Raw genomic sequence first — 138716 nt, 5'->3', positions numbered from 1 at the left:
TGGCGACCAGGGCCCGGGATTCCCTGCACAAATGTCCCAAGCCATATTCAGAGCCGTATGGCCTCTCTTCCTAGGCCTGAAGCTGACGTGCCATCCTGGGAGGCTGTTCGTAGATGGGTGAGTGTGGAGGGAAGTTGGAAGGGGATGATGGGGCTGGACCTGGCCACAAAGAGCAGAGGATCCTGGGTCAGTGCCTGGGCCTGGCTGACTCCTTGTCCCCACATTCTGCACAGAATCTGGGAGTTGAAAGTCCTAAATTCCCACTTGATCTCTGGGTCACTGGGAAGGTCGATTAGCCAGGGTAGGAGAAGAGAACAGATTCTCTGTAGGTTTGAGGTAAGTCCTAAAAGGATTTAACCTGTGATGTGGTGGTACCCAGGAGGAACTCGCTCTGTCCCACCAATGTCAGGGTGACCTTGCCAGGACCTGCCCCAGTTCCCAATAGCAGGTGCATTGTTGGCTCCTGAGAATGGACTCTGTGGTCACAGCCTGAGAGGCTCCACTGCTGTGCTGCCCCTGCTCAGCCCCTGAGCCGGATGTGGTGCTATCTTGGCTCCAGAGGCTGCAGGTCCAGAGAGGGCAGGACCCACCAGATGTTTATAGCCACCAGGAGGGGGCGCTGCCTGCAATTCTAACTTTGAACTCACAGATAAAAAGTTCCTAGAGCCTGTAGTGGTGGGGGTGTCCTCCAGAAGTCCAGAGGAGGAGGCAAGAAGATTACAAGTTTGAGGTCAGCCTGGGCTACACAGTGAGACTATCTAAAAAGTGAAGGACTAGGGATGTAGCTCAGTGGCAAGAGCGTTACTTTGCACGCTGGGGAGAGAGGGGATTATTGAATGAATCTCTGTCTTGTTGGCGCCTGAAACTGCTCTAAAAATGGTAGGAAATGATTCTGTCAAAGTACCACCCCAGTTGGCTGGTGGAGTGGCTCAAGTGGTAGGGCACCTGCCTAGAAAGCATGAGGCCCTGAGTTCAAACCCCAGTACTGCCAAATAAAAAAAAAAAGTGCCACCCCAGCAAGACGGGACAGAGCTGGGGAGACTCATCAACACAGCTTTGGAAGCGGAAAAGCAAGTGAACTCAAACACATTTATACAACTGAGGGAGTCCAGTCCTTAAACAAGAGAGCTGGAAGTAACCCATTTGTCCCACAGAGCCCCCAAAAATTCAGCAGGTGGAGGCCCAGGTCCCCTTGGGAAAACGGAGTGCTATGACACTAACGTAGGAGGGTGGGTTCAAGTCCTAGGGAAGAGCGCTGAGTCACAGAGGCTGCTTCCTGGAAAGCATTGGGGTCTTCTCCAACTGATCAGGAGACAGCCTTTCCCCGGAGAGGGCATCTGTGCTCAGGGCCAGCAGACACCACTGAAGGTGAGGGTCCCTTATGAGGATGGCTGACGTGAGGGCTTACGTGTGGGATGCTCAGCGCCCAGCCTCTCCCCACTCAGCTCCCAGGGGCGTCCAGATGCACTCCTGATGGCTTTGAACAGCAGCCATTTGGAGTTAGAGGCAGCTCTGGGGTGAAGAATGTCCCCTCCAAATCCATGTCCTAGGACCTTACAATGTGACCTTATTGGAAACAGAGTCTTTGTAGATGAGATAAGTTAAATAGAGTCTCTGGAGTGGAGTGGATCCCCAAGTCCAGTGTGACTGGTGTCCCTATAAGAGGAGAGACACGCACACAGATGGGCAGAGATGGGCAGAGACTGGAGCCACGTGTCTGCACTATAGGAGATGCCAAGGACCTCCAGTAGCAGGAGGGGCAGGTACCCCCCAAGACACAGTCTCAGGCTCTACCCTTTATAGAGTGTGAAGCCACCCAGTTTGTGACACTTCACTATAGTTGTCCAGGAAACAAAAACAGAAGACATGGAGTGGTACCCCTTAAAACTTACTGGGAAACTTATCTCCAGAAACAATTTGATCCCAGGCCAACCCAACAGTCAAGAGCAGCTCAGAATCAAGGGATTTCACTCCACAGACAGGAGGTCTGCAACTTGCAACATTTCTCAAGAAATGTCGGGAGATATGTGCACCGAAAAGAAGGAATAAGCCAAAATAGGGGAAGATGTGGAAAATGGAACAAGAAAACTCAGACAGGAGAGAGGGAGGGAGCGAGGGAGATGGTTGCCAGATGGCATTCCAGAGTTGAGACCATGAGACCATGGCACCAGAAGCCCTTGGTGTTGACTTCATGGGAAGGACCTGGGATACTGAGCAAGATGGGAACCAGGACTGTCTTCAGCAGCAGGCAACACAAGCATTTGGCAGGAAAGGGAAGCCCTCCAGGCCCCAGGGGTCAGCCCTGCCAGGTGTTTCCACCATCGAGGTGACAACAGTTACCACTGATGAATCCTGAAAGGTCAGAAGAGGATGCAAAGCCCCCGGCCTGAGGAAGCAGGAGGATGTGGATGGAGGTGGGAGAGGGACAGGACTCCTTGTCCTTCCTGTGGCTCTCCCAGAGTTACACCTAAATCTGAAAAATCACAGAGGCCCCATGTTTGGGGACACAGAAGTAAACAGGAAATATTCAGACCACAGACGTGCATCCTGTGGGAGGAGATGTGGAGCAAAGAGGTGGTACCCCAGCTTTTCTAATATGTTTAGTAAGACTAAAAATAGAGCCAGGGTTACAGATGGTTAGGACATCACTGTTGTCACCAGGACTGCTGTCTGATGGGAAGACCAGGAGCTTCTGCCGCTCCTCTCAGAGGCTGGGACTCTGCCCCAAACACTCCCAGTGAGGATCGAGCAGGAACAAAGAGATTCCAGGGTTCCACTGGACATCAGTCAGTCAGCCATCTGATAAAGGCAGGGACAGCATGGGGGAGCTGAGTGTCTGAGGACAGTACCAGAGAGGTGTGACCTCCACCCAGGCCTCAGATGTTAGGGTCACAATCACCCAGACCCTGGGGCTGGGGACAGCTTCTCCTCTGCCAGGCCCAGGGCAAGTGGAGGCCCCTCTGTGCATCAGGGTCACAGGGCTGACCCAGGGGTATTGGGGCCACCCCACCCCCAGGTGCACATCCCTGCATTAGGGAATAGCCTGCCTTATTGTCCAAGTGTGGCTCTTTGCCCCAGAAACTCTGTGGTCACAGCACCATTGCCCAGTGAGGGAGCCCTGCTCAGCTGTGTGGAGGTGTCTAGGAAGCCCAGGCACAGGGAGCCCCATTGTACTCCCGTCCCTCCTGGTTATGCAGCACCCCTCAGAGGCTCTGCTTCTCCACCCCTCACCCCGCCACCTCTGTACCTGGTGTCAGGCCCCTTCCTTCTGTGACAGGGTCCAAACCAAGATGGACTTATCACAGTCACCCGTCCTGACAGTCCACACTGCAGAGGGGCCCAGGAGCACTGACCTGGTGCCCTCACCTCCTCTCCTTAGGACCCCAATGTTCCAAGAAGAGCTCGGCGCCAACACAGTGAATCTGTCTCCCCACCAGCTGTACAGGCCTAAGGCCAGGGATGCCCTGTGTGTCCATCCCTGTCCACCCAGGACCCCACTGCCCCCAGGGGTCCCAAAACTGGCCCAGGGAACCCTCCAATTGACTCACCTGTCAAAGGGCCTAGCCAGTACACCTGGGCGTACTCCAGCAAGGTGTGCCCTGAGCAGCGGAAGGTGATAGAGGCAGCCAGGGCAGGATTGAAAAAGGCAGATGTGAAGGGCCCAGCTGTGGACAGAAGCACACAGTCCTCACGGGCTCGTCCTGCCATAACTGCCTGTCCAGGCCAGGACTGACACGCATTCTGAGACCACATTTGAGGGTGCAGGCCTGGGCACACCTGGGGACAGAGGCCCAGCTGCCCTTACCCCTGTCGTGCTGACGGACAGGAGCGAGGCCTGTGCAGCCAAGGTCAAAGGTCACAGAGTCAGGGTGCAGCTGGGACAAAGGTCTCCCCAGGGACATCCAACACCCCTCTCCTCATCTTGCCCTAGGAGGGACTCCTGCATCAGTGATTCTTCTCCTATATCTCACCTCCTGGAAGGTGGTCACTGGATTGCGGACGGTGGGGAGGGGGAACAGAGAGAGACAGAAAGAGACTGTGACTGAGACAACAAAGTGACAAACTGTGTTGGGAAGAGGCTCAAAATGACAGAGAGGGAGACAAGGAGCCTGGCAGGAAGGCTGCAGGGAACTCCAACTTGTGGGCAGCAACAGAAGTGTGAGGGGAGTGACTGAGCCAGTCTTTTGGGCCAGGCCAGAGGAATCAGGGCTATGCTACTCGGCAAGGCAGAGCAGGTTCTGGATCCTGGAGAGAGCAACAGGCCATGTGGATCCAGAGCCCAGGCTGGCCAGGGCTGGCCAGGACACAGGAAGCTCCTGTGTCCCAGTGTGACTTCTGTGTTGACACAGGAGCCCAGGCAATCTGCTGAGGAGTCCCACTCCCACCAAACTCCCTGGCCTCTCTTGCCCCAGTTTCCCCATCTGTACAGGGCTCTGGAGGCACCTTCCTGTGGCCTTCTGGCCTAGGTCACCTGGTGCCTGCCCTGTGCTGGGGATTATGGTCTGCTTTGTCCAAAGTGCTGATTCAGGCCCTTTTGGGACACCTCAGCCTGGACTCTCTGTGACATCCTCAGAGCACTGATGATTGTCCTGCAGCTGCCCGCATATAGAATGCCCATCCCATGGAGCCTGCCCGGGAGTGAGCCCAGGGTCAGGGTCTAGGAGACAAAATCAGAGCAGGGGCCTTGAACTTTAGTAGAGCAGAGCCCAGGGCAGCTCCCCTAGGGGAACAAGGGAACCACGAGGGGAGGTCAGTTCGTGACTGAGACAGAAGTCATAGGAGAGGGGATGCATGTTTCCATCTTGGGGCTAAGTATGCAGGATGAATTCACCGGATATGTCACCCTTGGTGTGGTATCTGCGTACTCAAGGACTCCCAGATCAGAAAGGGCCAGGCCCTGAGGGGTCTGCCAAGCCACTCACCGGCTGCAGGTGGAGATCTTCCAGGCTGAATGCAATGTCCAACACCCTAGGTTCAGCCCACCAGACCCCTTCCACCTGCCAGGGTCTAAGGAAAAGGACATGTGGGCCCCGAGGCCCACTCCTCTCCTGGGTGTCCACATGGGTTTTGGGGTCCTGATAGACCCAGCAGAGAGCAAAGAAAGTCTCACCTGTATAGGCCATCATGGTGACCAGCAGAGCCAGAGCCGGCACCCTGTAGACGGGAAGGCTATGCCGCAGGTGGAGGAGGGTGAGGTGGAAGAAGAAGGCACAGGCGCCCTCCACCAGTGCTCCGTGCAGCACGGAAGTGCGCAGGGCTGAGCTGCAGTGCGTGAACATGAGGCTCTGTAGTAGGTGCATGTCGCTGAGCTCCAGAGCCCAACAGCGCTGGGTAAGAGCGCAGGCAGTCTGCACACCCAGCCCCTGGGCCACCAGCTTCAGCAGAGTGCTAAGCAGAGACTCCTCGGCCATGAGGAACTCCTGCAGGGCCACAGCAGGGTTGGCTGAGGCCCCATCAAAGGTGGCTCCATGTACCAGGAAGAGCAGAAACACCAGGGTCAGCAGCAGATCGGGCCCAAAACCCCCAGCCCAGGGGCCAATCTCCACCAGCACCTGCATCTCCAGGTAGCAGGCTGCCAGTTGGGCTGCAGCTGCTGCCTCCCGGGCAAAGCTGACATAAGCACCTGTTGGCAGCAGGGCCTTGGAAGCCCTCCTGGCTGCCTCGCAGAGGGCACAGGTAGCAAAGAAGAAAGAAAGGGACACGTTCAGACCAGCCATCACCCTGGGCTCCACAAAGGAGCCGTGCTGAACGGGGACCTGGTGACGTGTGGGAGGCTGACTGGCCCCACAGTCTGAGGGCAGAGGAGATGTGGGAGAGTCCACCTGGCCTCTGGGAACACCGCACCTGGGCCCCTCTCTGCCAGCCCCACTGGTCATAGGCCAGGTGCATCTAGGAGCACCCACGGCTGCCCCACCCTGCTTGGCGTCCTCTTGAAGTGTGAGACATACCAGGCCTCGCTCTCCCAGCCCTACGCACTGGAGAAGGGCTGCTTTCTTCAAAGCTTCTATCTGGGCTCTGTGACTCACACCTGAGCTTCTGGCACCAGGACCACACACCTGTTCCCTGCATTGGCAATATGGCCCCACCTGTGCAGGGTCCACAGTTCTGTCCATCCTCTGATCCACTGGTCACTGGTCACTGTTGCTATCCATGAGGCAGCTGCTGCATTAGGACCTGCTGTGTGGATCTGGGTTCCCCAGCAGGGGACTTTGGACGTCAGAACACTGGGCCTGCAGAAATGGACCCACCTCAGCACAGGCTTCAATTTTTCCTCCTGGAAGCATACATCAAATGAAATGCATTTCTAAGTAAGTAAGTAAGTGCTGAGGAAAATGACTGGCTGAGACATTCTGGTGCTTTCTCCAGGTGCCAGGATGTGTTGGGCTAGGAAGAGGACCCTCATCACTTGGTGGAGGACAGAGTCCTTCAGAGCCCTTACCCTGTCACCCTGTGCCAAGACGTGGACAGACTCCCTTCCTGAGGTCACATTGCTGAGCTGTGTCTCTCAAGACAGCAGGGCTCAGAGCAGTTGGGGGTGCTGTGAGCCTCCTCCTTCCTGCCTGTCCTGGGGGAAGAGAGGAGCAGACCAGGACAAGTGGCATTCCCTGACACTCAGGGGACTTTCTGGAAAGAAGAGGAAGAAGCCCAGGTTGAGGTCCCTTGGACACTGTTTCCAAAGACTCCATCCAGGGTCCCAGCAAGGGGTACCGTGTGGAGGGGTAGGCAGGGTGCCAACCTGTCCTATCCAGCCACAGCCCTCAACAGGTGAGCACAGGAGCTAGGGGCTTTGCAGGGTTCTAGGAACCACCAGGAGGACCATTTGACAGGCAGACAGGTGACTCTACTCTCCACCATCCTCCTCGTGCCCCTGGAGGGCCCTCTTGATTTACAGCTTCCGTGACCCCTCCCTGTGCTGCCCCATCCTACCCCTCAGCAGAAGGCAGGACCCCCATCAGCCTCCCTGTTCTGTCCCAGTAGTGAGTCCCAGAGCTCAGCATTGCCTTCAGAATCAGTTCGCTTTATCTTCAGAGATGGGCTGACCACAGCCGCATGGAGAAGGTGCAGACCCGTGGCACTGCCAGCTCCTGACCCCCAGAAGATGTGGCATCAGCCCTGCCGGCTCCCCGAATGCGGCAGCCTGATCCCCTGCAGTATGGCCCTTCTCACCCAAGTGGTCTTGGCCTGGCATGTCGCAGTACATTTAACGTGGAGGGCGGAAACTAGTGCAGCCTTATTCGCTCCACCAGAACCAGTTTCACCACGCGCCCAGCAGGCCTTTCATCTTCTGCCACGCCTCCGCCCTCCCCGAGAGGGAGTTCGGTTTTTATTTCTCTAAGCCCAGGTCTGCCCTCCAGCCTCTCCTTGCACAGATGGAGAGACTGACCTGGGGAGGAGTGGGATCCACTTGAGGACGAAGGGAAGGCTGCAGCCTGGACAGCCAGGAGCCAAATTTGTTTTCAGCTGACTGTACACAATTTGGAGGTCCAGACTTTCCTGGAGGTGAGGAAGGCGTCTGGTCCTCTCTAGTGAGGAGAGGAGACCCCGATCCCCAGGACTCAGACAAAGAGTCCCATGTAAGGTCCCTAAGGGAAGGAGTCCCTGATTCGTGCCCACGGGACCCCAGGTAGCAGAGACGCCCTCGTTCAGACCCTAGCCATTCTCTGTGCAAGGCTCCTGCCTGGTCGGAGGGGGGAGGGGGACAAGGTGGAGGTGGCAGAGACCTGGTGACTGGGTGAGAAGAATCACCTCTGGGTTTCTCCACAGAGGAGCACACGAAGGATGAGATCAGAGCAACACCTCCCTTCTCACCAGGACCCCCGCTCCTCCTCCCATATCCACGGCTCCTTTCTCCAACCTCAGTGCAAGACCTGGTCCCATGAGTCCCCCGCTCCTATGCGCTTACCCAGCCCAAACCCACAGAAAGTGGCCTTAGAAAAGAGACTTCTACCACCGCAAACAAGCAAAGCTGATAAGCCACGCTCTCAGCGCTTTGTCTCTGGGTAACATTTAAAGTGAACCACGCTGATCCTAGGAGTGAACGTCCATGCCTTTGGCCAGATGACCAACGTCGCATCAAGAGACACGCTCATCATCCCAGGAAGTCCCTCAGGCACCCTCCTGGTGGACACGCCCCCTCCCCCACCCCAATCAGTGGCATCCACCTTTCTGGTGTGTTATGTGTTCACGTTTCCTCTCGTGCAGTCACACGTGCACAGAATCACGCATTAGTGCTGCCTGGAGTCTGGCTGTGTGCAGTGGACTCCTGTCTGGGAGGGGGGTCACATCGTGTTTTTTAGAGTTTTGTTCCTTTTTATTTTATGGAGGAGTCACTGTTTGTTTACCCATTTTATCTGATGACGAACCTTTGGTTGTGTGCTGGTCTCAATGTGAATAAAGCTGGCATCAACATTTTTATATTTGCAGACACGTTTGTATTTCTTCTGGGAAAATACCTATAGAATGCCCTGGGTCGGAGGGCAGTAGCCGTTCGACTGTATAAGGGGCCATCGAAGCGTTTCCCAGAGTGATGGCAGCATTTTCCCCTCCCTCCAGCGATGACAGAGGTTTATGGTGTCTCGTCAGTTGGCGTCTAGATTTAAAATATTGGTCTATAGCAGGGCGTCTGCTTCCGTCGCTGTGGTTTACAGTTGCATTTCCCTGTTGACAAAGGATGCTGAGCACTTTACGATGAGCCTGTTGGTTATCAAATAACCTTAGCTTGTTTGTTGAAGGCAAGGGCTGTATGTCTTTGTACGGAAGCTCTGATTACACTAATTCTCTGCCTATTTCAGATACGTGTCCTTGTCTGATATTTGCTTTCTTAATATTTTCTCCCAGTCTCAGCCATTGCCTAATTGATTACTTTTAGTTTAATAGGTGTTGCTTTCTGCTTCCTGCCCACAGTGTCCATCCACCCTCAGTTGCAGCAATTGTCCCCACATGATTCCTTTTAGAAGTTTTATAATTTAGTGTGATACTTATTGAAATAATTTGTTTATTGCAGAAAGTGGAGGCTAAGTTTCTTTTTCCTACGTGGATGTCCAATAGTTCCAGCACCATTTGCTAAAACATCCTTTCTTTCCCTGCTGGACAGTTTTGGTCACTTTGTTATAATGAATTGACTCTATAAATATGGGTTTATTTCTGGATCTTTATTCTGTTCCTTGGATCAACCTATTCCTCTCAACACAAACGCTACGCATTCTTGATTGCTTCATGCTCATACTGTATCTTCGAGTCGGGTCCTTTAAGCCAACTTTTCCTCCTTTTTGGGGGAGGTTGGTACGAGAGTTTGAACTCAGGGCTTCACACTTGTACGGCAGACATTCCGCTACTTGAACCACACCTCCAGCCCTTTTTGCTCTGGTTATTTTGGAGATAGGGTCTCACTTCTAGCCCAGGCTGGTCCAGACTGTACAAAACTCCTATTTTAAGCTTCCTGTCATCACTGGGAGAGAATATGACAGGTGTGCACCACCACACATAGCTTTTTTTCTGTTGAGATGGGGTTGGCCTGGAACCTCCATCCTCCCCATCTCAGCCTTTCAAATGGCTAGGATTACAGGTGTGAGCCACCAGCACCTGGCCTTTTTCAAGACTGTTTGCTATTCTAATATCTTTATATGCATTTTAGAATCAGCTCATCAACTTCCATTTTAAAAAGCTTTGTGGGATCACAATTGGAATTTCATTGAATCCACAGAGAGATTTAGGGAGAATTAAGTATTACTAATAATGAACATTCTGGTCTATGAAGACAGTATGATTCTGCATACATTTCATTTCATTTTTTGCCTTTTTGTCCTGCCTAGAACCTCCAGAGAAATGCTGAATAGAGGTGGTGAGAGTGGATGTTTTTGTCTAATTTCTGGCCTTTGGGTCAAGCATTCACCCTTTGACTATGTATCTGGTATTAGTTCTGGGTTATTCATAGATGTCTTTAGTCATGTTGAAGAAGCTTCCTTCTATGAGTAGGCTACTGAGAATTTTATCAAGAATGGATATTAAAGTTTGTCTGGAGTCTTTCTGCATCCTGGGAAGCAATCATGTAACTTTTCTGTGCTATTTTGTTAATAAAATGCATTACATCTGTGTTAGTCAGCCTTTCCATCACTGAGACAAAATACCCAAGAAAAACAACTTGAGGGAGACTATTTGGCTCACGGTGGCAGAGGTCCCCGACTGTGGTCAGCTGGCTCCATTGCTGTGGGCCTGTGGTGAGGCAGAACATCATGGTGGGAGCGGCGTGTGGTACAGGAGAACACTCACCTCATGGCATCCAGGAAGCAGAGACACGGGGGACCTGGGACAAGGACCAGCCCCTCGCCACTTCCTTCCTACAAGGAGGCCCCACCTCCAAAATTATTATCTTCCAGTAATGCCATCAAATTCTTAATCCCCCAGTGGATCAATCACTCACCTCGTGATCCAATCACCTCCCAGTGATTGGGTCCACCAACTGGGGACCAAATGTTCAGCACATGAGCCTTTTGAGGGGACACTTCATATCCAAGCCACAACAACACTCCGTGGTTTTTATGTCAAACACACTGTCGTTCTTGAGGCAAATCCAACTGGGCACGGCACACAATTCATTCTGTGTTACAGGATCCCGTGGCTAGCATGTGAAGGATACCATATCTATGCTCATGAAGGACCTTGGTCTGTGATTTTTTCCTTCCTTGTGATGATTTTGGTGGCTTTGGTGTCAAGATGAGACTGGTTCCATAGAATAACCTGGGAAGATTTCCTTTCTTTATTCCCTAAAAAGAGTGCATACTGGGTTGGCCTTATTTTTCCTTAAATACTTTATAGAAGCCACCTTGGAGTTTCCCCTTTCCCAGGTCTGATGGCCTCCCTGCCTGTGAGAACCTGAAGGGATCCACATTTGTCTTGGGGAGCTGGTGGTTCTGGAGACCCAGACATCATCCCAGCTCGTCAAATGATCCTTGCTCTGTAGTCATTCACTCATTCAATTATCCCGCCAGCCTTTATGGCATCTGTTGTGTGCCTAACACTGGACATCCAGGCTGAGCACATAGAAAGGACCTCTTCAACTCCTGGAGCTCACACCTGCGGTGGAAGATTGGTCCAGCTGCTAAAAATGCTCGGGGCTGGGAGGCAGTGGGAAGCGGGTCCAGTCACGTGACCATGGCCTCTCCACAACTGAGCAGTGGGTAGCCTAGCAGAAGCCTGAGGCAAGGGAAGGAGCCAGCAGTGTAGAGTCATAGGAAAGAGGCCCATGGACAGAGCCAAAGTTATTAGAGATCATAGGGACATGTGGGGTTACGAGGAAGGGAGAGGAGAGAAGAGGAGAGGAGGGGATGAGTGTAGAGTGAACCACGGAGTTTGGCAGCAGAGCAGGTGAGCCCAGGGTGAGCTGGGAAGGACTGGAAAAGAGGAGCAGGGAAGGGTGTGGTCTGATTACACATTTTCTGAGGAATGAACAGTAGGGGGCAGGAAGGGAGCAGGGAGCAGTTGAGTGCATTGGCTGTGCACTCAACTCACAGGATGAAGGACTAAGTGGCTTCAGGGTGTGAGTGGCTAAGGAAACTGGCTGGACACTGCACCACAACATCTGTCCACTTCTCACAGGACAAAGTTCTCTACAGCAAGGACTTCCAAGCTGCCTGAGAGTTCCTGTGTCTGCTTTGTGGCATCCGTCCATCCAGTCATCCATCCATCCACCCATTTGGCAGATATGTGTTGGCAACCATGAATGATCAGGCCCTGGGTATAGAGAGGGACCATGATGGAAGGACTTTTGCCCTTTTGATGCTCACGTTCCATGGGGGAAGAGAAAGTGTACAAGCACAGTCAGCTGGGCCTGATGGCCATCCTGAAGGCAGACACAGAGGGGTGAGTTGCTCCAAAGCCCAACCCAGTATGACATCTGTGAACAGGCTGCCATTGCACTGTTTTTTTACCAGGCTAGCCATCTTGATCCTGGAGCAAAGGTTTTAGACAATTTACTTTTTGTTTGTTTGTTTATGTTTTCTGAGACAGAAAACATATGTAGCCTTACCCTCTATAAGCCCTCCAGAATATTTCTTTTTAATGAAATTACTGATATAGATAAGCTTTTGCCTACCATCTTGCTCTTTATTACTATTCTATTTCTTTTGGGGAGGGGAGCAGTACTGGGGTTTGAACTCAGGGTCTCACACTTGCTTAGGCAGGCGTTCTATCACTTGAGTCACTCCACAAGCCGTTTTTAGTGTTGGGTATTTTTGAGATAGGGTGTTGGGAACCATTTGCCTGGGCTAGCCTTGAACCATGGTCTTCCTGATCTCTGCCTCGAAGTAGCTATGATTATAAGCACAAGCCACCAGTGGCACCATTCTTTCCTTTCCTTTTGTTTTCCTCTCCTGCTCCAGCACCACCTTTATGTGAATTAATTAAGTAGTTTTGACATTTTATTATTTTTCATTTTTTTGTCAATTTAGAAATGTGTCCATAGCAGCGTCTGCAGATGTTTTCTATAAGGGCCACAATGCTTGCTTAGGCTTTGCAAGCCAGACAGTCTTGGTGCAGCTCCTCAATCCTGTGGTGTGGAGAGAGCAGCCATAGAGAGACTAGAATGAATTAGCGTGGCTAAATCCCGATGAAATTTTATTGACAAAAACAGACCACAGATAGGATTTGCTTTGTGAGTCACAGCTGGCTGACCTTCTCTAGTAACTACACTATGTCTTTTCAACTCACTAAACTATTCTTTGAATTTGTATTGTACCATTTCGTGAGCAATATAAGAATCCTATAGAGCCCTTTGCCACTCTTCGTCTTACTGATGTTTTATATGAAGTCTACCTATGTAGACTTAATGTGATACTCCAACTGAAATTTTACTTTTTGTTTTTAGCATTCAACAAGCTTTTTGAAATGTTGAAAAATGGTGTCTTGTATTATCACACACTGACCATTTCTGAAATGCTCCTGTCCTCCCTGCGGATCTAGGTTTTCATCTGGTGCCATTTGTCTCACACCTGAAGATCTTCCTCTAAGGCTGGGAGTAAAGCCCTTGCCTAGCATGTACAAAACCCTTGGTTTGATCTCCAGCACCATAAACAAACAAACAAACAAACAAACAAAATGCTCCTTCAGCATTTCACTCAGTGAGGATCTGCAGCTGATGGATTCTTCCTTGTTTCTCTGAAGACCTGAACAGAGCATTCTGAGCTGGGTGGCCCTTCAGGTACCCCGGATTGGGGAAGGAACCCACTCCTTTAAACCTCTGCACTGGCCATTGGCTTCAGGCTACCCAGAAAGTGTGCATGACCCTGAGGGAGGCGATTTCAGGAGAGGGCTGAGAGCTGTGAGTTGGCACAACCGTGAAGCTAGAAGAGTACATCCTTCAGCACTAGAGAAAGGACCTCAGTAGCATAGCATCCATGGAAATGTCTTTGTTTTGCCTTGTTTCTAGGGGGATACATTGACCATCATAGAATCTAGGACAGCAGATGGATTGAGTTAATCAGTTATTCTTGAAAAGATGCCATTCCATTGTCTACTGGCTTCAGTTGTTTTGACGAGAGTCCACCATCACACTATTTCCTTGAACGGGTCCTTCTTCTCTGTCTACTTTCGAGCATTTTCTCTTTACCTTTCAGGTTTAGCAGTCTGACTATGACACAACTAGGTGTAGGCTTATTGCAGTTATAGCACTTGGAGAGCCTGAGCTTCTTGGGTATTGGGACTTCCTATGCTTGATACTGAACCAAAGTGTCTGATACTTGGGCCCTTTTTTCATTCTCCCCAAGCCCCTGTGTCCCTCTAGATAGTTTCGTTGAACTGTATCTGAGATCACAGATCCTTTCTCTGCAATCTCCTGTGCTTTTAGATTTTCCCATTTCAGAGATTATGTTTTCTGCCCCAGAATCTCCATTTGATGTGCTTTCAGAGTTATCTCTCTGTTCAGAGTCACCATTGGTTTCTTCCTTTTTGTCTCTATTGTCCTCAGAGTTCTTCAACATATTTAAAATAGCTATTTCAAAGTCCTTGTCACTTACATCTGGGTCATCTCTTGGTCTATTTTTATGAAGGTTTTTGTCGTTCTTTTTGATTCTAGGTTGCACCTTCCTTACTCTTCACATACCTTGTGTTTCATCTTACAGCAGATGTTGTGTAGACATGAGCAGTGAAGAATGAAATAGAGACATCGTCCCCAGAGAGGCCCTCTGTCTGGCAGCCTGAGTGAGGAGCTGAGTAGTTGATTCAATCACAAGTGGACAGCAAGAGATGGGCTTCAGCTTCCACTGGTTCCAGTTCACTCCTGGGTTGGAGTATCTTATCAGACCATCTCTGTAAGAAGCCTCAGCCACAGCACTAGCTGCTCTCTCTGTCTCTTTCCCTCTCTCCTTTCCATCCATGCTCCAACCTCCACAAGCTCTGTCAAGGCCTCTGCGAGAGGACTGGTAGACGGGAGCCATGTATTTCACAACTTGCATTTCAGACTCCTTCAGACCCCAACTCCTTGAGCCCCTTCACTCCTCCTGCCTCCTCCCCAGATGTGGATGGGGCACCTGGCTCTTCTCATCCTCTTCTTGGCATATATAGGTCAGCTGAGTCTGAGGCTCCTCATCTCAGGACCCCCTGATTCTGTCCTTATTCAGACCCTGCTCCTCCAAGAAGCAGAGATGCATCTCCACTGTGCACTGTCCACACCGTCTGATCACAGGAGGGAGGAGCCTCCAAGTGACCATCTTCCAGCGAGTCCACTTTGGAATCCCAGGAGAGCAAGACACTCTTCTCTCCACTAAAACAAATTTTTATTTTTCTCTTAGATTTGTTGCTGTTAGATGATGACCATTAATCTGGCAGATTATAATTCTTAAACAATGTTCTGTAAGTGCAGGTTACTTAAACATGACTCTTAGAAGTTAAGTATTTTGATCTGGAGGAACTGCATTTGCATTATTTCATTGTGTTTAATAAGTATAATAAAGTAACCCAGAAACACAGCAAGAACTTTGTTTTGCTTCTAAAATAATTTTGATGTTTTTCTCTTTTGGTTTATTGTAATGATCTGAGTGATTATACAACATCTCAAATGGAGACCTGATAGAATTATAATTTTATAAGTGTGCATTACAGAAATAGAAACCTCATTAGGAATGGTTTCCACGTTATCTGATTTCTAAATGAAGCAAGTAAAATATTTTTGTCATTGTGGTTTAAAAAGCGTCTCCCGTTGATCCAGAAGCCTGGACTTTGTCCCTCTTATGAACCTGAGTTGAATTCGCTCTCATTTGGCTCCACTGCTGCTGTGGAGCGATCGCACAATTGCAAAAGGTAAGCAGGATAAAATTCTGTCCCGGGTTCAGCGTCTGACTCATGATGCTCACCTGGAAATGAGTCCTGAGTGCACTATTTCCTCTATGTCCACTCTGCACAGGGAGAGGACAGTGAGACACCACGTGATGTCCTTTTCGATTGCTCAGGTGGCCGGTCAGCAAGGACCTGGCCCAGGGTTTGTGTGATCCTTCTGTGAGCTCTCACGCTGGGGAGGTTGAGCACACAGTGTGGCTGTGTGGGAAGTGGTGCCCTCCTCCAGCTGTAAGACCAGCATGTGCACTGGTGGAAGCTCCGTGTAGAAATGTTTGGAAACCTTGTCATATTCTTATGTGCTGGGGTGTCAGCAGCTCTGGAAAAGCTGCCCGAGTGGACTCTGCCTCTTCTGTCCTTCAGCCCTGAATTCAGCTCTACCTGGGGGTCTGCGAAAGGCACCCCAGGCTTCCACACTTGTCTCCCTGGCACCTTTCTCCTCCAGCCCTCTAACTTGAGCAAAATACCTCAGAGCCAGGGTTTCGTAGAGCACACTATAGGGCGTTCCTATAGGGGAGATAGGGCCATTAGGATGTTCCCAGGTCAGTCTTATCCCTCTTCAGGCAGCTTTACCCAAAAAAAAAAAAAATGATGAAGGTGACAAAGATTTTCCAGGACCTCTGACTTCCCTCTCCTGTCCTCTGTCCTTTGCCTCCCATGTCACTGTCCAACTGGAGTCATTGTCAGCTGCAGGACACTCTGCACTTGAAGGATGGCTCTGCCATTTCCACCAAGCCTCTGTCCGTGATCTTAAGGACACTGTGGAAGGTTCCAGACTTGTGGGGACTCTAGATGCTGCCCATGACACAAACAACTCTATTTTCTGTGGGGAGGACAGATGGGTGTCCACCAACCCATGGGAATGGTGAACAGCAGATCCGTCTGAACCGCGGTAAACGGTTGTGCTGGCTGTACCGCCCCTGTGGGCCTCACAACAAGAGGGGAGCTCTGACATGATATTGCTTCATGTCCTTGCTCCCAGGAGATCCAGAGATCCAGAGATTTGCTTCCGGAGCCTGATGAGAGCTGCCATCTTGTTAAAGTAGGCAGACAGCTACACATACACGAGAAAGAGAGTAAGTCCATATGCTACCATATGCTACCCCCACGTCCAGGTCATTTCAAATGTAACAAGCATCTGGGGTTTACAGTCAATGAATGTCCCCCTACAAGGACCCACGTCTTCACTTCAGGACTAACTACATGAATGTTTAAAATAAAAGCCACAGATGACTTCCATGCATGTTGCAAAGGGCACCCAGGACCTACAACACATGCTGCTGGTCTCACTTTTGCCACTGTGCAGGTGTCTACCTTCCCTTAGGTAACATGCATGCATACGGTGCCCCGTTTAGGCAGAGCCAGTAGACCTCCCCTCCCTGTTACCAAACAAAGACCAGACTGAGGCTACTTGGGGCAGTCAGATTCCTCTCCGATCTGTCCACTTTACACCTCTTCAGAGAAGTACTGTCACTTTTAATCAAAGCCTCTTTCTTCCCAAATCAAAGCCTCTTTCTTTACTGTGCTTCCCTTTGCCCGCTTACTTTCTTTCCCCTGCCACTAGGACATCGTTCTAATTTTAGCTGTTGTACCCAGGCACTGAGGCCACTACAACACCATCACATCCGCTGACCACTGGCCCACTGGTAACATTTGGTGCCATGACAAAGATCCACTAAGGTACGTTCTTGTCCTCACCTCCCTGTGGGCTAGAGGCAACGCTTTGCTTCTCTTTCCTTGGCCTCACTTTCACCATGAGCACCTACTCCTGCCACGTGAGCATAACCATCGATCACAGCTATTCTGTCCTCAGCCACTTCCGGGGAAGGGAAGCACGCCACGAGTTTACCTACAGGTGCTGCCAGCTGCTCAGTCTACTGAATTGTGTGGAAGAGCACTTCTCTGCTCCTTTTCAAGTTCCTTCAGGCAATCTCTCACAGCCTGAATGTCTCTCTTCCTTTACTTGACAGTCTGTCCACTTCATAACTTACCATGAGTTAAAAACCATCTGGATATATGGGAAAGAATGCAGGAGAGACGTACATGAAGCTAGATTGCTCAGGTTTGTTCTCTCAGTGAGAAAGGTCTTCTTGCTTTCTTGGGTCCCCACATCTAGAGATTTTACTGGTCCCTATATTATCAAGGAAAATGGGGCCTTAGGAGGAGTTGGAATTTCAATGATGCCCAAGGGCTGATTGCATCCAGGAGTCCCAGGAATTACTGCAGAGCATAAATGGTGTGTCCCTGGAGGGAGGGGGGAGAACACTGGGACACATCAAGGAGGACGTTCCTTGACTCGGATTTGAGGAATGGGGGGAACGCCCCTTCCCCTGGGCAGACACTCAAGACAGACCATGGAGTGGGCTCCCTCGGCCTCCTTGCTTTATGGAATGTTCTCTCTTCTCCAAGTGGGCAACCAGCCCTCCATTCCGTGGATTCACTGTTGGAATGCATTTTACATCATTAGGATAAATATGACCCTCAGAACCTCACAAGGATAAGAGGCTCATCTTTTTCTGCAATACTGCCTAGCCTCAAAACTTCTGCAAGATGACCTGGCCTTTTCCAGGCAGGCACTCTACTGCTGGACCCACTGCTCTGGTCCTTGACCTAACCGTTGAATGGGTCCCTTGACAAGAGCACCATCTCACAGCTGGATTTATTTTGTCAAAAACTAGAACAATTATCTAATTATACATAAATAGGGGAACAGATCAAAAAGTTTCTGCTCTCATCATTCTTTCAGATCTGACTCTTCATCCCCTCCTAATAGGAAGCCCCATCTCCGATAGAGGCTGATTGGTTCTCTCATGAGGTGGGCGATAGATCCCTGTCCCAGCTCTTCCTCTAATTAAACCTAAAGCTCAGTCAGTACCCCAAAGATGGGCTAACTCACCCCCTTCCTGTAAGCCACACGTGGTAACTAATCTCCTTTCCCTGACCTTCACATCTGCTTGTCTCTTTAGTTGGATTGTTGGGTGAGTAGCCAGACCAGACATGTTGGAAACCTTGCTGTCTAGGCCTCTGGCCTAGGGTTCTAATTACAATTTTGGTGATCTGAACCAGGAGACAAAATATGCCCTTTAGGTGTCAGCCATCCAGAGCGAGCCGACCCTGAACAAAGGGGGTACAGAAGGAGGGTCTCGTGCAGCTTCAAGGGCTGGAGGCAGAGCTCAAACGGAAGAGCGCCTGTCAAGCAAGCATGAAGCCCTTGCTCAGATTCTCCAAGGGAGCAATCCTAGTACTGCTAAAGAAATAAAATAAAAATAAAAATAAAGGAAGAGAGGAAGAGAAAATCACCGTGAAGCTGTCAAAATCACAGTTCTTCTAGGCCAATATTGGCTGCTTTTTTACCATCATTTGGTGAGATAGAAAAACAAGTATTTGAACCCTACAGGCCCTAAAGTATGGCAAGTTCTCCCCGCCTGATGCACCATGAGCCTTGCCTTTCCTTTTCCTTGTCATCCCGGCTCTTTTAAGCCATTTAGGTTCATTTGAACTAATGTGAGCTTCTGCTGTTTACCGGACAGGGAAATTTGAGTTCTACAACTTCATGTTGGTAACTAGCAGAAAAGCAACCCTAAAATACACAAAAGTACTTGAGGAGATCTCTGTTGTAATTTAAATAAAACTAAGAAGCACTAACTCTATCTTGGTGCCCCTAAAAACGTGCTGACTGACTAACATGCCTGCAGTCATGTCATTTTTACATTTTTAAGGCTTGTGCATGCTTAAGTCAACACTCTTAACATGCCTAATTGGAACATTTATTTACCTGTGTGTGTGAGAGCACCTTCGGGATGATGCTTGGACTGCAGGTACAGAGTTAATGTAAAGGGACTGTTGCCTTCTGTCTGTCTGTATGTCTGTTTTCTCTCCTTTTTCTCTTCTTCCTCTGTCTTTTCTAAAAAACAGTCATTCAAAGTCCCCATCCCCCATTCAGCCAGACTTAATAAAAATACAGACATTCGAAAGTTCACTCTTTACACTAAAATAAAATTTCAAATGTATTTTAAAAATAAGGGACTCTTAAGCTAGTATACTAATATAAAATGATATCAGTCCTAACTTTTAGCCTAAGGTCTGAACATAATGGAAACAGTTAGACTGTTTTGTCAATTGCTAAACTTTCTTCAGAATCCTAACCATGTCATTAACAGTTGTAATCCTTCTCTCAAACATTTATAGCCAAACTCATAAAAAATGACTCTAGCAAGTACTTATTTGTTAAACAAGTTAGTTTTTCTTTAAATATTTGCTCTTCTTAGTTTTTATTTTTTGTATTTCCCTTATAAAACTCTGTTACAGTTCCTTGTTAACATTCTATAAAAGTACAACTTCTAACAAATAATGTAAACAGCATTTTGAGAAGTGAGGACATCACCCAAGAACAGGCAGAATTAAACTTAAAAATGGACTTTAGATAAGCCCAGCCTAAGAGCCACTCCTTATAGACCTCTTAATACTTAAATTTGGCCAAAAAGGTTTTATTAACACTGACTCCTATCACTCTCCCCCACCCCAACAACGTGGGTCAGATGAGACCAACTGGGACAAATCCCATCCCAGCAACCAGAGACAATTAGAGACAAATCACAGAGTGGTCATTCAGCAATGTCTTAAAAAAATAAAACAGTTGTTCAAACACGGGGGTGGGAGAAATTGTAAATCAAAATGGAGTCACTTATGCCAACCCTTCCAAAAGAAACAAGCCAAAAAGTAACTACAAAGGGATTCTTACACATGATTATCAACACTAAAGCCCTTCCATCAGACACCTCCATACAAAAAGTAAACTCATATCTTTGACAAAGCCCTTTCATTTAAGTGGAGATTTTAAAAATGACTATTTTCACTGATCCCAAACATATTCTTAGAAGTTCACACTCATGAGGTTATTTTTAAAAAGGAAGGATCCCCTTCAATTAAGTCTTTTTCACATCCTTTGTTGGTTGCCCTTCCCCCAAACAGACATTCTGTTCAACTCTAAAATGTTAAAATTTAAACAATATACAAAAAAGCTCAGTCAAGTACAAGCCCAAATATTCCAGTATGGAAATGCCTTTTTATTGCCAACCTCTACCAAACCTGAGGGTTTAACTTTTATCCATTTGGGAGTTAAATTCTCATTAAGATCTGGATGGATGGGTCTCCTAGGACCCAACAGGAACCCCTCTGGAAAGGCCCCATTCTGTCCTGCTTCCTATTCCCACCTGCCAGAAACACACAGTTGGATACAAATCCCCAGAGTCAGGCCAGCAACCAGCCTCGAGACTCAAGAGATACCAGCCCTGCCTGGGACTCGTATGAGCCAATGGAGGACATCAAATGCCTCTTCAAAAGACTTTCGGAGAAGTCTACTGATGAACTCAGATCCAGGTGATTCTCCCAAATCTAGAATGCGTCGATTCTATTCTGTTGTTCTTGATTACCTACAACTCTATCCAAACCTCTTGGCTTCTCCTATTGATACTACTCTCCACACCCAAGACCTGATGCAGGGCCTCCTTTTTCCAAGAGACCTTTGGGACTTTACCCCCAGGAACTTGTCTGCTTCTTGTCCAACTACTCTCCTCACCCCCAGCCCCCACCTAGAATTGTTCTTCCACCAAACAGTTCTTTCACTTTGGTTGACTACACTACATCCCTACTCAGTTTTTCTCAGCCTTGTTGGATCTGTACCAATCCTAAAAGTTCAAATGCACAGTCCCTGCCCCCTCTGAGCTCTGAGCCTTTTCCCATGCCCAAATGACTCCTCTAGCAGTGGCTCTAAGACTAGAGTTTCCACCCTTAACAAATTTCAAAACAATTTGGTGTTCTCGACAACTCACCCTTTCACAAAAACTCCTCACAAAAGCCCTCTTCTCTCAGTTCTAACTAAGGGATGGTCCATTAAGTTCCCTTTCAGTGTCAATAACAATAGCAGGCCAGGTCCCTATGTGCAAAACATAATCCCCCACCAGTGTCACCATACTGTCCACATCCCTGCCCAGAAAGGGTCCTTGACCAACAAGCCAGTCTGCACCTCTTTGAGTACCAATCACAAGCTAAAATTAGTAGACACAATAAGAACACCTTTGCCTGCATCCTTCCTATCTTCATCCTTCAATCCTTCCATGCCTTTCAGGACCTCCCTGCCACCCATCACCAATCCACTTGGATCCTAAATCAGATTTCAGCCTCAGCCCGATGTTACCCTGTCATGGGTGACCAGGCCCCTCTATGGGAGCCAAAGAAAGACACTCCGCTCAGAATGGATTTCTCTACCTACCTTCTGCTCTCACCAACAAAAGCAGCTTCCATGACAGCTCAAGAATTGTTTGTCTATACCCAAACCTTACTAAAGGAAAACTCTTTTGCTGGGGGAATGTGGAGGGGTCCATCTGGCAACCCCATCAAGTATTTTATACTTACATCCCTACTTAACAAGATTCTCACCTAGAACTCTATTTCATCTGTGAAACAGAGGCCAGCTTAAGCCTCCTTAAATGGAGAGGGACCTGTTCCGTGATCCCACACACTGATGTAATTTGATGCAATGCTTCACTTCCCTTTCCTGTGAACAACACCACAGGATGCAAAGGGACCTCGGGCTCACTCTTATCTTTGTGATTTTACTATAAACAGGTTCAGCTTTCGGGGAACTTCCCTTCATAAATGCTCCCAGCTCTCCCTGCAGAGTGCCCCTGCTACACAACAAGCAGCAAATATAAGTAATTTTAAAATTCCAAAACCAACTTGATTCTTTGGCCTCCATGATCCTTTACAACTACAAGGTCCTCAGTTTACTAACTGCGAGTTGGAGAGGTGCTTGTCTCTATCTGAGGGAGGAATACTGCTTTTATGTCAACCAGTCAGGAAATGCACAACAAAACATTACAGGTTTGTTTGAGTAGGCAGCCAAAGTGCCTGAGCTCAGGAGCTCTGATGCTGGGTCCTTCTCCCCAGTTTTATCCTGGGCTCCTTCCTTTCTGGGCCCCCTGATTTTAATACTTCTACTCATTTCCTTCAGCCTCCTGATTCTCAATGTACTCACTGAACTCCTTACCTCTCATCTATAAAATATCCTGGTCCTGCAACAATTATCAACTACCAAAAACTCCTCTTTCTCTTCTGGATACAATTGCCCCTCCTTCCAGGATAATTACTGCCCCATGGAACCAACTGACAGTCAACCTCGATCCCAGTTCACCCTTATCAGGAAGCGCCATGACCCCTTCCTCATCTCCCAACAGAGAACAAACCATCCCTACACCATCCCCTGTCAGCAGGAAGTGATTAGATGAGAGTCAATACACTCTTTCTCTGAAAGATTTGAGGGCTGAGAATCCTTGAAGGAGGAATTTTAGAGTAGGTGGACAGCCAGACATAGGCAGGAAAGAGGACAGGCCTACACCGTACACCCATATGTGGGACATTCCAAATGTAAGAAGCATCCTGGTATTGTGGTTGATGAACACCCACCTACAAGGGCCCATGTCTTCATTTCAGGACTAAGCATATGTGTGTTTAACATAAAAGCCACAGATGACGGCTAAATGACCTCCCACAAGTGATGCCAGACTGAGACAGGCACCCCACCAGACCCTGTGGGAGGAGCAGCACAGGCTCCCGGGGTCAAGCTCCATCAGGACTCCCTCCGCCCCTCTCTTGTCATCATCAGTTCCTCCTTCATCCCTGCATCTTCCTCAGCACTGCTTCCTTCTTTCCCTTCCGTCAGTGTTGGTGCTGAAGGAGGGCAGCTCAGGACACAGCCCTGTGGGACTTCCTCTCTAGCCTGGGATCCTGACCTGACCCTCTGGTGTCCAGTCCTGGTGCTTCTCTTGGCCTGAAGATCTCATGTCCCCTGCCATCTATCCCCACTGACATTTAGAACCATGCAATGCTACCAGCCTTTCAGAAAACACAACCGAGGTCCCGAGACTCCCACTCCCTGAAGCCCCCACACCTGTGTATGGACAAATTCACCTGAACTCCCATCTTGCTTTGGGAGTCCCTAACAAGGAAGCAGGAACTTGTAAGCACTAATCAGGTGACTAGTATCTGTGGGTCCAAGATTCACAGAGTCCAGAGGCCCTGCAAGCCCCTCCTACCTTCCTGTACATCCCACCCCTCTCCTTTCTGCTTTGCGGAGGAGCAGCTCCCTGGGGTGGCCTTCCAGTGATGCACCGGAGCCAGCATGTAACATCAGTTCCCTTAGACACCGCGAAAGGCAGATCCTGTCCTTGGCCTATTTTTGGCACTTAGCTTCCCCTCCTAATTTCACCCCAATCCTCAATCTTAGACATGTTGGACTTAGCCGTACATGGACAAAAGACTTGGGATGCTTCTAGCTCCATCAACCAAACCAGGCCCATCAGGACAGGGAGCAGCTGTTAGCTCACTCTGTTTGGCCAGGAACTGGCTACAGCCACGCTAGCTGAGGACAGGAACCACTCAGAGCTGTGCTGCCTTTGGGGGCCAAGACCCAACTTATACTCCAAGAGGAGTGGAACTCTGTACCTTTGAATGCCCCTCTGTGAAGGTCAATCCCTGTTGGAAGCCAAACCCTCACTCAGCCCCTCAGCCAGCTGTCATGAACACATCCAGAGCTTAGCCTTACTCTTCACTATCCAGGAACTTATGCTATGCCAAAAAATCCTGGCTGTATTTTCATTTATCCTAGAGCTCAAGTAGAACACTCTGCATGGGCTGAAAGAAAAAAGCCCACAGTCTCCCCCACAGAACTTCCTGAGTGTAGACCTGCAGACCAGGCCAGATGCAGCCTGCCACCTCTGTCATAGAAGTTTATTGGAATTCAGCTGCGCCTCTTGGTTTGCGTGTGGCCGATGACCTTTATGCTCTAACAGCAGTGGATTGGTCACAAAGGAAACAAAATATTTACAGTCTGGCTCTTTATAGAAAAAGTTGGCTGATGGTTAATCCAGGCTCCCGACTAAAGTCATTTTGGCTCTGAAAACTGCCTGCCTGCTGATGAGAGGAGCTGAATGAGCTGTTCAGTTATGGACAGCACTGACGACACCTGGGAAAAGCAGAAATCCAACCACAGGAAGCGGATGAGCTATCTGCCTTCAACTGCCCGGCAGGCACCTGCACACCACCCAGCTCCACTCCTGGGCCACGTGTCCCCTGCAGGCCACTCCAGGTTTCACAGAGTGTGACACAACAAGGCAGAGAAGAACAAGATGCACCTGCAAAGGGCACTCACCCAGACTCAGGGGAAAGACTGTTTCTTGTTGTCCATTGAGGACAGAGACTCCCAGTCTCATTCCACTCACCAGCTCAACAAAGATGCCAGGGTACCTCTCGTCTTGCTGCCCCAACCCAAAGCAGCAGTGACTTTTCAAACCCTGTCCTAAATCACCTAACACAAGCCCAAACCCTCTCATGAGCCCACTCTTGGTCTCCTACCTCCAGGTGTCCCATATCCCCCCACAGTGTGCAGTCCATCCCGCTCCAGCAAATAGTAAGCCAGACGTTGCTGACAGGTGTCTTCTGGGTGGTCTTGGACAGTGGGCATCAGCACAGGTGGCAGTGACATCCAGACTGTTACTAGAGGTGCCAGGTTGCCAGCTGTCCCATTCTCTCAACGACTTTCTTGGTTCCAGTTCCTGTGGCCAATTCCAGGACCTGGCGGACCTTCATAAAATTTCTTCCAAATCTGAGCCAGAGCTGCCCTGATGTTTTGGCAGTAAAGCAGTGGCCATTTGGGGCCACATTAGTTCCATATTTGGACCAAGAATGTCACAAAAACAAAGGCCCAGGGTCTGCAGTCCCTGCGGTCCCACAGGTGCTGAGAAGGGAGAAGAGTTTGCCACTGTTTCTCAGATGGCTCCCAGGGAGCATCCAGCCTGGGCCCCTGCTCTGCTGCTCTTTGGTTGTTGCTTAATCCTGAAGAGAGGCACATGAGAGAGAGGAGCATGCCCCCCAGTCTTCATCATCCCGGCCTGGGAGTCACCCAGGGGCCCTGCCACCTGTGCCAAGCTGGGAGAACTGGGGAGTCCCGCACCTGCTCTGCCCTTCAGCTGCCGCTCACAGCAGGGATGCACTGCAGACCCATGTGCTCTGCACTGGCCCTGGCCTGAGCACTCCAGGCTTTAGGGTCTCAATGCTGAGGTGGCCCCTCGGTGGGTTCAGGCTACCAGCCCAAGGGGGTCAGGAGCTGAAGGACACTTCAGCTGAGATGTAGGGCAGGAAGCTAACTCTTCTCTGCTCCCTGAAATGAGCATCAGGGCAAAGGTGAGGGAGCGGGGGAGATGGGGAGGGCTGCAGTTGAAGGCTACCCTGGGTAAAAAGTAAGACCTCATTTAACTAAGCATGAAGGTGTGTGTGTCTGTAATCCCAGCTACATGGGAGGCATAGGTAAGTTTGTGGACTGAGGCCAGCCTGGGCAAAAAATTCAAGACCCTATCTGAAAAAAACTGAAGCAAAAAGGACTGGGGGTATGGATCAAGTGGTAGATCACGTGCTGTGTGCAGCCCTGAGTTTGAACTCCAGTAATGCCAAAACAAACAAACAAACAAACAACAACAAACAAAACAAGAAAGAACAGCTAAGGCCCACAGCACGATGGAAGCCTGGCCAGGTTTGGCCCTTCTCAGGGATCAGGACTCTCCCCTGCTGTTGGAGGCCAGGGCGAGGCTCCTGCTCTGGGGTGACGATACCGACACAGGTAGCCTTGGCCTCCCAATCCCTAGGCCAGGGCTGGGATGAGGGACCCTGCACCTTCCCCAGTCCTATCTATGTAGCTGAGGAGGCAGAGGAAGGCTGAGGGCTACCTCCAGCAAGGCAGGTGCTCTGCTGGTGCCAGGGCAGGCTGTCTACGAGCACATATCCCAGGAGGCTCTGCAGAGGCACCAAAGGGCCACTTCTCCCTCTCCTGCTGCTTGTTTCTTCCAGATTCATGGCACACATGGGGGGCAAGGCAGAAGAGCCCCAAGGGTACATGCAGGAGACAGGGCAGGAGAGCCCCATGGGCAAATGTGGAAGGCAGTATGGGTACAGCCCACAGGCACACACTGGGGGCTGGGGAGGGACATGGGCACATAGGAATGGCAAGGTGGGGACAGCCCCATGGGCACACGTGGCAGGGGGTTTAGCACAGCTCAGATCCCTGCACGGTGCCCCTGCAGGCATCATAGCACCCTGAGCCTTTGAGCCTAGACACAGCTCTTGGAAGCTACCTCCACCTGACCAGAATTAACCTCTCCACCTGAAGCTGTGGTCAACACCGGCCATCTGGGTGCCCCTCCTCAGTCCCCAGCACTGAGCAAGGATGGTCCTGAGTTCGAAGTATGGGCTGCCTGTCTTCCTGGATCACCCAATCTGTCTTGGGACAGAACTGTTGGTTTGCACTCAGCCCCTGCTCAGCTGGCTGTATTCAACAGTCCTCCTGTGGACTTCTCATCCCTTGGAAATAAAAATCCTGGAGGTCAGGGCCATGGAAACTCTCTGCTTTGCTGTGCCTGGGCCAAGCCAGGGCTGGGCTTTGGTGAGAGTGAGAAAGTGTCCAAAGGGACCAAAGAGAGGCCTGGAGGACCAGGGCAGGGGATGGGGCATCCTGAGGAAGCAATGGATGGGGGCGTGGGGCCAGTCACAGGGGCTGGGCCCCTTTCAAAGAGAATCTGGCTGGAATGTTCCAGGGGACACAGAAGGTTACCTGTCTGGGCAGGGGGTAGGCAGGGTGAGAGCGGAAAGTATATAGGCCCAGCCAGGGCCTCAACAGCTGCAGGCACCTGTGTTCTCACACAGGTGTTTATCTGAGATGCTCCCTTATCACTTGTGTGCCTTCCCAGGACACTGAGACCTGTTCCTGCTCAGTACAGGTCAGGGGCTTGGGAGAGTCAGACAAAGTTGGCAGGGCCACTTCAGGGGTTACCTGCAGTGGGGGCTTGGATAACTGAGGATAGCAACACCTCACAGGCAGGGTGGATGTGAGGCCTTGTCCTGGAGCAGGGCAGTGCGCGCCAAGACGCTGGTAAATGCACCCATGGAGGGAGGCTGGGCCAGGCACTGAAGCCTCCAAGGTCACACCATAGGCTGGTCATAGTGGGGACCTGAAGCCAGGTGTGCATTTTCAAGGCTCTCTTGGTTGCTGCAGGCAATGAGTGGGAGGGGGCAGAATAAGCAGGTGGGGGTCAGTTAGGCAGCCAGCACTGGATGGAGTGTGTCGTGGAGTACAGTGAACAGACCCAAGGCCCAGACATCAGGGAAAGAAGTCCACTCCAACATGGCTCCAGTGTTTCCCGCCTGGTTCACAAGGACCATCAAAGCCCTGGAAAGACCTGACTCAGCTGGGGGAGGGCAGGATTGGGTGAGGGGGATGGAACAGAGAGAGGTGTCTAGGGCTGCTGCTCCCCTGCCCCTTCCCTGATGTGCCCGGGCTCCCTGAACTGGCTCCCTGGAACTGCTAGGGTCAGAAGCTTTGGGCCGGATCTCTGTCATGCAGCAAGATCCCAGCAGACCATGACCAGGGTCACTGGCCTTGTGATAGGTGGGTCCACTACAAAATGAGAACTGATGGCCTCCTTCCAACACCGAGAGGTTCAGAACTTCAACAGCAGTACATTAAAGAGAGCATAAGGTGAGTAGGGGGTTTGTCCTGTCCCTCCTGAGTACAGGGTCTCCTGAGCCCGAGACCCTCCTCAGCACAGAGCCCTCCTCAGCATGGAGTCCCGTGCAATGTCATCAGCACGGGCCCAAGAGGGCAACCTACCAGGATGCCCATGGCTGCTGTCCTGCTGCAATCCTGCAGAGAGGCAAGGAGGCTGGTACAATGCCCAAGGTTGTCCTCCAGGAGGGAGGACAGAGTTGGGTTTGAGTCCGGCATGTCAGCAGGCCCTAAGGAAGTTCTGGTCACTTTCACCTGAGTTGGGCTGCCCAGCCCCATACAGGGAGGCAGAGAGGAGAAGCAGAAACCAGCCTGGACACCTAGCCCCTGCCTCTGCTGGCTTGTCTTCTGGCATTTCCCTGAAGGAAGGAGGAAGAGACAGTGCTCCTGGACAGACCTCGGCCTCTTCCCTGACCTCCCCCTACCTCCCCCACCTTGCTCCCCAACCTGAGCGCAGCTGTGCAGTCCCTAAGTGAGGTTGAGCTGGCTCCAACACTGCCTTGACCAAAGAAAACTGAGTTCTGGACCTTAGCTCCTCCCAGGAGGAGCTGCAGACAGCCTCTGTCACACACACATGGCACACATGGGTAGGGAGAGAGGCAGGGTGGAGACCTCAAAGTGGACAGTCCCTAGAGAGCCTTCTGGGACAATGCCCCTCGCTCTCTGAGCCACATGTCCCCTCCCCGCCTCCCCCCACTTGAGCCTAGGTGACACATTGGCCTGATAGGACCGACTCTCAGTGGAGAGCTTTTATTGTAGCCCAATGTGGCCTGGACAAAAAACAGCTGCCAAGGCCCCACCCTATTGTGTCGGGGTGCCCACTTTAATGTGGCCAGTGTTTAGCTCTGTCCCAGCATCCTTGGGGTTGGACTTCTTGGCCTCTGTCCTCTGGTTCTTGCCCCTGTCCCTTCCCAGGGGAGCAGTGTGGCCTCCTTTGCCCAGGGCCTGGGTCCATCCTCCTAGAGAGTGTCCACATCTCAAAGAGAGTTCAGGGTCAATCTTGGGGCTCCTTGTTGACAGGAACCCTGGCCTGTGCATGTGTAGCTCGCCTCCTAGGAGAGGGTCAGGCTCTGGGAGTCCTGGCTTTTGTGGGCCTTGGGCCTGGAGGACATGCCCAGTGCAGATGCATCCTGGAACTCCTTGGCCATGTAATAGTAGCAGATGGCGTCCAGGCAGCAGTTGGCATCTGAGAGCCTGCTAGTGACAGAGAGGGCCTGGCCGAATGTGATGCGGGTGGCACAGGAAGACAAGCCCATGGCGAAATTCACCGTCAGAACCACATGCAGTGGCAGGAAACAGACGACAAACACAACCAGGTTGGCCCAGACCATCTGAGCAGCCTTGCGAGTGGCCTCGGCCTGCCCCACATCGGTGGCTGGCCTCTGGGCCAGAGCGGTCACCACCTGCAGGGAGCAGAAGACCAGCACAGCCAGTGGCGGGTAGAAGCCCAGAAGCGAGACCACAATGCTGCTGGAGTGTTGCCGGGAGCTACTCCTGAAGCATAAGCCACCATCCTGCAGCCCCAGGTGCCAGCGCACCACCAGGGAGCTGACCACCATCACCCAGAGGGCTGCGCACACGGCTGCTGCCTGCCGTGGGGAGCGGAGCCCGCGGGCACGCAGTGGATGCCGGACAGCCATGTAGCGGTCAACAGCAATGGCTGTGACCAGGCTGATACTCATGTACCTGTTGAGCAGGTAGATGCCCTGTGAGAGCTGGCACAACGGTGTGTCTGTGGTGTCACTCAGGGAGTGTAGCATGAAGGGCAGGCAGCAGAGTAGGCAGAGGTCAGCCACGGCCAGGTTGGTCATGTAAACACGGGTCTCGGTCCACTGCTGCATGCGGCAGCAGAATACCCAGAGCGCCAGGCCATTGAGCAGGAGGCCCAGCACCAGCAGTGTGACTGAGTAGGCCAGGAAGACGTTGTTGACTGAGGAGGGCCAGATGGCAGTGACACAAGTGGTGTTCATGGTTCTGGGGCTGTAGGAGGGACAGGAAGTCAACAAAGGCAGGTGATAAAAGGAGCCCCAGGGTAGGACCCTGCCTCTGCCCCAGTGCTGCCCATCTGTGGTCAGGGATTCAGAAGGAAGTGAGCTCCCACCCCAGCCACAACCCCCAAACTTCCCAAAGAGATTATAGAAACTGTAAAAAGCTCAACATCTCCCTCAAGGCCTCACCCACGTGGGATGGATGGGAAGACTGAGGCCTTCAGAGAGGCTGGGAGCACACAGTGGCCATCCCAGAGCCTGAGGCAGATCTCCTTCCTGTCTCCCCAGCCCCCCTCTCCTGGAACCTGCCTGCTGCCAGGCAGAGGGAGGCAAGAGGAGCTCAATGTCCACCTCAGCCTGGCTGAGCAGGTTCCAACCCTCTAGAGCACAGATCTTGTCTGGGGTCCGATGTCCATTCTCAGCCAGCATGCAGCTCTCAGCTGGGAAACCTCAGAGGCAGCCCCCCTGCAGACCTGAGGATCCCAAGACTGGGCCCCAGGGCAGAGTCTGAGGCAGCCTATTGCCCTTCTGTTCCTCCTGAATCTGGCTGCACGAGGCACCACAGCAAAACAGTCAGCATCCACTCTACCTAGCCCTTTCCTGAGGCAGAAGCTCAGAATAGCAGGGAGTGCGAACCCTGGACTCTCCTGCCTTCCCTGTGAGCACCCCCATGCCTGAGATCTCTGGTCCTGGCTGCATCGGCGGGAGGTTCCATCCCAGGCCCACATCTGGGATCAGGGTGTTCACCCCTTCGGCTCAGGGACACAGCGCTCCCAGCAGTCATAGCTGTGAGGTAGCCCTGATCCTCCAGACTCTGACATGCTGCTCAGAGGTGTTCTCTATCCCACTGTCATTAGCACTTTCAAGGCCACTCTTTACTGTCCATGCAAGCCCCTTTCTCCCCTGCCCACACTCCACAATGTGGCCCAGGAGGGCTGCTCAGCTCACCCAGCCTAGCCCAGGTATACTTGGTCAGGGGTCTGTCCTCTAGAACATGGCCTGTGGCATAGCATTTGAATTCTGGTCTCCCTGACTTGCCACTCTTTGGTTCAGACTCAGTCACTTCATCGTAGGGGATGATGGTGTTGTACAGCATCACTGGGTTCTAATACAGGAAGCATCCAACAAACACCCAGAGCCTGGGCACACTGGCGAGATGCCACAGCTACATTCCTCACTGGGTACCAGAAAGGCCCTTCAGGGCTCTCTGGGCATCCTCACTGGAGCTTCCTATTGTGCTGAGAAGGGAAGGAGGGGACTTGGTCCACCAGAGAGGATCAGACCCAAGTTGGCTGTCTGCTTCCCCCACGTCCCTCTGCCTAATGGAGTAAGGAAGGCCCCTTGCCTCAAGGGAGAGGACAGAGTCCCCAGCTTGGTGACTGCAGACTAGCAGGATCATGAGTCTTGGGCTCACTTCCTCTGTGGTCCCTAGGGAATCTCCAGGCCCACAGCCCATTAGGGAAGCTGAGCACAAATTCTAGACACAGACAGAATATTCCACCATCTGATTCCATGCCATCTCTTTAGAGTCTACCTCTGTTGGACTTGAGCGATATCCTTGCCAGCACTTAAATTTCATGATCCCTGTGGTCTCCCACACCCCTACGGCTCTCTCTCCTTCCATTGAAAGGGTTCTGCTTCCTCTCCTATACACCCTGGTTCTGAGGCCTTTGCTCGTAGCCACAGCTCACTCCTCAGAAACACTCCATGCAGCTCCCAGCAGCTCAGAGTCCTGCTTGGAAACTCAGGAGCACTGGAGGCTACTCGAGCCGGGCAGGTCGGGCCCTGGGTCTGCCTCTGCCTTGAAGGAGAGCACCATGCCATCAGCAAACCTACTCCTGCCTGAGTCCCCCCACCGACCGCCCCCTCCTCTTACCCTCCCTAGCTTAAGAGGGGCACAGTGAGCACCTTGGGGAAGTGAGGACACACTCCATTATGTCCACCGCCCCCCACCCCTGACCACAGCTGCGTGGAAAAGCCTCTGTGTCACATTCCTTTCTTTTAACTTTCAGGTGAACCTCAGCATGCTCCAGTATTTTCTGGGAGAAGGCTACGGTTTTTTAAATTTCCCATTTATAATAAGACAAACCCTGAATAATTAGGGAGAAGAGTGTACACTTTCAAGAGTTCAAGGTACACGGGGCTTGGAAGAAACACCCCATTCACCAGATCCTGGCCTGGTTCTCCCAGATGCCTCCCAAGAAAGTCAAATTCCAGGGCCCAGGCACAGCCAGTACTTGTCCTTGCTGGCCCCTGGCCTGGCACAGGGGACTATGTCCAGAACACGGACCCTGCTGCTTTAGAGCTGCAGGGTGGTTACCCACTCCACACCCTCTGCACACAGCCGATGCTCGAGGCACTCATGGCTCAGTCTAGAGAAGCCACCAAGAGCCTCTGTCTTGGGGAAACCATGACTTTGGGTCCTGTGACTTTCCACCCTGGGCAAGCGGGGGCTGACGGGTGGGTAGAGCCAGCAGCATGTGGGCCAGTCCCGTCCTCCTCCCAGGGTGAGGCCAGACTCTGCTTAGGTTATGTATGCACTGATGCTCCAGGAGATAAGTCTTGGGGACACCATACCTTCCTCCCCAGCCCTTGTTGCTAAGTGGGGACCCCAGACCCCTGAGCCCTTGTCTGGCCTAAGACCCCATCCACTGGCTATGATGTGGGAGCAGAGAGTGGGATGAAGACTCTTGTTTCCTGGACACCGTGGATACCCTGGGGCTGCTCCTCTGTTACCCCCTGCCAAAAAAATGTCCCAGGGTCCACAAAAGACTTATCACTGAGACAAGTGTCACAAAACTTGTTGGTCACCTCAAGGGCACCGCACTCAGTTATTTTCTCTTCTAGTTTTAAAGTGCAGGTCTCAGAGGAGGAGGCCGTCAAAGCCTCCTGAGTTACTTGGCACTTTGCCCCAAGTCTCCCAGAGGGTGATGCCTTTAACTGGATTCTAAGCACTTCCTCCCAGCTCCACCAAAAAGTCAGCCCTGAAGACCAAATCCCCACCACCACCAAGACTCTTTCTGAAAGACCCCAGTCCAGTTCACCAGTTCTGACAGACCCCCCCCCTCCAACACACACACAGCCCTGGCCCACCCAGAGGCTCCCGGCTACATCATGGCACCCACCTATAGTCAGCAGTGACTTCCCAGACTGAGCAGTCTGCCCTGACAGTTGAAGCCTGACACTGTGCAGGGCTGTCCGGGAAGGGCCTGGTGACCTGCTGCTGGGGAGGGCTATCATCTCAGGCTGTGTGCCCCTCCTTAATGTGGGCAGGCTGGCGGGCTTACTGACGACAGCAGAGTGGTGGTGGTAGGGACTCCCCACCGCCTGCGCCAGCCCCAGCCTGAGAACAGGGTCAGGAATTTCTGAGGGGGAAGTAAGGTGTTGGTCACCATGTCACCTCTGTGGCACCTCAAACCAGCATCTTTTTAAAGACGACATGTGTTCTGGAGATAGCTTGAGAGCAAGCAGAACCAGCAGGCTTGGCCCCGCCCACAGAGGCTTCCTCTTTCCTACCACATTTGTTTCTGCTCATCTTCCGGCCTGACCTTATCCTCTGGCTGGGGTTAGCATGCATACTCATCCAGGCTCATGCAGGCGGTCCTGACAGGCATGTCCCACACTTCCACCTGACAGGGGACCCTGCCAATCTACATGTGTAGGTGGACAGGACACAGACTCAGGCCTGGCCCTGGCAGCCCACAGGGAAATCTAGGCAGGCCACTCCTGCCCCTCTGCCAACTGAAGCCTACCTCCTCAGAAGCCTTTCTGGGTCCCCCTCCCTCCGTGTAGAATGTCCCCTGACTCCTGCAGGCCTTGTGGGGATTCTCTGAAGCAGGTTAGTTCATTTGGGACTCAGGGTGTGAACCTGTCCGTCAAGTCCCGTGCCGTCCTTCCTGCAGATTTCTTCCCGGTCCTGCCCGCGTGAGGGCAGGACCTTGTCTATGGCACTTTTCTCTTCAGAGACTGTGAGGGTCTTGAGAGCATTTCCCAGAAGTAGAAACTGATGTCCAGAGAAGGGCCATGTTGGCCCAGGGTGGTACGGTTGGTGGCAGGTCTGAGATCAGTACCCCCGTCTTCTGACCTTCACACTAGGCTCCTTGCCCAGAGGAAGGTCCTGGCCTGGCCTCAACTTCTGCTGTCACTCCAGATCCGGTCTCTCAGGCCCAGGTCCCAAGGCAGGTACTCAGCCCTTCATTAGCCCTCTTCAGGCCTGGCATGGGTATCTCACCTTGGGCCTCCATGCTCCCTGGGGAGGAAACTTCTCTTCTTGCCTGAGGTCTGGCTTTCATCACCCTGTTTCCCACCCCAACCTCTGGCTGGGATCTGACCCCAGGGTCAGCAGAAGGTGCTGCCCATAGGGGCTTGACCCCACCCACTACCATCACGTTAGACTAGAGCACAGGGCAGAATTTTGCCCCAGTGTTCCTCCACCTTTGCCAGGCAGGTGGCCAGTGAGAGCCACTGCCTTCCCAACCCTCTCTGCAAAAGCCCTCTACTGGGGCCATCCCTCCCCTGTGCTCTTCTTTAGCACTGACCTGGAGGGCACTCTCACCATCCACAGGTGGACTTGGGGGTTCTGGTGGGCTGTGTGGCCTGACTCTCTCCACTCTGGGCTCCCAGCCTGAATGCTCTGCCATGATTCTATCAGGAATACCCATACTCCAAACTCTGTCAAGAACCACATCCTTCACTGTTCCAAGTTTCCCCTAGGTTGTGCTGGGCAATCTACCTTTCCCCAGGTTCCCTCAGGCCAGTGGGTAGTTCTGGCTTCTCAGCTGTCATCCATATCTTCCCCTACACACTCACAAACTACCCTCCACTTCCTTTCTACACTCCACCCCACCTCCATCCGTACCCCAGGTACAGTCAGGGGCCTGCCCTTCCTCCTGGCCTACTCTCTGAGCATCTGAGCTTGGTGGACCAAGGGTGCCAGGCCATCTGATTCCGATGCTGAAGCTCTATCTAGACTGTGGGAACTGAATCATCCCACAGGAGGCTGCTTTAGGCGGCCCGGAGGCTGGTCCAGGACATCTACAGGCTTATGGGATCATGTCCTGCTCCTGGCCACCTGGGTCACTGAGAAAGTTACTAGATGTTTGGGACTTAGAACTCAAGACCTGGAAAGAGTGCCAAACACCCTCTGGATGCCAGGTGGAGGGCCCGAGAGCTTGGACCTGCAGTCGGGATCATCCCTGCAGTCGGGCTGTCTTGGCTTCCATCAGCCCTGATGCAAAAGGAACTAGTAATAGGAACTAGTAATTGCCTTCCCTTGTCTGAGTGTTGACACTGATCAGGGCGGATTTTCTCACCTTAGCTTCATTAAGCATTGCTTTTCCTTGAGGATGTTGTTTTGGGGCCCCTTAAGTTCTATGCCTGAGGCCAGTTCCTAACTTTCCCACCTTCAAGTGACCCTGTCCTGGAAGAGGAGGCTGGAGGATGGGTCCTCTGTGCCCTGGGCCGAGGCAGTGGGACAGCAGAGGATGTGAACCATCTCCCAGTTCAGTTCTCAGCATAGCCACTTTCTGTTCCCCTCTTTGCAGAGCCAGGTCTGGAAGTGACGCTCTGCTGGGAAACACCCCTCTTCCTCCCTGCCAGGCCCAAAGCTAGCTGAGACCTGTCCCTGCCTCTGGGGTCACTATGCTGACAGGTAGGAGGTGGGGTGTGTAGGGTGGGGATAAACCATGAGGCTGAGGGTAGGACCCACTCTGTGAGCCTTGCCTTGGTAACCGCCTATCTTGCTCCCCTCCTGTTCTTCTTCCAGGTCCTTCTAGAATTAGACTGCAGCTTCATCCAGGCCATGCCACCTCCCCTCACTCTGCAAGTCTATCCCATAGGAGAGCGAGGTGCCACAGATGGACACACACCCTGAGTTCCACCAGAACCCAAGCCCCGCGCCAACTCAGGCCTCCAATTTCTTGACTCCTCACACCGTCCTGCCAAGGGTCTTCTCTTGCCAGGAGTCCCAGGCACTCAGGCTAGGCCTCTTCTGTCCCAGGGAGGAGCAGTAAGAATCCTGCCTGTGCCTCAGCTCCACCCCACTCCTCCTGCCCTGGGCCCGGCCCCTTGGTGGTACCTAGCCTCACTGACCCTTTCCTGACCTCTGCAGTTCAATGTCACTCCCACTCCCCAGCCCCTGGGGAGGGTCCAGGTGAGCCAGCTGGACACTTTTCAAACAGAGGCTCCTTCTCCTGGCTGGTTCTGGTCCCTGCTGGTTCCCTCCATTTTGGGCCTCGAGCCTTTATCTCCTCTGAAGGGGATTCCTGCTAAGAGACAGTCAAACCCCAGGCCACAGTTCTACCCTCCAGGCTCAACACCTGGAAGAAGCCACCATCTGGTCCCTGCCTCTGTGGGCCCTGTTGGCTAGCCACACAGTGTGGGTCAGACTTCAGGTGCTTTCCTAGACCTTGTAACCAGTGACCTGTGAAAGGCTTCTGCAAGACCGGGGAACAGATGGAGTGACCTGAGGATGTGCTGGGGATGAGGGGAGGGGCTGAGGAACAGCACCACTTCTTTTGATGACAGCTGTGGCCTGGTTCTTACAAAGCCCTGTCTGTCAGAAACACACACTTGAGTATCTCTGACTGAAGCAGCAGGGGAGGGAGTCTCCTGGTGAGGGTGGGGCTGGAAAGCTCAAAGCAGGTGTGGAAGGGGTGACAGTGTGGGGCTGGGTGACCGGGGCATGGAGGTCTGCTAGACTCCCTGCTTTTGTGTATATTAACAAAGTGGCCACATAGTAGTGGACAAGAGGTGAGGGCAGGGGCTGAACACTGTAAGATCACCATTTTTGTCCTGAGGTCCCCTCAACCTCAGACTTGCCTTGTGACAGACCCTTGATGGTCATATCCCAGAAGGCCCTGTGTACCCAGGGCCTTCCCATGTAAGGGATGATCCCACATGGTCCTCCTGTACAAAGAGGCCTCCCCCTGCCCCCCACCCCCCAGGCATGGCAGTGAGAGGGGACTGGGGACCACGGGAAGTGGTTTGTGTGTGGGGAGAGAGGGAGACTAAGTGGGCATTGGCTGGCTTCTGTCGTCTGCCTCTGAACAAAAGCTGGGAGGGCTGGGAGGCTCTGTGCCACTCACTCTCACATTCACTTGTTTACGTCCACGTCCACAAAGCGGTAGCTGAGGACAGGGGTGGGAGCAGGGAACTGAGAGCAGGCCTGGCTGGGTCTGATTTCACCAATCCTCTGGATGCTTGTCATGTCGCGTGAACATGCTTGTGTTTTCCATTTAAATTGATTTAAAATGATCAATTCCACAGGACACCACAGAAGGCAAAATGAAGGATCTCCATTTGGAAATTCCAGGGAGGTCACCAAGGCCAAGCCCCTGCCCATCCTCGAATCAGGCCTCCACTCTGACCTGGGCCCTACACCACCTCCAGGTCACAAGGGCAGGCTGCCCTGTTTCTAGAGCCCAGTGGGCACATTGGTACAGGTAGCCCTGCTGTCTTCTGATCAGGCAGCTGGCCCTCTGCACACTCACAGGCTCCTTGTGACCTAGGGCAGGTCTGCCCAGACCTTCACAGCTCCAGCTCCCCTGCTCCTCATCCAGCTCCCCAAAGTGCCGCTAGAAGTCCCTTTGGGACCCTTTTCCCAGCAGTAGGGCCTTTCATACCATCTAAGACCAGAGCCCTAGAGTGGGTGAGGGGCAGTGCCCAGCACTGGCCTGTCCTCCATCTCGCCCGCACCCTGAACTAATGCACAGACTTGTACCTGCAATGAGCAACCCTGGCCTCTGACCAAGCAAGCTCCATAGTCCTCTCTGGTAGAGCTTTGGCTGAACAAAGCAGGGGTGGCAGGAAGAAGGCAGCACCACAGGATGACCAAAGGACACTGTGGTAGGGACCTAAGAGGTCCTGAGGGGATCCTCAGGGAGTCCTGACAGGATCCTGTGGGGTTCCTAAACAGATCTTGAAGAGGTCCTGACAGGGTCCTGAGGGATTTCAAGAGCACCCAGTGCCCTTCCCAGCCCCACCCATTCCTCTTCTAGAGGAGACACATGGAGTCTGTGCTTCTAGCCAGTGCCCACCTCCAAGAATGAAGCCTGCCTGCTCTGGAGCAGAGCACACTCAGGAATGGCTTCCCTTCTCCTGGGAACCTCCTGCCCACCTGCCCCTTGGTGTCCAGAGTGCCCAGTAGACAGCTTGGGACACGTGGCCACCACAGATATGTGAAGCATCCCCATCCTCTGGGCAGGACCCTGCCCAAGGACCCCAGCAAGGAGTAATGCAAGAGGATTTTCCTGTAGGCTAAGGGCAGGTGCTCTCCCAGACACTGGTCCCCAGCCCCCGTCACCCTGATGGCTCACTCACCCCTGGACAGCTCCTGACCTCTGCTCCAGGTGATTCGCCCAAGGTGCTGACTGGTTTGGCCTCGCTGCTGCCAGACACCCCTGCAAGACCCCTCTGGGTAGTGGGATGGGGCCTTGGGTGCCTCGGGTGCTACCCAGGCCGCAGGTTCCGGAGCCTCTTTCCTTTTTGCTGCCCGAGTTGCTCATCCACCCACTCCGGCCTCCTTCCCCTTTCCTGCCAAGGCTTTCTCTGACTGGAAGGCTGGGTGCTGGCCCCATGCCAACCCTAATCCTAAAGACACTGCTTTCCCCCACAGCCCTCCAACCACCAGCTGCCCTGCCCTCCCTGGTCACAGGGGCCCTTCCCAGCAGGGAGAACCCTCCTTTATCGCCTTATCTCCAGTCCCTGTAGCCACTCCCCTGCTCCTGAACCTAAAGCTGCCGCCCACAGCCTCGAAGATCGTGCTCTATGGCAGAGCCCCCTCTTCAGGCTGAAGGAGTCCAGTGGGAGGACAGTGGCAGCCCGCGACAGCTGTGTGTGTGAGATCTCAGCCCTGCTCCAAGTGGGATGGTAACCGCCAGAGCTGAGAAGGCGGGAGAAGGGGCCAGTCTTGCTGTGAAGGACTCCCCACCTCCCCCACCAGGACAGCAGCCTCCAGCTTGGCTGGATTGAGCTGTTTGTCTAGGGTGGGCTGGGGAGTGGCATGCCTAACCAGTGCTCAAGACACGCTGAGACAGGTGGCCCTGTGAGAGACACCGTGCGGAGAGTTCTCATGTCACCACTTCCTTCCACACAGGACCACCAGACCTCTGAGACACTGCTGTTAAGGCTGCGTGAGACGCCAGCTGATAGCTGTGGAAACTGACATTTCACAGAAGCGATGTGCAGGGAGCATTAAAGATATGGAAAGATACCCAGGGCAATCAAGGAAAGAGAAGCACGAATTACAAGTGCTCTGCACCGCATCTGCTATTCAGATGGGTCCAAGAGTCTGACAGCAACCTCAGAGCAAAGACATCCTCCCACAGGACTTGCTGATACCTAAGGTGGTATGAACCCCACGGCGGGATTTGGAAATGTCTGGAAAAATTAGAGATGCATTTACTCTTTGACCAGTAAATCTGCAACCTATCACAGACAGATAGGAAGAACGGCATGCACTCAGACGCATGCACTGCAGGGCTGTGGGGTGGAGACAGCCCACAAGTGCCTCAGAGGTCCCTTCACAGGACCTTGGCTGGAGGCCCTATTTTGCGTAACTGTAAGGACAAAGGAGAATATTTCTTTCTTTCTTTCTTTCTTGGTGGTACTGGAGTTTGAACTCAGGGCCTCAAGTTTGCTAGGCAGGTGCTCTACTGCTTGAGCCACTCTGCCAAGCCCTTTTTGGTGTTGGATAGTCTTGAGATAGGATCTCTCGAACTCTTTCCCCTGGGCTGGCTTTGAACTACCTCCTGCGTGAGCCACCAGCATCCAGCAAAGGAGGAGATTTTTTTTTTATTTGCTATTCACTGTAATCTCAGGACATATTCCTGAGTGAAAATAAGCATATTCATGTGTATATAGACGTTACATATTTTTAGTTGTATTCCTCATGCATTTATTTTTGAGACAGGGTCCATGCAGCCTAGGCTGGCCATGAATGCTTGGTCCTCCGGCCTCAACCTCCTGAGTGCTGGGATTACAGGTGGGTATATGTACCAGCATACGCAGCTAATTTATTTATTAAAAATTTAATAAATGTAAATCTTAATGAACTTATTTAAAATTGAGAAGCTTGTGTTTTTATAAATGGGAAGATAAACTGTAGTTTTGTTTCAGATTGAATTATCAGCCTCAGGAGAAAGGCATCTATGGGGTGCAGGGGTAGGAAGCTAGACTTTGGCACATACGCCTTGCTTTAGATCCCTGTAATTATTTGTGTAATTACCAAATTAAACTTTAAGAAGAAGTCCTAACACTGAAAGCAAAAAGAAGCTAATTGACTTGTGTTATCAGTTGATAATAGAGTTCTTCCAAACTCTTCCAAGTAATTAAAAACCCAGTTACCAGGCTGTCTACTTACCTTATCCTGACTATCAAAAGAATGGAGGAAAATGTTTTGAATTATTTTCAATAATCATTCTCCAAATAACTTAAAATGATGTTTTATCTGTACATCTATCTAACCCAAGGACTTAAAAATACATTTAACAGATCTCAAGCTATTCTCAGTAAGTGTGCCTTTGATGGTTGTGTTGTCACCGTTATTTTTATATTGTGTGTGTCAGGATGAAACAGGTGAACAATTCTGTTGTGTACTATTGGGTTTTGAGGTGGAATAATTAATAAGTTTAAGAAAAACTATGTCGACTTGAATTTGAATGGAAAGCGTCAGTTTGTACTCATCTTTTTAAAAAAGTATGTCTTGCTTATGCCCACTGAGAAAGCCGAAACACGGTGGCTAATCCAGTAGCAACAAGCACTACCAGTGGCCAGACCATGGTCTCTAAATGCCACATCTCTGTTTTGTTTTGGTTTGGGTTATTTATTTATTTTGGTGGTACTGGGGAAAAGATCTCAGGGCCACACGCTTGCAAGGCAGGTGCTTTACCATTTGAGCCCTTTTTGTGTTAGTTATTTTTGACATAGGGACTTGGACCACTATCCTCTTATTTGTGCTTCTCTGCATAGGTGGGGATGACAGGCGCATACCACCACACCCTGTTATTGGAGTCATCAGTTAAGATGGGGTCTTTTGAACTTTTTGCTCAGCCTGACCTCAAACAGCAATCTTCCTGATCTCCTCCTCCCAATAGTCAGGATTACAGGTGTGAGCCACCATGCCCAGCCTAAATATCACATCTCTTGCTAAGGAAGAGGGGATTCTTAGAGAGGTGGATGCTGGCAGGGCAGATCTGGGCTAGGAAGTGTGTGAGATGAGCCTGGAATGTCTTTCCACACTAAAGAACAAAGTGGCCATCAAAGACCACAGGGCAGTGTCAAGGGACTCAGCCATTAAATCAAATAGGCTACCCTGTACATGCTTTGCACATAAAAGATGTTCAAATCCATGAATTTTTAATTAGGCTTTAAAAATTCATTATTTGTTTTTGGAAGATGCTAAGAAACAGCTCATTATGTTGATAATAAGTAAATAAAAGGAAAGAACCAAGACTGCATCCTGCCTTTCTACACACACTATATCTCAATGTGACCAAACAGTTGGTGAAACCTCTCTTTATGGAGTTATTCCATAAAGATAGAAAATTAGCATTAGCTGTACTAGTTGCCTTGTATGTGACGTGGTCACACACACACCTACCCCTAAAGCAAGCTCTTCAAACTACAAAGTGATGTTAGCTTCCTGTCTCTGCGGGTCAGGCTGAGGCTCAGCTGAGCTGGGGCCACTGCTCAGGGTCTCAGCTCTGCAGTGCAGGTGTTAACCAAAGCTGCACTTTCATCCAAAGGCCCGATGGAAGGGGACCCACTGCAAGCTCATGGTGAGGCGGTTGGCATGATTGCTTTCCTAGTGGGCTGCTGGACTTGTTACCTGGGGAAAAAGCCTTTTAAAAAAAACAACCCTATCTTTTCTTAGGTGGCTCCAACTAAAGTCACCTACAGATTAAGAACTGTTCTCCAATGTATGTTATCTGCCTCTCCTTCAGTCCTCTGGAGAAAAGTCACCTTTCTCTACCTTCCCCTGTTCTCTGGGACAAAGACTCCTGTGTATCCTAGTTACTAACCATAGAATTAACTATTCCTGGAAAAGAAACTTAAAGATGAAATCAGAGCTTTCTAATCAGTGACTCTTTTTAGACTTACAGAACCCAGAATGCCCTGTGATGTACAGATAGCAGCAACAGCTTGTGCCTCAGAAACACTGATCACCAGACCTGCTTGACCTCCCGACCTCCCACGCCCAAACTCCCTCCCCACAGCTCCCTACACAAGCCTGCACCTGCAGCCAGAGGGAAGGTGGTCTTTTTGGTGGCAGCCTTTATCTTCTTTGGTTTGCTGGCTTTCCAAATCAATCTTTTTTCCTCATCCAACAACTGGTCCTCAAGTCATCGTCTTTCTCAAGTGGTGAGCCATGAGTTTGCAGTTATAGACCAAAAGCTTAGAGTGTACCCTGGCTCTTGTCTAGAGGCCGCCTTCAGCTCCTGACCACCTGTGCCCTTCACAGGGCAGTTCACAGCATGGCAGCTGGTTCCCCTCTGAGCTAGTGAGCATGAGAAAGTGTACCCCCAACAGATGCCATGGTCTCATCAACCTGTCTCAGAAGTGACAGTGCTTCCTGTCTTTTGCCAAATTCTATGTGTTATAAGCGAGCCCGTAAGTCCAGCCCACCCTTGAGGTAAGGACATGAGTACTAAGAGGCAGGGACCACTGGGCATTCTTAGAAGCTGTCGTCCACATAATGGTCATCAGTGGCTGGTGGCATCACAAAAAGAGATGACCAGTGCCTCCTGGTGGAAATGAGGCAGCCCCACTCATACCGTGGTCTTGCCAAGAAATGAAAGTAGTGACTGAATTTGCTCAGGCACCCACAGCTGCCTGCCGATTGATGGGAGACTGGTGGGCACAGGCCACTAACACTCCACAGACCTACACACATACACGTATAGAAACAGACACACACACAAACACACACATGTATAAACACATGTACACATATGTACACACATGTAAGCACATATAAACGAGTACACAAATGGATACAAGTATATACACGTACACAAACACATGCACACGTGTAGGTGTATACACAGAGGCATACACTTACATACACAGATAAACACGCATGTACACATCCATTTGCGTATACATGTATTCATATAAGCACATGTGTATACAGATCACACACATGTGCTTGTACAAACACACACACAGAGGCACACACATGTGTACACACACTCCTGCCAAGCTACACCCATGGGAGGGGCTGTTGGCTGGAGAGGCAGCCCCTGCTTCACCTTCCCCAAACCTGTCCATTCCCCAGGGTGGTTCTCAGCAGCCCTGCTCCCACCAGCACCATCTACCTACCCTCTACCCACTCGTTCTTTTCCTTCACTTCCATTTGCACAACACTCCCCCCATACTGGCAGGCCCTGGGTTGCATGTGCCTCCTCCTCCTCCTCCTCCTTCTCTTCCTCTGAGGTCAGCAATAGTCTATGAGGTTCACCTCAGGATTCGGGCTGGAGTTCCCGGAAGTTGATAAGGGTGAGGCAGATAGGTCAGATTGTGTGGCTGTGCAGATCCATGGCTGTCTAGCATCCTGGGGAGAGGTCTTATAAGTGCCCCTAGGAGTGGCAGGGATGGGAAATCCCATCCTGTGCACACAGAAGCCATGTGAACGCAGCTCTCAGAGGACTCGTGAGAACCATCACCAAGGAGCCCTGCAGGATGGATTTGGGCCCCACCATGACTACTGATCCAGCAGGTGCTATGACTACCTCTCCGGCCCTACCCTTCTAGCTCACCCTCTGGGAAATCCGAGATGTGGCCAACCATTTGCCTTCCCGAACGCCAAGCTCTGCTGGAAGACCTTGTGGTGAGCCAAGTAGGTCTCTCCAAGTTCCCTGAAAGAGAAGCCCTCACTCACAGGGTCCATATCTGCCAACCCATGAAATGTGGGTCCCTCTGTGGTCAGAACACTGAAACATCGGTCCTGAAGTTGCTTTGACTTTCATGTCACCAGATCCCAGTGCACAGCTGGTAGACATCACCTCATTCCACCTGCCAGCAGCACTTGGCAAAGTTGACATGTCCTGGTTCTTTACTGCAAATTGTTTTAATAAAATGTTGACTAAGTATAAATGAACACACATGTACCCACCACAGAGATAGAACTTAAGATGATCTTAGAGGCCTCCTTCATGCTGCTCTGAGCTGTCATCCCCACAACCCAGAGGCAACCACGAAGCTACTTCCTTTTGTGGCTGCCAAGACACACATGAATCTTGTTTCACTCTTTCTATTCTGAACTTTCCCCTCACAGCGCCTATTGTCCTCTTTGTGGGTCACTAAGATGTTAGAGCTCACCAGGGCTTGGTCCTGGATCCTTTTCTTGCCACCGCACACTCTCCCCAAAAGCAGATTCCCTAACTCCCATTGATCCAACAGTCACCCCAATGATCATGACCCCAGGTTGCAGGCTCTAGCCCAGAGCTCTGGGTTTGACTACCAGGTGTCTTCTCTTGGATGCCTTAGAAGGACTTTAAATTCAACTTGTGTCAAACTGACCACATCATTTGAACCTTTCATCACCCCCAAATCCCAGTCTTTCTTCAAAGTTCTCAACTCAGAGGACAGTTGCCCAGGCCAGATTGATTCTTGAATCTCCCTTTGCTTTCCCTCCTATCATCGTAAGTTAAATATACATATCGCAAACCCCATGACAACCATTGAAAGGACGAAGCAAAGGGGTAAGATAAATAATCCAGTAGAGGTGTTAAATGGGTTATAAAAACAACTCGATTAATCCAAAATAGGGTAGGGAAAAAGGAAGGAAAGGGTACAAAGTATAGAGAGAAGAATATAAAGCAAATAGCAAGATGGTAGCTTTAAACACACTTTTATCAATAATTGCATTAAACATAACTGGCATAAACAATTATATTAAAAGATGAGGATTAAACAAGCAAACAAAAAAGCTATTGATTATTTAGGGCTGGCCAAGTGGCTCATTTGGTAGAACATCTACCTAGCAAGCATGAGGCCCTGAGTTCAAGCCTCAGTATAGCCAAAAAAAAAAAAAAAGAAACCACAAGTAAATAAAAGCTAAAGGTTGGCAAGCTGTTTTTGAAAAGCAAGGAGCAGGGCTAGTGGAGTGGCTCAAGTGGTAGAGCACCTGCCTAGCAAGTGTGATATTAGGCAATCTGCTGTCCACCTGATACACGCTTTAGATAAAAAGAAAAGTTAAAAAAGGTAAAAGAATGGGAAAAGTTATTAAAAGCAAGCACTAACCACAATAAAACTGTAACAGCTATATTACCACCAAGGTGGGCTTCAGCACAGGGAATATCCCCAGAGATAAAAAGAGATATTTTATAATGACACAAGGATCAATTCATTAAGCATACCTAGCAACTCTAAAAGTAAATGTTACAGAGATTTAAAAAAATAACTAACAGAATAAACTAACAGAACCAGAAAAATGAATAGACAAATCCACAATTGATGAGTTATTGTGACTCCTCTCTCAATGAACTCAAAACAAGTAATCCAAACATAATAAGGATATGCTAGACTTGAACGACACCAGCCAACTTGTCCAAACTGATACTTCTAAGACTCCACGCCTCACAGCAAAATACACTTTGTGAGTGAACATTGAACGTTCCCCTAAATAGACCATGTGCTAGGCTGTAAGACAGGTCTTGATAAGAATTAAAAGGCTTTAAGTGATACGTGGCATGTTTCCTAAATTCACAGAGCTCACTTAGAAATCAGTAACAAAATATGTGGTGTCTAAAGAATGTCCAAAGATTTGCAGTATACAACATACAACATACCTATACATAATTCAAATATCAATAAGTAATTAATGAGGCATTAGAAAATGTTTGAACTCAATCATGATAAAAACACAACTTATCAATATTGAAGAGGGAAAGCTAATGCCATGCTTAGAGGAAAACCTGCAGCTTTCAATGTTTATTTTAGGAAAGAAGAACGATCTATAGTCTTTATTCTAAGTTTCCATGTCAGGAAGCTCAAAAAAACAACAACAGATTAAACCCAACTCAGTAAAAGAAGAGAAACAGGAGACAGTAGAAATTTAATATGCTAGGCAAAATAGAAAAGTCCTTAAAATGAAAGTTGGTTATTTGATAAATAAAGCTGATAATACTCTGGCTGGATTAATCCAGGGAAAAATGTGCAAATTACTACTATGAGGAATGACAGGTCAGACTTCACTTCAGAGCCTACAGGGGTTGGAAGAATGATAAAGGACTATTATTAATAACTTTAAGCAGTGGGGTGCTGGTGCTTACACCCAGCTACTCAGGAGGCAGAAATCAGGAGGATTGCAGTTTGAAGCCAGCCTGGGCAAACAGTTTGTGAGACCCTATCTCAAAAATCCCATCACAAAAAAAGGGCTGGTGGAGTGGCTCAAGGTGAAGGCCCTGAGTTCAAGCCCCAGTACCAAAAAAAAACCTCTTAGGCCCAGAAGACCAAAAATCGTATGTTCTCCCTTGTATGCAGATTTTAGATCAAGGGCAAACACAACAAGGGGATTGGACTTTGATCACATGATGAGGTGAGAGCACACAGGGAGATATGAGGATAGGCAAGACACCTAAAAAACTAGATAGCATTTGATGTCCTCAATGCAAAGTAACTAATGCAGAAACTTTAAAGCGACAGAGGCCAATAGGACAAGGGTACCAGGAACTAGAGAAAAGGTTATTTCAGGAAGAACTAATTTAGAAGGTAAATTACACATGTACACATGTACAGGAAAGCAATGCAAGTCAACTCCCTGTATAGCTATCCTTATCTCAATTAGCAAAAACTCTTGTTCCTTCCTGTTATTGCTTATACTCTCTCTTCAACAAAATTAGAGATAAGGGCAAAATAGTTTCTGCCTGGTAGCGAGGGGAGTAGGGGGGACAGGGAGGGGGCGGGGGGAGAAATGACCCAAACATCGTATACACATATGAATAAAAGAAATAAAAAAAAAACTTCTAAGCAAATACATTTGACAACTTTGATGAAATAGACAAATTTATTGAGGGTCACACCTTGCCAAAATTGGTATAAGAAATACAAAAATCTCAGTGCTGCCAAAAAAAAAGACATAAAAAAGTCTGTGTGATGGGTGTAGTCATGCATCACACACATCATGTCCAGCTGAATTTGCTGCCTGGGTGTCCACATTGGCCTCTTCTCCATCTCCACTGCCTCCCACCCAACCCAGAGCACCATCTGAATTTCCTGTACCTCCATTCCATCTTCAAAGACTTCAGCCAGAGAGATTTCAAACACACCTGTGTCTGGGCCTGCTTTGAACTGTGCAGAGCCCCCTGTCACCCAGAGATAAGAGCCAAGTTCCTTAAACGAATGTCTCTCCTCCACCTGCCTCCCCAGCCTCCACTGTGCTGCTCTCCAAGCCCATGCCCACAGAAGAGAGCTTCTGTCCGTTTGCAGAGGGTGCCCAGCCCCTGCCTGCTCCGGCAACCCTGTCTCCCCCATGTGCACCTGTCATCTCCTTGCTGGGCTCTCTAGATTACCTGTGTGCAGACAGTCCTCCCTAGTGGACTGTGTGTGCCACGGCAGGGGCACTGGGTGTCCTGGCCACATCTGAGTGCTGCTGTGGGCAATGAGCCTGCCACCCAATATGTGTGCTCTGGGGGTCTTCAGAATGAAGAGGACAGACAGTGAGGCTGTGGGAAGTGAGTGTCCATTCTGCTTGGCATCCAAGGCAGACCTGTAAGATGAAGGACATGTCCAGGTCAAGTGGGACACAGCAACACAGGCACAATACCAGTGCCCTGACATAACATCTGCCCAGTTGCCAGAAACCCATAGGGCATAAGGACTGGCTTCTGACACAGCAGCCCCCACCCAGTCCAAGTCAGCTGCTCCTTCTCTGTCAGGTGGACTCCTGCAAAGACACCGGATGTCCCAGGCAGCTAAGAGTCAGCCCAGCCCGGGTGGGGGCACTGCACATGACAGTGACTGAACCTCAGACCTGTATCGCGTGGGACTCAGAACCAGCAGGCCGTGCAGTCCTAGCCGAGGCCTGAGGCCATGCTATGTGGATATGGCCCATACTTGGCTAGGGGTCAGAGAGTAAGGGCCATGAGGTTCCAGCCCCTGTTCAGCCCACAGGCAGTATCTGGGCCTTGCAGTGTGGCCTGAGGTTCCTGGCGCAGGGCCTACGGCTGAGTGCACCTAGGCTGGCAAAGCTGGCCTCCTCCACTGGAGCTTTTCTTCCAAACCAAAAAAGACCCTTCTCCTGATGAAGAAGGGTCCATGTCTTCATGGCTTCACTCTAGGGTCTCAGGACCTCAAGATACCCCAGGAGTAGGTAATGCTTCCATTAATCTCACATTGCAGTAAAACTGGCTTAAATCTGGTAAATACTAGAGGAGAAAAAGAGCAGTAAAACCAACTGGGGCATGCATGGGGCACTTAGGAGGGAGGGCAGGAGAAAGAGGGAGGGGGAGAGAGCGAGAAAGAGAGAGAGAGCGAGAGAGCATCTGAACCCCCTGGCCTGCTCCATGCTGCCCAGAGTAGCCCACCCTGGCCCTGTCCTGCCTTCTGCCCATGAAGCCCTGCCCTGGTCCGGCCACTCCATGACCACCTGCTCTCAGGGTGCCAGGATCTCAATACTCACCCCAGAAGCTCTGTACTCCCAGTGTTGACCTAGCCTGGGGAAGGGGGCAGTGAGCAAGAACACAGAGAAAGACAAGACGCCGGAGCCAGGACTGGCAGAACACAGCCTCGCTGGCGAGGCACTGACCTGCCACCTTGGAGCAGGAAGTAGTACTGGGAAGGAGCTGGGCCAGCCCAACAGGCCAAAGTCTGCTGGGAAGGGTGGGAAGGAGGTGTTTCCAGGCCCACACACCCAACCTGCCTTTCTGGAACTTCCAGGGCTAGCCTCATCCCTTCCCGCCACCATGGAGGCTGTCTACCCAGGATCCCAGGCTGGACCTGGCCTTGAACACATACCATGGGAAGGTCAAATCCTGTCTTCCAGTGACCTGGAGAGTCCTGGGTGCCTGGCCAGGGCAGTCCTGGTTTGGAGGGTAGGCACAGGCCACTGGGGACTGAGGGCTGTTGAAAAGGCTCCTAGGAGGTAGACATTCCAAGGCCTCAGAGGTGCTTTCAGGGTCCCCCCAAATCTACATGTTGAAATGCTAGCCCCAGAAATTGGTGTTAGGAGGTGGGGCCTTGGGAAAGTGATTAGGTCACACAGGTGGAGCCCTCATGATCAGGATTAGTGTCCTTATAAAAGGGACTCTAGAGCACTCCCTCACCACTCCCACCATGTAAGCACACAGCAAGACAGCCTCAAGTGTGAACCAGGAAGGAGCCCTGACCAGTCACCAGATCTCCAGGACCCTGGTCTCAGACTTCCAGCCTTCAGAACTGTGGGAAATAAATTTCTGTTGTTGTTTATAAGCACAGTGAATACAGCAGCTAGAAGGACTAAGGTGCTGCCTAGGAAGGTCAGGGAGATTTTTTTTTTGTATGACTGGCATTTGAACTCAGGACTTTATACTTGCAGAGCAGGCGCTCTACTGCTTGAGCCGCATCTCCCGTCCATTTTGCTCTGGTCATTTTGGAGGTAAGATCTTGCAAACTATTTGCCCCGGCTGGCCTCAAATTGTGACTCTCCCATCTCAGCCCCCCAAATAGCTAGAATTATGGACGTGAGCCACCAGCTCCTGGCTGAGCTGGGGAACCACGATGGGTGAGGGAACACTTGGGCTACTTCCATTTTCATGTAAACCAACAACCTCACAGCAAAACCCGGGGTAAATAGGAGCTAGGTAGCTAGATTTATGGATTGGTAGAGCTAAGACAGGCCTTGGGTGAACTGGAAGGGCCAGGCCACAGCTGCATGTACCCTCCAGAGGCCCCTCAGCCAAGCCAGTTGGAGGAGCCACTGTCTCTGGTGCTCTGGCCTGTCCAAGGAGGGGGCTCATTTACACAGCAGGAGCAGGGGTGTCCTGTGGCCAACCTTGACAGTGACACTGATGAGATGCACATGGCTGTGGGACTCTGAGGCTGGGTGGGGACGTGAGAGTTTAGATGCTGGCAACCCCTGAGCAGATCTATCCTAAGTCATCCAACAGCCACTTAGAACAGCCCACTTGGTGAAGGCAGCCTGTGGTCAACTCCTGCTTGTCTCCCCAGAAGCCAGAGGACACAACCTTGGGGTCCTTTCTGGAAGCTGTCAGGCCAGAGGGAGTACCTCCCCAGGGTCCCTCTGTGGATGTAAGTGAAACCAGAGTTTTAGGGTGAAAAGACTGGGCTCCAGGAGTCTCAATAGGACTAGGTTCGGCCACCAGTCCCAATATGCCAATTAATGGTGAAGAGCAGAGAAAGGAGACTTAAATGAACACAGCTGTGTCAGGAAGCTGCTGGCCCCAAGATTGTCTTCAGGATACTGACATAAACTTTAGGTTTAAGTAGAAGAGGAGTTGGGGGCAATTAGGGGTTACCTCGTTAGGTGGTCCTGGTCACAGGTGTACTCTGGCTGATAGTTATCCCAGGATGCTTGGTGTCCTGTCAGGGTCATGACAAGAAAAGGCATTGCTGAGACCCTGAGTGGAGCCGGGAGCCTTCCTCCCTGTCACCTTCTGCCTCTCCTACCCTTTCCTTTCTTTCCCTGCTGGCTCTGCCATTGTTGGACTTCCATCCAGCACTGGCCTTCAAAATTTGTCCTTCACAGATTTTAACCCAGCAGAGGAGGCTCTTCTTGTCCAGCCCTCCCCCCAACCTGCTTGCCCTCCCCCAGCCAAGACCTGTTCTGCCCCTCTACTTTATCCCCAGCCCCCACATCTTCCCTGTTGCCCCCACACGTGGGATCCCGTTCCTTCTACCCTCCTCCTCTCCAGACCCAGAAACTGTCCTCCCCCTCCATGAAGTGGTGGGAGCGGAGAGCCTCGTTCACGTTCATGTGTCCAGACCTTATCTAAATATTGTACAAACATTTGTAGACTTAAAGATGTGTCCATTTAATATATGTAAAATGACCACCTAAAGTTCTTTTACCCAAAAGCATTCCACCCCAAACTTTGGTGTATACAACGAAACTCCTGGCAAGTTTCTGCTTCTGTAATCAGTAACAGTCAGGAAAATCCTGCCATTTGGGCAATCCTGCTATTTAAAACTTGGCCTGTATTTGTCCTAGTCAAGTGAGTGCTACTGTATAAATGAAATGAACTTCTGTATTAGGAAATAAGGCTATTTGGGATCACTAGCACTGTCCCCCTAACTTCTAAGACTTCTGTCAGTGCTGTACACCTATTATCTACCTAGCCACAAATTCTAAATTTTACTCTAAGAAAAAAGTTAACAGGTATATACGACATCTGTGTAGCTGTGATGCTAATTGTTGCTCCCTCTCTTACATATTAAAATGTACTTATGTCCCCCAAATATATAAGCCTTCTAAAATACAAAACTTAGGAAGAAACCTTTACCATATAGATGTCTCCAAATTAAAACTGTTAATAAGCCAGGCACCGGTGGCTCATGCCTGTAATCCTAGCTACTCAGGAGGCAGACCCTATCTCAAAAAGACCCTTCACAAGAAAGGGCTAGTGGAACTGCTCAAGGCATAGGTCCTCAGTTCAAAGCCCAGTACTGCAGAAAAACAAAACAAAACAAACAAAAAACAAGAAAAAACTGTTAATGCTAAACTTTTGCAGGCTTGTGTCCATGTGTTCCTAATTGTAACAAGGAGCACTTAGTGTTGCTGTTTTAATGGTGTTGAGGCAGGCTAAATTAGGGAAAGCTCCACTCACAACAAAATATTACATCTCAGATTAACCATGCTCCGGAACCCGTCCTCACCTGGCTGGGAACCGCCCATGGCCCACCCCACTCCCTGATTATTGGGCGGGAACCACCTGATTCTTCCCATCGGTTATCCTAGGTTTTAAAAGCACCTGAGAGGAAAGCCCTGTCTCTAGGCTTCTGGATTTCACCTGGGTTCCGCCATGCTCCCTTTTGTATTTCTTTTCCCTAACTTTTAACACACTCCCTTTATGCCCACGTGTCGTGCCATGCTTTCTTCCTGGTAGAATACAAAGAATTTGGAAGTCTTCTGATCACAGACTGCACCAGCACCATTAACAGTGTCATTTTATTTTCCTAAAATGCTGTCTGCAATGGAAATGACTAAATGTTCTGACAATTCCTAAACTGTTCAGTGTTTTAACCATGGCTATTCTAAGTCTTTTACAGTCTGGGTCCTTCTCAGGAGCATTTGTAATCAAACTCCCCAAAATGACTCTAATAGGTACTTATATTTCAATTGAGTCAACCTTTTAGATACTAGCTTTTGTATTCTCCTTGTAAAACCTTTAACTGTTGTCTGCTGACATTCTGCAGCATTTTTAAGTTGCCAGGATATCATCTATAGTCCAGACAGAACCAAAAACGGGTGCCAGGTAAGCCTCTTCTAAATCTCTTGTTGCTTGTAATTTGGCCAAATGGGTTTTAATTAGCACTGATTCGCACCTGACCTGCCCAAAGCTTCCCCTCCAATGTGGGATCATGGGGGAAAAGCTAATCCCGCAGCAAGGGACTTTCATTAATGGTTAATTGACAAAATCTTCAGAGAAGACTGTTCAGAGACAGTTTAGAGAGACGAGGAGAAAGCTGCCACAATTCAGATGGAGTTACCTGTGCTAGACCTGACAAAAGTTACGAAAGCCAAGAGGTTTTAAAGAAGCAATCTTACACATGGCTACTAGCCATCCAAGCCCTTGTAGGCACCTCTGACAGAAGGCGAACTCCTGTTTTTGGCCAAGGCCTTCTATTTAAGACAAACTGTTTTTGCTGGCTCCAGATTTATCTTTTTAGTAGTCCATGCTCATGGAGTAATTTTCCCCTACTCAGTTAATTTAACTGGGAGTATTCTGACATTTACTTACTCTGTATTCTACATTATAAAGGTGTTTCTAGTTTTAGACTTAATAAGTATTTTGACTTAAGACTTAAATTGCTTTTGCTGAAGGATTGAACACCCTCCAGATAACAACTCTGGAACCTCTCTCCAAACAAAAACTGAGATATGTCCAACAGGGCCACACCTGTGGTTGGGACTGTTTACATACCTCTGTCCCCTGTCCCAGTTCTTTTGTCTACTTGAACCTATAGTCAATGTCTCTACCCCAAGATCCCTTTGTTTTTGTCATGCCGAACTGCATGTCTCACTTTATCTCCCAAAGCAAAGCCTCCATTCCTTCACTCAGGTCACCTCTCAAAATCTTGTCCAGGGAATGCTGCTTTTATGTCAATGTTTCTTTTACATCAACCAGTCCAGGAGGTTTGTGATGCAGCTAAGGGACTGCAGGAATGTGCTGCCACTGTCCCACAATGAATAACGGAGAGCTGCAAACAGTGGTCTTCCTGAGCTAAGTAGACGCCATGGGTCCTTCCTCTGCTGGGACCCCTTATTTTTTTTCCTCGTTGTGACCTTGCCCTTTTCAAACCCTTTCTCACTTTGTTTCCCAGAGACTCCAGGCATTCCTCCAGGACACTACCCATAAGCAGATCAACTCAGTTCAGTTTCCCTGATACCCTCTCTCCTTAAGAGACCTCAACACCCCTGTTCAGCAGGAAGTAGAGGAACATTGTGTCCCATTCCCTTTTACAAATATGTATATCAAAAGACAGGAATTTTAGGGTGAACAAAAGGAAGCCATTTTAGAACTGCCCCCCCCCCCGAAGGTGACTTATTGGAAAGCCTCCACCCAGTCCTAAACAAAAATAGACATCCACCTTTAGCCATTTACTAGAAACTCCCCACCTGGCATAGAAGGAATGACCTGCTCTTAAGCCATTATCTCAGAGGGTCAGAGGGACATTGAGGATTGTCCTGCCAGGTGACCTTCCTAGGACTTCTCCACCAATCTCATATCTACCCCGTCTGTAAGTGGCTGTGGGCTCCAGCTCTCTTGCTGGAGACCCCTTCTGCAGGGCTTCTTCACAAACAATAAACCCTGGGCTGGCTCCCCACACATTGTCTGAGTAGTAGTTTCAGCATAGGTCCCAAGGATCTTGGTGTAGGTCTGCCTCTGGCCACCTCTTGCTCTCTGCCTGCATCAGCCTAGTGTTGTGAATGATAGGTCAGCGTGATACCTTCAGGATCTTTTGTGGTCAGCTTCTCGCTACTGGCCCCAAGTTTCTGTACCAGGTGGGCCTTGGCTTCCCCTGAAATCAGCGATGTCACTGGACTTAGGAGAGCTGCAGCAGGGTTTGTGAGATCAAGCCTGTGCCAGTTTATGCTGACAGACAACCCAGGGGCTAGGGTACTGGTATCCATGTGGAGGAAGCCCTGCTATTGGAGGGCCAGAAGACAGTGGTGGGTGTTGGTGGAGGAAAGGAGGCAAGGGTCAGGCAGCTTTCCTGGGGGTTGGGTCAGAAGGGCAGTGTGCATGGGACAGTGGGCACAGGTCCATCCCTGAGCACACAGCCTCTGATGAGCATCATCAGGACAGCAGGGACTCCAGGCTCAAGGCCTCTGGAGCCATGAGGGACACAGGTGGTGAATTAGAGGGATTCATGACAGCTTCCCCCTTTGGCATCTGAAACTAACCCCTGCCCTGTTCAGCAACAGTCAGCTCTTGCTGTTATGCTGGGGGCACAAAGATAGAGACCTGGGAGGCAATAATCCCAGGATAATTTGAAGGTGAATCTGGCTAGCAGAACCACATGGACATCAGCTCTTCCCGCAGGGGCACCTGCTCCGGCAGCCATTCCTGAGCCATCTTTCCTGGTTGCCAACTTCAGGCAGTGTCTTTTGCCTGGCCCTTCTTCCTTCCCTCCCTCCCTCCCAGGTCCCTCACAAGGCTCTGACCTGACTCATTCCTGTCTGCCAGCTGGATCCCTTCTGCCTCCTGTCCTGTGCCCGCCCCTCCTCTCCTTCTCACTCAGCACCTATGGGTCATCCCTCCTGCCTCCCAGAGCTTGTCTCCCTCACCCTGTCATAGCCCCCTGGTTGCTCCTGCAGCCTTCCCCCACCCACCGCCCTGAGCCCCCGTCTCCCTCACCATCATAGCCCCCTGGTTGCTCCCACAGCCTGCCTGGTGGAAGACTGACTCTTGAGCTTCATGGAACAGGACAATTCATAAATTGCTCATGTTTATTTATAAAGTCACATCATAAAAATATTTCAAGTAATAAACAGTTTTCAACATTTATCACAATATATTCCTGCCTGGTATGAGGCCTGTCTGGAGTCAATGGAAGATGATGTGGGATTCTAGGAGCCTCTCAAGCACCAGGCCCTGGGACCCTGGAATCTCATGATCTTGGGTGTGGAACAAAGTTGCCACTTGGAGTTCCTGTCCCTCCTGCAGCACCTATTGGACCCCAAGACTGGCATCTCTTCAGGGCAGGGCACCCCACTCTGGGCCCCCAGCACACAGTCACCCTGCAGAGCTGAGGTGACCCAGGCTCAGAGCCAGCTGCCACAGTGCTGATCCAGCAGGTACTGCACAGATGTCCCAGCTGCTGGGAGTGGCAGCTCTGCTGGGCCCCCAGCCACCTCAGCTGGCACATGGGGATGTCCAGTTAGGTTTTCATCACTGCTACGAAGGAGACCTGCAAGAAGATATCAGGTCCAGCCTTGCTCCCTTCCCCATAAACACCACCAAGGATGAAATGTAGCCCCAGCCCCTTAAGGCCCCTGCTCTGTGGCTCTCACATGGGAGACTAGGGTACCTCATGTCCCACGCAGAGGTGACCCACTGCTGGGAGGAGGCTGAGGGAATTAAGACCCTAGACCACCAGGCAGCCACAGGCAGGTGAGCCAAACCAAGTGGTGGCACTGCATACAAACCTCCTGGAGGACCTGGCCCAGCATCTCCTGGCTGTGAATGGACCGCCTGTGGAAAGAGTGCCAGGTTGAGTCCTCAGATCTGCCTTTCACACAGAAGAGGCTATGTGCTCTCTACCCACTGCCCACCAGGCCTCCTCTCAGGCTCAGACCTGCAAGAAGTCCCAAAGTACACATGCCCACCTCTGCTCTCTGCTCTCTGCTGGGGCAGGTTAGAGATGGGGCATGTGAGGCAGGCAGAGAGAACCACGGGGAAGAGGGTGAGTGCTGAGGACCCTAGCCTCCTCCTATCTACCAAGCTCTGGAGCCCCACCTATCTATTCTTGTTGCTATAGTCACTGTGAAGGCCCCCTCTGTGTCCGGCAGGTATGTGGAGGGTACGATCTTGTAGGTTCCTGCAGACAGGAAGCAGAGTCGGCTCACTTCCTGGGCGTGGCGATGTGGCACACAGCTCAGCAGTGGCTCCTGGAGTAGTAGGGGGCGTGTGCCCTGGCTCTCATCACCTGCTGGAACCTGGGAGAATCATGGGCTCAGCCTAGGGAGGCCTGCGCAGGGGGCATCACAGGCTCTCTGCACAGCCCCAGCTAAGGGCACAATGCCAGGGTCAGCAGCAGTGTGGTAAAAACTGCTTGGATCTTGTGGTGCCAGATGCCCCCAGTTCTCTCAAGTCACACACTCCTTTTCCAAGGAGGACCTGCCAGGCCCACACACTGGGCTCACCTTTTCACCGAGACTGGGTCACCCTTGCCAGAGGCCCTGCCAGTGGTACCCAAGTCTAGAGGAACCCATCACCCAGAGGCTTTGTTTTAAACAATGAACACCTCATCTCCCAGCATGCTCTAATGGGGCTCTGGCAACTTGTTCAGAGATCCTGGTGGCCCTGAGGAAAGAGTCCAGGAGTCCCCTCCAGTTCTCTGAATGCAATCCCCACTCCCAAGCAGCATAGAACCTTCTTAATCAGAAGGTCCTATTCCTTCCTCTCCCAGGCCACCAGCATTCCAGGAACATGTATTTCTATTCCCCATGACAGTCCAGGTCATTCTCCATAAAGTGGGGCCCCTGGAACAAGCAGAACCTGTGTGGTGTGGAACGGAGAACCTCCTTATCATCACCATGGAATCTGTGGCCTGCAACCCATAACCTCTAGCACATTAGCTCTCCCTCTTTCTCCGACTCCAAATCTGCCTAGTGTCTTCCTGCCCACTGGTAGGAGATAAAATAGAGCAAGGCTGAGGAAGGCACCGGGTGAGGCTTTAGGCTCATTAGCCCCTCCCCACCCAGAGCTATCTGCAGGTAAGAGCAACTGGCAGAGGGCTCTGCACAAGCAGTGGAGCTCCTGGTCCCCATCATAGGACTGCTTTTGTATCTATCTGGGATCCTCTCTGCTTGCTGACTATGGCAGCAGCACCCAGCTGGCAGGCAAGCTATCGTGCTGCTGGCCTTGGCCAAGCATGGGCCTCTCCTCCTGTTCTTGTTCTTCTGGCTCCTATGGTGCCCTCCCCACCAGGAGCCTAGGCCATGACCTATGGCTCCTCTTCTGCAGAGCAGCCTCCTGCCAGCCCCACCTGGAGTATTCAGTGACCTGGGAAGGGCAGGTGGTGTGACATGGGGTAGCTCCTTTGAGTGTGACCACTCCCTGGGGCACAAGTGGGTGAGGCCTCCCTGCAGTCACTTCTTGGGGCTACATCCACTCCACTGTGGGGCTCAGCCTCCACCAAGAACCCCCAGGGTGGAAGGCTTACACTGACTGCAGGTACAGATGTTCCGAGACAGGGCAAATGGCTGAGGAGGTGCATGGGCTGACCCCTGTGAATATAGACTTTATGAAACCTGGAGGTGCGTCTTCCATGAGACCGGCCAGCTGGGCAGGTCTCATATGTCAAGGCCCAGCTGCAGCTCACCTGGAAGACGTGGAAACCGATGGGGTAGAGCTGGCTGTCACTGAGCCGGCAGTGTTGGCGCAGGGAGATGCGGACGCAGCGGGGACTGGCACCCTCAGGGACGGAGAAGGGAAGGCACGGGTTGCAGGGGTAGGAGGTAAAGTTCCTGCTGCCCCCTGCCGTCTGGCCAGCTCTCCAGCGGCCCTGAAGCTGCACGGTCTCCCACTCACCAGCAGGCAGAGCTGTCCCAGGGGAGGCGCCCTTGGCTGCTGGCCTGACAGCACTGCTGGGAGAGACAAGCACAGAGGCACTGGCAGCATGTTCTGAGATGAACTTACCACCCAGAGGGAAGCCACCTAAGTCCTGCCCTGGGACAAGTTCCTCCCTAAGCTTCAACCCCAGCATGGGGAAATCAGCCAGTACTGTCTCCTCACCTGAGGGAGACCTTCCCGGTGGAGAAGACACGCAGCAGGAACTGCCCCGGTACGTCCTTCAGGAAGGTGCTGGGGACAGCCAGGTAGTAGCCTGGGGAGAGCTCACAGTGCAGGTGGACCTCACGGTCATATGCGTGACATGTGGTGCCAGCCACAGGGGGTGCAGATAGGACCCTGGGCAGGCTGACCCGCCGCTTCTCCACCTATGAGAGTGCAGGTAGGACGCTCAGTGGAGAGGCAGCACGAGCCCATGGGCCCTCTGCCTCCCAACTCCCTGCTCAGGCAGAGGCCTTGTGGCTCAAGGTAAGAGCACCCCCCATCCTCACAAGGGCAGCTGGGAATTTCACAATCCACTGCTTCCCTCAGGTCTAGAACAGACAATTCTAGACAGGGCTATGCTCAAAAAAGCCCCAGGACCAATGTAGCCTAGGGACTGCTGGACAGATCACTAACAACTTCTGCAAAAGGAAAGGACCGTGATGCAGGTCATGCCCACAGGTGTACAAGAGTCACGGGTGTGAGTTGTCACACTCTGCCAAGATACACAAGATTAAAAACAGCCACTGAGCAAGCAGGCAACAGGTTCCTGACCCACCCATTCTTCCAGGAAATGGCTGTTATGAATTAGTAGCTCAGCCTGTCAGATGGAGCCTCAGAACAATCCCTGACATCAATGTGAAGATCTCTGCCTTGCAGGGGTGGGGTCTGGGGAGGGAGGCAGGTAGGTGAGCAATGTCTGGAGGACACAGGGCAAGAAGCAGTCCTGGGGTTTGGCTCAGGATGCCTCATCTCTCCTGAAACAGCTTCACATCCACCCTGCTCCGGAGAGGAGTCACATGGACCTGCAGGTGGCCCTCCTGCTGGCCTCCACTTCAGGCTGTTGTTTTGTTCTCCTTCAGCTGGTGGGCCACCCAGAATAGGATTGGGAGGGTCTACTAGAGACTAGGGGTGTCGGAGGCCCAAGGAATGGGAGAAGGGACCCTTGGCAGTCACCTGTGTGCAAGTGTAGGTGCTTCTGGGACCCAGGCTTCCACAGGCCTGCACTCCCAGCCACCGTGGGGCCAAGCAGGCAGAGTTACCTTCCAGATGTGAAGGCCCACAGCCTGGTAGTCCTTGCCCAGAAGGTTCACTGGGGCTGGACTGTGGCCCACCAGTGCCCGGGCCTGGCCGACTGCACGCCTCCGGGGTCTCTGCAGGACAGCCATGTACACCTCACTGGGTTCTGAGAGTCGCAGCCAGAACTTAGGGTTGCAGGGAAAGCAACTGTTGTTCCGGCAGCCTCCAGCTGACTGCCCCACAACCCAGGCTCCAGGCAGGGCCCGCTCATGGCACAACACCTTCTCTAGTGGGAAAGCACACACATCAGCTTTGGGAGAGCCTGCTGGCTCTGCCGTGACACAGCACAGGTGGGACACTCCACCTGTGGTGGTGGCGGCCAGCCTGCCCCTTCCAAGAGTCGCCGTCTCCCTCCTCCAGTCCCCTGGGAAGGACAAATGAGGCCTGGGCAAGGGCTATGCCCAGGGTCACCATGAGGGTCCACCCACCAGTTCGGCTTCTTGACTTCAGAGGGCACACAGTCCACTCCCACTAGCCAGCCCTACCTGTGTAGAGGCTTTGTAGGTGGCCAGCCTGTGTGACTGGGTAGCCAATGGTGACCTCGTCAAACTCCCTGAGGAACTCCTCCTCCTCCACCCAGAACTCTCCTTCCTGGAGCTGGGACAGGAGCTCAGACTGCTCGGCCGGCTCCACCTGCTTCCACCCTTCACCCCTGCAAGGAGCTGCATTTCAACGGAGGCCTCTCCTGAGAGCTGGTGGTATCAACTCACAAGCAGGACAGCTGCCCCTCGTTGGTTAAGAGGTGTCCTGTGGTGAGAGGTGTTTCCTGTGGTAGCCACCGTCAGAGCCTCTCTCCTTCCTCTGCCATGTCAGAGCCCAGAATGACAGTGACGCTACAGTAGTGGAAGGTACCGCAGTGCTGCGTCCACACTGAGGTGGAGCATGGTGTCCTCGTCAGCAGCACCAGGCCCTGCCAGGGGCCAAGAGCCTCAGGGATCCCACGCCCCAAGGGGCGTGGTTTAGTCGGGTCTTAAAAGCGAGCTGAGGACTTTGGCCACTGGCAACCCCAAGTCCTTGGTCGGGCATACTCTGTCCTATGGGTGCCCGAGACAGGACCCAGACCCTAGGGTCACCATGGTCCCAGGCCTTCTGAGGTCCAGACAGAAACATGGTAGTGAGTTAGCACGTACTAGGTGGGCCTTGCCAGGGACAGCAGTCAAGTACTGTCCTGACACCTGCAGATAACCACCACAGGTCAGGTAGGCACTAGGGCCTCGGCAACCCCCACCCTGCAAAGTCTCAATCAGCCTCCTCCCACAGACCAGCCCTCTTGGCACTCACCCCTCTCTCCAGAGTCCCTGCCAGCAGCACCGGCCCCAGGGGTTCTGAATCCGCAGCAGCAGGATGCCCTGGCCAGCCTGACTCTGGAGCTCCCAGAGATCAGAGATGATGAAGGCATGGAACTCCCCCAGCAGCCTGGCACCTGTGCAAGGGACAGCTCAGTCATGTGCAGGAACAGTACCACAAATTCCCCAAACGACAAAGACACACAGGTCCCCTGCTGAGGAGATGCCCTAGCCCACCCAGTCATGGCTGCCAGGAGGCCCAAGTCCCCATATACCATAGGAGCTCTGCTCCTAACTATAGGTCAGCCACTTAGAAGGCCACGTTGACAGTGTACCATGGAGAAGAGCCGAGGGCTAGGCCCTGGCTTGCTGCCTCCAGGGCTTGTGCTGTGTAAGTCATTCCTTTCTCTGGGTCTCAACAGTCACCATGTATGTCAGTGCAGGGCCAGCCCTCAAGTGTGTGACTGTCATCGATGTGTCTGTAATTGTGGCAAGAGAGTCCTCCTCCAGGCAAAGCCAGCTGGACACAAAGGACACTTGGACCAAAAACAAACGGGGAAGACCAAAGGCCAGGAGACTCTGTACTTGGCCAGATATCTCAGGTAGAGGGACGCAGATGTAGAAGAGGCAGACAGCAGTCATTTTGGGGAGGGTGGCAGGCCATAAGGGGAGCAGGAGCTCCTGAATGACCTCACTGTTTTCTAGTGAGGGCCCTGCAGCTCAAATTCTGTGTCCCAGTCCTTGACACTTTAGTGGGCTCCAGCAGCTCTTCAGAAAGGAGGGGTTCTCAGAAGCCAAAGTGGCTCTGAGAAGCCAAAGTGGCTGCCAAAGTGGCAGCCCTACATCAACAGCTTTGGGAGCTGATGTTCCTTGGCTAGCTTCCACTCCTCAGGAGGGAGGCTCAGTGGCTGGCACCCTCCATGCCAGTCAGCTTGGCCCATGGGGACCCCTGACCAGGGTGTTGTTAACCCTTAGCCATACACTGGCTCAGGCAGTGTGACTGCCAACAGGTTCCAGTTTTCTTTGGTGTTCATATTTTTGAACCAAAGTTGTATTATGAAAAGAAACCTGAATGTGAATAATAAATCATAAAGATGCTCACTGAAGTATTTATAATTATTAGAAAAACCTTAAATACACAACATTAGGGAAAGGATTAAGAAAATCATGACAGGTCTATTAACAAAACAGGACATTAATAAAGTTTATGTGATAACTTAGAAAACAGTTCATAACAAAAACAGAATGGAAATTGTATACATGTTTTTGAAAAAACCGACAAAGTGCACTGAGAAGTCACAAGTGGTTGTATTTGATGACTTTTTTCTTTTTTTATAAACAACCTTTCCTTAATGAACCCTAGTGAGTGCCACTAAAATGTAAGGTGGGTTTGGACTTTGCTGGGTCAGCGGGGGTAGGGATGGTAACAGGATTGGCTTATAAACGCTGCACCTGCCACCTGCTTTCTAGGCTGTCTCTGTACAACAGGAACCACAACACCCTACCTTGCTCTAGTTGAAAAGACTGGTGGAATCAAAAGAGTCACCTCCCTCTGGAAGAAGGTCACAAACCCAGAACACCCCTCTTGAGGACAGGCTTCCTATTTCCTGCTTCATCCTAATAGGATGTTGTTAGCAGGTCTGTAACAAGCTAAGCAGTGTTCAGGGCAGGGTGGTGAAAGGCTGTGGCCACAGACCTTACCTGCTCTGGGGTTGAGCACAGAGCAGCTGATCAGACACCGGTCCTTCAGGCGAAGCAGCTGCCGACAAGTCCTGTGCTCCCAGCTATGGGCTTTGTCTTGCTGGCCTCTGGTTTCTGCTAAGTCCTTCAGGTTCCACCTTTCTGCCAGGCCACCAGTTAGGTCCACCAGAGCATCTGCCACCTGCCCTGCCCACAGGTGTTCATAGGATCCATGGACCCTGGGGGACCAGAAGCACAGCAGGGTAAGCCTCGTCACGGAGGCTCCCTCCTGTCCTATTCCCATAGTACATCACACACCCTAAATCATCACCTGACTCCTGCGTCCCCCACGCCTCTTGCCTCCTACCACATCTTTGCTGAGTGGAGACTTGGTCTCATCTGCAAGTGCTATGATCTGCTGTGTCCTACTCAAACCCATGCTGTCCAGAAGCCTTCCTAAGACCCTTGCTCAAAAGCCTGCCTATCAGCCTCCCTCAGCCAAATGCTACACACAGTCTAAGAGGCATGGCTGTTCAATGAGGCCTTGCGAGAAAGACCATGGTAAGCCAAGGGCTACTATGCCCGGGGGCTCGTTCCTCCCCAGCAACTGGGCAGACAGGTCACCTGTCCTGCATGTTCAAACCAGACAGGGAGGCTTTGTTCCGCTGGGTCTGACAGATGAAAAAAAGGACACACACGCTCTCTTCCTGTGGAGGTGATAACTCTGATGGACTGTGAAATGAGGGGAGGGGAAGAGCAGATCACAGGTCCAAGAACAGAGTGTCCTGCAAGACTGGTTCCAGACCCTGAGGACTGCAAAGGCCCTACAGTCTAGCACTTCCCCATCTGGGGGCAGTTCCAGATGCTGAAGCTGCCTAGCCTGGCCCTGTCACCTCTGTATAGCACACGTACTTGGCATAGGCCTTTTCCAGTAAGGGGAGCCAGAACACATTCTCTCTCTGGCACCGGGAGAAGCAGAGTCTCCCTGCAAGACAAGGTAGGCGGTCATCTATGGTCACCTCCTCCCAGCGTCCAAACTGCCAAATTCGACAGGTGAAGAGGCCATGGTAGGCCTGGTCAGACCAGCTTGGCTGTCCTGGAGGGAAGACCTGTCAGGCACAAGGAGAGGCAAATGGACAACATGAAAGACAAGCATCACCTGGAGCTCTGCAGCATCCTCACCACAGCGTGGCCACAGTGGAAGCCACAGGTGTCTGCTGAGAGCAAATGGCACTACTGGATACCACATCTACATGTCCACGTCACAGCAAACTCAACCACTGCACACAAAAGCCACACATTTTCCACTTAAATATCTCAGTACCACACTGAGGGAACAAAGTGTCCCCCAAAGCTTAATCACCCATTATGTTTTACTGTCCCAAATAAGCATCTGACCTGAATCCAAAACAATCGTGACTTTGGCAGGCAGAGTGACCCAGTTCTCCACAGAGCTGGCTGCAAACAGCAGGTTCCCATAGGCCTATCAGCCCAGTCTGCTGCTTGGAGCCTAATGCCACTAGGTCCACTGTGTCCACTGCTGGTTTTTTCCAGGGTTTCTATTCTGACCCAGTAGCAGGCAAGTGTGGGCTCTGCACCTAGGTGGACTTGATACACTGCTGGCTTCTCTACTCAGGAGCTGGGAACATGATGACAACAGTACCAGCACCCTTGTTTGCAAGGAAAGGTCAAGGCCATATGGCTGTGAGGAGGAGAGGCAGCAACTGTGACACGCTAGGCACAAGGACAGGACATGAGAGGAGTGCCATGTGGCTATCTCCCCCTGCCCTCCCAAAAATGTTGTTGCATTAATTTAGAACACTGAGCAATGAACTGCACCTAAATAAGTGAATACTCTGGGAAGGAAAACCCGCAAAGGCTTCTCTTCTGTGGTGTCTGCCTGTTCATATTTAAAAGCTATGAAAAATAAAAAATCAGCTAGCTATGGAAACACATTATCAACCAGCAACACAGGACCCCTCTGCCAACTCTGTCCTATGTACTAGGCTGGCCTGTCTTTTCATCCCAAACACACAGGGAGAACCCAGGAGTCAGAAGCTCACAGAGCAGGGCTGAGCCTCCCTGATGGGCCACCCCTGTGGGAGAGGGCCACACTGGAGTCCTCAGTCAGGGCTGTGCAGTCCTCACACTTCCCTCTAACCACGCTTCTGGCTACAGCAGAGGTTACCGGCACAGCCACAGACTTGCTGCTGTGCAGCTCTGCTTTTGCAAGAGCTTCCTGCATTTGGCAGGCAGGAGGAAGAGAGTGGAAGAGACACCCACACTGTCACAATCTGGGTGAAGTGCCTCATACCTGGTCCAGGAGGTGCCGACACTTCTGTAGGGCAGCGCAGGCACACAGGAACCAGCAATCCCCCAGCAGCCCTTGCTTCACCTGTCCTTCCCATGGGTTATCTGGAAATAGCTGGGGTGTGGTACAAATTTCCTGAAATACAGAAAATTGTCCAGAGTTAGGTTAGGCCTAATAGCTACAGTTCAAACTAAGAATACAGGGTCCAGGTGACAGACTGGGGAGAACTTCCCCATCCAAAAGGAGGGTGAAAGAAGCTGGCTCCTCCATAGCCACTGTCCTGGCTTCAGCTCCCCAGTCAAGCTCAGATTCAGGGGTACCCATCTCTGTCCATGTTCCTTATTGATAAGACCCCCAACTCCAGACGAATCCTACTATGCCCCTTTTTGCAACAGCTAAGTGTTAGTTTAGAAACCAGTTTTACTTTATAAATTCATGATGATAAATCTCTTGATGGGTCCTCCATCCCACTGGAAATCTTACTGCTTCTCTACAAGGCTTAATTTCCAACTCCCCAGACTATTTAACTCCCTGCCCTTTCTCCCTCTTCTCAAAATGTTCACATTCCCCTTGCCCATGCCCCCGAGTTGCCTACCCGGGCCTCCTGCTTCACCAGAAGCCAACGGACCCGACCTCTCTCCTGCTACCATCGTTGGACAACTCCCGTCACACCTCCCCCTTCCCACTACTGGGGCAGCTCCTACCCACACAGAGCAGGAATTGCCTTTCAGCACTACATCCTTCCTAAGCTCCCCCTCACTGGCATCCTTCTCAAAGGAGCTGCTGAACATTTGTCCTCCACCCCTTTACTCTCAGCACTGGCCCCTCTGGCTTCTGGCTCAATTGTGCCACAATCAATACCATCTTCCTAGTGTCAATTCCAATGGCAGCTTTCTGTCATCATTCCTGCAGCTTTCAGAACAGCTGGTGGGCAAGGAAGTCCCTCTGTTTCTATGATACCACATGCTTCTCCCGTCCTCAGCCCTCACAGACTTCCGGTTCTCACATGTTCTGGTCAGGGCACCGGCTTGGTGATAACATGTTGGGATCTTCAAGGCCCAGCCTTGAACCCTCTTCTACCTCTATGCCTCCTAAGACGCTCTTGCAGGCCGTGAACTGGAAAGACCGCCTATCATACACCAGTGCTCAGAGGAAGGCCTCAAGCCTAGTACTTTCTGAGCTCCCAACCTGACTCCCTGAGAGCTCCACCTGAACACGGGAGGCAAACCCAACTCCAGAGCTCTGGCTCTGCCCAGAACCAGGCCATTTCCCACCATCTCTCCAGCAGAAATCAGAAAGTCATTTTTGTTTCTTCTTTTAGCTTCACCCTTAGATCACTAAGGCCTGCCTACCTTCCTCCAAAACATCTTCAAACCCATCTACACCAAAGCCCCATTCACCAGTTGTGCTGTCACATCAACCTGAGCCTGCTGTCCTTCTCCAGGGACCACGCTTTAAGGGTCACCTACATTTTTGCACTGGCAATCTTGTTTCCTACCCAGGGCACAAGTGAGCCTCTTTTTCTTCCACCGTTCTTTTTCTTTCCTGTTTACTACTGTTATTATTATTATGAACAGGTGGTACACCCACATGGCTATAATATAAAATGACAGTCACCAAAAAATAAAAAAGTATTAAATAGCTTTTAATGCCACCCCTGTCATCCTCTGCCCTGGTCCCCAGTGAGTAAGCTTCTTAAAACAATATTCCAGTCAGGCACCTAGTCACACCTGTAATCCTAGCTACTCAGGAGGGAGAGATCAGGAGGATCGCAGTTTGAAGCCAGCTTGGGCAAATAGTGCGTGAGACTCTATCTCGAAAAAAACCCATCACAAAAACAGTGCTGGTGGAGTGGCTCAAGGTGTAGGCCCTGAATTCAAGCCCCAGTACAGCAAAAAACAAAACAAAACCCCACATAATTCCAACATAATCACTCCTTTACTAAAAACCCTCTACTAGCCTCTCCTTGCACCTAAAATCCATTTTTAAATAAAGACACATATCCTAATGGTGTGGCCATTGCCTTCTTCCAGGAAACCGGGTTGTTCATCAAGGCCACCTGAGTTGCCAGAGCCTAGCAGCTCCGGCTGTTTAAAGGCTGGAGGTCATCAGGATGTCTCCAGCCTGACTGCATCCAAGTGGCACAAGGCTGTTCCCTGGGCAGTCTTATTTAGCAGAGAAGAGCTCATTTCTAAAAACATTAAGTGCTAGGCTAGTACATCCCCCAAGTTGTGTTTAAATATTTACAATAAAATGCTGGTGAACAAAATCCGAAACTAAACCATCCAAACTTTGCTTTATGGCCTCAGCCTGGCCTTCCTAGGATATGAGGGGACCTCACTGCCTGTGAAGAGCAGACACAAGTAAACGAAACAACTGAGCAGGACCACTAGTGGCCAGAAGAGACCTGCAGACTGGAAACCAGGTATAGACACGCTTCTTCAGAGAAGCAAGTGTGGCTGGATTTGTGTTTGTTTAAATACCTAGCCTGTCTTGCTGTACTTTGAGCTTCCAAATCAAGCAAATGATTTGCCCCTTAGGGACAAACTGTTCAGTTGAATACATCTGGGACAAATTGATTAACTGATTCAAAAATTGTTGGTGACCTTAACTTTTCTGCCTATTCTGCAACCTGTAGGTCAGCTTAGTTCTACCATTCACTGGATTCCTGAGCTGCCAATAATAAGTTAGCCTCTCTTTGGTTTTTCCCAACATACTCTGGTTAATGGTAAAGATCCCACCTTCTGTTTTGTCACCTCTTGGTGCGCACACTCAAAACACTGAGTCCTATGGGAACAAGTGCAAAGCAAAATGCAAAACCATGGGGCAATTTTGTCGTCATATATGCTGAACTTACACTTGGCCAAATCTGTGTGGTGGGAGCGATTCGGAAGTTAATGCTTCCAATTATGCAACTCTGCGTAATTTCCTGTTAACGACTTTGGGTCTCTGTATATTTTAGTGCAACTGTCCCAGGACACATTCTATCGAATACATCTGAGAGACAATTTATTCAATTGATTTCAGCCTCCTGGAGCGGATAGCGCTATAGCAGATGGAGGGGCGGGGCACCATCCCGTCCGGACCTTCGCTCCGAACCGACCTGAGAAGCTACCAGAGGGGCCCTCGAAACCTGGGAGCCCACCAGTGCAGGAAGCGTTCCCATGCCCAAGCCGCCCGTCCGCCCAGGCTCGGAGCATGAGGCCGGAGACCGACCCACCGCACCTGCGGCCGCCTCCACGTGATGTCCTCCCGAAACCGGGCCAGCGGCGTGGACAAGTTGAAAAACAGCGACGAGTCCGAGGCCGGGAAGGCGGCGTCCCGGAAGAGCTCCCGCGCCGGCGTCTCGCCTAGGCCCGCCCACATCTTCGGTGTTCTGGGCTCCCATCTGCAGCTAGTAGGTTCGACAGCAGCCCGGGAGGGAGGCCGCCACCGCCGTCCCCGCCTGCCTCGCCCGGGAGACCTGCAGGTTCCGACCTGGCTACAGCTCCTGCCAGCTCCGTCTCCCAGGTAACCCGACTGCAGCCAACCAGGCGCGTCTCTCAGGTCACATGACACAGTAGCCCAATCGCACGCGAGCGCCGGCAAGCGCTAGCCGGACATCCGAGCAAGGAGGCGGGGCTCCCGGCCCAGCCCTAGTACGGTTGCGCCGTAGCCTCTGCTGTAGGCTGTGTTTCTCTTTCTGGACCAGGGCTTCCCTGGCGGAGACTTAGGGCTAAAGGACTGGCGGACATTTTGTCCGAGGGACAGTGCGGCCCAAGCCGCTTGAATTCGAAGTTTTGTAGCTGCAGGAACCTCAAAGGGCGCCTCGCCGAGGTTGCGCCGCGGACTACGGATCCCAGCATGCAACTCTCCCTCCCGCGCTAGGCATCTACGCTACAGAGCCACACCCCCCCCCCCCCCCACGGCTGCCGATTCTTGGGAGAAGCCAGTGAGAAGTTCGCTTGGGAAGGCGCGTTGCGAGCCGTCAAAGGCAGCTCGAGTGCCCGCCGCTGTTGTGTGTTGTCCTGGGGAATGAGACAGCTTCGAGGGGGGCGCCTGAGACGCGCCGTCGCCGGGGTCGGGCCTTACCGGGCCTGGGCCTTTATCTCGAGGCGGTTTTTGTTCCGATGCTCTGGATCCTAGGTGGGGACAGGACGTGAGGTCGGAGTATTCCTTGGGTTCCTGGATGGCCGGGCATCCGGTCATGGTGGCTGGATGGTGGTGACCTCCTGGGCTTGCATTTACAGCTCATGGCTGCTCAGCGCCGCGGGGAGGGGGCGATGAGGACAGTAACTTGAGGATTCACCCTTGCTGCGGAAACCTGCCCGTCGCCATTTCCAGGAAGGAAGCCGGCCCGCCCGAGGCTTGTTCCATGCTGCCGCTCCAAGCCCGCTTCTTCGAGGCTGGGGTCTTCACATAGGACCAGGAAGGGGAGAAGGAGCCCACACCCTTTCCAGCGACAGCTATTTGCCCCCTGTTAGGGCTGCTCAGATTTTGCCTCAGGGTAGTAGAGTGGTCACAGTGAAGCCGTATTTGGCAGAGTTAGATAGAAAAAGTTGGTTCTGCTGCTGGAAGAGCAACTGGACCTGGTCCAGGAGCCTCTACCTTTAATTTTCTGCCTGCTGGGGAGCTCCAGGTGCCTGTAATAGCTGCAGCTGTTACAGAGGCTGGGCAGGGCCTGCACAGTAACGGTTGTTCCAGGTGGCGTGACCCCACCAGGCCCTTTATTTGGGGCCCAGGATACTCATCTTGCTGAGGTTCTAGAAAAAGGAGTGACAAAAGTCCAGAACCTTTCCAGGATGCCTCATCCTCGCCCAGCACTCCATGTCACTGACTTCCACAGGGTGGTGGATGTACCACAGCTGAAGGGCCTGGCTCTGCTTCACCTGGAAACCCTGAAGGACTGAGACAAATTCTCCCCTTGTCCTGGGTGTTTGGCATCTGGTTTACCCACAGGGACTTGTCATAGCTGGGGCTATTCCAGGATCCAGACACATCAGAAGCCTTTCCGATGCTGACAAGCTCTGGAGAGCAAGCAGCTTTCTGTGGCTACATCCACATCCAGGGCTGGGCCCACACCCAGAGTCAGATCCCCAGGGTCTGAAAAGGCAGGAAGACAGCTTTTGCTGGTTAGGCAGTTGCCCAGGCCTCCAGGATGGGTGAGTGACCAGCTCTACTTGTGTGTCAGCCAGAGATGGTGTTAGGGTAGCGTTTCAGTTGACCTGTTCCCACCCTTACCCTTTATGCCCCGTGATCTTTCCACTATCCCAGGGTGCAGAGATGCTCCCTCAGCCGATTTGGAGAGGATTTCCTTCATCTTTCTGGGCCCACCCCAGGCCTGCATTGTAGGGCCTTTGGCTGTTGGGGTACCAGGAAAGGTTAGGAAGCAGCCTGAGTTGTGGGATAAAAAGAAGTGGAGAGACAACTGGTTCTTGACACTAATCCTCACAACTGTGGGCTCTGGGTCTGAGGAGTTTAAAGTCTCAGCCCAAGCCAGGCATAGTGGCATATGTCTATATACCAGCACTCGGGAGGATCACCAGCCTGGGTTATATTGCAAGATCCTGTCTCAAAAAAAAAAAAAAAAAAAGTCCCCACCCAAGGACCACCCCATGTCACAGTTTAAGGTCTGCAGCATGAGGACCTTTGAGTTTGTATAGTGCTCCGCAGTGATCCCACTCCCAGTCAGCAGACTATCTGAAACACCTGAGATGTTGAGGGGATCCCAAAGAATCTGAACCCTCCAGCCTCCCGTCATGCTGCCCCTGTTCTCTTTGGACAAGTGACCTGCATTTCAAGGGAATGTTCCCTGACTTTCCTCACCAGGAGAGCCTCTTCTGAATCCCCATAGCTCCATTTCTTCAGCGGGCAACAACTGGGCACTTCTCTGTGCTACTTATTGCATTTTCATGGAGATACAGAGGCAAACCCAACTTTAGGAAGAGGATATCTTAGGTGCCCAGATGAAGGGACAGGCAACAACAGCCAGAGGAGAAGGGATGAGGGCTGGGCCAAGGGCACAGCCTTTGTTTGGCAGGTTACTACATTCTGCTGGGGACCTGCCACACAGCTGCTACCTTCTTCCTTACCAACAAGCACCCTGGTTTCAATTCTGTTAGGTTTATGACAGCTAAAGTCATCTGGAGAGCCTGACCTTTTTCTAGCTTCAAGGTCAGAAATTTAGAATGGACCATGTGCCCAGTGCCAGGCAGTGAGACACAGTAAGTAGTCTGAGTGCCTCCAGAAAGGCCTCTGTCACCTGCAGAAGAGAGGAGGGTAGACAACCCTCTTCTGCCTCCAGCCAGTGGGTGCAGGTGGAGCGGTAGAAATTGGTGCAGTCAGCTTGCAACCTCGTGGAGATAGCCAGAGGACCAGTATGTTGAAAACCCAGAGCAGAAAGAAAGAAGCTGGGTCTGCAATACCTCCATGCCCTTGACCAGGCCAGAGTCACCTCACTTCTGGGCTCCTAGGCATGTGCTACTATAAATGTAGTTTGTTGGAGTAATCTTGAATTGAATCTTTGTAGCAAGTCAGACTTACTTTCTATATTAATTATGTTCTACCTCATAAGGAGTTATACCAAAACTTAAAGACTTAAAGCAGTCAACATTATCTCACATCTGTGGATCAGGAATTGTGGAGCAGCTCATTTGTGGTTCTGACTGATGTGTTCAGGACTGAACACATCGGAAGGCATAGCTGGGGCGAGAGGACTCTCCAAATTCACCTGAAACCTCATCACGTAGCCCTCCATAAGGCAGCTTGAGTGCCTCACTGATCAGACAGTTCAAGGTGAGGGGAAAGGGGGAGCTGCAGTATGTTTATGACCTATCTTGCACGGCATGCTCTGTGATTACCAAGTCTAGCCCACATTCCAAGGGAGTGGGGTTGAGTATCACCTTTTGAGGGGAGGTAGCAAAGTATTTGTGGCCCTGATTTGAGACCCCTGCAGACCCTGAGGGGTGAGATAAGGGCAGGCATGTGCAGGGGGCAGCAAATATTCTGGAAGTTTATGGGGAAGGGGGAGTCATGAGGGTACAGCTGTATCCTCCAGGGAGGAGCAGTGTGCCAGGCCCAGGGCTCTGGTGTAGACTTCAGGTAAGAAGCTAGGGCTTTGAAGAGTGAATGAAGAGGCCAGGCATGGTGACTCACACTTGTAACCCCAGGTACTCAGGAAGCAGCCATTGGCGGAGGGGGGAATCACAGTTTGAAGCCAGCCCAGGCAAGTTAGTGAGAACCCATCTCAACAAACAAGCCGAGAGTGGTGGTACATGCCTGTCATTCCAGCTGTGAGGGAGGTATTGGTAGAGGATCAGTCTGAGGCTGGCCCTGCACAAGAATTTTTCTATGTGAAAAGTAAAGCAAAAAGGGCTGGAGGACACTAACAAGCATGAGGTCCTGAGTTCAAACTCCATACTTTAAACAACAAAAATAAAGCCAGAGTGAGCAAAGGGAGGTGGCACATGTCCATTTTAAAAGCAGTTGGCAAGGTCCTAGGTTCGATCCCCAATACCACAAGAAAACAAAAATAACACTCTTGTCTTTTGGAGCATTGTCTTGTCTTCATTGTGATCATTCTTACTTTTCATTTTTTAAGTTTTAATAATTGCTTTAAAAAAATTTTCCAAGGTCTCTGGTTTCTTTTTCATAACTACATATTTCTGTTTTACAAGGACTTATTCCTCTCTTAGTTTATTTCACACTTATCCCCTGCCTGTTTACGTCTGGGATTTTAATTTTATGTGTTCTAAAGTCCTCTTCAGCCCTGCCTCCTTGAGTGTAAGCTTGGTTTGTTGACTGTATTGTCCTTCACACTCACCCAAGTGGGGCATTCTTAGTTTTGCCTTATCTTTATGCCGGAAGTTCCCTAGTGTTCTCTCCAAAGCCTCTGGCCTTAGGAGGGAAACACTCATAGACTGCACAGGACGTAGCCTGAGGGACTCAGGAAACTTTATCTGGAACTTAAGGACTGGAGAGACTACATACAGAACCCCCTTCCCACCCCCCACTCCTGCTCCATTCTTCTGGCCTCAGCTCTTCCAGTGGTCATTGGTGTTATCTGTCAAATATCCTTGCTCCCATGCTGGGGGTGGGGTGTGCCTCCAGACTTGCACTGTGGGTATGAGTCCCTCCACAGCTCTTCATCTCTGGCACAGTGTCAGGGAACACTTAAGATGTCTCCTTCTTCAGCACAGGTAGCCATAAAGAAGCTCACCCCATCCTTGCCATCCTAGATGAATTCAAAGCAGGAGTGAGAAATAAACATGGCCGCTTCATACACCAGTGTCTCAGCATTGCCTGTGGCTGGGCCATAAATTAGCCTAATTTGGAACTCAGCCCTGGAAGAGGGGTGCTGCCCAACAGGTCACAAGACGTTGAATTGGCCAGGGCAAACCATGGCCAGCAGCAAACACACATTTGGAATGTAAATGCACTGTGTCACACGGAGGCAAAACTTTGATAAAACTCAATGTATGGACCCCATCTTTAGGTGTAGCCAAAAAGGAAAGAGAGAGGGCCCTCCTAAGGGTGGCACTGAGGACCACAGAGAGCTTGTCTGAGTGGCCATGCTCACCTGGCAGGGCTTGAGATCCGATGGCACCCCCATCCTCCCCCTCCTGCAAGGTATCATCACAGTCACCCCCTCCCTGTGCCCTGCTGATTTCTGTCCTTGGATGGGGTGGAGTCTCACCCAGTGCAAATGGGAAGTCTATGAACATGGAACTCAGAAGAGGCAACCCCAAGCCCTGGACTTGCCTCCAGCCATGACTGGGGAGCTCTTGGATTGCCTCCCCTTGGGGGTGGGAAAGAGATTCCTGAATAAAGAGAATACATGGGATGTTTGGTAACCAGGAGCTGGATGGTATAAGTGGTAGCCTCAGGGTCATTTGCACCCCCACTTCCAGCTCTCCCTGCTTCCTGGCCACCATGTGTGGAGTGAGGCTGTGACTAGGTAGTTGGATCACCTCCAGGCCATAGCACATTGCCTAGGTTGGAGACTACAGAGTGCTGTGTGGTCCCAGATGGCCCTGCTGCCAGCCAGTCCTTGGCTGACCATGAGAAGTGGTGCCACCCACTACCTTGTACACACATCCACCTGCTGCCACAGTGGGGCATCAACCTGTCCACCTGACATGGTGGCAGTGACTCTATACTGGTGGATGAGCTGAAGTTCCCACAGTCTCAACCCTCCAAGAATCATCCCCTGCTACCCATACTTCCTCCTTATTCTCTTTAGGGTGGGTCAAAGGCCAAGGCTGAGGTTTGAGCAGTCAGATGGGCCAGATTGAGGGTGTGATGGTGTGACAAACGTCCTGAGCATCCCAGGCAGGCTGTGCTCCGGGGCTGCTGGGCAGGAGCCTGCCCGTGGGCCTGCATATCAGTCAAGTATGTGACCAGCTCCTGAGCAACTGGTGCCCCCTCCAGGCTGTCCCACCCCCAGCAGTTGGGCCAATGCAGAGGACAGTTAGGATGAACAGGAAGGGAGGCCAGGTCTGCAAAGTGGAGGTTTAATGGGACAGCCACCATGGTGCCCCACTGCAGCCGTCCCAGGCTAGAGCCCTGGCTGCCCCTGAGGCAGCCACAAGGACAGGTAGCCCTGCACCACATGCCTTTGTGGCCTGGATCACATGTGCGAGACGGCTAAGGCTCTCCCCAGGGGCACCTGTCTTCCCCCACACTGAGGGAACGTCTGTGTTCTTGCCCCTCTGCCAGGGGCCAGCCAAGGCTGCCAAGCCCAGGGGCAGGGTGCAGGGCTCTGCAAGGCGGTGCACTTTAGGCATGGTGCAGCCTGGGCTTCAGGCAGATGTAAGGCACAGTATGGTGGTTGCTGTGGAACTGCTGGGGTCCTTGTCCCCAGGGCAGTGTTCAGCAGGTGCTGGCATCCTGGGTAAGATGGGAGGTGTGGCAGGTGCTGGCCGCCCCAGGGCCTGCAGTGCAAGAGAGCTGGGATGGGGTGGGCCCAGGTCTGTGGGCCTCCACCAGATACAGGTCCTTTTCCCCATGCCCCTGGCCTGAGAAAGCCCACGGGAGGGGTTCAAGGGCCCGGGCGGAGCTCATGGCCAGAGCTGAGGCACAGTCACGGCGGCCTGAACCACAGAAGGCACAATCATGGTGTCTGGGAGGTCGAGGGTCAGCAGCCATCATGGCTAGGCGGACACATTGACGTCCCTGAGAGAGATGGTGCTGCTGGGAGCCTCGTCCCCGAGCAGCAGGGCTGGCGAGTCCGGGTCTGCGTCTGCCCCAGCACTACCCAGCTCTGTGCTGGGCTCTGCACTGGGCTCAGCACTGGGGCCCAAGCCCTGGGACAGGATCTGCTGGATGGTTCTGCGCAAGTTGGGGTGCAGCCGGCCCTGCGTCTGGTAGAAGACCTCCAGCGCGAAGGACTTGAGGGCACCGGTGCAGAGGTCCTCGTACAGCGGGATGGTATACATGCGTGACATCTGGAGAAGACACCTGGTCACACCAGCAGGCTCTCTGGGTGCCACCCTGCCTGACCAGGAATCCTTCTGTCCCTGCACCTGCTCCAGCTGCACATTCTGGCCTTGGCCTGGACCCACACAGCTGCAGGCCCACCATCAGCTTCTCACCCCCACCTCCCTACTCTGGCTGTTTCTGGGGCCTGTGTCACAGGGAACTTGGGCTAGAGAGGCAGGCAGGGCAGGAGATGGGGGTCCAGAACCCTTGGGCCTGGGACCCTGGGCTACTGCCTGAGGAGCCTGAACAATCCCTGCTCCCAGAGCTAGAATTTGATTGTGTATAGGCCCAAGGCCCAGCCAGCTCAAGGCTGACATGGGCAGCTCCCATGGACCCCTGGACTCCAGCTCCCAGCTTCTCCTTCTGTGGTCTCTCCAAGTACTGGCGGAGTTCAGGCATCTGAGCCTTGACCCACTGTGTCCTTTTCACCTGTACCGTGTGTGGCCCCACCCCCACCTCAGACTCCCATGTCTTCCTTACTCCAGTCTCCAGGGTATACCTGGCCTGGCCTGAGTGGTCAGATGGGAGAGTCTAACGGGGTGGGAAGGGCCCCTGAGGCAAGGTCATACCCCCAGACCATGACCCCAGGCAGGTGGCCGCACCTGGCTTTCCAAGAAGCGCCGAACCCTGTGGAGGTCAGGATAGTAGTCATTACGGACGACGATCTGCAACCAGCGGATGCGAATCTCGGCGTTCATTGAGTCCAGCAGGGAGGAATAGCACTTGGACAGGCTCATCACCACCTCTGCAGGGCGGTGGGCAAGTCAGAGCTGGGCTGGCACCACATCCCCTCCCTGGCACCCTGTAGCTGCGGGACCCACCCTGGGGCAGCGGGGACCCATCCAGTAGCCGGTCAAGAAAGAGTGCTGTCTGGAAGGTCCTCCACTTGGAGATGTCCACAGCACTGGCTGAGGCTGCTGCCTGGTCCAGGGGCTCCGCGGTCCACAGTTGGAAAAGGGCCTCCACAGGCCGGGTGAGGCTGGACCCCTGAGACAGGTCTGGCTCAGCCAGTGGTGGGCCCGTGGCATTGAGCCAACGCTCAAACTCCAGCCCTGCAGGGAAAAGCAGTCCTGGGTTCTTCTTCCAGACTGGGAAGCCTATCTGGACAAGACCTGAACAAGTGCCCTGGTCTAAGGCCCAGGGTTCCCCTGGGGCATGGGCAGTTCCAGGAGTCTGGGGTGGCTGCCTGCCCCTGAAGCCACTGGAGGCCAGAGGGCTTGGGTTGGTGACCGAGAACCCCCATTCCCTCATATCTCTGCTAGGTACAAGACAAGGAAGTGTCTTAAACCCAACCTCCCAGCCATACCTCACCACTGTCCTCTAACAAATTCTGGCTTCTCCCTGGATTTCGGGATCTCTAGTCCCTTCCTTGGCCTCAAACCCTTATACCCTGTGGAGGATCTCATGTCACACGAGCAGGGAAGCTGACTCCAGCCAACCCCCTCCACCCTGGTGATCCTGCCCCAGGCCCTTTGCATGCTATTTTCACAATCCTCTTTCAGTGGCTGCCGAGTTCAGCCTGCTCAGCCTAAGTGGCACTTCCTTTGGGAAGCCCCCAGGGCCTCCCTCCTTAGGCAGGCTGGGAAGCACATCCTCCTCTCTGCTTGCACGGTGTCCCAGCCAGGGGCCCACACAGACCAGTGAGGACTGGCTGAAGGGAAGACAGGAGGACCAATGGGCTTTCTTCCAGGCAGAAACAACATCTTGGGCAACAGCCTCCCCCCAACCCCCCCCCCCCACCACCCGGTACCCTGGGCCTGGGGCAGGTAAGGCTGGCCTAACCTGCCCTGCAGTCCACACTCTGCTCTTTCAGCTCTGGGAAGAAGCTCAGGAAGGAGTCCAGCAGGTCCTGGGCCACCACGCTGGTGAATTTGTATTTTTCCACATAGGCCTACATGACAAGGGTTAGGGCCTCAGCAGGCCTGGAGGGCTGGGGCCTGCATATCACATCAGAGCATACGCCATGTGTGTACTCCTAGCGTGGCCCAAAGGCAGCCACCCCATTATGTGGTCCCACTGAGAGGCCAAATGGGGGCGGGAGAGGGAGGAGGTGGCACCCTAGCAAACCAGGCCCCAGTCAGCTCCCAGATCCCCTCCCTGCAAGCTGGGACAGGGCTCAGGGCAGGAGGTGGCAGGGCTCATCTGCTCACTCGGAGGAAGTCATCAAAGCGTTGGGGGTCTCCACAGAGCTGGGACAGGTAGTACACGAAGCAGTAGCCCTTCTCATAGGTGAACAGGTTCATCAGGTGGCTGGGATTCACTCCTGCAGGAGAACACCTTGTCTGGGCTACCAACGACCCACCTATGTCCTGTGGGGCAGGAAAGGGCAGTGGCCTGGCACTGAGGAGAGGGAAGGGTGGGGGGCAACTGTCCCTCACATGTCCTGACAGGTACTGACACCCCGGGTGTGTAATGAAGGAGTCTGCTGTGCTTAGGGCCGTTGGGAGAGGATGAAGGCCCACACTCCATGGTGACCAGTGCTCAGAGCCTGCGAGGTGGCAACAGTAGGCTGAGGGAGTGTGGAGGCCTTTTCTGAGGCCGGAGGCACCCAGCTGGCCTTGGTAGCGACCCAGCTATGGTGGGGGGTACAGAGAAGCCCCAGTCAGAGCAAGCCGATAGCAGTCAAGGAGGCCGTGAGAGGTGTCACATGCACGGGGGTCCCAGGAGCGAGGCCTGAGGGGAGAAGGTACCTGGCTCCAGCTTGACTTGCAGCTTGCTGACGGGGCTGTCCTCCCCAAGAAGCCTCATCTGTCTGTGCAGGGCATCTAGGCGGAAGGCTGTCTCCAGGCAGGTGAAAGCAGCACCTGGGAGGAACCCAGGGGAGGTGAGAGGAGGGGGGGCAGTTGCGGGAGGCAGCAGTGACGACCCTGGAGCTTGCTGCCCAGAGCCTCATGGACCTGACCTGGGGACAGCTGGGCCCAGGCTTTGTGCCCCTCCCCATGGCCTGAGGCTGCTCCACACTCCACCCGTCCTGGGCAGTACCGTAGGTCTCTGTGGTGATTCGGCGCTGTGCGTAGGTGGCCAGGCCCTCACTCAGCCACATTTCCTCCCACGTGGCATTGGTGACTGCATTGCCAAACCAGCTGTGGGCCACCTCGTGGATGACATCAATGACCAGGAACTCATCACTTTCCAAGATGGAGGAGATGATGAAGGTGAGGCAGGGATTCTCCATGGCCACGATGGGGAAGGAGGGTGGCAGGAAGACGATGTCATACCTGGGCCCACAGATGTGGGGTGGGATGAGGAGCAGAGGGGCTCAGCAGGCCCATACCTAAACCCTCTACCTGGGGCAGAAGCCTAGCCCTGCAGTGCAGCTTCCTCCCCCAGACAGGGAACCCAAGGGTCAGACAAGGGGCTCCAGGTCTGGCCCCACTTCCTCCTGTGAGCTCAAGAGTGTAGCCAAGGAACAGGACATACCTGCCCCACATGTACGGCCCATACAGCCGCTCAGCCGCACTCAGCCACTGCTCCACGGCGCCTGACAGCTTGCTGGTGGCCATGGGCAGGAGGCATGGCTCAGCCCACACACGGCTTCTGTCACAAGGTGGACAGGATGGGCTAAGGTTGACCAGCCCAGACCTTGCTCACCTCACCTGACCCTCCCTCTTCCTTGTCTGGCCTTGCCACCCACCCCAGCCTGCCTGCTTCTCTGCATGGGGGCCACACTTGTCCTTCCCACAGCAGGGGGGAACTGCATTCTGAGGAATTGCTCAGTCCCTTTTGTCTCTGAACTGAAGGACCCCGTGAAGGCATGAGGTTCATCCAGCTGGCATGTCTTGCAAGTGAGGACAGGCCATCAGGGTAGGGCACTGAGAGGTCAGTCTGTCAGGTCTCAGTATATGTGGGTGAGGAGGGCCTGGCCCTGGGCACAGGCAGGGGGCAAGAGTAGTCCTTATGACATGGGGCTAGCCACATGTACCATACTCTACTGAGGGTTTTGGGGCAGGGAAGCCATGCGTGCAGCCTGGGGAGTTCTTTCTGAGGTTTGGCTACCCAGGATAGCAGCAGTGGGACACAGGAGGCCCTACCTGGGCCCAATGTCCGCTGGCTTGAGGTCTCCAGCCACAAGGGCCACGAGGTAGGCAGGCACAGGGTGCTCCATGTGGAAGTGGTAGACGCCTTCCTCCTCCGCATATGTGCTCTGAGTAGCACTCATCAGCACCTGCACCCCAGACGGGGCCTGCAACGGGGATGGTTGAGTACCGGAGGCCCACCAGGCAGAGCCCGCCTCCCAGGCAGGGAACCACATCTTTGAGGGAGGATCCCATGCCTCTGTCAGAGAACCCTGTATCTGTGATAGGGAACAGTATATCCCCATCCGGGAGCCCTACATCCCACAGGAGGGACCCCTACGATCCAGGTCAAGGAGCCCACTCTCCCCTTCAGATAGCCCCCCAAGTTGGCTCACACTGGGAACCCCAAGTTTCTAGTCTACAAACTTTCTGCTTCAGCTAGGGGCTGCCAAACTCAGATTGTGACCCAGGGTCCCCATCAGGCATCCCACAGTTCAGGGTGACCTGAAGCCCCCTCATCAAGTCTTCTGTTCCTATTGGGGCCTCATCCTGGTCTAAGACCCTACCCCTATCGGGCCTGTGTGTGGTGTCTGGGTCTCCCTTCCTGCCTGGTAGATCCTCTGCATAGTGGGGAGAGCAGGCTTTCACTAGGACAGTGGTTGGAGGCCCCCGAGGCCACAACCCAAGCAGGCAAGAGTAAGGAGGAGGAGGTAGGTGGACTCCCTTCAGCCTGGCCAATCACCAGGTTTGGCTCTCCAAACAGTGTCTGAAAGAGACAGGTGAACCTGACCTTGACAACAGCTGAGTAGGTACACTTGACGGCAGGTGTGTCGAAGCACGGGAAGAAGGAACGGTTGCACACGGAGTGGCCCTGAGTGAAGACGAAGGGCTTGGCGTTGCCATAGGTCAGCTCTGGGTCCAGCCACCAGATCTGCGGGCAGGACAGAGCATCAGCAGATGGTCACCCAGTTTGGGGCTCTAGGCCCAGGGCCGCAGGGTAACAGCAGGGACGAAGGCAGGAGGGGGTTGGTAGGCCCGACTGTCCTTGCTGGGCTTGCTGCAAGGACACCTGGCATTCTCACTCCCCTGCCCCAGGCAGGGCTGTTGACTCAGAGCATGGCCTGCACTAGATTCCAGGGCCTGCACTTGCTCAGGCAGGAGGCCATGTGTCTGGAGACAGCCCAGGGAAAGAGGAAAAAGCTCATGATAGCATTACCTGAGCTTCTGAAGGGAAACCAAGGCACAGTTCAAAAACCCTGGGTCCAAATCCCAAATCCCCATAGACTGGCAGCCACTTGATCTGGTGGAATAAGGCAGGTGCATGAAAATGTGGGAAAACCAGAGCTTCCTGGCCACCGCACACGGGCAGTCAGTCCAAACCCAATTCTAGGCCAAGGACCAGCAGGTAATGGCCTGCCAGGTACAAAGCGCGGAGAGGACAGGTCTAGCATTGGGAGGGCCTCTGGGGCCAATGCCTGGAGGCCCCAGCTGCAGTGGAGCATGGTGGCATGGATGTGCTCTTCTGCCTGCTCACCCTCGGGACCACGGCCTAGCCAACCTCCTGCCCAAACCATGGCTGTTGAGACAGTCCTGAACCCAGATGCTGAGGCCCAGCCCCACTCCACTGAAGAGCTGTAGCCATGTTGCCAGGGTCCTCCTGAATCTGCCCTCACCCTGACTTCTGCAAGAGCAACATGGTTACTTAAGACAACTGAATTGTTCCCATCTACTTTGGTGACCACATGTGCACGGTCCTTCTAGAACCACAAGTAGAAGACAGTAGAGTGAACAGTCAAGGCTGTCTGCTATCATGGGGGCAATACATCCAGAGCCAGCAGGGCTGCTAACTCATAGACCCCAGATCCAGGGGACTACCTGTCCTACAGATCCCACACTCAGGTGGACCCCAGGCCTGGTGGGGCTGCCTTCTCTGCAGGCCCCTGCCAGCATTCATGGTCCTCTTCCAAGTCCCTTTGGTTGCCCTGTCCCTGTCCCCTAACCACATCAAGCCTGAAGCTACGTCCTCCTTTTCTGCTGGGTCCCGGTCTTCCCCAGATGCTCAGGGACCTGTTTAGGGAGCTCATTCCAAAATGCAACCTCTTGGGCCTGCCCCAGGGCTCTGGGATCCACAGACCTGTGACCCAGGTACCTGCATGGAGGAGCATCCTTGTAGTGGATCCTGCTGCAGGCAGTCCTTGGCCCACTGTGGGAGGACAGGCCCCCAAATGCTCTCAATCCCACTCAAACCCCTCACACCTGCTCTACTCCTGTAGCTGCCCTCCCTTCCCCTCTCCCATAATCCCTCAAGCTCTGCCATTGCTCTCAGCTCTCAGCTGTCTCCCATTGCTTCATATCCACCCCTTGGCCTCAGTGGACTGACTGCCTTTCCAGAGACCAAAGGCCCACTCCCTTAGAGTGAGGGGCCAGGCCCCGCCCAGAGGTGGGTCCCCAACCCCGCCCCAAGGTACAGCAGCTGACAGCCTGTGGGAGAAAGAATGGGCCTATGAACTCCAACACTGCAAATTGTTCTTGCTGGGGTGGGGGTGCAGGACTAGGGTGCAAGGGCACGGGCCTGAGTCTGTGGCACCTCCAAATTCCTCTGGGTGTCTGGGGCCCACTAGCAGGCCTCCCAGAAAACCTCCACATCCTTCTGTATAATCACTTGGCTCAGAGACAGACTCAGGGGATGTGAGCTCTGATTCTGCAGTGCTCACGTGCAACCGTGGGTGCCTGATGTCGGAGGCCACTCTGGTTCCACAAATGTGGGCCAGCTCACAGGCTGGGCCCCTTGTTCCCAGCCCGCCAGCTATGGTGCCAGTCAGTCTGTGGGGACCATGTACCCTCCCTGGAGCAAGCAAGGGCCACTCAGCAGGCGGGGAAGCCAGAAACAGCAACCACCTTTGATCAATGGCACTGTCGTAGCAACCAAGTGAGGTCCCTGGTCTCACCACCCTGATGGCCACAGGTAGACCAGACATACGGGGTCCAAGTTCATATCTGGAGACCAGGGAGGAGCCTATCCCTTAGTTCTCACCTGGCACGTGAGGAGACATACTGCCACCTGCAGAGCCTTGCACTACCATGGCAGGCACTGGGTTGAGCCCAGCAGGCCAGCAGCTAGCACACCAGCAGAGGATCTGAAAAGAAGTGAGGGGGCTGGTTGCTGGGAAAGGTGCAGGAAGTCCGCAGGTGTGCATCTAATCTGGGTTCTTCCTGACCAGATGTTACCTTGGTCCTTCATGGCTGTCAGCCTTTGTACTAGATGCACCAGGCAGTGACAGATGGACCTTCCCAGGGCCTGCAGAGCTACATGTGTGGTGTGTATGTACGCCGGATGTCACATGTATGCTATCCATACTAGCTGGGAGCCTTCATGGCTTTGGGACATGCTCCATCCTGCAAGTCCCACTATAGGCTGTGAGCCACAGCGCCCACCCTGGCCCACCTGGTTTTCTGGCAGGACCTCTGGGGTCACAGAGGGTACCTTGTGCTAAAGTTGTGCAGAGGCTAGTGTGTCTGTTGGGAGGTGGGATACACCTTCCTCAACACCCCACAGTCCAGCCCCAGAAGTTCAAAGTCAAGCCTCACAGCCTACACCGCCTGGCTTCTGCCTCCCACTGGAACCATTTGTCCCTCACTCCACCTCTAGGGCATAGACCAGGGTATCCTCAAGCCCTCTGAAGGCTCAGGTCACAAGGAGGCCCTTCTGCAGCATACACTCCCGGCCTACTCCTTAATGCCACGCTCCAGCAGACACATGGCTTGGCAGGTGCCCACCAGAAACTGCTCTTGTCTCCACACCGGGAAAGAACACCTGAACGGGAGGTTTCACCGTGTGACATGCTGTCCCCTGGCCCCGTGCCCACTGGGCCTGGACCTGGGGCTCTATCGGAAGCTCCTAAGAACTTGCAGGCAACAGCTGGTAATCAGCTAGGGCACCCGGGAGAACAGGCTGCCCCCGCTCTCTCTGCAGGTGCCCCAGGAGCAGGGTGCAGATGAATATCCCCTGGCCAGTCCATGCGGCAAGAGGACGTCTGGAGAGCCCCGCAGCCCCGGTGCCCACCCGGGCGAGACTCACGGCGGGGGCGTCGGTGGAGGTGTAGCGCAGGATGACCTGGAAGGGCTGGTGAGCCTGCAGCTCGGGCGGCAGCGTGACGGTGAGCGAAGAGCCGTAGTCGGTGAACGGGTCCAACCTGAAGGCCAGTGGGCAGCAGGCGGGTTCGGAGGCCGGCGTCTCGGCGAAGGCCGGCAATGGGGGCGGCGGGGGCCCCGACCCGGGGGCGGGGAAGGCGAAGGCGCAGGGCGTCTCGGCGGCGGGGGCGCGGCGGAAGGCGGCCGAGTGCAGGCGCAGGGCCGGGTGCGCGTCGAGCACGAGCGCGCGGGGCGCGGGCTGCAGCGCGCACAGCTCCAGCACCAGGCAGCCGGCCAGCTCGCGCGCCTCGGGCCGCAGCTCCAGGCCCAGCTGCAGGTGGCGGAGGCGGAAGAGCTGCGCGCTGGAGGCCGAGGCGACATCCAGGGCGGGTGGCGGCTCCGGCGGCGGGCGGGCCGGCGCGGCTTCGGCGCCGGGTCCCTTGCGGCAGCAGCACTGCGCCGCCATGGCCGCCGGCGCTAGGTGAAATCCATGGGCGGCGGCCGCACCGGGCCGCGGGCGAGGGGCGCCGGGCAGCGGTGGCGGCGGCGGTGGTGGCGGCAGCGGCGGCGGCGGCGGCGGCGGGGCGCGGGCACAACAGGAAGTCGCGCCGGGAGCCGCCCGGCCCGGCCCCGCGCCGTGCGCCGCCCCGCTCGGGCTCCGCTCGGCCGCCGCCGGGGGCGCTGTGCGCGGGGCCGGGGCCTGAGCGCCGGCGGGGAGGGCCGGGGTCCGAGGGTTGTGAACCGCGGCGCTACGTGGGGAGTCAGGGCGTTGTGAGCCGCGGCGCGGTGCGCGGTGCGCGGGGACGGAGCTCGCGGGCGACCGGCGCGCGCTCCTCAACTTCCTACCTGGCCAGCGTCGCGCACCCCGGGAGGCGGGGTCGCCGCTGCCTCCCGGACGTTGCGGGCCAGGTCCAGGAGCAGCCGCTGCTGAGCCCCGTAACACCTGGGCGCACCGGGGACGGCTGTGGCTCCGTGCGTTCTGTGCGCCCCGGGAGTTCGGCGTCAGGAACTCGGTGTTGTCCGTCGGTTCGGGGCCTCAGGCTTCGGGAATGAATTTTGTGGTCCCCCGACCCAGTCCCTGGAGAGTCAGCCAGCCAGCCAGCCGGCGTGTGTCGCGGTGTGATGGAGCTCGGGAAACTCAAGGCTGTTGTCAAGTACGGCAGCCCCTTAGGAGTGTGGCTGTTTGGATTGACATTAAGTAAATGAGAAATTCAGCTGTCAGTCGCACGGGTCTGCTTGTGCGGTGGGGAAAGGGTGGGATGACAGGCTAATGGACAGGTTCGGTCAGGCCATGCTGCTGTAAGGGCTGGCAGGTGTGGGAGCCGCATTCTCTGCTGCTCGGACAAGGCTGCCCAAGGCCGAGTCGTCCGGGCCTGCACTATCGCAGGCTGCAGACCAGCAGGGGCCTTTCCACCTAACCTGCCACCACTTGCTGTGTCGGCATGACACAGGACAGGAGATTCTTAGGGAGAGAGGGGCTTTTGGGGCTGGGGACACATCCAGGAGCCCCGCACTTCCCCTCCTGCTCTGATGGTGGTGTGACTGCAGCGTCACTGGCTCCTCATCTGTAACTCACGTGGTCCTGTCCTTCCCCAGGGTGGGGGTGGGGTGGGAAGCAGGGTGAGAGGAGAGCTGGTCACGCGTGCGGGGGTGAGCACTGAAAGTACTGCTTCAGTTCTCCGTGGCTCCTCCGGTCCCCACATACACTCTCAAGCTGGGGGACAGGGCTCCCCTTGTGGGTCTCATACATTTCACTCAGAGGCAGCAGTTCGTCCGGCATCAAAGACTTAAGAAGGAGGAGACTTCGAGTGGGATCCCACCTCGCTGCCTTCAGCCCAAGGGTCCAGCGGGGTGGTAGCCCAGGGCAGACTGCCTTCACTGCACTCTCCAGAGCCCACCCTGGTCTGTACGGCCAGGTCTGGAAGAACTTAGGCCCTTGTTGCCCTTTCTGCCCTGGAGCGTGCCTTACCAAGGTTGGGGTCGCATCCCTATTGTCTAGAGAACGCTGGGTACCTCCCCCGGCTGGTTCTGTGAACAGGAGGGGTGGAATGGCGCAGTCTTGCCAGTCCAGAGAAGCTGTTCCACCTCTTTCATGGGTGGGCGAGTGAGTGCCTAAGCCTCACATTTATATAAGGCGCCAATACAAGCTCTTCTGGAGCGAAAGGACGTTTTGCAGTTAAAGTCAGCTTACCAGGAACCCTCGCAGGTGCAGCAGGCACCGTGTGACCTGCGGAGCCAGTAGACTGCAAACTGCAAACCCGCAGGTGCCTTTACCACCGCCCAGCCCCCGCCCAAGCCTGAGAGCCGGTCCCCCAACCGGGAAGCCTGTCTGGGGCGCCCCCTGGCGGCGAGAGTCAGCGTAACACCCTAAGCCTCCCTGTTGCTGCGGGGTCTTTCCCACTCTAGCCTGACCCTGGCAAGAACCTGGACGCCAGGACTGTTAGAGTCCTGGGTTTCTCTCGTAGGAATTTCCGTGCTTCGGCCTTTCGGTGATTAGGGGCGGCGAAGCAGCTCCGGCACACCACTTACACCCCAGCCTTCTAGTACACGAGTGGGGCAACCCCATTCATGTTCACTGGTACCAGGAGGAGTCACAGTGGGACCCTGGCCGCATCTACTAGGTGGGCACTGAGGTGATCAGGGCTCCAGTGGGCACAACAAAGGCTCCCAGAAGGAGGTGGTGTTTAGAGGAGCATTAGAGCTCTGTCTCTGGGTCAGAGATCCCAGGAAGAACTGGACCTCTGGTGGAAGCCACAGTGGAATAGTTTCCAGAACAGAGCTGGTGGGATGAGAAGTATCTGATATGATACCCAGATGTCCTTCAACCTGGCCTAGGCTCCGTGGCTCTTGCACTCTTGTTATCGACGGCCAGGTTAGCTTAGAGAATGAGCCCTGCCCTAGGGAGAGGGCATTGGTGGCCCCCTCAAAGGTTCTGTGAGCAGGGATTAGCTGCACACATTGAGTAAAAACCTGGGCCTGGATCCTTACTCCTTTGCAAGCCACTGCACCCTTGCTGGCTGAGTGGGGACAATGGTGGTGTCTCCTTTATAGGGTTGACAAGCTATGAGGGGAACTGGGGAGGTAAACCCACCATAGTCAGACTAGCCAGGCTGGGCAGTAGTCCTGTTGTCATTGCAGCTCTGGCTGCAAGGGTGAACAGTGCTGACTGATGACAAGAGCAGAGGTGGATACCACCCTACAAGATGTGGTGGATGCTCGGAACCAGGGACAAGTGATGGGCTTATTCCATCACATCCAGAACCTACATCCAGGAGTGCAGGAGGAGGGGCCTGCAGCCACCCAGTGCTTACAAACTGTGCTTTACTCTGCTGAGTAAGAGGCCTTCATTTCACAGATAGGAAGTTTCCACCTGGAGATGTGTGTCCACCTGGCGATGTGTCCTACTGGACACCACCCAGCCATTTGGGCTTCTCAGGGGCAAACCAGGGGCCCCGGGTGGACTGATTAATTTTGACCTCTAGGGGCAGTTGGGCTCTGGGCTGCCCAGAGCACAGTGGGGTGATGGAAGATGTGTGAGGACTGGTATTCAGGCTGTAGCCCTGGGTAGGGGCCAGAAACCAGGAGCAGCTGAGAGTGGAGGAAATGGAGGAGGAATGGAAAAGGGAAGTGATAAACACCAGCTACAGTACTTTATTCATAGTCTCGTATATATTTGTATATATTAACCAATGTGTACATCATCTGTAATTCACATCTATCACCTGTTTTCCTTTTCTTTCTTCACTATCTTATTTAAGGAGTGTGGATGCTAATTTTCCATGAGTCTGAAGACCACAGGATGTCTAGGAAAGGATGTGTCTGAACTAGAGGAGGTATCAGCTCAAGGTGGCAACTGATGGGCCTGCCCTCCAGCCAGGGGAGAACGGGCATATACGGTGGGGATGATGGTGGCTGTGTAGTGTCAGGCACCATTTTGACACAGGTCAAATAAGGTGATAGCAGCTATAAGCCTGAACACTGTGCGCTCCGTGTTCAATTCTGAGAATAGGCCAGGAGAGGCCTGGGAAGCAGGAGGTGTCACCGTGGATGCAGCTCCTGGGGAGCAGGCAACTCTCCATCATCTGCCCTTGGTTCCTCACCTCCATCTTCCTGCATGAAATATCTCTGCCTAAAACTCCTCTGGTGGTTTAGATCTGACTACAGCCTGACAGACAAACGAAGCTGACCAGAGGGAGGGAGGGAAGGGTGGAGGACGGTCTTGGGCAGCAGCATCCCAGCTCCCTCTTCGGTAGACAAGGCCCAGGGCGGAAAGGAGGGGCCCCGCCTGCTGTCAGTGCAGATGGTCCTCCCTTCTGGCGGCTCTAGAGGGGTCACCGCTCCTCGCTGCTGGGAGCAGCAGGTTCCCCGGGCAGGCGACCCTGGGCCTGAAGGGTCTGTTCATACTTCTGCAGCTGAGACCAGAAGCCCGGATTGGGTTCGGCTACCGGGCGGGCGCTCTTTACCTTCTGTAAACAAGAGGGGACCAGAAGCCAAAGTCAGCGCTCAGGACGCCAACTGCTACGCGTTCGGCCGGAGGCCCCGCCCCCACCGGAGGCCCCGCCCCCCACCGGAAGGTCTGCCCATACCGGAAGGCACTCTCCGCGGCTGGGCCCCGCCCCACCATGAGGAGCCTCCCAACCGGAAGGTCCGTCGAGAGTGAGCCCGCCCCGGAAGTCCCCACCTGGAAGGCGTGCGCCAGGTTGAGGCCGCGGTGGCGCATGAGGTAAGCGGTGCAGATGGCGGCCGAGCGGCTGCGGCCGTTCTTACAGTACACGAGGCAGGCACCGCCGGCACGCGCTGCGGCCTCTATGGCGGCGCAGGTGGGCTCCAGGTGCGCCAGCAGGTCTTCGGCCGGGTCGTCGAATACGGGCACCCGTAGCTCAGCCACGCCTGGCGCGCGGGGGCCGGGCTGCTGGCGGGAGACGTTGACACATAGCGTGACGCCTGCTCGCACCAGCAGGTCCGTGGCGCCCGCGGCGCGCGCATTCCCGAGGAAGAGCGCGGGGGCGACGCGCGCGAATGGCGGCGGCGCGGCCTCGAGGGTCCCGCGGGGCTCGGCTGTCCCGGGGCCCATAGCCGACGCCCGGAGCCTGACCCCAAGGCGTGGCCGGTGCCTGGTGCGGCCAGTGGGCGGGGCCTAGCACTAGCTTTTCTGATTGGCTGAGCTTGTGCGCCCGTAAGAGCCGGATTGGTTGCGGCCGGTGGGAGGAGCCAGGGGGTGGCCTAGGTCCCTAGTAGCCATGTCCCCTCCTTGGCACCCTTGGTCTGGGAGGACGGGAGGCTGCGAATGCAGCAGGCTTGGGGAGTGGGCCTCGTCACGGGTGTTAATCTGGACAGCGATCAGCGTCTTTCAGGTCTTTCGTAACGCCGCGTGGCTGGGATAGAAGGCTTCCTGGTGTCTTGATACCTTGTTGCAGTTTTATGTCTTTTTGTTACCTGTTTGCTAGTAAATTACCTCTTGTTATTTCCAGAACTTTTTTTCATTGTAAAATGTAGTTTATATCAAATAAAACTACCATTGTCTTCATCATTTCTTCATAGACCAGGATTTCTTTTGTTCTTTTTTGTTGTTGTTGTGGTACTGGGCTTGAACTAAGAACGTTCACCGTGATCCACTCCGTCAGCCCTACCTATTTTTGTGAACGGTTTTTCGAGATAGGGTCTCGCGGAACTATTTGCCTGGGCTGGCTTCAAACCGCCACCCTTCTGATCTCTGCCTCCTAAGTAGCTAGGATTACAGGCGTGAGCCACCGGCGCCCGGCTTGTTGTTATTTTTCTTAATTATTGTTCGGGTCAGTATTGTAACTTTAAATTTAAGAAATCACTTAGAGTTGTTTAGTGATGATTTCTTCAATCGATTTTTCTGATGTTCATTATTTTTTCAGGGAATGGTTTCAGCAAAAAGTCAATATCTCCTAGCCCCACAGACATTTAGTTAATTGCATCTTTAATTTTATTCTAATAGTGAAAACTTTTTTGATTCATTTCCATCCTTAAGACTGCAACCATTCTACCAGAAATTAATTTTCCATTACTTCCATCCCACCTTCTAACCTAGAATGAGGAAGGCTGCACAGGAGGCTATGTGGACTACACAGACCATCTCAAAAGGAAGCTTCTGATTCAGAGGACACGGGCAGACTGCGTCATTCTGCTTAGAAATGTTCTGTCTTTGGCATTCAAGATCCCTTCTTCCCTGCACACCACACAGTACCACAAAGCACGGTTCACATTCCAGCAGCTTTAGCATCATCTGGGAACTGGCTAGGAATCCAAGTTGTCAAGTTTGCTTCAAACCTACTAAGTCAGAAACTGGGTTGGGTGTGGTGGTGTATACCTGTAACCCCAGCTACTCAGGAGGGTGAGGTAGGAGGGTCGAGGCACCCAGACCCTATCTGAAAAAGTGAAAGTAAAAGGACTGGACCACTTGCTAGCGAGCACTAGGCCTTCAGTTCATCCCCAGTACTGCCCAAAACAAAGCGAACCTCTGGGGATGGACCAGGGTCTCTAGTTTGAGACATGCCCAAGTTTGCACCCATCATTGTGCTAATCTAAAAGGCTGTTGATAGCAGGAGAGAGGAAAAAACCCACCTTAAACACTGGATTTTGACTTGATACATGTCCCTTGGATTTGACTTGGTACATGTCACATATATTCATGTCATATCTTTGCTCTGATGCCAGTTTTTGCTGGGGTCAGTTGATGGGCACTCTGGCACCTAGCATTTTGTCTGTTTTCCAGTTTCAGTTCCTTTTATGAACCTAAAATCACTTGAGAAGCAACCTGGAGAAAGAATCCCTCTGGAATTTTAATTACTTTTCCCACCATTGTTTCTACATGTCACACTTCGATCTAATTGCGTTGCATTTTTAATTCTTTGATATTTCCAAAGCCGTTGAATTTTAATAGACATGCTACTGTTTCCCTTGTGTGCTAAATTTCATAACAATAGGTTCAGCCACATTTTAGTTCTTAGAATTCTTTTGCTAATTTCACTGAATGATCAAATTGTCAGATCTACTGAATTTGCCACAAATAGTTTTCTTGTCTGTACGATTTAGTCCTCCTACTGGGTGGTGTGTCAGTTTCCCAGAGGTGTTGTATCAAGCATGGGGAAATGGGCATCTCACAGCAACAGAACTGGATTCTTCCCCCTGCTTTCATGTCTACATTAGTCATTGGTTTGAGGCCCACCCTAATGCAATGTGGCCTCATGCCATCTGGGAACATTCACAGGTATGGGGGTTGGGATTTCAACTTTTTGGGAACATTTGCAGCCATGAGAGGTGGTACTGTTTACCTGGTTTGTGAGATATTTTGATGTTTTTGCGGTGCTGGGGATGGAACCCCAGACCTTGTGAATGCTAGGCAAGCACTCATCACTGAGTTACCACCGCAGCCCTTGACTGTTTTCCTTTCTCCTTCATAACATGGAATTTTAAACAGCTTGGGTCGTCTCTGCTCAGCTCCCTGCGATGCATTGCAGGGCAGAGAGGGAGGACTGAGCAGTCAAGAGCAGGGACCCAGGATCCATGGTGCGCACTGCGAGGCTGAGAGGCTCCAGGGGAGAAGAGATGGGACCAGGGAGGCAGAGGAACTGGTACGCGCAGGAGATGCCCCTTGCTCTGGGCTGGCGAGAGTCCCACCCCTTCGCAGAGGGCTGCCCACCCGCGGAAGCCTGGGCCGCCCTAGTCCAGCCCCAGGGCCTACTTTTCGGGGGTCTTCCTCTCCGGCCGGACAGCGAATCCGCCCCCCGTGAGGCCGTGGTCTCCCGCTGTGCCCTCGGCACACCAACACCTTGTCCCAAGTCCTGGCAGAAGCCGGGGCCTCAGATCCTTCTGAGCTACCTCCTCCAAGGTGCTGGCAGTATCCCCTGCAGTCTGTCCCGCAGTGTGGCGAGAGACACTCCCCCCCGGGGGCGTGGCCTGGACGCTAGGAGGCCCGAGGATTGGCGGAGACTGAGGAAGGCGAGGGCGGGAGTGGGGTGGGGTGGAGGAACAGGGCCTGCATGCCCTGCGCGGGGATTGGCGGAGGCTGGGGCAGGGGCGGGGCTAGCGCGGCAAAGTGCGGTGATTGGCGGAGATCGCTAGGTGGTCTCCAGGGATACCGGACGCGCTCATAACCGTATCTCCGGGGCTAGGTACGGTCCGGTGCACGCTCCCGGAGCCTCGGTGCGAACCCGCGGCGGCCGTGATGCGGGGCTGGGGGGGCTACGTCCTCGGAGGTGGTGGCGCCCCAGGGGGTTAGCAGGCAAGGCCGGATCCCCAACGCGGTCCCAGCCTCCCTCGTGGTGGCAGCTCCTGGTGGACCCTGGACGCTCTCAGGCGCACTTGAGGCCGAGCCGCCTCGGTAGCCGGGCCGCCCGGCGGGAATTTGGGGGCCTGGAGCGGAGCCTTGTTCACCTGAGTCGGGTGGGGTTGTGGGCATGTCCCAGGCGCCTCCCGGACTCCGCACAGGTCCTGAGCGCGAGTTGTGGCTCCAGCCTTGTTTCTAGGTTTGAAGAGGAGAGACATGGAAGGTGGTCATTCTCCAGACACCTTGGACTACAAAGCCAGAGACCTGCTGGTTGGTCAGGGCAGCCAGCCCCCTGCTTCCGAGGGTTCAGAGGCACTGGACAACTACACCTTCTTCCCTAGAAGGTGCTTGGGGCCCTCCGGCGGGGAGGTCCGACCATGTCCCCCGGACACAGAGCTAGCTGGGATGCACCTTTGGTGCAGGCCTTAAAAACCACTTAAATTTTTTTTACCTCTGGAGATAAGCCTTACTACTATGTCAAGCACGGTGAGGAAAATGGTATGTCATGGATGATCAGAATCCTGTACCTCATCCTGCATCTCAGCCAGTTTCATCTAGTAGATGGAAGGAAAATTGTCTTACATACTGTTACCCATCACAGCTCATTCACTGCTGAGCTGTTAAGAGTAAGGGCTACTTTGTGTTAGGTGCTGCCCTCAGAGCCTTACCTGTAGTAACTCATGAAATGCACCTGCAGCCCCATTGTATGCGTTCCTGTTAGAGACTGAATGTATACCTTAAAATTTCTGTGTTGAAAGTCTAACCCCAGTGTGATGGCATTTGGAGGTGGGACTTTTGGGAAGTTTAGATGAGGTCAGGAGGTGGGGGCCCTGTGATGCATTAGAGTTCTTATTAGAAGAGGAAGAGGGACCAGACCACTGTTTCTCTCCACTCTCCCTGCCATATGAGCTCACAGCAAGAGGGTTCCACTTGTGGTCATGGAGAACCCCCATCAGGAACCAAATCTTCTGACACCTTGATCTTGGGCTTCCATCCTCTAGAACCATGAGAAATAAATGGTTGTTTAGGACCCCAAGCCCCAGAAGACTAACACAATCCCCATTTTACAGATGAGGAAACTGAGTCATGAATAGGGCAAAGAGCCCCTGTAGGCCAAGCAGCTGGAGGTGGCAGCACCAGGTAGCCAGGCCCTTGCCCACTGTATCAAGGGCCATCTCCAGTGACCCTTAAGTGAATCTTACAGTTGATTGGTTATATTATAATTTTATTGTTGACTTCAAAATTGTTTTTATTTTTTTCAGGAAAAAGTTTTTAAAACTTTCATTTCACCTGGGTGCTAGTGGCTCACACCTGTAATCCCAGCTACTTGGGAGGCTGAGATCAGGAAGATTGAGGTTCGAGGCAATCTAGGGCAAATAGTATGAAACACTCCCATCTCCAAAAATAACAAGAGCAAAATGGACTGTAAGTCTGGCTCAACCTTTACAGGTGCGAAGCCGAGTTCAAACTCCAGTCCCAAACAAACAAACAAAACTTTTATTTCTCCTACTCCCACTGTTGATTTTCTTTCCCATCCTTATTAATACTTTTTTAATTAGACAAGTAATTTCTGTCCCATGTGGAAAAATGAGAATACACAGGCTGACTGGTCCTGCCTTAGAACTGGCACATTTACTCATCCATTTGTACTTTTTCCACACTTTCCATCTCCTGTGGGCCACTGAACTATCATTGCACCCTCTGTACCCCAGTTTCCCTTTTTGTAACAACAGTAAATGCCTCAGGGTTCTGAGGGTGAAATGAGATGGCAGGCGGTGTACAGTCACTCTTAAGACTTTTCAGCCTTCATTGCTGCCCCTCCCTCTACTCTCTTTCTTCCTAGGGACAGGCCAGAAGTCTCCAGGGAGGAAGATGAGGAGTCCGTGGGCCCCCTGCAGGAGCAGGACCTGAAGGGGGCCTATATCCAGCTCACCCATGGTGTTCAGGAATGGCAAGATGGCTGCGTCTACCGAGGGGAGTTTGGGCTCAACATGAAGCTTGGGTGTGGCGAGTTCTCTTGGCCCACAGGTGAGGTAGGTGACTTGCTGCTACCCCACATCCTTCCTTAGGGCCTAGGCCCCGCCTCTCCTGAGAGCCAGGTGATGCAAACCTTTGCACCATCCATCCATAGGACAAGGTAGGCTGCCCCCTTTGGACAAATGTTTTTAAACTTGCAAATTACTACAGAGACCTGTGCATTTACACTTGTGAAATTGCCTTGTGTTTAAGATTAAGCAGATGACAAAGGGTATTGTTTCTTTTTAAATTGTTTTTCTGGGGGTACATTGTGGCATTTACAAAAGTTCTTACAATATATCAAATACATTCTCCTTTATCCCTCTCCCCTATTCCTGGAATAGTTTCAACAGGTCTCATTTTCCATACATGTGTACACAGTATTTACATCATATTCACCTTCCTACACCCTTTCCCCACTTCCTCCCCCCTCCCACTGGTACCAGCCCCCCAGCCAGCACCTGTTCTGCCCTTCTGTTCTCCAATATTGTTAAAAAAAAAAAAGAAATTTTTGTTTAAGATAGCTGTACAGGGAGTTTCCTTGTGACATTTTCATATATATATATATATATATATATATATATATGTGTATACACACACACATATATACACATATTGTAACCCAAATTGATTGATCTCCTTTATTTTTCTCTTTTCTACCTTAGTACTGAAAAAGGGTATTCTTAAAGACAAAATGAAAACATTCTAGCACCCGGTGCTAGACCGCACCTAGGATGTCAGTGGAGACTTCTGGGCTGAGACTGGGTCCCCATAGCCAAAGCTCTGTGCCTCCTGGTGTCCTTGGCTGAGTGCAGTGGCTACGTGTGCAGCAAAACTGGGGACTGCTATGTCTGGGGGTTCAGGCCATTTACCAATGGGATTTGGGGTTTTGAAGCTTTTCCAGTTATGCCTCCTCACCTATACCCTGTCCATGTAGAGGACTCTTTCCTGGTGTTGCCCGAACATTGTGCAATTCAACCCAGACTTCATTGGAAGGCAATGCAAAGGTGTACAAGGTGGGGGGATGCATGTAAGAGTCAGGGGCAAACCACCAGGAGGCCCAGCCTGGATCCCTTCCAGGAAGGCATTGGGTGCATGACCTCTGGGGGGGGTTAATGGTCTCCTGGATCTGTCCCTCTGTTTCATGCACAGTTCTGCCTCTGGAGGCATGGTTTTTCTGACTTTGGTGCCCAAAGCTGGGGTTATTTGTCCCAGCCCCTTCCCCTGTGCCTAGTACCTTTAGTTCAAGGAACACTACATGGAACACAGTCCTATGGAACACAGACCCACAGACCATATGGGTTAGCCCTGCTTTGGTCAGGCAACCAAGCCCATCCAGGCAGCTGTAGCCTGGGGTAGGACAATGGCAGGCACCGTGTGGCCATCTGCTTTTTTCAGTGGGAGTGTTTCAGAACAGGGGTGTAACATGGAGGAAGGGTGAGCCTTTGGGCAGAGCCCTTTCCCAGAGGAGAGCAGAGACAGGGAAAAAGGCAGGGGTCTCAGTATAGAGCCTGGGGAATGGTGAGAAGAGGGACAGGAGTCCTCCAAGATCAGGGAGTGGCAGTGACTACGGGCATAGCCCCCCAAGGCCCAGTGCCAGTCTGTACCTTGGGATTCAGTCAGAGATCAGTAGAGACTCCAAGACTCTGACTGGGGACTTGGCTGGTGTGGAGTGTCATGACAGTAATGATTCATCCTCATTCTTTCATCAGCATTTGTGTCTTGAGTTCTCAGCTGTTCTTTTACCCACTTTATTCATGGTTCTTGGTTCACAGTTCAGAGTTCAGAGTTCAGAGTTCTCCAGATTCCGGGTCCTCCCCAGGGAAGGGAGAACAGTAGGTGGAGGGTTGAGGTGGAGTGTTGAGGTGGACCACAGGGCAGGGACTGCTGGGTCCACAGTGCAGATGCTTGTCCAGCTGAGCAGCTCGTTAACTAAAGGAGGCCCAAGGACAAGAGAGAAGGCCCCTCATGAGCCATGACCTTGAACACATGAACTGTCTTTTTGAGACACAAGATACAGCCATGAGTCCCAGGACCAGGGACTCAAGAAATCCTAAGCCATGTTTAGTGTCAGGATCAGCTGTTGGGGAGGGGAACAGACAGAAGGATGGACATGTTCCCTCCAGCCTTGCATTCTAAGGATGATAAAAATCTGTCATGCATGGAAGTGTGAGGAGCTGTGGGCTTAGTGGTCCTGCTGCAGTTCCATTCATACAATTCACAACTTACGATTCTTTCTTTTGGCTGGGTGGCCTCTGCTAAGCCACGGCAGCATCTACAAATCCAGTACACGTTGGCAGAAGGGCAGCACGAGCCTCATCACCTCCCTGCTTGCTGATTGTCCTTGTACAGACCAAACTCTTACCAACAGAACCCAGGTCCAGCTGAAACTGAAGAGGACCTTTTTGCCTCTTGTGACTACAAGTCCAGGAGTAATGTACCATCACCTTCCCATGTCCATGTGGCAGGCCAATTGACCTTTTGTCATCTGGCAATCCCTGGGGTGCTGCACATGCTCTTGGGAGATAAAGAGTCCTAGCAGGACGTAGATGTGGCTTAGAGACAGGTGATGTGGTCAAACCTGAGTTCAGGCTGGAGCTGGGTAGGAGTCCTTGTGCAGGCTGGGGTCCCAGAGGCTGCTCTGCAGGGAAGCAGTGTTTTGTGTCAGAAGAGCGGGAAATTGGGTGTCAGGTCTGGCCCCTGTGTGCTCCTGGTTGGCCTCTTCTGAGGAGGGAGGCATGGTCTAACAGCACAAGAGTCAAACCCAAGGCTGGTAAGCCCAGGGGACAAATGTCACCTTTTGTTCTGCGCCTGTGTCCTCAGGAGAAGGCAGGCTCTGACACGTCGGTCTGAATGTTTGTAGGGTCCACCATGAGCCCCAGTGCTGAGGAGTCCCAAGTCAGCCCCACCCTGTTCCCAACCAGGCCCGGACCCCAACCAGTGGCCACCCTCCTGCTAGCCTGGGGAAGGGGTCCCATCCTTTTCCACTGGATATTCCTGGTGTAGCACCTGGAGGCAGTTCTGAACTCCCCAAGCTCCAGGAGTGACCAACTCTCATGGCAATGTTGGAGCCCTGTGCCCAGGCACTATCACAGTCCCATTCACCAGCAGGTGCCCTGCCAGGCTTGGGGGACCTGAAGGCAGCAGCTTTACCCAGGCACCAGGCCTACTGACCTCTCTGCCTCCAGGCCTACCGCGGGCAGTTCTACCGGGACCACTGCCATGGCGTGGGCACCTACACGTGGCCGGATGGCTCCAGTTTCACTGGCATGTTTTATCTCAGCCACCGAGAAGGTTATGGCACCATGTACATGAAGACAAGGCTCTTTCAGGTGAGGGGACTGTGTTTACGTGAGGGGCGGGGCACCCACATGTTCAGGTGAGGATCAGGTGCCTGTTGTGTGTTTAGGCTACAAGAGAAAAGGATATTTAGGTTCTGGGGAGTTCTTTAGGTAGACATAGCTTTCTTATTTTAACGATTATAATAGTACTGATAATAAGGATGTAAACAGAAAATGAAAGCCTTATTTTTATTCTACTCCCCAGAAGGATGTTAGTAAGCTATTGTATGTCCTATACATTAAAAATGTTTATTTCAATATAAACATTGAACCTTTCTGTACATGTTATTTGAAACTTCCTGTTTTCTGGAGAACATGCTCCTTTTTCTCCTTTAATTTACTAAGTATCATTTTCGGTAGAATTCACCCTTTTTTTACTTTTTAAAAATTTTTATTAGTGTAAATTAATTGTACAAAGGGGTTTTGTTTTAGCGTTCACAACATGTATGGTAATACACTTTGATCAAATTTATCCCACCTATATTACTCTTTGTTTACCACCACTCTCCCCACTGCCATCTTTTTTATTTTTTTTTAACAGTTTTGGTAAAAGTTCGTCCTTTTATACTGTATAGATTTCTGGAAGTTTTGACAGGCATAGGATGTGTAACTACTAACATTATTGGGTTATAGAAGGGCCCATCACCCCAAAATCTTGCTCTCAACTTTTCTAATAAGTGTCCCCTTGCTAGGCGTGTGGCACACACCTGTAATTTCAGCACCTGGGGGGCGGAGGCAAGAGGATTGTAAGCTTGAGGCCAGCATGGGCTACATAGTAAGACCTTGTCTTAAAAAAGAAAAAAGGCATCCCTTTCAGTCCCCAGCCATGGCAGAGCTGTGGCCTGTAGTCCTTGTGCCCATATGAGAGGACCACGTGGTGGAATCCTGCAAGTGTGCCTTCAAACTCTGTGTCTTGCAGTTAGGATGTGCGTTGGATTCAGTCACATGGCCCTGTGTTTCCAGTTTGTTCCTTTTGGTTACTGAACAGTCTCTGAAGTGTGGAGCCACTCAGCTTAACTGAAAGACACCTGGGTTGTTTCCAGTTTGGGGTGATTGTGAAAAAGGCTATAAACATGTATGTTTAGCTTGTGTGTGTGTGTGTGTGTGTGTATGTGTGTGTGCGTGCGCGTGCGTGCGTGTATACATTAAACATGGGTTTTTATTTCACTTGGTAAATACCTAAGTGCAGGACCATGAGGTCATGTGGGGAAGGGATGCTGCGCCTCTGCAGGGCCTGTGCTGTCTGCATCCCCTCCTGCAGGTACTCTGCGTCTCCCTTGTCACTTGGTGTTTGAATCTCAGCCACAACCACATGTCTCACTGGGGGCTTATTCAGCATTTCCCTAGTTCATCGACAGTGCTGAACATCTCACAAGCCCCTGTGCCTTCTCTCTTCCGTTGCTTAGTCTCAGTCTTATTATTATTTTTCCCCAGAGAATCAGCTTTTGACCCAGTTGATCTTCTGTTCATTTGGTTCTCTTTCACTATCCAGCTCCTTATTATCCAATTCCTACCCCCCATTTGCTCTACTTTTCTAACACTGATTTTTTTTTTTGCCTTTTTAAAATCTGATACACATATTGGCTCTTATTCCACAGTTTTGATTCTATCATATTGTGGCTTTCATTTAGTTCAAAATGTATTCTAATTCCTATCGCAATTTCTTCTCAATAACGCTGTCTTTAATAAGAGCACTGCCTAATGTTTAGAGTTCAGGCTCTAGCTGAGGTTTTTAGATTGGTTTCCTGAATGCCTGTATACTTTTTATCATTTCAGTTCTTTGAAACTTGCTGAGACTTGCTGTATGACCCAGATCATAGACAAGTTTTTGAATGCTGGTGTATTCATGAGAAGAAAGTGCGTATCTGCAGTTGTCGAGCACACCATTTTCTGTGTCCCTTTGCCACTTTTGCTATTTGTGTTGTTCTAAGTCTTACATAAACTTGCTAGGTTTTTTTTGTCTGATCAGTCTGACTGAGTAAGGCATGATAGCATATCCTCCTATGATTGTGGGTTTTTAAAATTAGTCCGTATAGCTCTAAGTTCTGCTTTGTATATTAGTTGTTGTTTTCTTGATGGTGGCCATTCTGAGTGGTGTGATATGGAATCTTAGTGTAGTTTTGATTTGCATTTCCTTGATGGATAAAGATGTTGAACATTTCTTCTTGTATTTATTGGCAATTTGTATTTCTTCTTCTGAGAACTGTCCAATTCACTTGTCCACTTATTAATTAGATTATTTATTTTTTTGCTGCTTAGTGTTTTGAGCTCTTTGTATATTCTGTTCACAGTGTCTTTTTTTTTTTTGATGGTACTGAGTTGTGAAGTCAGGGCTTTGTGCTTGCTAGGCACAGGTGCTGTATCACTCGAGCCATGCTTTAGGGCTCTCCATGTATTCTGTATATTAATTCTGTATCCACGAATAGCTGATGAAGTTTTTCTGTGGGTTGTCCATTGATTCTAGTAATTGTTTCTCTTGATGTGCAGAAACTTTTTGATTTGATGAAGTCCAATTTGTCAATCCTTGCTCTTGTCTCTGGGCAATTGGAGTCCTACTCAGAAAAACATTAACTATGCCTGTATCTTCCAGACTTTTCCCTATGTTTTCCTGTGGTGGTTTCAAGGTTTCAGGTTTTACATTAAGGCCTTTCATCAATTTTGAGTTAATTTTTGGGAAATACTTTTTTTAAGGAGAAAATATACCTTAATTTATATTTACACTCCCAGTTACAATTTAGAGCACAGGATTTTTACCTAATAGTTATGGTATCATATTTGTATTTCTTTTCTCTTAGCTTTAGAAACCTAGGCTTCTAACCATTAGCAAATTTTCTTATTTGCTTTATCTCATAAAATAAGTTGCATTGCTTCTGAAGTGATAGTGTAGCATTATTTTTATTACCATTGTGATTCCTGGTCCATCCAAGGTTTCTTTGCCATCTTTTTTGTCCTTAGGGCTTGTCTCAAAGGGATGTGGACTCAAATCATGTTTGGGAATAACCCACCACCTATAGACAGAGCTATAGTTACTTGCTGTTTTTCTTGGTCTTTTTGGTGAGACGGGTTTGAACTCAGGGCTTCACACTTGCAAAGCATTCACTCTACTGCTTGAGCCACACCTCCAGACCATTTTGCTCTGGTTATTTTGGAGATGGAATCTCACGAACTATTTACCTGGGCTGGCCTTGAACTGCAATCCTCCAGATCTCAGCCTCCCAAGTAACTAGGATTACAGGTATGAACCACCAGTGCCTGGCATTTATTTTCTTTTCTTAGGATTCTATTTTTAGACATTTTTCTTTAAGTGGGACATGGTGGCACACACCTGTAATTCAAGCACTGGGTAGGCTGAGGCCAGAGGATGGTAAGTTCAAGGCCAGCCTAAGGCTGCATAGCAAAACCCTGTCTGAAAAGACCAAAACAAACAAACAATTTTGTAATTATCTAAAAACTGTTGCATCATTCCAAAGTCAAATCTGGAATGCAAGTTCTGTCCAGAGGATTCTAGCTCCACTCTTCCTCATCTTGAGTACTGTCTTGGCACAGGTGATGGTTTTTGTAGTTCAGGGCTTATCTTGCTCTTAGAAAACATGAGCAAACCTGTTCTCCTTCAGATGATGGGAAGGGTGTGCTTTCCACACCCTTCTGGAGACAGACCCTACTTCTTACTGGTGTTTGGAAGGACTCACCCTGTGGACTTTCCATCAGTGAACAGTCTTTTTGGCTCATCTTCCTGCATTTTTAGCTGGTGATTTTTTGGGATGCATTCCTAGAAGGGGGATTGTTTGATCCAAAAGGAAATGCATTTCAAAAGCATAGTTTTAAAGGCCTGCATTGTGTTTTCATTCTGTGCACATACCTCCTTCACTTAACCTTTGAGTTGTTATGTTATTTGCTGTTATACATACTGCTGTGGTGGGATGAGCTTGTGGTTGTGTCTTTGGTGACATTTGGATTCCTTCCCTGTGATAGATTCCTGCAAGTAGAACTGCTGGGTCAAGGATATGAGCACCTTTGGACTCCATGTACATGTGGGCAACTGTTGTTCTCTTGCCAGCATCCCTGGCCCCTTGTCTTGCTTGGCACCCCAGATTTTCTCCTGGGAATCTGGCACTTTGCTGTGTTTCCCACACTGGAGCTCTGATCATTGTTTCTTGTCCAAGATCCTCCCAGATCTTTCTCCTCTGCATATCCAGACAGATAGAAGGGAGAGAATACAGGAGCATCCATAAAGGCCTAGCAATTGCAGTCTGTTCTGGGGTCACAGGAACCATGGAATAGTTTCTGTCCCTCCTCCTTCTTTCTTCTCCTGCTCCTTCTCCCCTTCTCAGTTCAGACCCACCAGGGCCTGTCTGATCAGCTGCCTGCACCTCCACCAGGCACATGGCCACCCCAGCCTGTCTGGATGCCTGAGCTGTGTCAGTGTAACCAAATGCAATGGGCTCATCTCTTGGTGAGCACAAAGCCAGTAAGCACAACTGGGAGATAGGAGCAGAGAAGGGTTTGTAGTAAGGGGCACATGGGAGATAATTTCAAAGATGGTCTCCCAGAACAAAACAGCAAGGGGCTTTTATTGGGTACACCGTACCTGTTCACATGAATAAGAAAGACTCATCATCACCTGTGGATTTGGGCACATCCCTGAGCATGCTCAGTTTGAGGTCCTGCATCACATGTTCAGACAGCAGACCAGAGTGCCTCTGGGAGGAGAATTTAGTATTATACGAGCAAAATTTACTCTGGATCACCTAAGAGTGACCCAAGGACACAGTGACTTGGCCTGTTCCTAGTGAGCTCTCTGGAGTACCTCATCTAACTAAACAACAACAAAAGAGCTGAGAGCATGCTAAGAGTCATTTACAGCGTCAACAGCTGTCCCCCGTAAGTATATGCACCTGGCTCCCAAAGTGCCTGCCTGGCAGCTACCATTAGGGTTGTGGGAGGCTCCCGGAAATGAACCAACCTACCTGTGTCTCCACCACACCTTTACCTTGAAGCCCTTGGTACTGATCTCGCCTTCTGAGAGAGGCCCCAGCTTGGCCCTGGGCCCTCCCCACTCTCCACAGCACCCTTCTCTGTGCGTTTGCTCTTCTGTCAGCCTTGGTTAAATGTTGTGGAATAACCAAAGACATTTCTTCTGTTGATCTCATGAAACTTGTTACAAAGTAGACAGCTCAGCCAAGTGTCTCTCTTGGCCCTGTGGATTTTCCTTGCAGGGCCTGTATAAAGCAGATGAACGCTTTGGGCCAGGCATCGAGACCTACTCCGACGGCAGCCAGGATGTCGGGCTGTGGTTCCGTGAGCACCTCATTAAACTGAGCACAGAGTCGTGCAACAGTTTCTCCCTACTCAACTACCCGGAGTTCTCAGCCTTTTGCACACGCTCTCAGGAGAGAATTAGTCTCTCAGATGAGGAGAAAGTGGAATGGGAGCCAGCTGAGGGGCAGGACCCCTTCTTCTATGACTATAAACGGTTTCTTCTGAATGACGACCTCACACTGCCTCCAGAAATGCACATCTACTCAACCGACAACAAGCACCTACCCATGCCAGGCTCTTTCCGAAGAGAGCTGGATGCCAGGATCTTCATGAATGATATTCCTCCATTTGTTGAGGATGGAGAGCCCTGGTTTGTAATAAACAAGACTCCTTTGTTGGTCAAAATTCAGAAGCAAACCTACAAGTTCAGGTGATCAGCATGATCTTTCTCTCCATCCCAGTGTCCCCTCCTTAGGTAGGGTTCCCCACCCTGTCAGGTACCTTATGTCCTTCAGTGTGGGGCTGTCGCTAAGGGCCTGAGTAACGTTCAGCATTGTTCATCAGGTGAACATGAATGTGCAGCTCTTGTGTAAGTAGCAGATAAGCCCAAGTGTGACGTGGGAGAAGAAAGACCCCACCATGCCTGAGTGTAGGGGTCAGACAGGGCCATGAGGCCATCTGTGGTTGTGCAGGAGTTCAGGACCCCATAATCCCACTCACCTATTCACTGGGGAAGGGTAGTCAGGAGTTGCTTGGTAAGTGGGCAGCCAGGGTAGCCCCAAAGCAGGTGTGGAGCCTGGAGGACGATGTGACTTAGGATAAACTTCCGAGTGGAGAGACTTGAGGGCAAATCTGGTGGGTCAGAGCTGGAGCACCCCAAGCCCAGCTTCCTGCCCCTTACATGTTCTCTGGGTCAAGTTCTGGCCTGGGGTCAGCACAGACAGAAGGGACTGTTCTTACCACCACACATTAATGCAAGCTCTGGCAGAGAGCCAAGGGTGGGATGCAAGGCAGAAGTGCAGCCTGTAGACTGAGTGGACCTCTGGGTTCTCCAAGGATGGCCACGAAAAAATAGAACTGCTGTGATGGTCTCCAAAGACCCTACACCATACCTCCAGTCCTGGGGAAGTCAGGACCCACTTCAGGAAAAAAGTGTTTACTTTTTTTTTTTTTTTTCAGTACGGGGGTTTGAACTTGGGTCCTATGTCTTGAGCCACTCCACCAGCTCCTTTTCTGTGAAGGGTTCATTGGAGATAGGGTCTCGTGACCTCTTTGCCCAGGCTGGCTTTGAACCACTATCCTCCTGATCTCTGCCTCCTGAATAGCTGCGATTACAGGCGTGATCACTGGCGCCTGGCCTATTTACTTTTTTAAAGTTAAAACACTCAAGAATCTTTTAGTTCTTTTATATCCTAAACATTGCCATCAGATATCATTAAACCAGTTTAGAAAACATTTTTTTGAGCAGAAATGGCTGTTTTTCCATCCATCCATCCATCAGTGCATCCATCATGCAACCATCATCCATCTATCCAATTATCCATTATGGCACAAACATCAGCTTAGCCCCCAATCACTCACAGCTGTTGATACAGAAGTTGCCATAAATCCATGGATTTTTTATTGCAAAAGGTTCTGTGCACACAGGAAGCTTCGGTGTTTTTTGTGGTGAATGGGTCAAGGGACATGTATTTTTTTTTTTTTTTACTCAAACAAGAGAGCAGATTAGCAGAAGGTAGGACATTGTTGCTTCATGGTGAGCAGTGGACCCATGTATATGCCAGCCTCCTACCACCCAGGGTCCCTGCTGTGGGAGCCTGTTTCCAGAAGATACAGAATGACTGGAAGGAATCAGAAATGCACATTCCTGCTGCAGCAGGCACTTAGTCTGGGCATCTTCACATGTGACATGTCTCCACACTAAGCACTCCATCCTGATTGTGACTGGCTGCTGGAGGCTCAGGGTGCCTAATGACTAGACTTTTGGGGCAGCAAAGAGGTCCCCAGGTAGTGTTTTTTTTGGGGGGGGTTGAGGATTGAGGACAGCAAGGATTAGCGGGAGGCAGCTCCCCTGGGCGCTTTATCATGGAAGGTATGGGACAGTCCAGACCCTGGTCTAACACCATGGAAGGGTATTGTATTGCCAGGAACAAGAAGGCTCATACCAGTTGGAACATAGACGCCATCCTAAAGGGGAACCGCAGTGCCTTTGCACGCAGTGGGCCTAAGGAGCAGTTTGCTAAGGAAATTATCCTGAAGGCTGAAGCAGGAGACTATGACTGGATTTATGGAATCCTGAGGAACAACCTTACCTATGCTGATGTAGCAGACTCGAAGGGCTACACTGTACTTGCTGCAGCTGCTGTAAGTCTCCCTCCCCCACCTGGTGGCTGTTCACAGGAATGCCCACCTGTGAGGGTCTCTTTGTGGCATACTCGTGGTGAGGGCTCTTTGTTTTCCTCTCTTCAGGAACAGAGTAGAGGTGTGAGGGAGAGGGTGTATTGTCAGTTACACACCTGCTCCTCGATGTTCAGCATAAACCCATTCCCCTAAGTGTGATGCATAAAGTTAGAGGAAAAGGAGGGTTTGGGTGCATTGAGCTCCCACTGCATCACTCACCCGACTGTGCGCCTTTACCAAGCTGACACATGGGTGCTCGTGCCACCCTGCCAGGGTGCAGCCTTAGAAAGGTGGCACCAGTGCCAGGTGGCCCTTTGCTGAGAGCCAGCTGTTGCCCTCACGAGTCTGGCCTTGTCTTCTTGTAGGTGCATTGTCACAATGACATTGTCAACCTTCTCCTGGACTTTGGGGCGGATGTGAACAAGCGCTCGGATGAGGGCCTCACACCCCTCAGCATGTGCTTCCTCCTCTACTACCCCAGCAGATCCTTCAAGCCCAACATTGCTGAGAGGACTGTGTCCGAGGTCAGCCACCTCACCGTCAACCTCTCTCCCTCTGTGTGGGATGATGAAAAAATAAAAGCAGTGGGGAAGGGGGCAGGACAGAGCCTGGGAATTCCCAAGGCATCCTGAGCCTGATGCCCCCGGTGTTGCTGATATGCCACACGCACAACAGCTTGGGAGCCTGAGGTCTGCCCTCCCATGCGTGCTGGAAACAGTGGTATATGCAACAGTGCTCCCAAGGCGGCGCCAAGAGCACATTTCTAACTGGTTCCTGTGACCCAAGCCGTCAGTCCGGGGGCTGCACTTTGAGAACTGTGGCTCAAGATGGAAGCAGATGGAGACCAGAGCCACTTGACAGAAATGTAACACAAGCCACAGTGCCAGCCGTGGGCATGGTTAGAATGTTACAAATAGCTACGTTAAAAACGTAAGACTGGTGAAATCATTTCACTTCATTTAGCTCAATGTATCCAAAACAGGCTCCTCTCTTGTGTGTAATCCGCACAATGCACAGAAATAAGAGGTGCCACTGGCCTCTCTCTCCTTCACACCCACAGTGCAGCTCACTTCGGGAAGGACCACCTTTTGTGGCTCGGGAGCTACAGTGGCATCACAAGCCCCAGGGCTGTGGCCACTCAGCCTGAGGTTTCTGTCCGTGGCTGCACAGGTGTTCCTGCCTCTGAGGGTTTGTGAACTTTGAAGGTGGCTCCAGGTTGCAGGTGTGGGCTTTTGCTGAGGATAGGTGTGTTGTGAGGTGCTTCAGTTCTCCTTCCTCTAATGAAATTCTTTTCGATGCCTTCCAAAGAGATCTCCAAAAGCCCTTATTACCTCAAAATTTTCATTCTCAAATGTGGAGTCTAACTATGAGATGAATGAGCCCACCTCAGGCAGTGAGGAACAGAAGCCGTCAGCAGGTGTCTCGGGTGGCATGGAGGAGGACCTGGCCCTGGGCACTGGCCTGGGGGAGGAACAGAAGCCGTCAGCAGGTGTCTTGGGTTGCACAGAGGAGGACCTGCCCCTGGGCACTGGCCAATGGAGCAGCCCTCTCACATGGGATTCCTCTTCAGTGAAGGGTGACCCGGAGCAAGGGCTGGAGGAAACAGAGGATAACATGGACATCACCACCCTGAGCAGCCATGAGACGAACTTTGAGTCCTCGCAGTGTGTACACAACTACTCCATCAAGCTCTCGCAGGACATCTTGGAGAAGAGCGCTCGGGCGTACAGCATGCTGCAGGTCCCCTGCTTTGCAGACAAGGGGACCGTGAGGAGAATGGCACAGGCCATGCTTGAGTAGGTCACTGTACTCAGCTGGCGGGGGCAGGGGGTGGCTTTTTGGGGTGAGCCATGTGATCAGTAGACACCTGTCACTGTACTGTGAGAAGTGTGTGTCCTGTTGTCTGGGTGTCCGATGGGGCAATGCACCTACGCCAACGAAGCCTGCAGGCAATGCTGTGGTGGGGGTCCATCCTCAACACGAGTGGAGTGGAGTGGTGTGTACCTGTGAGTACATGCTTGTGTGGTGTGTGTGAGTGCGTGTGGGGTAAGGGCTGTGGGGTGTGGGGGACAACTCTTGCCAGTTACAGAACCTAGAACTGTATGCCATTGACTCATAGCCATCCCAGGAAGGGGTGGCCCCCACTTTTGGTCAGCTAGGTCACAGGTGACCTCACCGAGGCTAAGTGACCTACCTAGATGGGAGGCCCAGCCGGGTCCCAGCAGGTTTGGCCATGGCTGGGCTGGCCCACACAAGGAAGTCTGCAGCAACTGTGTTGCTGTGCCTCCCAGGGTGGGGATCAGGCCATTGGAAGGGGGTGACCCTGGGTGTCTTCAGGAAGGACTAGATATGGGGGCTCAGGGTGCTTCTGGGGTTGGCACCCCTCCCAGAGTGTATTCCACCCAGGGAGCATCTGTACACCCCCTCCCATCCTGATGGATCCTGTCTTGGCAATCACCTTGCATCTTCCCTCCCACCCGTAACCGCCTTGTGTGGGTCCCTGCAGACAGAGAAGCCGCTGGCTGACCATCCAGCTGCTGCTGCGCCGAGGTGCTGACCCCAACCTCTGCAGTGTGCCCATGCAGGCTCTGTTCTTTGCTGTGAAGGCTGGGGATGTGGACGGGGTGAAGTTACTGCTGGAGAGCGGGGCCAAAACTGACATCCAGTACCCCCCTCAGGTAGGCACTGGGTGACTGGAGAGGTGGAGCCAGCAAGGTGGGCTTGGGACAAATGCAGACCCCAGGCTCCTTTTCACTCAAGTCTGCAGTTCCTCAGGGCTGGGGGAGTCTGAGGTATAGGACAGCACTTGCTTGTACATGGCAGTAGATCTGACCTACCCTGCCAGGGACCTCCTAGCTTATGAGGCATTGGTGATGGCTCACTGCCACTATTTCACTGGCATCACTGGACAGTTTTGAGGTAGTGTTATTTTGTGACTTGTACAGTTTCCTAAAGTGCTCTTTTCCCAGTGCTTGTCGATACCATGGGTGTATGACCTTTCTGATGACCTGCCTCATGGTGCTGGTGGCTGTTCATCTATGTTTTCCTCCACTGCATACCATCCATTAGGGCTGGAGCTGCAGGCTCTCAGCTGTGGGCATTGGACTCTGTGGGTGAAGCAGGGGCTGTGTTCAGCTGCAGAGACTCCCCGGAGTCAGTGGCTATGGGAGGCAGTCCTTCCTTCCCTCTACCCCAGACCCTTTGCCACCTTCCCATCTTACCAGTAGGGACCTGGGTGGCCCTGCAGGGGATATGTATGGCTGTTCTCACCACATTCCCTCCCTCCCCACCTTTCTGTCCCCCCCCCCACTGGCCTCAGGCCATCTGCATCCCATTTTCAGGAGGCCTTGGGGTGCTTGTTTCCAGGGCCATCTTCTGTTTGAACAAGATTACACCAGAGGGACTGAGGTGGGGCAGGTTAGGGAGTGTCCTTCTGTCCCTTAGCCTGCTGCCTGCTCTGGCCAGGCTCTTTCTTGGCAGTGTTGCCTCTGGGGCTGAGTCTCCTGTGGCTGTCTCCAAGCTGCTGACACTCATGGACAGTCTGTCAGGGACCTCAGCTATTAACCAGAGGGATGCCCTGGGTGAGAATGGGCAGGTCAGGAGTTACTTGACCATCAAAGTAGTGGCATTTGGGCCAGAACCTGCCAGGGACAGGCAGAAGCTTTTCTTGGAGGAAGATGTTGGACAACTGGTTTAAAATTGAGCTGGTTCAGGACCAGCATTCATGTCTGTGGCCCTGAACATGTATGGATTGTGTGATGTGTTGCAGACTTTTGGTCCATTTGTTTTAGTGGCACTTGCCTATGTCTGCCCTCATGGTCCTCCTTGTTCTACCCACCATGGAGCTGGTGGGAATGAGAATGGTGCATCCTCCCAACCCAGCCAGGCAGTGAGGTACCTGCCATCGGCCCCCGCCCGACTCCAAACCTGCCGGGCTCTGGGCATGAGTGCCTCACCCCAGCTCGCACTTCATCTACAGCTGCGGGCTCTGACCCCACTCCACATTGCTGCTTCTCTTCCTGGAGAGGAGGGCGTCAGGATCACAGAGCTGCTGCTCCATGCCATCACAGACGTGGATGCCAGGGCGGCCGACAAGGATGATGTGTACAAGTCCAGCAAGGTATGCTGCCTGTGGCACATGGGAGGGGGACAGAGCAGCTAGGATGAGATCTCTGGGCCTGCATTGTGTACCTCAGGAAGGGTCATGCTTTGCTCTGAGTGACTCACTCTCAGCTGAGCTCCTTGGGGGCTCCTCCTGGCATAGGGCACAGAGAGAATGGATCAGGTATCAAACCACTGGCCACATGAGGCAGCTCAGCCAGCATGCTCACAGAGTTGTTAATGGTAAAAATAATTGACTAAAATCAGTGAGGGAAGACCTGTTTACTCAAACAGCTCAGCAGGCGACTAGGATCCCCACAGGACACTTTATAGATGACCTGATTTTATGCCTTTAGAAGGCTTGCTTTCATGAACAGTGACAGTTTCCAACATGTCCCCAGGGCTGGCCTTTTCCAGCAGAAGTCTCTCTGCCCCCTGGGTCAGCTTGCCCTACCAGGCCCTGCCTGACCCTGCTCAGCCTCCTTACTGTCCCCTGCAGTCAGGGTCTGGCCTCTCACAGGGACTTGTGCCTCTTCCTCTCACCTGTTACTCTCTGAGAAGGCAGGGCCTGAGCTAGCTCCAGAAGCCCTGTGACAGTGCAGGTGTTTGTCAGGACTACTTGTTCCACCCTGGGCATGTCCCTGTCCTTGGGAAGAGGCTGCCAGCCTGGCCTGGCTCTTCACTCAGCAAATGATGTGTGCACTAGGACAACAGAGCAGACAGCGCTCCTGGTGTGGGACCCAGATCTCCCAGGCTGCGGTCAGGCTGGGCTGATCCCGTCCACCAGGTGCTGCAGAGAAAGGGATGTGGCAGGAGGCTGCTGCATGGCCCAGCTTCCTTGCAGTGCCAGAGGTGGGGCTTGTGGACATAGTTGTGCATGGGCAGGTGTGGGGTACCCAGGAGTTCATATCCCACAGCTTCCTCCACCTGCAAGGTCACCTGTACAGCCCTCCACTGCATAGCCCTCCTGGCTCTTCTGATTTCTAAAAGACTCAGCCATGCACCATCAGCCACATCATACTTTGTCTAACTTCTTCAGTCAAGGGCCAAAATCCTGAGAGCAGGAGCGCCCTTGTTTTCCTCCTTGTGCCGCCCCTACACACAGCAGGAACTGTTGGTGATGTGCACATGTCTGGGGGTGTTGTGTGTGCAGCTCACAGTTCATGAGAGTCCTGCAGGGGAGGCGTGGGATGCTCCCACCCCTATGGGAGTCAGGGTGGCTCAGGGGCAGGCATGCAGGGGATAGGCATCTAGGGAGCTTTGTGGGATGGCACTCCAGCCCCACAGGCTGGGGAGGAAGCTGACTATCTTCAAGTACTGTGGCTTGGGGCTTGGGGCACACTCTAGCAAGCGAAAGGGTATTGGGGTTGGCTTGGGGGCCAGCTCTCTAGCCCTACCTTTGCACACAGATGGACCTGTTGATCTCGAGCCTGAAGCTCAACAATGAACTAGGCCCGTCCAGTATCTACTACACCCAAACCGCCACATGTGTCCCTGAGGAGGGTGGTAGGACAGCTCTGCATGTGGCCTGTGAACGGGAGGACAACAAGAAGGTGATTGGCCCTGGGTCCTGACCTGGGTTGGCTGGGAAGTGTGTCTTCTCATTGGAAAACCAAGCCAAAGCCAGGAGTGCAGGAGAAATGGAGGGAGGGGCAGGAGGGAAGGTAGGTCTGTGGCCTCAGGTCAGGCAGGAGCTATGTGCTGTGTGTGTGTGCATGTGCAGATGTGTCTGTGAGCTTGTACCTGTAAGTCAGGACACATGTATGTCTGTGTGTACAAGTGTATGATATTTGTGTGTACTTGGGTGATGCATATGTGCACGTGCATGTGTCTGTGTGCGTACACATGTGTGCTGCTCTGAGCAGGACCCAGCAGCTTTGGTGGGGGATGAGCATCCATGGTATCCTGGCCCCTCCTTACAGGGGTCCTGGCTGCTGTGTCCAGGCTGGTGGTTCTCAACTGTGAGTCACCTTGCTTCAGTGGGTTCACAATCTGGAATGGGTCATGTCCTGGATTTTCCAGACAGAACAGAATACAGTAGGTTAAGTTTAATAGAAAGCTCAGAGAGCATGATGCATGATGCCTGTATTGAGGTGTTCCAGACCATGCTATGGACTCATGCCCATGCATGTGTGAGTGAGTGTGCACACATGGAGTAGGGCCTGGGCTACAACATGGGATGAGTTGTGTACTCTGGGACTTGACCAGAGGTGCTGATGACCTTGGCTGGAGCTGTCCTGTGCTGCCGATCTCTGGTGGTCACCACCATGCTGGTCTCTGCTTGGGGTCCCAGGGTGCTCCCAGCTTCCAGTGCCAGGGCAGTGTCCCCCACCCTGCATCCACCAGCTCCTGTCTGCCGCTTATCCCATCTGGGATTAGTTCCCAGTGATTTGGGTGTGGGAACCACTTGGAGGCAGAGTGGCTGGGGCAGGTGGGGGGAGTCAGGAAGCAAGATCCCAGCTTTGCCATGCAGTGGCCTGAGTAGCCTGGGCTGGTTAGCTGTGGAACACAGAGGAAATTGAACCTAAGTTTATCCACCTGTGAAATGAGTAAGGCCCAGCCTCCTGGCTGCACAGAGTAACCACAGTGTAATCCTAGCAAGCAAGTGTGGGAAGTGGGAAGGAGCACCCAGTGTGTGTCTGTGTGTGAATGAGGCTGAGAGGTGGAAGATGGGAGGTGGGAGACAGCAACTGGCATATGTGGTCAAAGCCTCCTTGATGAGCAGGGGAAAAGAAGGAGCAGGGCCCCAGGATCTCACTGTCCTGGCCACAACCACTTGAGCAGCGGCATGAGCCCACATTAGGAAAGGGGCAGTGAGGCTCCAGGAGGTAGACTGATCAAGGCCTCTGAGTCAATAAGTATGAAGCCTGAGCTTGAGCACAGCACTTTTCTATTCACATACTTATGGCCTTCCTATGGATTTCAGATTTGGAAAAGTTATGGGGTGACAAAGTTAGGAGACACAGTGTCATTAGGTCAAGGACAGATCACCAGGTGAAATCCCAGTGATGAGGCCATGAAGGCTGTAGCAGTCCAGCTATGGCATATGCAGGAGGAGAAGAGCCCCTCAGCAGACCTCGGCTGGCTCTGCATTGACCTGCTCACTGAGGTAGCAGGGAAGGGGATTAAGCAGGAAGGTTGGGCTACCAGCTCTCAAGGTCTGCCACATCCAGAGAGGGCAGTCTGAGCAGAGTGTCTGGTGTATCAGCTAGAGAGGAGTCCCTGCAGTGGGGAAAAGAGAGTGGCCGTTGTCTGTAGACACTCCTGGGGAAGAGGTTCACGCTTGGGCTGCCCTGCAGGACTAACTGAGCCGTGGAGAGGAAGCATGACTTCCATCACACCAGCTGTATGTCAGGCCCTGCATATGACTGTTGTGATCCCAACTGTCTTTCAGTCAATTTTTGCATGGATGGCCTACGTAATTTCCATCTGGAAACATCTAGCCAGTTTGAGGACCCATGCAGAGTTTGGGGTGGTTTCTGTGCTCCAGGCGAGTGCTGGGTGTAGGGTGGAGCAGTTGAATGGCTGAGTTGGTCCATTGGCATTTAGTGAAGTGTCACTGTTGGGCTCCTGGGGAGTGGGCACTTCTTTGACTTGAACTGCTTTTGCCTTTCTCCCCCTCCTCCAGTGTGCCAGGGATGTAGTCCGGCTCCTACTCTCCCACAGAGCTAATACCAACATGCTGTGGAGTGGTCACTCCCCTCTCTCCCTGTCCATCGCCAGTGGGAATGACTTGGTGAGCATGTTCTGTACCTGTGGACCTGGGCACCTGTGTTTTTTCTGTGTCCATTTCTCCCCTCTCCTGAATCACTGGGATTTGCTGTTGTAGGCCATTTATTCACTCACCTGTCTACCTGTTCATCCACCCAACTGCCCATCTACCCATCCATCCATCCACTTACCCATTCAGTCACATATTCATCCATCCTTGCTTCCACCCATGCACTCACCATCCACACTTTCGTTTAACTTATTTATTGAACACCTACTATGGGCAGGCAGGCAGGCCCAATGAGGGCAGTAAGTTTTGAATAAAACAGAGGATCTCACAGTTTAGCTGGGGGAGCCAGACCTCAGGCCAGTGGGCCACTCAATTTCAAGTAATGATAAGTGCTGTGAAGAAGTCATGGTGAGAGAGGCACAAGGGTCCAGGATGTGCTCCTGACCCTGTGCTGGGGGACCTGCCCAGGGACAGGCTGTGCCCTATCTGGAAAGCAGGATGGGAGCCAGGGACATCAGAGCAGCTGCCTCTGGACTATACATGAAAGAGGTGCTAGAACAGGCTCTGGGTGGAATTCCAGCTCCTCCCTAAGTAGCCAGCCCTGTGACCTTTCTGCCCAATGTGGCCCTGTTGGGTGGGCAGCAGTGGTAGGTGCGGGTAGTACACGGTGACTGCTAAGGGGCCTGTTTGTGTGTCTAGATCGTGAAGGAGCTCCTGTCCCAGGGAGCTGACCCGAACCTGCCCCTGACCAGGGGCCTGGGAAGTGCCCTGTGTGTTATCTGTGACACGGCCTATGAGCAGCAGAGGAGCATCGACAGCAAGATAGCTCTGGTGAGGGGGGAAGGGCATGCAGGGTAGGCCTGGGGGAGGGAGGACAGGTCGATCCTGGGGTGGAGGCAGGCTGGGCTACTCTAAGATCCTGTCCTGGCTAAGGTAGACTAAGTAGGGGTACAACCACCTGCCTCTTGTAGCTGCTGGAGGGTGAGATGGTGCCAGGCAGACACACCATTTCTCCATGTGGCACCAGTCTAGATGCACTTTCTGGGCTTCCAGGGACCCAGGATATATGTGTTGTGTGTTGTGAGTAATAACATAGATGGACACGTTTGTTTGTTCCACAATGTTGGAATTTGTTTATTTATTTATGCTTTTTAGAGACAGGGTCTCACTGTGTACCTCAGGCTGGCCTCAAACTCAAGAGCCTCCTGTCTCAGCCTCCTGCTGGAATTACAGGTGTGCGCCACCATGCCTGGCTAGAACTTACTGGGAATTGTAAATTCACAAGTCAGTTTTATCAACTGCTGTTCACTGGGTACTCTTGATCTTACTTGAAGATTGGAACTGTGGCTTTCACAGGTTCTTTTATTCCATGCTGATATTAATTTCTGATTTTATTCATTCTAAGATCAGACATACTTTTCCTAATAACGTGCGTGTGCGTGTGTGTGTGTGTGTGTGTGGTGTTACAGAACGACTAAGAGGCAGAGGCAGAGAGCTGATGCAGGTGCAAGGAATGTCTCTGTAGGAGACCATACACACTATGGGACCACAGACACAGGGCTGTTCAGGGTGCAGTTGTCAATTGCAGGTCCGGTGACTGTTTCCAGGGTCAGTTTGAAGTGCGTCATGAGGCACGGGGAGGAGAAACCACTGGAGCTGAAACCTGGGGATGGACAGAGTCCTTTCTAGGGTGACTTCCTGGACAAGGCTTGTGACTAGTGACCACGTGATGGGCCAGTGTGCCTGCTGTGCCTCAGTCTTGGGGTGCTGCTCCTCTTACAGTCCCAGGTGAGGGAGTTATATATGGCGTGACTCCCATGCTCGTGTCTGGTGTGACTGATACAATTGGATATATTCACAGGTGTAATCATTTACTGGGATAATTAAATGATCAGTTTATGCCTCCTGGTGTGCTGGAAGATGGCAGCTGCTTACCTATATAAACGATAGGTGTATTCAAAATGGAGTAACTTAGATCAAAACTGTTGCTTTGTAAAATAGCATTGGTCAAAGCTAGGCACAGCCTAAAGCCACTGTTCTGTGCAACACTTTTGTAATAAGAATAGGCAGAGGCTGGACTGGAATATGCCATATAAATCTGTGGAGTGTAGGTGTTGCTGATGGGTGAAGGAAGTCTCAGAGAGCAGATAGAGACCCCCACCCAGTACTTGCAGGATCCCAGCACTGCCAGATAAGAATTCAGAGATGAGACAAAGTAAGGAGTAGCAAGTGAAGCTGGGCTTATCAGCAAAAGTGCACACTGGAGAGGGTGTGGGCTTAGGAGAGCTGCACTCGAGGGCTTTGTGTGGTGAAGGTTACATAGGTTATTCTGACTGGGGCAACTTGACAAGGAATATTTCATTTCTTTGTCACAGCAGAGCACAGGCTAGATGGTCAGACACGATGTCTGAAGTTGAAGCTCTTTTTCTCTCTTGGTGGTCTTTGACCCCATGTTCAGATACTGTATGACTTACAGGCTATACAGCTTAGGTTTTCACATTCCTTCTTGATTTCCTTAAGTTCTTCCCTTTGACCCCTTTGTGCTCCCTGTTTTATAGGGTTCACTATGTCCTGTCCTGGGTTAAGTTCTGGATTTAGGGGTTCATTCTGCCTTGTTTTGGGTTAGGGGCCAGTAGTGCTGCCTACCCCCAACCATGCCACCTGCTGCCAACAAATCCTAGGGGAGGAGAGAGCTGTTTTACTTCCTAAACTGCTTCATCTCTGTCTATGAGGAGTCCCAGAGCTGACTCCTGAGTGCTGTCCTGCCTGCATCTGGCACCTGTGGTGTTTTCTCCCACATGAAGGTGTCTGCCACACACCCTGTATTATCACTATAGACCTGAGATCAACTGACTGGTCTTTTTTTTTTTTTTTCATGTATTTAATTCCTTTAAATTAAAAAACAAAAAATCCTCCACAGAAAAATTGAAAAGAACAGTGCAAAGATTCCAAATCCCTTCAGCTAGACCCACCAAATACTAGGATCTCACCTCCAGTCTTTCTCTGTCACCTTTCCCTTTGGGACTCCCCTCTGGCAAACCATTAAAACCAGCTGCACACCTTGGCCGCATCTGCTGTTTAAGCTCCCTCATCCAGGACGGCTGTTTTCCTGCACACCATGCTAGAGCATCACTACTGTTTGGTGGTGCGGCTAACCCACACCCCCCTCTGATCATCCCAGGCTGATCATCTTCTGAGTTTCAGCGTCTCCAGGGAACCTCTCTCCTTCCTCTTGGCATCTTGTTTTTTGTTCCTCGGCTGCTCCTGTGCTGAGGAAGAGAGGGGAGCCCACTTGCTAAGTCCTTGTTTCCTTCCCCATCACAGGCCCACCAAGCAACTGCCTTCTCATCTCATCCCTACTCAGCATCTGTATTTGCCCCTGTTTCATTTCGCCGAACTGTTCAGCAAACTGAGTGATGTTCAGTCCACATGATGAGGGCCCACCTCCAGTCTCTCTGCAGTTACTAAGATCCACCGTATACTCTCACGGACAGTGGCCCCCAGAGTCTCCCACAAGAGCTGCTAGAGTGCTTCTGGCTGTAGCACGGCAGGCAGGGCCACAGGCTTAGGGCCACAGAGTGGACAGCTGGCTGCTCCTGGACTGGAGCCCTGGGCCCACTGGAGCTGCCCTGGCAGGGCACTGTCCCAAATCCTCAGGCCCAGCAGAGGACATGGGCAGCTGCAACCTTCTGAGGCTCACTCACCGGCAGAGGCCAAATCAGATGCTCTCCCTCCAAAGGTAAAACCTCTAAACATGCCCAGATTCTACTACACGCTTAATAAATATCACAAGATGGAATGTCTGATTCTCTTAATAACTTCCAACATCACAAGCAGAAAGGACACCAGATGATCACACCGATGAATCCCATAAGCCACTTATAAGACAGCATGGCAGAACTGGACGGACTTTACTATCTGCACAGATTCTCTACATCTTCCTAGGGTTACTTCTGTCAGGGACCAGAGTCTGATAAAAGCCTGTATCTAGTGGATCCTTTTGATTTTCCAAGCAGAGAAGCACGTTGTTGGCAAGTGGCCTCTCCCACTCCAATCTGTCTCACCCACTTCCTTGTCTGTCTTCACTTCTCAGCTGGTTTGACTTGGGCTGTGGTTCCTTTGTGTTGTGCCTCTGCATTTCTGTAGCTGTCCTCTGCCACAGGGAGGACACTCCTGTGTCTGCAGCTTGCCATGGTGTTTATCAGGCTGTTCATGGAATTTTTTTCATTTTTGATTTTTTTGTCAAAATGAGATTCTGCTGGGCGTAGCTTTTAAAAACATGGCTACAGCAAGCACCTGGCATGGGCTGTGCCACCTCCATTTTAGGTATGGTCAGTGGAGTAGATCCACTCACAGTGGACTGACAAAAGTCCTGGTTGACAGAGTTTCTTTTCTTTTCTTTTTTTAAGAAGAGTTTTGGCAACACGGTAGGGAGTGCATCCTGTTTTCAGCCCTTACAACCTAAATGACATTGGGCAAATGATTTAATCATTCCCAAGCCTGCTTCTTTGTTTCTCAACAAAACACTAAGGACCCACCTCTGATCTACTGGCTAGTGATAGCAGTAATCCAGTGACAGTCATTATTCATAATTATTATTACTATTATGACATTCAGGTGACTGGAGGAGTGATTAGCTCAACAGGTAGTAAGCAACCCAAGAAGGCTCAGAACATTTGTGAATGTATACCTCCTGTTTTCTGGAATTGAAATCAAGTCTGATCTGATCAAGGGAGTTTCCTCTTTGCAATGGAGGGGAGGGTCTGGGCTTGCAGCAAGATCAGAGTCCCCTGAAATAAACAGTGACTACTGAACATGGCTGGGGAGCAGGAGTCCACCCGAAGGGGGCAATCATTTGGGCACCCAGAACAGTCAGAAAACTGGGTACCGTGTTCGAGCAGTGAAGCGCACAGGACCTCATTTGTCCCAACACACACACACACACACACACACACACACAGGCAGGACGCTCCCACCCCACCTGGTGGGCTACAGAGGAGAGCAAGGGGCTCCCTGAAAAAACCACGTGAACGTCTGTTCCTGGAGGGACTTGCCTTCTCCCAGAGCAGCAGGGTTGACGCCCACCGTAGTCTGGCTTCTAAGCAGGACCCCATGGCTCTCTGCCAGGACTTTTCCACTGTGCCAAACCGAAACTCTGTCCCCACTAAACTAAGTCTCACTTCTACCTCCCCCAGTGTCTGGCACCCACGATTCTGCTGTCGCTGAGGATCTGAGACTTTCAGGAATCTCATCTGAGTGGAGTCGTGCATGATTTGTTTCTATGACCTGCTTTTATCAAGGCTCATCCACCTGTGGCAGGTGTCAGAATTTCCTTCCCTTTAAAGACTGAAGAAAACTCCACTGTTTGCATGTGCCACATTTTGTTTATTCATCTATCCATCAATAGTCAAATTTTTAGCTGTTGAGAATTTAATGCTGCTGTGAGCGTGGAGGTTCAAATATCTCTTTGAGTCCTTGTTTTCAGTTCTTTGGTTATGTATCCAGAAGTGGAACTGCTGGACTGTATAGTAATAATATTTTTAACCCTTTTGAAGAACTCATTTCCTTTTTTTTTTTTTGAGGCAGGGCCTTGCTATGTAGCTCAAGCTGGCCTCAAGCTCAAGATTGTGCTGCCTCGGCCTCCCGAGTGCTGAGATTACAGGTGTGCCCCACAACACTTAGCTGCCATACTGTTGTCCCCACCCACAGTGCACAAAGGTCCCAGCATCTCCTCGTCCACACTTATACCGCTTTGTTTTCTTAGTGGGAGCCATCATAGTGGCTGTGAGGTTTTCGATTTCCATTTCCCTAATGATTAGTGATGTTAAGCCTCCTTCCTGGGGCTTCTCAGCATTTGTGTAGCTTCTTTGAAGATAGGTCTGTTTAAGTCTCTTGTCCATCTTTCAGTCAGGTTGTTTTTGTTGTTCTGTTTTAAGAGTTCTCTATGTTTTCTGGAAGTTAATGCACTGTCAGATAATATAATTTATAAATGTTTCCCCCATTCTATGGATTTTGCTTTGTTAATGATGTCTTTTGGTGCACAGTTCCATAAGGTCAATTTGTCTACTTTTTAATTTTGTGCCTTTGGTGTCATAGCCACAGAATCAATGCCAGCCCCTGTGTCAGGACACGCTTACCCTGTTTTCTTGTGAGTCTATACTTTGAGCTACGTGAATTTAACACGTGCTTTTCAGCATCCTACTGGAGAATGCCGTGCCTTTTCTCTGCTATTCTTTTAAGTGGTGGGGTTCTGGAACATTCAGAGTCTTCTGGACCCAGGGGAGCTCCTGGCACAGTGATGATAAGCAGGATCTCAACTCTGCTAGAGGAGACCTTCCAAATAGTTTCCTTGTGACGCTTGATCTCTTAAGTTCGTAGGTATGCCTGGCTCTGGTTTTCATTCTTTCCCTTCCACTTCTTATCTGGATTTGGTCTGACTGCTCTCAAAATAAACCATTGAGTAAGTGAGTGATGGTGGCTCATGACCTTTTGCAGGAGGCTGGGCTGCCCGGGTCCCCGGTGACGCCTCTGCCTCCCGCACATTGCATCGCTCAGGTTGTGGCAGAACCTGCTGTTTCAGAGGCTTTCCCCTTGGTGCCTGAATGATGCCTGGGTTTCCTGGGACTGTCAAGAGAAACCACAGATGGGGAAGCTTAGACAACAGGAGTGTGCTGTCTCCAAGTTCTGCAGGCCGGAAGGCCAAGCTCGAGGTGTGGGCAGGATTGGGAGGGAAGACCGGCCCCACGCCCTCTGCTGGTGCCCTTCATGATCCTTGCCCAGCCCTGCCTTCATCTTCATCGGCATTCTCCTTGTGTGTGTGTCTATATGTGTGTATCTCTGAGTCCAAATGTCCCTTCATAGAAACAGCCGTCATTCTAGACTAAGGCCAAATCCAATGATGTCATCTTCATCATTTCCAAATAAAGTCATCCAGGTTCTGGTGCTGGGACCTCAACCTATCTTTGTGGATACGGTGCAGTCCATCACACAGGACTATGCATATGACTGCTCCATTTTCATTTCAGGATCTGTTGTTCCTTAGTGCAGATCCATGGTGAGCTGTGGGACATACAGGCCTGAGATGGCAGCTCGTTGTGCTGGGCACTGGGCCTCCAGGCTCTTCTTACACTGATTCTAGAACTTGCTCCAGAATGAGAACATGAGATGTGCACATTCTCTCAGGGACCTTGAATCCATCAGGGCCTCCACAAGGGAACAGCACTCATACCTTCTGACTTGTTCCCGGGTGGCAGAGGGGGCTTTCAGACTGCTAGCTGATGGGTTTTGGACAGCCACTGTGGTTGGGACCCTCATCAGCCCGGGCACTTGAACATCCATGAAAATTCCAGTTCCACTCACTGGGCAGGCCCTGCTTCCACACGAATGTCCCTTACTCCAGCACAGAGCAGCCCCACAGAAGGATCAGTGATCAAGGCATCAGGTCCTGTGACATTCCTAAGGCATGCTGTGGGGTCATTTTGCCAGGAAGGTCCTAACCTTCTCCCAGGGGAGGCAGGAGGTGGGAGGTGGTAGCAGACAGACATTTCAGAGTCTGAGCCCTCTGGTAGGGCCAATTTCTGGAGTGTGTCCATGGGGCTGAAGAGGCGTGGAGTTCAAGGTCACTGGAGAGCTGGGACTTGAGGGATGGAGAGGCCTGTTGGTTAGCATGCCCAGCCCTTTCAGAAACCAGCTGTCAGCTGCTATGAGGGGAGTACACAGACTATAGTCTTAGCAGGAGACACAGTGATGGGTGATTCGAAGGCAGGTGCTTCAAGGGGGTGGCACACTTGCTGAACAGACCGTCTGTGCTGGGTAGGCACATGCTGCTGGTCTCCATGGCTGAGTTGTGGCTGTGTATGATTGGGCTTCCTGGGAACAGTACTCCCAGTGGAGTACTGAGTGGAGCAAGTCACTCAGCCACTTTGCCTGGTCCCAGAGGGTTTAATATTTGCAGTGCTGGGGATCAAACCCAGGGCCTCCTGCATCCTAGGCAAGTGCTCTACCACTGAGCCCCAAGTGCCCTGCCTTCTTCTGAAAGGTTTCATAAGATAGTTGGTGGGCCCTGGAGGGTTGTCTAGCACTAGTACTTGGTACTTAGTATCATGGTTCCAGCATAAATTGAGGAAGCTGGATGTCAGTGGCTCACACCTGTAATCCTAGCTACTCAGAGATTAGGAAAATCACAGTTCGAAGGCAGCCCTGGCAAATAGTTTGTGAGACCCTATCTCGAAAAAACATACCACAAAAAAGGGCTAGTGGAGTAGCTTAAGGTGTAGCCCCTGAGTTCAAATCCCAGTACTGAAAAAAAAAAAAGGAGTCGAGGAAAGGAGATTGGGCGGGGAGTTGTAGGCAGATCAGGGGAACTCCTTCCCCCCAAAAGAGTGGAAAACTGGCCCCTTTGCCTGCCTTATGACTGGTGCAGCTTCTGTTGAACCAGTGGGTGGGCCCCACTCAAGCCAGACTGGCCACTGGGCTGGCATCAGTGGCTCATACCTGTAATCCTAACTACTTAGGAGGCAGAGATCAGGATGATCACAGTCAAATAGTTCACGAGACCCTATCTTGAAAAAAACACAAGTAGAGCATCTGCCTAGCAAGGATGAGGTCCTAAGTTCAAACTTCAGTGCCACTAAAAAAACCAAGAACCAAAAAAATGAAACAAAAACAGACTGGCCGCTAGTGTTGATAGCACTTACCATCCACCAAAGCCAGGCTCTGTGTCCATAGCATCATGCTCACAGAGCTGAGAAGCCAGGGTTCCTGTGTTTGTGTAGAATGAACACTCAACATAGGCACAGAAAACATGGATGGGGATCTCTCTGGGTTAGTGGTTGAGCATCCCCAAATTATGGCTGTGCTTGTACTTAGTTAGCAAGTAAATAACATGCCATGAGGTGAGCGTCCTGTAGACAACAGCCTGGTTTTTATTCATTACACTGGGTTAGATAGAACTCAGCTTCTTCCCTTGTCAGGCGCTGTGTGTGTGTGTGTGTGTGTGTGTGTGTGTGTGTGTGTGTGTGTGTGTAGGACAGCTCTGATACCATCGCTGTGCCATGTTTGCTGGAAGTCTTGCACACATGCACACACACTGGACCCCACAGTGTACACATGTACACACAGTTGCATGCAAACATCACACCCCCACATCTGTACATATGCACGTGCACACATGCTTGAATCCATACACTCATGCACACACCCCATACCACTCATGCATTTGCTGTCTCTGTGACACCCCTAGGAGATATGTTCAGGAGCAAGAGCTGCCTGGCATTTGTTTTCATACCATTTACAACTTGGGGAAGCAGTGCGGTAACCAGACCTAAACAGACTGAAGGGCAATCCCATGGTGCTGTGGGGGGGGTTCTCCTAGGGGTGGCATCATTAGGATAAGGTTGGGCCACAGGGTTGGCCCTGTCCACCCCTTAGTTTCTGACAATTCCACACACCTGGGGGGTAGCCTCTGTGTAGAACACAAGTCACTGCAGCCCTTCTGGGCAGCCCTGCTCTCCAACTGGATGGTGTTCTTGGGCTGTCTTCCAGCCATTGTTGAGTGTGTCCTTAGGGCCTGAAAGCAGTGTGGGGCTGCGGTATACGCAACCCAGTAATGAGGGTGGCTCTTATTGCTTGGGTGGCCTTGTGGGCTTGACAAGTTCTGCACTCACAGATTGACAGGCTCATTAATCATGGAGCAGACATCCTGAAGCCCGTGACGCTCACACAGGGTGACAAAGTGGCAGTGGGCACCGCTGTGGACTACGGCTACTTCAAATTCTTCCAGGTATGACTTTGTCCTGAGTAGGGACCCTCTGGCCCTTGACTTCGCTTGGGCAGAGCCAAGAGTCCTAGAGCCAATCCTGATCTTCAAGGGCAGGAGACTCCACAATGGTGAGCACATGCTGTGGGCGTGTGGGGGCCAGTGTCTCGCTATGTCCTCACAGTCATGTGTCACCCAGGACAGAAGGGTGGTCTGCTTACCTGGTCACTTTGCAGTGTGGATTGGGGTGGCCCCAAGGTCCCATGCTGACCCCACATGTGTCACAGGATCGGAAGATCGCCCACTGCCCCTTCCATGCACTGATGCCCGTAGAGCGAGAGACGTTTCTGACCCGGAAGAGGCTGTTGGAGCACATGGCCATGCAGCTGCGGCGAGCCGTCTTTGCCAAGGAAAGCCAGTGGGACACAAAGATGCTGTACCTGAGCAAGAGAGGTGGGCACGGCTGCTTGGGGCTCACACCCTGGCTCTGCCGTTACCCCAGCACACAGTACCTACGTCCACCATACTGACCAACACTCCTCCCTGTCCTCTCCATATCCCCCCACCTGGCCTTCTTCCATACAAATGCCCCAACACGTCCAGACGCACAGACACCTCCCAGCTCAGCCCTTTCTGTATCCGTCTACACATGTCTATCTGGCCACCACTACCCAACCCCCACGTGCCAACTGCCCATCTCACACTCGTACCCTCACCCCCTTCACCCACCCTAGAAAATACCAAACCACACTAACCCCCATGTAAACTCCCCCATCCACTCATATGCAACCCACACGGATCAGCCTCTGCCCATCTGTACACACCCTTACAACCCCATTCTCAGCCCACACTCATACACCCCAAAACACACCACAAAAACACGTATACCCTGCCCACCCATTTATGGCCATCTCTGCACAACACCTACCTCCATGCCCCTCCATGTACTCACAAACCCAGTCGCACATGTACCCACCTCTCACACACAGAGTAACCCACCCGTCCCCACCCTCACAAAGTCGTATCTACCCACCAACCCCCACCCACATCTGCCTGCCACACACAACCCACTTAGTCCACACACACGCACATCTGCCCACCAACACACTTATGCCCCAAAATCCGGACCTCACCCTCCTGCACACCTATCTTCACAGCCACCACACATATCCCCACCAGTTCTTACCAACCACATGCCACCTACTCTTGCACCCCTACACCTCCACCTTCACCCCACACAGCCACCTGCATACTCACTACTCATATATTGGCCTGTCCACACCTTCCACCCCTCTTAGTTTGTCCCTGCATGCAGAGCTGCCCCTACTTCCCCCACATACTACACACATCCCTACATATGCATATACTGACACCCCACCCACTCCTCAGAGCCTACTCTCTGTCCTAGCACACACATTCACCCATTGAAAACCCTGTGCCCCGCCATATATCCCCCACTTCACACAAACCCCTCATACCCACCCACCCACCTACTGCACACGTACATGTAGTCACCAACCATTCCCATACTTACATCCCTCCCACACATACTAATCTCTCCTGATACAAACAACCCCTTCCACCAAATTCCTCTCTCTCTCTCTCTCTCTCTTTCTCTCTCTCTCTCTCTTACACACACACACACACACACACACACACACACACACACACACACACACGCTGTAGAGACTGGCTTCCTGGCCAGTGTACCAGAGAGGCAAGACCTCCATTTATACATAGCCTTCACTTGGGGAAACAGGTTCTCCCTTGAGCATGGGACCAGCAAGGATGCTGGGACGCTAATCTCTCTTATTTATGGGCAGAGGACCCAGGTTGGGTAGAAAGGTTGAGAGAACTTCCTCCTCTCTTCCATCTGAGAAGGGATCCTGAAATGGAGGAGTCATCGCAGAGATATCTACCATTTCCCCTACCCCAGCTCCAGAGCCTTGGCTCTGAGATTTTGCCTATGGAGGGCCACACTGTAAAATGGTGAGCTTTGACAAAGAAACTAATTTTCAACTGCTCATGGACCAGTTCAAAGCTAATGATAAGAGGCAACTGGGAAGAGAAGGTAGATCTGTTGGAGACGTAGGCTGAACAACAAGATGGCTCATTGTCAGAGAGAACCAGGGAAAGAGATGGGGGAGGAGCAGTCCTGCAGTCAGATCTTTCCCCTCAAAGATTTCTAGTGTGATTGGATCACCCCGAGGAGCAATTATGTCCCAGCACATTTTTTAAACCTGTGGAGTAATCAGTCCACCCTTGGTAGAACTAACATCTGGATATGGTCATGAGCAGAGGCAGTCGAAGAGATCTCTGCCCAGGTCCCTGTCCTCCAAAGTGGCCTTGGGACCCCCCCCCCCCCGCCCCGGGATGCATGCCACAAGGAGCAGCATCAGAAGCATCACGCTGAGGTGGAGACCACAAAACCAACCTAGCTGGTGGACTAAATAAGCAAACACCAACAGCCCCACCTGGTGGGGGTCACTTCCTAGAGTTGCTACAGTGTGTTATCTAAAATACTGTTTTCAACACACCATGATGGAATATGCAAAAAAAAAAAAAATAGGAAAGCATGACACATTGCTGGGGAGGCAGGACAAGAAACATGAGAGAGGCTTGACATCAGATTTACCAGGGTAAGGCATCAACACAGCCATTGTGAAGATGGTGAAGGATCTGAAGGAAACCGTGGTTAAAGAAGCAAAGAAAGGCACCGTGGCAGTGTCTCATCCAGGAGAGAATGTCAGCAAAGTCAAAGAAGCTATCGAAAAGGGACCAAGTGGAGATTCTGGAGTTTGTAGTCAGTATAATCTCCAAATGAACATTTTACCAGAGTGGCCCAGCTGTAGCAGAGAAAAGGAATCAGCAAACCGAAGGCAAAATGATAGACAGCGTGATCTGAAGAGGAGAGGGGAAAGCATGAGGAAGAGGGACCAGAGCCTCAAAGGCTGTGGGACACTAGTGAACACGTCAGCATACCTGTGGGGAGTGGATTATGAGAAGCCTATGAGAACTTGACATAAGCACAGTGGTGCCCAATAATTGACAGGCTGAGTTTGGCACGGCCCCAGCTGCAAGAGTGCAAAATGCAGCACAGCTGCTTTTCCTAAGCTGTTTGCATTCAGAGAAGCAGGAACTCAGGTTTCTCCTGGTACAATGTCACGCCCCTCCCCGAGAACTGCTGCTCCACCTCCTTGCTTACCACTGGATATAAAAGACTTGCTGAAGGAGGTCCGAGAGGTTTTTTGATGGGTTGATTGATAGGTGGGCTGATGCTGCTGCTGAGTTATGCTAGAGATTAGAGGAAACATAGGGCAGTGCAAATCTGAGGGCCAAGACTCTAAGAGATTATGCTAAAGTAAAGCTAAGAGAAAACATGGGACAGAGTGAGGCTAAGGAAAGAGACTTTAAAGAATAGAAAAGAAGACTTTAGAAGTAAGGTTTTAAAGAATAAAAGAAAAAGACTTTAGAAGGAAGGTTTTTTAAAGATAGAGAAAAGAAGCAGAGTAAAGAGAAGTAACCAAGCAATGAGGCTGTTGTGTGTCTCCATCTGAGTGCCCAACACACCTGGCATGTTTATCTGTCCTTTCTGAGTCTCCCATCGCCCCAGTTAGGTCAGGAGAAACAAAAGCTTGTGAGAAAGCTTGCTGCACATACTGTAATGGGAACCCCAGACAGGAGGAATGGGAGTTGAAAGAAATGCTGGCTTAAAACTTCAGCCCAGTGGACATGTTGATGGATGCACTTTAGAAGATAAAGTCCAAGAAGGATAATGCAAAGAGACCCATAAGAAGACACATTGTAATACAATGTCAGAGCTCTAAGGACCAGGAGAAAATCCTCACAGCAGCAAGAGAAAATTTACTTCCTTCTAAGTTACAGGTGAGAGGGAGCTTCAATGAGAGTAGCAGTTAATTTCTCATCAGAAGTGACTCACCAAGATTCTTACGTTCAGCAAAACTATCTTTAAGAAATGATGATAGAATGAAGATATTCCCAGATAACGAAAACTGAGAGAATACATTGCTAGCAGACCCATTATTATGGTTCAAATATGAAATGTCCCCCACAGGCTCAGCTGTTGAACACTTGGCATTATTTTAGGAGATTCTAGAAACTTTGGGAGGAGGTGGGACCTAGCTGGAGGAAGTAGGTCACTGGGGGTGGGCCCTTGGGGTAGAGTTTCTCTCTCTCCCATCCCCCACCCCAACCACCTCTCTGCTTCCTGTCTGCCAAGAAGTAAAGAACAGCCCCTGCCACGTTGCCATGACATTCCACCTAAATATGTGGTGCCAAGCAACTATGGACTAAACCCTCTGAAACCATGAACTAAAAATAAATTTTGCCTTTAAGTTGTTTAAATTACCTTTGTCACAATAGCACAAAAGTCACTACTACACACCTCTTGTAAGAAATTCTGAAGAGAGTACTGACTAAAAGCAGATGAATCAAGATGGAAATTCAAATCCACACAATGAACACCAGCAAAGATAGTTGTTTTTCTCTTGTGTGATTGGGGTGGTAGTCATATAAAATAACATGTATAGTTTCTGGTTGGCATAGCAGCATGAGGTGGTCTGTGGACGCACTCCCCAGCAAGACAGTTGAAAATTATGAAAACAAAATGTTCCACCATTTAGGGTCTCAGTAAATGGTCCAAAGAGGATATATAAACAATATATAAACAGTTATTTGATAAAATCTATTAAAATTCAGAAGAATACACTTTGTGGTATTAAAACAAGGTCTGCCTTTCCTCTTCACTCTCCGAGCTCAGCAAGGCAAAAAGTTAACTCGATTCAAGAAGCTGAGAAATCCCTGGTAGGGAGAGACAGGTGTCAGCAGTTCTCATACTGTCCCTAGCTGCCTGTTGCAGAGGCCAACTTCTAGACTTAGTGTGCTTCCAATGTAACACACCAGTGGATGGCGTGTACCTCTGTTCTTTGGGTACAGTGTCTAAAATTAGGATGCTGCCCCAGGCACAGCAAAGTAACCATAAAAAGGGAGAAAAATCTTTGCCAGTCATACATCTAACAAGGGATGAATAAGCAAAATATACAGGAAGTTCAAAAAAGCTAACCACCCAAGGAGTCAGAGATCCACTGAATGAATGGGCAAATGAACTGAACAGACAGTTCTCAAAAGAAGTTCAAATGACCAATAAACACATGAAGACATGCTTAGCATCCTTGACCATAAAGGAAATGCAAATCAAAATGACATTAAGATTCCACTTCGCCCTAATCAAATTGGTTATCATTAATAACACAAACAATAGCAAGTGCTGGAGAGGCTGTGGGAAAAAGGAACGCACTGTTGGTGGGAAGGTAAATTAGTGCAGTCACTATGGAAAGCAGTATGGAAGACTGAAAAAACTAAAAATACAACTGTGATACAATCCAGCAATACCACTTCTGGGCAAATATCTGAAGGTACATGCTCCAGGACACAACAGAGACATCTGCACACCCATGTTTATTACAGCACTATTCACAACAGCTAAGCTTTGGAAGCAGCCCAGATGCCTCAAGACTGATGAATGGATTAAGAAAATGTGTTATATATACACAGTGGAGTTTTATCCAGCCACAAATAAGAATGAAGTTATATTATTTTCAGGTAAATGGATGGAACTGGGGAACATTATGTTAAGCAAAGTGAGCCAGGCTCAAAAAGTCAAAGGCTGCATGTTTTCCCTTATATGTGGAAGGTAGACCTACAAGTTATATGTATATGTAAATACACGTATGATCACAATGTACACACACACATACACATATATACACATAGTGAGAGAGAACAGAACTATATTATTGGGTCTCTCTGAGGGGACAATGGGAAGCAGGAGAGGGAAAGAAAATGTTAGAGAATGAAAAATTCTGAAACAACCCCTCTGTATATGAATATAATGTAATTGCTGTGCTGTGAGCTGTTGAATATGAGGGGAGCATGGCGAGAGAGAATGAGGAAGTAACTGGAGGAGTAACTTGATTAAAACATGATGTATACAGGCCTGAAGTACCAAGGTGAAACCCCCTTGGACTACAAGTATACACACTAAAAAAGAAATGGAGGACAGGAAGATAAAACAGGTCTTTTCTGGGGGAGGATGACAGTGGGAGGAGGGAGGGCATAAAGAAAGGGTGAATGAGGATGAATATGGTGATGTGGTGGAGTGTGCAGTGTCCATATGTGCAGATGAAATGAAACCTGTTGAAACTGTTCTAAGAGGGAGGGAGGGGCAAAGAGGGAGAATGATGGAGGGGTGAATCTAACTAAGATGTATTGTAAGCACATGGGTAAATGCCAGAATCTATTCTCCTGCATAACTATTATATGCTATAAAAATAAATAAAAAAGAATCACAGAATGTAGTTAGATGGCAAGGAGTGATTTACTAGTAAAGTGAAAGTACACTTCGAAATGTGAGGCAGGTGAAGTGAGTTTGGATAAGGACCTTTTGAGAAGGTGAGGGCAGGCACCTGTGTATTTAGTGCTTTTTGCCATCCTGGCTTGGCACAGCCAGTGGAAGAGCATATAACAGTCATCATGCCTTTCAAGGTGATTGTGTGATCTTGATATATGGGAAATGTGCTAGATAAGGAGGATTTAGGGCCATTTTCTTAATTGCTGGTCCAGTGTGTGGGCCATCTGGAGTTTTACTTTTCTACCTCCACAAAGAGAGAATGGAATTGTTACCAGAGGAGGAGAGATACAAGAGGGTCCCCAGCTTATCAGTTTCTGTGCAAATCACAGGAACTTGAGATCCACAATGAAAAGCATTTCAAGGGATCAAGGAGAGACTCACAGGTGAAAGTTTTTGCCAGAATTTATTTTAGTAAAACAGGATAAAGTAGGAAAGGGAAGGAGAAGCATCTGGCTTTCTATGCAGGAGATGGGAGTGAAGAAGACTCAGAATGGTGGTCCTTGTCTGGGGCCTTTGTACTCTCTGAGCTGGGGGACTACATGCCATGTCTTCTAGCAACCCTAATCATTACAGACAGTGGGATCAGGGTGGGTCTGTTACCTAAAACTGCCCAAGATGGGTCTTGTTATTTTCTAAAACATGGAGATAAGTGATCTAGTTTTATTTAAAACACAGGGACAATCTGTGAGAGTCTTAGGACGTTGATCTGCCAGGCACATGCTTTAATTTTCTTTTTACCTATTCAAAGAGATTGCCGTTTCCTAACATCCCAAAGGAGAAAACAGATGCAGATTGCCCCTCTATGCCTCCCTGTTCTTGTAATTTAACCTCTGGAAGGAGAGGATGATGGGAGGGGAATTTGCTGCTTTGATTTTTCAGTTCTTGCCTCCTGGTTCTGGCTTAATTTTTGAGCCCAGCCCTTTTGATATTTACTAATGCTCTTTCCTGTGTCTCCTTAGCTGTCTGCTAAGGCGTGGAGTGCTGCGGGAAATCCTGGGCTCTGAACGCCTTGCCCCAGTTGTAAGGCAGGGTTCCCGTAGACCTGGGTGTATGGTTGTCTTCACCATCAGCTCCAGAACCAGGCTCAGGGAATTACCTAGGGGAGAAACTGTTTTAACGCAGAGTGCTCAGCAAACAAGAGGAAGGTGAGCAAATGGGACTGCATCCAACTAAAGAGCTTCTGCACAGCAAAAGAAACAGTCACTATACTTAAGAGACTGCCCACAGAATGGGAGAAAATCTTTGCCAGCTATTCATCCAATAAGGGGCTAATATCCAGAATCTACTGGAAGCTCAAAAAACTCAACCCCCAAAGAATCAACAACCCAATGAAGAAAAATGCACACATGAACTGAATAGGGAACCTTCAAAGGAAGAGCACAAATAGCCAGTAAATATACGAAGGAGTGTTCAACTTCCCTGGCTATAAAAGAGATGCAAATCAAAATGACACTTAGATTTTGTCTCACCCAAGTTGGAATGGCTATCATCAAGAACACAAACAACAGCAAATGTTGGCAAGGATTCAGCAAAATAGGAACCCTTATACACTGTTGGTGGGAATGCAAATTAGTACAACCACTATGGAAAGCAGTATGGAGATTCCTCAAAAGGCTAAAGATAGAACTGCCATTTGATCCAGTGTACCGCTCCTGGGCATACTGGAAGGAATGTAAGTCAAGTTACAGTAGACACTTGTATGCACATTGCGGCACAGTTCACAATAGTCAAGCTATGGAATCAACCCAGATGCCCTACTGATGAATGGATCAAGAAAATGTGATATATATATAATATATAATATATTAGAGTTTTATTCAGCCATAAGAAAGAATGAACCAATGTGGTTTGAAGATAGATGGATGGAATTGGATAAGCTAGATTCAGAAAGACAAAGTGCTCATGTTTTCTCTCAAATGTGGAAGATAGATCCAAAACATAAACGTATAAAAAAACAAAGATGATCACACACACATTTATGTGTGGACCATGTTGGTACTAGTGAAACTGCTCTGACACTGGGGGAGGAGGGAAAGGAAAAGAGAACGAGAGAGTCAACAATAGTGAAATGCATTTCATCTGCGCAGGTAGAGGACTTAACGATACCATACTGAAAGCCGTTCGGTAGTGGGGGGGAGGGAAGGGTAAGGGAGAGTAGCAGAGAGGGATGAACTGAGCAAAGTAAAGCATACGCACAGCGGGGACACATCGAGAAGCCCCTCTGAACATGGACTTTGGAACTAAAAGTGAATGACAGGACTGTAAAATAGGCAGTGTATGGGAGGGTACTTGTGGGAAGGGGGAGGGTAAATGAAGGAGGTGAAGGTGAGGGAGGGAATACAGTTGATGGGCTTCATATACATATATGAAATAGAATGATGAAACCTCTTGCAGTTGCCTTACTAAACCCTTGGGGAGGGGATTGCAGGGTTGTGGGGGGAGATGGTGGTGGCCATCTAACCAATAGACAATGTAAGCTTATTCATAATTGGCACAGTGAATTGCCCTGTCCAAGGAACATATGCTAATAAAAATGGAAAAACTACCCCGGAGAGCTCTGAATCTATCCCAGGATGTCACTTCATTGCAATGGAGTGTGGAGCAGCTCAGGCCTGACGGTGCACTTGGAGGCCATGGCAAGAAGACTGGCAGTCCTGTACGAGAGAGACGCTTGACTACAATCTGGTAGCTGCCAGAGAAAACTGGGAAGAGAGATGGCTGGGAAGAGGCCTCCTGCCACTGAACAAATCTGAAACCCTCACCTCAGGGACGATCCTTCTGTGAGCCCTGATTTGATTGGGTCAGTCTTTGGAACAATTTATGCCAAAGGCCACTGTTGAAAATCATGAATATCAGCCTCCAATAAGCAGAACTAAGGAGGGTGTGACCAGGGAAGGAGCTGGTCAGTGGGAGTCCTGCTCAAGCCACTGTTGTCCCAGGGTGACCTGGTGCACTCCCAGGGCTGTACCCTATAAGGGGCAACATCAGGAGTTATATGCTGCAGAGGAAGTAGACTTCACGAAGAAACCTTGGCTGGTCACTAAACAAACAACAATTAGCAGCCCCAGAGAAGGAGGAAAATGAACTGGTCCTCAGAGAAAATTGGGAGACCATCAAGGCACCTCCTCTCAGAGAGGTGCTGTGAACTGGGCAAGGCTACCTGGTGAACTTTTAATAGTAAGGCAAGGGGGACACTGGGGGTGGACAGCATGTGTATAGATGAGTGGCGTGGTGGAAGAATAAAGGAGGCCCAGGAGTGAAGCCCCTTCCTGAAGAGGGCCACCCCACTCTGCTCCTTGCACTGACCGGGTCTCTCTCTGATGCAGCGGAGCTAGCTCCCAGCCACAGGCTGAAGAAGAGGGGCAGCAGCCTGTCCAAGTCCTTGAACATGGAGAAGGAGCAGTGAGTCTGGGGCCCAGGGCCTGGTCAGGGGTAGCCTGTGGTTTAGATGGTGCTGGTGGGGCTGGCCCCACTGCTTCCTCGCAGGACAACCCTGCTCCCTCTGTCCTGGGCAGTATGGTTTTGTCCAGGAAGCTCAGCTGCATGGGCATGAACTCCAGTCAATGTGACAGTCAGAGGTGGGGCCTCAGGGAGCTGCCCTGGGCTGCCTGGGCAGGTTACAGGGACACCAGGTCCTGCAGGGGGCTGCTACCTCCCATGCAGAGCAGAGGCTGGGCTCAGCCTCTCTGCTGCTCCAAGAAGCTGCTGTTGACTTCTCAGAGGGTCTCTGTGGTGGAGGGGTTGACCTCATTCCCGGGAACACCGCCACCCATGAATGCATCGGGGACAGGTATAGGTGTCAGGGGCATCCTGGTGCTTTGAGTCTTACCCTAAATACAGGCCCCAAGCTCTGCCCGCCCTGGGAGCCACTCTGCCCCACCAGCCCTACTCAAAGACATTTCCCCACGTGGTGGCCCCCAGTGGATGCATGCTGCCCTTGTTCAGCCTTCATGGCAGCACACGGGTGTTTGCTGGGCTCTGTGTGTGTTTCCTGTTCTAAAAGACACTGTGCTGAACATCCTGATGTTCTTGTCCATATGTGGGGCTGCCCCTGTCTGGTGGGAAGGGTGGGGAGTGAATGTCCCAACGGTCAGCGTCAGGTACGGGATGCAGGCAGCAGCTTCTGGGCAGGGGTGCAGGCTCCACCTGTCTGTGCGCATCTGTTGCAGACTGCCCTTCTTCAAGTTTTGCTACCAGTGTGGCCGCTCCATCGGTGTCCGCCTGACGCCCTGCACCCGCTGCTACGGGATCCTGACCTGCAGCAAGTACTGTAAGACCAAGGCCTGGGCGGAGTTCCACAGGAAGGACTGCAGTGACATGATAACCACATGTAGGTCTGGGATCAAGCCAGGCTTGGGGGGTGCCTGCTGCTTCCAAGGACAAAAGCTCAGGCTGGGGAAGCTGAGAATCACGGTCATCCCGAGAGCCCTCTCCAGAATGTCCGGCTGGGCCTGTCGGGTGGGTCAGCCTGGCCTTCACGTGTGAGCGGAGTGTGATGAGACTACCACGTGTGGCCCCTCCCTGGAAAGTGGGCATGTCCCTGTCCCCACAGAACTGGGACATGGGTCCTCGGGAGCTCTGTTGTCTCGGGTTGGGGGTGGGTTCTGAGGAGCATTAGTCCCTGTGCACTGTAAGGCATTCGGCCTCTGTGCTGCTTCTGGAAGTTTCTTCCCAGTCCTCCCCTCAGACGCCCGTGGCTGTGTGAGTGGTCCACAGGTGTCTGCTTCTAGAAGCAGCCCCCGTCCCCCACTTGCCTCTCCCTGGTAGCACCAAGGAATAGCTGGAGGCACCTGGCCTTGACCGCACTCTGAGGGTCTCCCAGTGTGTAAGCAGTGCCATCGGCCAGTGGCCTCAACGGTGCGGGGAGAGGACGCCAGGGCTACTGTTCTTCCTCAGAACTGCCTCCGTGGGGTGAAGGGTCTGCCCAGCCCACGGACCCTGCCCTGAAGCTGCTCACTGTGCACCTCCAACGAACCCTTTATAAAATTGGGTGTTTAATAATGGACGCCCTCAGCGGGGTGCACCCTGCATCTGGTCGCAGCCCCTAGGTTAGGGCTGGGGGACTGGGAGGCCACCTTTCGAAGGGTGATTACGGAAAATCAGCCCCTTGCAGTGATGCGGGCAGGCACTGAGACCGGCAAAGGGGAGGGCTGGTAAGCGTTCAGCCCGTTGAGGTGGGGACATCATCACACACTGACCCAGGTGACAAGGCTTCTAGTCCTCTCTCCTAGGTCTGGCCTCCCTGGGGATAGGCTAGGGACAGTCCAGGCCTCATGTCCTCTGGAGGCTTCTGCTCAGGCCAGACAACCAGGCTCTCCTCTGTCCTTGTCCAGTGCCCCGCTCGGAGGACACAAGCTATCGGGTGGAAGAAAGTCAGCGAAGAAGCAGCACTTGACGCTGAGCCCGGGGAGGAGCCCAGGGCTGGACACACCTCTCACCTGCCAGCAGGGCCCGCTCCGGGCTGTGGGGGCCTAATGCAGGACATCTCTGCACTATTGCGGCCTCTGTTGCGACAGTATACCTTCACCAACCTCACAATAAAGTGGCCCACAGTGTGTTCGTAAGTCTGTGCCCAACTCTGCCTCTACTGGGCAACGTCCAGGACCCAGGGGCCTGTGTTGGAGTAGGCTGAGCCCACCACACTGGCTATCTACAGGAGCTGGCCTGGGTGGAGCGTTATGCTTTAGGGGAAGTGGAAGTCCTGGTGGACAAGGCAGGTAAAGGGTCAGGATATGCTGAGCTCCCAGCTGGCTCAGGCTGGCTCTGCAGTTTCCTAGGAGCCACCCAGCTTTCCCGCCCAGACAAGAAGCCGAGTTGTCTCCATTCCTTTCCTGGGTTCTAGGGTCCATACAACATCCAGGGTGCTCCTTGGTTCCATGTGCACTTGCTGAGCGTCTGCCATGTGCCAGGTGTGTTGGGGTGTGTTTGTGCACGGTGTACACGGATATCACAGGGTCTGAGAGGGAAGAGGGATTGGAACAGTGAAATGTAATGAGGGTGGGGTCTGTCCTGGAGAGTCAGATCTGCTTTTGTGGAGATGGGAGGAAGATGAACTGTGGGGACAGAAGCAACACTTATCTCTTGGCCTAAGGGGCAGATGGAGCTAGGGGGTGTCCAGGAGCAAGAAGGTGACAAAGTGTCCAGGGAAGAGGTGAGGTTTGCTGCTGAGAGCAGTGACTGGGCAACAGACTGGGAGAGCAAGTTGAAAGGGGACAGCTGAACCTGTGGGGCTGAGGGGCCAAGCAGACAAGGTCTTTGCCCTGGCCAGCCTTTGCCTGTCAGTGGTCACCAAAGCAATAATTTTACCTGATTTACTTGGTCTCTTATCAAAGGTGGACTCCTCAGGCCCAAAGGTGGGTTTGGGAGGTTCCCAGGGGCAACTGGGCAAGGATGTGTGCCAGCAAGCATGCTGGGCAGAGGGAGAGGGCCACCCTGCCTGGAGCTCTACTGTGGTGGCTTTTCGGGGGCTCCCACAGAGGCAGGGGGCTGGACATTTGTCCCTGAGCACCAGTCATCATGGGTGAGCTGGCTCCCTGAAGGGGAGGGCCATTGCTGGTGGAGGCTCAGGCATGGAGTTACTGCCCATCTGAGTAGTTGGGTGGACATGGGCAGGCACCACACTTGTACTCCATCTGTTAGCAAGGAGGAAGCTGCTAGAATGGTTCTTATTTGAAGTTATACTTCTGTAAGTTAGCAAAGAAAGCAAATTCAAACGAGTTATTCCCACACCAGAAATGGCCATCACCTGCCTTTCTGTGTCCTTCCCATCTGACCCACACACCTCCCCAGACATACAAAGATGCAGGGCCATAGTATACAGTCACACAGGGGTAGTCACACAGGGACACAGTTGCAGTCACACAGGTGCATAGTCAAAGGTGCACAGGCACATATGGGATATAGGTACACAGTCACACAAGGACGCAGATACCAAGTCACACAGGCATGCAGAGGCACCACCACACAGGTACAGTTACGGTCACAGGCACACAGGGACATAGTCACACAGGTATGCAGGGACACAGGTACACAGTCACACAAGCACCCAGGGACACAGGTAAACAGTCACACAGGCACTCAAGGACACAGGCACATGCACACAGACACTCAAGGACACATGGTCACCCAGGCATGCAGGCACACAGAAATGCAGTCATGCAGGGTTGTAGGGACACAGTAACACAGGCACAGGGACATAGGCACACAGGTATGCAAGGACATGGTCACGTGGGCACACAGGAACACAGTTACAGTCATATAGACACACAGGGACATAGTTGCACAGGTTTACAGGGACACAGATATATGCAGTCATATAGGCACACATGGACACAGTCACACAGGGACACAGGCACCCAGGCATGTAGACAGCCAGGCACAGGGATGCAGGCATGCACACACCCAGGTGGGCACGCATGTACAGACACATGAATGTCAGAGCTGGCGAGTCCTCTGCGTGCTGCGAACAAGGCCACGGGTAACTTCCTACATCTTTAAGTATTTTTCTGCAATATCTTTTTCTCCCAAATTAAAACAGCTTTATTATTTTTGTTCTGATTGTGTTTGGAATAGGTTCTTGTTGTTTCAGGAGGAGGCAGGTCAGAGTGAGAGTGAAAACCCTCTTAATCTCAGTGTTCAAAGACAAGCGTTCTGCGTACTCAGAGGACCATACTTTTAGGTTGTAGTCTGTGCACACATCTGCATGTGTGCACCCAGCACACACTCTTCCTCACACAGCCCACCATTGACTCCTAACGCTGCTTTTTCATCCTGACTTTCTAACAGCATGGTTGGTTCATCACGTCACGTCAGCACATGGCATCACCATGCTTCACAGGAGGCTCAATGTGCCCAGTGCCTGCAGGTGGTCATCTCATCTTTTTTTTTTGGTAGTACTGGGGTTTGAATTCAGGACCTTGTACTACACAGGCACTCTGTCACATGAGCAACAGCTCTGGTAGGGTCTTGTGTTCATGCCCTCCAGCCTGGCTGTGAGCCTTCTATGACTTCCTGCATAGCTGGGATGCAAGGCGGGTGCCATCAGGACTAGCTTTTTATTGGTTGAAAATGGGGGTCTTAGTGTTTGGTCAGGCTGGCCTCGAACTGTTACCCTCTGATTTCCACCTCCCAAGTAGCTGGAATTACAGGCATGGCTAGGATTACTGCCATGGGCGTTGTCCTTTAGCCTTTAAAGGACAGGTATGGACACACCGTTGGCTTATTCATCCCCGTGGTTAATTGCCAAGAAGTGTTGTCTGTATTCTGACAGTGCCCCTGGGAGGTTGTGTCAGTCTAACAGTGGGGCGAGCCCTGGGTTAGAGTGACCTACCTTATATGGGAGTGAGGCATTTCCTCCACATGCTGGTGTGACAGTTGTGCTCTTCCTCTTGCCCCTTGTCACTGGAGATTTCTTTCTTTCGGGTGTGAGAACTCTAAAGCCCCCTTCTTTCCTCACACAGAAAGAACCTTGCAGCCTGAACGTCTGGGTGGAAGCTTTGTTCTGCCGTCAGACCCCAAATCCTGCCGGGCATTGGCTTTGCCAAAGTGCTGAGGGAGTTGTCCCCAGATGGGATTATATGAACAGGGGTGGCCTTTGCCCACGTGTCTACAGCTGTTGCCCTGCATTTGTGTTTTAGCCTATAGTTTTTCTTTTCATCGCCTACCCGTAGTTTTATAATCAGCCTAGCACTAATTTTTGGGTAAGATGCAACAAGCATCTTTCACCAAACAGGGGCGACCAGATATCCGTTTCTCTTCCCTGTGTGGGCGCCATAGGTGGCTCTTCCTGAGCTCTGCTGTGTCAACCTGCAGCTATAATGTGTTTTTGTATGATTTGGACAAACGTAACTCAAATCTCCCCCAATGAAATGTTCTTTTGCATGAATTATGAATTGTGGATTTAGTTTGTCAAGCTCAAAAGCTTCATGTTGAGACTGTGCAATTACTTTGGCCTGATGGGGAGACAGTGGGCACTTGGGAGTGTCGAGATTTCCAGGTAACAATGTAGTGCCACAGGCCAGTTTGTTTCTCTTGCCTAGGAAAGAGAAGCAAATGCACTCTGCACTCCCGCACTGATTTATAACGCTCCATCTCAGCGTGTGCTGGGAGTGCAGACGTGCGCTTGTTTCTCTTGCATCCTCTCCGGCTTTCGAGTGTTGCACTCCATCCGGATGTTGGCTCAGCCCTGCTGGGTAGCCAATTCCACAACCTCTTACTGCCCTGTCCTTTTCCTCCCCACTGCCCTGCACCAAACTGGCTTCCCATCCACCTCCCAGACATCCCTTCCTGTCCTTACTGCTTGGGCCCCGTGGCCTCCCTGCTACTACCACACACCACTGCCCTTTGGGCACTGCCCAGCCATGCCAGGTGCCTCATCCTGCCGGGCGTCGGCTTTGCCGAAGCGCTGAGGGTGGCCAGGATGGCTAGCTGGACCTGCCTGTGCCTACCCCTGTAGCTGTGGGCTCAGAATTGCTAGGTGGGCTCCTCTTCTCTGTCAACACCATAGTGAGCCGTTGTCCTCTGGGACAGAGAACAGATGACCTGGTCCCTGCACCGCAGAAGCCCATGTTCTATCAGGGAGAGCAGTGTGGCAGAAATGCTGCATTTGCTGGGTGTTAGTGAAGAGAGGAACTGATGGTGCAGGCGACAGGGTCTGCACTCATGGGCATAAGGAAGGGCTGTGTGGCCAGTGGGTACTGCGTAGAAGCCTTGAAGCTGAGAAGGTTCTCCGGTGAAGTGGAGGAGCCAGGGACAGGAGGAGGCAGGCTGAGACAGAAGAGAAGCCCCCTGCCTCATCTGCTTGGGCCCTTGGCCATGCCTGTAGTCAGCTTCCTCTGCTGTGGACCAAACTGTTTGACACTGAGCAGTGTGGAGCCCCATGCTACCAGAGCACAGGGGGCAAAAGGTCTCCTTGGGGGCCTGTGCTTGGGTTACCGCCCCAGAAAGAACTGAAGTTGTTGTGTCCTGTGACGTTGCTGCTTCTGCTGTGTCAAAACTGGAGGATGGAGGCTGCGCCTGAAGCCAGCTGCTGTGAGCAGACACCCCGCTCTTCCCGGCTGTCTGCAGCACTGCTGGGCTCCGTGGATGTGGCAGATGCTCTGGGACCGGTGCTTGTAAGAGCTGAGGAGGTCACTTGGACATGTGTGCGGCAGGAGGGGGTGGCCTGTGCCAGAAGGAAGGAGGGGACCTTCCAGAGACTTCAGCCCTCACCTCTGTCCCCCTCCAGGACCACATCCACGCACTTGTCCTGGGACTGTCAGAACCCACGACATGGCTCCCATCCCAGCTCCTTTCTACCTCTTGTCCTCTGGAGTCATGTTGCAGGCCTCATAGGAGGGACAGAACTGTGTGTGTG

The 138716-nt window shown here is 51.8% G+C and overlaps 6 protein-coding genes across 24 annotated transcripts in view; 1 reads left to right on the top strand and 5 right to left on the bottom strand.

The window, feature by feature from the left end:
* The window catches only part of LOC109698710 (aquaporin-12-like), a 6624-nt gene extending 547 nt beyond the window's left edge, over window positions 1-6077 (bottom strand). The window contains exons 1-3 of one of the 2 annotated variants that reach the window (XM_074072197.1): window positions 5111-6077; window positions 4923-5007; window positions 3549-3665 (exon numbers count right to left, since the gene is read on the bottom strand). In XM_074072197.1, coding sequence (XP_073928298.1) covers window positions 3549-3665; window positions 4923-5007; window positions 5111-5876 — 968 coding nt within the window. In that variant the 5' untranslated portion in view covers window positions 5877-6077. The remainder of the gene's footprint in view (window positions 1-3548; window positions 3666-4922; window positions 5008-5110) is intronic. The other variant, XM_020183069.2, reaches the window with a different exon arrangement.
* Window positions 6078-28654: 22577 nt separating this feature from the next.
* Window positions 28655-48704, bottom strand: Gpr35 (G protein-coupled receptor 35). Of its 4 annotated transcripts, XM_074072196.1 has the most exons (3): window positions 48545-48704; window positions 47436-47632; window positions 28655-29914 (listed from the first exon to the last, which is right to left on the bottom strand). In XM_074072196.1, exon 3 carries the CDS (start codon window positions 29902-29904, stop codon window positions 28987-28989), a length of 918 nt encoding a protein of 305 aa, XP_073928297.1. In that variant the 5' UTR covers window positions 29905-29914; window positions 47436-47632; window positions 48545-48704; the 3' UTR covers window positions 28655-28986. The 4 variants fall into 4 exon arrangements, with proteins under 4 accessions (XP_073928297.1, XP_073928296.1, XP_020038184.1 ...); XM_074072195.1 differs by lacking the exons at window positions 47436-47632; window positions 48545-48704 and adding an exon at window positions 38260-39731; XM_020182595.2 differs by lacking the exons at window positions 47436-47632; window positions 48545-48704 and adding an exon at window positions 38242-39729.
* A 6315-nt stretch (window positions 48705-55019) lies between these two features.
* Capn10 (calpain 10) lies at window positions 55020-68287 on the bottom strand. 3 transcript variants are annotated; one of them, XR_012447445.1, is made up of 12 exons: window positions 67662-68287; window positions 64440-64571; window positions 63038-63234; window positions 62147-62364; window positions 60441-60582; window positions 59645-59811; window positions 59123-59385; window positions 58044-58246; window positions 57631-57895; window positions 56043-56124; window positions 55733-55778; window positions 55020-55494 (listed from the first exon to the last, which is right to left on the bottom strand). XR_012447445.1 is itself a non-coding variant. In XM_074072193.1 (12 exons), exons 1-12 carry the CDS (start codon window positions 67800-67802, stop codon window positions 55465-55467), a joined length of 2004 nt encoding a protein of 667 aa, XP_073928294.1. In that variant the 5' UTR covers window positions 67803-67986; the 3' UTR covers window positions 55020-55464. The 3 variants fall into 3 exon arrangements, 2 of the variants coding, with proteins under 2 accessions (XP_073928294.1, XP_020030540.2); XM_074072193.1 differs by having other exon boundaries at window positions 56043-56242; window positions 67662-67986; XM_020174951.2 differs by having other exon boundaries at window positions 56043-56242; window positions 57631-57892; window positions 67662-67981.
* A 2566-nt stretch (window positions 68288-70853) lies between these two features.
* Rnpepl1 (arginyl aminopeptidase like 1) lies at window positions 70854-83547 on the bottom strand. Of its 3 annotated transcripts, none has more exons than XM_020174950.2 (11): window positions 82989-83547; window positions 79701-79841; window positions 78926-79077; window positions 78315-78431; window positions 77877-78112; window positions 77585-77698; window positions 77045-77157; window positions 76677-76785; window positions 75716-75946; window positions 75497-75639; window positions 70854-72648 (listed from the first exon to the last, which is right to left on the bottom strand). In XM_020174950.2, the coding sequence occupies exons 1-11, from the start codon at window positions 83505-83507 to the stop codon at window positions 72577-72579; spliced, it is 1947 nt and encodes a 648-aa protein (XP_020030539.1). In that variant the 5' UTR covers window positions 83508-83547; the 3' UTR covers window positions 70854-72576. The 3 variants fall into 3 exon arrangements, with proteins under 3 accessions (XP_020030539.1, XP_020030537.1, XP_020030536.1); XM_020174948.2 differs by lacking the exon at window positions 70854-72648 and adding an exon at window positions 73912-74860 and having other exon boundaries at window positions 78315-78428; window positions 82989-83544; XM_020174947.2 differs by lacking the exon at window positions 70854-72648 and adding an exon at window positions 73912-74860 and having other exon boundaries at window positions 82989-83542.
* Window positions 83548-86669: 3122 nt separating this feature from the next.
* On the bottom strand, window positions 86670-88166 carry Dusp28 (dual specificity phosphatase 28). The gene is made up of 2 exons (XM_020174945.2): window positions 87723-88166; window positions 86670-87507 (listed from the first exon to the last, which is right to left on the bottom strand). Exons 1-2 carry the CDS (start codon window positions 88113-88115, stop codon window positions 87373-87375), a joined length of 528 nt encoding a protein of 175 aa, XP_020030534.1. The 5' UTR covers window positions 88116-88166; the 3' UTR covers window positions 86670-87372.
* Window positions 87507-133917, top strand: Ankmy1 (ankyrin repeat and MYND domain containing 1). Of its 11 annotated transcripts, XM_074072185.1 has the most exons (19): window positions 87507-87764; window positions 91525-91681; window positions 93181-93370; window positions 96542-96685; window positions 101911-102383; window positions 104101-104317; window positions 104719-104877; window positions 105662-105842; window positions 105924-106149; window positions 106860-107031; window positions 108333-108473; window positions 109864-110007; window positions 112083-112190; window positions 112875-113006; window positions 121843-121956; window positions 122220-122385; window positions 131689-131764; window positions 132532-132692; window positions 133696-133917. In XM_074072185.1, exons 2-19 carry the CDS (start codon window positions 91554-91556, stop codon window positions 133755-133757), a joined length of 2994 nt encoding a protein of 997 aa, XP_073928286.1. In that variant the 5' UTR covers window positions 87507-87764; window positions 91525-91553; the 3' UTR covers window positions 133758-133917. The 11 variants fall into 11 exon arrangements, 9 of the variants coding, with proteins under 9 accessions (XP_073928286.1, XP_073928284.1, XP_020030529.2 ...); XM_074072183.1 differs by having other exon boundaries at window positions 91537-91681; window positions 105662-106149; XM_020174940.2 differs by having other exon boundaries at window positions 105662-106149.
* Window positions 133918-138716: the final 4799 nt, after the last annotated feature.

Source organism: Castor canadensis, chromosome 4, assembly GCF_047511655.1.
Source record: "Castor canadensis chromosome 4, mCasCan1.hap1v2, whole genome shotgun sequence".
NCBI lineage: Eukaryota > Metazoa > Chordata > Mammalia > Rodentia > Castoridae > Castor > Castor canadensis.
This window is presented reverse-complemented; position numbering and strand designations above follow the sequence as displayed.

What these genes read in the sequence shown, in the direction of transcription:
- Gpr35 (XM_020182595.2), bottom strand. Translation starts at nt 38,498, where the DNA reads ATGGGGCCAGCACCCAGCCTTCCAGTCAGAGAAAGCCTTGGCAGGAAA. An exon ending in AGGTCAGGAGCTGTCCAGGG is followed by an intron (nt 29,915 to 38,241) that starts GTGAGTGAGCCA and finishes TCCCTCCTACAG; the next exon opens with CCCCAGAACCATGAACACCA.
- Capn10 (XM_074072193.1), bottom strand. Translation starts at nt 67,802, where the DNA reads ATGTGGGCGGGCCTAGGCGAGACGCCGGCGCGGGAGCTCTTCCGGGAC. An exon ending in GTCGGCACCTCCTGGACCAG is followed by an intron (nt 63,235 to 64,439) that starts GTATGAGGCACT and finishes TGTGCCTGACAG; the next exon opens with GTCTTCCCTCCAGGACAGCC. An exon ending in CAGGGACTCTGGAGAGAGGG is followed by an intron (nt 59,812 to 60,440) that starts GTGAGTGCCAAG and finishes AGCTCCTTGCAG; the next exon opens with GGGTGAAGGGTGGAAGCAGG.
- Rnpepl1 (XM_020174947.2), bottom strand. Translation starts at nt 83,507, where the DNA reads ATGGCGGCGCAGTGCTGCTGCCGCAAGGGACCCGGCGCCGAAGCCGCG. An exon ending in CCTACTCAGCTGTTGTCAAG is followed by an intron (nt 79,078 to 79,700) that starts GTCAGGTTCACC and finishes TCCCCGTTGCAG; the next exon opens with GCCCCGTCTGGGGTGCAGGT. An exon ending in CCAGCGGACATTGGGCCCAG is followed by an intron (nt 78,432 to 78,925) that starts GTAGGGCCTCCT and finishes ACCTTGTGACAG; the next exon opens with AAGCCGTGTGTGGGCTGAGC.
- Dusp28 (XM_020174945.2), bottom strand. Translation starts at nt 88,115, where the DNA reads ATGGGCCCCGGGACAGCCGAGCCCCGCGGGACCCTCGAGGCCGCGCCG. An exon ending in ACCTGGCGCACGCCTTCCAG is followed by an intron (nt 87,508 to 87,722) that starts GTGGGGACTTCC and finishes TCTTGTTTACAG; the next exon opens with AAGGTAAAGAGCGCCCGCCC.
- Ankmy1 (XM_074072183.1), top strand. Translation starts at nt 91,554, where the DNA reads ATGGAAGGTGGTCATTCTCCAGACACCTTGGACTACAAAGCCAGAGAC. An exon ending in TACACCTTCTTCCCTAGAAG is followed by an intron (nt 91,682 to 93,180) that starts GTGCTTGGGGCC and finishes CTTTCTTCCTAG; the next exon opens with GGACAGGCCAGAAGTCTCCA. An exon ending in CTGTACTTGCTGCAGCTGCT is followed by an intron (nt 104,318 to 104,718) that starts GTAAGTCTCCCT and finishes GTCTTCTTGTAG; the next exon opens with GTGCATTGTCACAATGACAT.